Source organism: Prinia subflava, chromosome 3, assembly GCF_021018805.1.
Source record: "Prinia subflava isolate CZ2003 ecotype Zambia chromosome 3, Cam_Psub_1.2, whole genome shotgun sequence".
Classification (NCBI taxonomy): domain Eukaryota; kingdom Metazoa; phylum Chordata; class Aves; order Passeriformes; family Cisticolidae; genus Prinia; species Prinia subflava.
This window is the reverse complement of record NC_086249.1, coordinates 34,586,276-34,715,315: the sequence shown is the minus strand read 5'-3', so window position 1 is coordinate 34,715,315 and position 129,040 is coordinate 34,586,276. Positions and strand designations below refer to the sequence as shown.

The 129,040-nt window shown below is 39.1% G+C and overlaps 2 protein-coding genes across 2 annotated transcripts; one reads left to right on the top strand and one right to left on the bottom strand.

Moving 5' to 3' along the window:
* The first annotated feature begins 18,100 nt into the window (after positions 1-18,100).
* On the top strand, positions 18,101-35,505 carry CENPJ (centromere protein J). Its single transcript, XM_063394617.1, has 17 exons — positions 18,101-18,127; positions 19,521-20,031; positions 21,067-21,190; positions 22,012-22,245; positions 22,907-23,051; positions 24,188-24,293; positions 24,591-26,214; positions 28,673-28,805; positions 29,637-29,802; positions 30,881-31,120; positions 31,736-31,835; positions 33,024-33,124; positions 33,825-33,923; positions 34,033-34,173; positions 34,259-34,343; positions 34,437-34,557; positions 35,179-35,505. The coding sequence occupies exons 2-17, from the start codon at positions 19,654-19,656 to the stop codon at positions 35,369-35,371; spliced, it is 3,990 nt and encodes a 1,329-aa protein (XP_063250687.1). The 5' UTR covers positions 18,101-18,127; positions 19,521-19,653; the 3' UTR covers positions 35,372-35,505.
* A 1,227-nt stretch (positions 35,506-36,732) lies between these two features.
* RNF17 (ring finger protein 17) lies at positions 36,733-77,358 on the bottom strand. Its single transcript, XM_063394615.1, has 37 exons — positions 77,221-77,358; positions 76,729-76,810; positions 76,035-76,126; positions 75,358-75,413; positions 74,340-74,395; positions 73,015-73,114; positions 71,841-71,921; positions 70,363-70,460; positions 69,393-69,564; positions 67,977-68,053; positions 65,667-65,741; positions 64,378-64,469; positions 62,633-62,794; positions 61,871-62,063; positions 61,251-61,416; positions 59,733-59,923; positions 59,046-59,184; positions 58,423-58,576; positions 57,616-57,731; positions 56,528-56,648; positions 55,652-55,769; positions 53,730-53,951; positions 52,647-52,797; positions 51,475-51,593; positions 50,759-50,849; positions 49,799-49,914; positions 49,180-49,481; positions 47,875-48,038; positions 46,956-47,075; positions 44,531-44,611; positions 43,748-43,873; positions 41,356-41,460; positions 40,642-40,792; positions 39,599-39,734; positions 38,153-38,342; positions 37,739-37,840; positions 36,733-36,906 (listed from the first exon to the last, which is right to left on the bottom strand). Exons 2-36 carry the CDS (start codon positions 76,803-76,805, stop codon positions 37,742-37,744), a joined length of 4,509 nt encoding a protein of 1,502 aa, XP_063250685.1. The 5' UTR covers positions 76,806-76,810; positions 77,221-77,358; the 3' UTR covers positions 36,733-36,906; positions 37,739-37,741.
* Positions 77,359-129,040: the final 51,682 nt, after the last annotated feature.

The window sequence follows — 129,040 nt, the reverse complement described above, 5'->3', positions numbered from 1 at the left end:
CCATGGATGGGGACAGCTCCGCCCGTGGGTAGGGACAGCTCCGCCCGTGGGTGGGGACAGTCTCCCATGGGAGCGGCGTGCTCAGAGCCCCGTCCGACCTGGCTTTGTACACCTCAAGGGACGGCTTCTCTGTGGCCTTAGACATTTCCAGCCGTGGGGCATCCACGGCTTCTCTGGGCAACCTGTGCCAGTACCTCACCACCTTCAGAATTCCTTCCTAACCTCTAATCGAAATCTCTCCTATGTAGTTTAACAGTATCCCCCCTCGTCCTATCGCTATCTGCCTGTCACTCTTCCTCTTTTTTGTTGTACCCCTCTAGGAACTGGAAGGTGCTACAAGCTCTCCCTGGAGCCTTCTCCAGACTGAACAATCCCAGTTCTCTCAGCCTTTCTTCACAGGGGAGGCTCTCCATCCCTCGAATCATCCTGGTGTCTCTCCTCTGGACTCGCTCCAGCAGGTCCCTGTCCTCCCTGTGCTGGAGCCCAGAGCTGGATGCAGCCCTGCAGGTGGGGTCTCACAGGGCAGAGGGGCAGAATCCCCTCCCTGCCCTGCTGCCGACCACTGGATGCAGCCCAGGACACGTTTGGCTTTCTGTGCACACTGACAGCTCATGGCCAGCCTCTCACCCACAAGCATCACCGAGTTCTTGTCAGCAGGGCTGCTCTCAGTGCGTTCTTCTCCCAGGCAGTACTCACACTTGGTGTTGCCCCAATCCAAATGCAGCATCTTCCACTTGGACTTACTGGATCAAAGGAATTCTTTGCCCTCAGCTGGATGAGGTTTTGGAGAAATGCACAAGAAAGATGTACATGGACATCTCAGGACAAGGTCCTGCTGTGGCATTGATAGGGTTTCTTACTAAGGAAAAGAACTGCTTTTAATTTCATAGTATTTTGCACATTAAAGTACTTGGCAATTGTAGCTTTTTTTTCTGTAACATGTAGGCGGAAGAAAAAAGAAGTCTTGTAAGAAAAAGCAAATAATCCACACCCTAGTGGCTTATTCCACTACCTTTTGCTAGAGCCAGTGTTAGTATATTGGCTCCTTAGGGATCACACATCACTGAACCAAAACTCAGGTTTTAGCATGAATATGTACCTTTCACACACACACAGCCATGCGGGATTGCTGCAAGAATGACAGATGTATTGAAGAAAAAAAAATTCTTCCTATTTTTGCCAGCACTTGCTTTCTAAGGTAACACTAATAATGGAGCAATTGACCATGCAAAGACTGAACAGCAGATTTGGAAGCTAGTTTATCACTGTCTATATTAAGGACTCTTTCTAGTTCTTAAGAAACCCATATCCTAGCTCTTCTCATGGTGTAGTAGAAATATTTCCTTTGTATTTTTTGCTAAAAAGAGCCAGTCTCTTCCATCTTGAGAACAAGGATTCAGAGTAGCTTAGAAACAGAAGGACATTGGGATATCCCTCCTGGCAATGTCCTCTACACTATCAAATATATCTACTCCACCCTTAGCACTTTTGCTTAAATTATCAGGAAAACTTCTGTGAAAAAGGTTCTGCAATTTTCCTTAGTAACTCTGTTCTGTATAACTGCTAGGGAGCATTCTTCATTTGCAAGGGCAGTATAAGGCATTACCTATGGCACTGTTGAATCTCCTGCTTATGAATATTTTCAAAGGATGGACAAACAAGTGTGGAATATGTTCCATACCCACTTGACTCCTCAGTGCAAGCCATTGTGCTGTCTCCAACTACGTTTCATCAGAACACAAAGTACCAAAATGTTGTTCTGTGCAGCTCCTTAACTTAGGTGTGGTGTGTTCATTAAACACCTGTGAAAAGCCCATTAAATTAAAAAATATGTTAGTCTGGTTTTGTTATTAGGCTACAGTGTTTGGTCTGGTATAAAATAAAATTAATTAATTTGTTTTTCATCAGCAGCATAAAATCAGAATACAGAGTAACAACAACAACAACAACAACAACAACAAAAAAAAAAAAAAAAAAGAGAAAACTCTTTCCTCCTAGCAAAACTGACCTATGTATTCACAAATTACCTATGATCAGTAAGAAAAGCAGTGCAGTAGAAAAATACCTATTCTGCTGTTTGCATTTCAAGGCACACTGTAGGAATTACAAAACCACCCAATTAGGAATGCTCATATTTCAGCAGAAAGATATTATAAAAGTACTTCATAATGTGCAAAACCCCAGAAATTAGCATAAAAATTAAATATTAAGGTATTTTTGAAAGTTACAGGTAAGTAAAATATGACATATATGTAAAAACAACACTTACTAACTGTAAGACCTTTTATTGCCTTACCTTAAAGTGTGTGTGTGGCTGTGAAAGTTATTATTTAGTAACAATATAAGATCAAGTGTCCTCAAATATTGTATGTAAAACTTCAAGGAAAGCTAACTCTGCTATTATTTTAAAGAAAGATGTAATTAAATATTTTATGCAGAAAGATAATCCATGTTAGATAAACTTGATACCCAGTATCTTCTAGGTAGCAGAATCCCAATCTTTCCCAAGTTCAACTTGATAGCAAATAGATGGAAATTGCCTTCTTATCAACTCTGTTGCTTTCTTCATTAACACAAAAGCCCAATGAACACCACTGTGAGTAGAAATGAAGTTTCATTGTAATAAAATCTTTAAGTCCATCAAAGGAGCAGGAAAAAAAAATTCTTCTAATGATAATTGTTTTAATGATAAAATTTTCTATAGTATGATGATCCAGCATGTATAAAATATGACCTGATGGAGAATGAATAATATAATTCTTCAAAAGAGGAAGGAAGATTTCCAGGGTTCTCCTGACTGTTTCTATATCCTTTTCCTATATGCCCAGTAAAGTATGAAGTGTGTAAATCTTCCCCTTTTGGCACAAGGAATCTATTATATATTGGTTCTGATATTCTTTAATACAGCCATTGAATTTCCATAATGATATTAGTCTTTGTATGTTGAGAGGATTTATATATAAGATTTTTTTTAAGCATACCTTCAATTAGATGAATCTTGGAATTGCATTAGTGTTTTGAAAACTATCCCTTTCCATTCCTTTGTGCATTGTGTGAGCTGTAGCACACGAACAGTAGCAATCAATGGCAGTAGCTTTTCATTTCCATTTGGAACCAAGGAAGAAGAAAAGGGAAGCAACATTACTATTCAAATGGTTTCTTGACAACAAAACTGGTACCTTTAAACCAGCATTTGCCTAATGCCAATTAATTGTTTCACCATGCAGTCACTGCTAGGGAGAAGAATTCACATTAGTGGTTTGTCAAACGTGCTCCTGGGTTTCACACTTAAACTTGGTCACGGGTTGTTGGGAGTTTTGCAGTTTGTGTTTGTTTAGGTTCTAATCTACTTCTGGCAGTGATGAAATACAGAGCTAACCAAAACCTCCTGCCCTAAGTAGTCTGCATCTGATCCTTCGGTGGCAAAAGCATTTTCCTTTTCACGGAATGTTCTTTGGTCTAAGTGCAGCCTTCACTTACAAATTACAGATTTCCAGAAGGAAGGAATTTCTGCTATGAGCAAGCAATGACAGCAAGCAATGCTATGAGACTCCAAAAGATATATTTAGGGGAAAATAATATTAGATGTGACTGTGCTTGTTATTAGGGCAAATTTACTTCACATAGACTAAATTAAAGAAAAATCTTAAAAGTTGGCCTAAGGAAAAAAGAAAAGTTGCATGTTAGAGTTTTGCAATGATAAGCATTCCATACAAAAAGCATTCTTTAGAAGACAACCAGAGTGATTTACTTACTGCAGGAAACCCTTTCAGTGATGCCAAATTATGTATGATGTTCATTGAAAATGAAAAAAATTCTGTGAAATCTGTGAGTAAAGACTGCTTTTAAGACCATTAAAATATTAAGCATGGAGCAACAATATGAAAACACACGCTTAAGATTTACGACTGGAATGTCAGAACAGAAGTATCACAAACTGCCACACATTCCTGGTTGTGACCCAGTGTGTTTTGCTGGTTTGATAATAACAATGTGCATAAAATTAAGCCATCACAAGAAAGTAACAGCTGGCTCTTGGGTAAAAAGGAAATAGAGGAACTCATCTGTGCCAAATTTAACTGTATTCATTCTTTCTCTGAAAAAAAAAAACAACCAAAAACATGCAAAGCAATCGGCTTTGCTTGGTGTAGAGCTGAGCCTGGCATGGAATTTGAGCAATAAATTAAAATAATAATTTCATTGGTCAGCTGCTCTTCAAATGCTGTTTCAACCTCTGGTTGAAACAGTAGCATGCAAGCTTACAGAAGAAGAAGCAAAATCATCAGGGCAGTGGACAAATATTATTTCATTACAAGTCTATCCAAACATCTTCATTATTCTTATTTTGGAAAAAGAGCAGAATACAGCCATATTTTAGAGTTTTAACAAATATATGTATCATTTACTTCTAATGCCTGAAAAGTGAAAATTCCTTGTCCTCTACCTATATCCCAGGTATCACATGAAAATATGAAAAAGGAATTTTGTAGTTTCATATTCTTATCCAATTTACCCTAAATCTTAAAAAAACCCTGACAGATATAATCTTTTAGTCATCACTGCCACCATCAGTTTGTGAGAAGTACTGGAATTAAAAAGAAAGTGTAAACTAGAAGTGCATACTGTTCTTGCTAAGAAAAGAGATGCTACAAAAAAAAAAAAGGTTTTCAAAAATGGAACAATCAAATGTCTGAAGAAGTGAAAGTGTTTCCACTAGGGAAAGAAAGGTTTGCATAAATAGGAATCACTTTCTTTCTCCTTTCTTTGAGGGAGTTGCTGTATTATTGAAGTTATAAGAAAGAAATCCCAAAACGAATAGATTTAAACTAAGCAACACTGATGAAAAGGAAGAATAAGAAAAAATATCAATGCTGCAAAGAAAATATGTCATCTTACTTATTTTAATCAATTTCAGCAATGGGTGGACAGATCAGTCATGTGAAGACTTTGCATTTCACCTCACCAGCATTTTATCTTATGTAAGAAAAAAAAATACAAAAAGGAGCTGAAAATAACTAAAAGTTCCAGAGACTTTGTGGGAAATGTGAGGGAAAATAATAACCTGGGATCACATATTTTAAGATATTCTCTTGGGTTTTAAGTGTATTTCTAAGGCGAGTAGTTTCTGTTAGTGAAAGTAAGAGGGGTTGAATTGAACTTCCTTGCCTACCTAGCTTTCTATTAATGTTTTCCAGTGGTGATAATGAGTTTTTCTGTGACACAGCCATACCTGGATTCTGCTTGGGGGTGCTTCAGAGTGCTAGAAGTGCCAGCTATGTCTTTTTCACTTTTTAGTGAAAAAGACTCAAATACTTTTGAGAAAAATCACTGCAGGAGCAACAACTACAGCAGAACGCAAAATCTAGGAAGGCCAGATGCCTTAGAATAAAATACTGACAGATCTATAAATATTTGCACGTAAATTGTAAATATAGTCCTAAAAATGTAATGGTTTAATAATTTGTTTATATTTAATTTGTACAGCAATTACATGACTCACAGACGCCACTTAGTTCCAGCCTCAGCTGTGACTTGTTTGTTCACATCCACTGCTCCAAATGCAACATCTGTATCAAACACTGTAGTCCCCTTTCTAGGAAATACAAACAGCAGCACAACAGTTGGGAAAAAACTGTGATTTAACAGAAATTATTGGACACTGTGTTGAAACATTCTACTTGTACAGGCAAAGGATAAAAAAAACTCCAAAAGATTCTGTACAACTGAAAAGAAAATTTTTGTAGAATGCTCAGCTTAAGAAAATGGATCCAAATGCATTCCTTTCCATGGTGTGAAATACTTATCAAAACTAACAACTTAACAAAACTTTTCCTGTTTAGGATGTTTTAGCATATCATTATTACATCATGAACAGTACCAGTTATGCATTATGTCTCTCATTTTGTTGGGATGCTTCCCTACCCATTTTTGAGGTAAGTACACCTGAGAAATCTAGATATTTAGAACAAAGCTTCATTAACTAATTTAATTACAGCCTGGCAGTTTGTTTTCTAGCTGAGGAAAAAGAAAGCACTTAAATATTTATTTAATAACAATATAGTGAATATTAATTATTTTGTAAGCACAGAGAATAATAGCAGTAGATTTAATAGTCCCAAGGCCTATTCCCAAAGAGGTTACAGAAAGTCTACAAGGTACAGTTTCCATTTACTTTTTATATTCTTTAAAATATCATTCACTTTCCCCAATGCCTTTTTGGGGAAGATAAACCAGAAAGGCTTCAAGCACAACAGAAATTTTCAGCTGAGAAGAACCAAGCTGCTCACAGAATGAACAGTAAAGCCAAAGGGATAAGACACAAGTGTTTTCTAGGATAAAACTTCCTTTTTAAATGCACAACAGAACTGTCAAGGCAGAAGCATGGCTACAGTGAAATTACCTGTACAGCTATGTATGTGTAATATTAGATGGTATCTCAATACCCGTATCCATGGAAAATCCACTAAATAAAGAGAAAAGGGAAAAAACCATGAATGGCACTCCAGGGAAGTTGATGTTTAATCTGCATGCCATGACATATCCATGGGAAGGAGCTATGTTTTCTGTCCTTTTAAACTCTTTAGATGAAAGTGGAGAATACCAAACTTGTTAGACAAATTTTTGTACCTAGGCTACCCAAAGAATAACCACATTGATTCATTACAGGTATTTATAGCTTAAAAGGTTAGAAAGGATCAAGAGGTCACTTGGCATGATCTCCTCTGTAACACATACATTTATTTTCTAAAGCAAAGCTTCATAACAGCCAGCCAGACTGGAGTTCAGAGAAGGTGAGTTCACCATTTTCCCTGGCTAACTGTTCCAAACCTCACTGGTAAAACAGCATGTCTTTTTTTTTCTTTTTTTTTGCTTTAATTTGCAGACCTTGCTTTGTAGCATAGCATTATAAAAGCAATTTGATAGGTCTAATAATACAATCAAGATACAAGAAAGACTCAAGATACCACATGACGTTGTAGAATCAGCTCCCATTTTGAAGGCCAAAGGACAAACCGCAGCACAGACACAGCAAATAACTCAAAAAGGAGATGTGCCAACCTAAGTCAACTTTCCAAGTCCTACGGGAGCAAATACACCCTGAGAGATAGTTACAAGGCCTTCTACCAATCACAGCAAGCCTAAGTTTATGGGTTAGTTGCTTTATGACAAGAATGATTACAAACAATTATCCTCTAACAAAAGAGGAGAAATTAAAAGGAAGACAATCATAAGGTTATTGAAGTCCCTTGTCTAGCTACATTCCTCCAGGCATGGAACTTTTGCTTCTTAACAAGATGTTATTTTAAGACTGCGTTTTAACAAACCTGCATGTTTGCATTGAATGCTTTGTCCTGTTGCCATAGTGACACAGAAGCTGGCACATGAAAGGATCTACACCCATTCTGAAAACTCAGTGCAGTAACATAGATTAGATCACAACTGTAGAACATGCAGATTAATTTCTGTCACTTATTACAAAGATATCCTAAGAAAATCCCAAAACAAAAACCAGAAACAAGATTTAATGATCTTATAAACCATGTGTTTTCCAAAACAATAATTTGTGTTTAGGGGCACAGAAACTAAAAGCTAAAACAGAAACTACTATTTGTTTTTGATGTAGCGTTGAAATGCTAATGAATTGATAATAATGATATGAAATGTCGAACCTCTCATAATTCCTTCATTTCTGGCAAAACCTGATGAATGGTACCAAATGTATGGTCTAAATAAGTTCTAGTAAAAAGAAGTTTCCCAACAAAGACATGACTCAGCAAGGAGTCTGTAACTGGACAATTGTAAATTTTCTGGTAGGCACCAAACCATGATATTCAACATATTAGTGCATCTTGGTCCATTTGCTAAGCTCCATCACCCTGACTGATACCTTTTTGATATTACCTGCTCTTTTGATTCACCACTCTTTTCTTTAAGCTATGAAAGATTTTTCAAAAATAAGCCATTTAATCTCCATAGATTGAAAACTTAGCCAATATTCTCTTAAATGGCATGACTACATTGAAATACTGCTTAGTGGCAACAACAAAAGTCATGAGAGAAACTAAAATTAGCATTGTACATCTTCAGTACTAATTAAGTGATTTCAGATCTTGAGATTGAAGGAACTACATCAAAGGCAAAGTTCAATAACATTTTATCTCTCTAATGATGAGTTTTCCATTGATAAAAGCTTCAAATCCATCAACAGCAGCTTTATCATCCAAAGGAAATGGATCTTTAGCTTCAATTGATTTACTGTTTTAATTGGTGTAAGGCTGTAACATCACTACCCGAAATGAGTATTTTGTGTGCAATATTTAAATTGTGATTAAAACATCAATACTTCCAGTGTAATACTGCTTCTCACTACAGAATGTCAATCAGCATGCCACAATTAGAACATATACTTTAGAAATGAAGGTATAATATTTATCAGTGTGTGACAAATAGACATTTCCAGAAATACATAAGGAGCTGTAGAATTTTAATCTCTAAATCATTAATCAAATCTCTTCCAGAAAGAGAGGAAAACATGGCTTTTTAAAGGTTATTTATTACACTGGCAGAGCTGGAGGTGTCAAGCTATTGCCTACAAAAGAAGTCACCACTGCAGTATGTCTGAATAGTACAAAAGCCATGATGTGCTTTTATGAGGCTGCTTTGGCACTGAAAGCCCTCAAATACAGATTCTTGTGCAGAGACACATGTGACAGATTTGGTGAAGCCACAGCTCCAGAGTGATCAGGACTCCTTGGGGCAGGATGCAGTTGAAAGGGGAGGATGTGGAATTATATCGCAGGATTGGAAAAGACTTGTGATTTGACAAGAATATGTTCTTAGGGAATATATACTAAAAACCACATTAGCCTGCTTGGCTAACTTTTATTAGCTTATTTTCAGGTTAGAAGAGCAACTTCTCCAGGAGTGATTGGTATTTTACTTGCAACAGCTAACTTAGGTTTTCTAACCAAAGCCAAAACCAAAACACCAATACAATTCCAGAAACCTTTTATCATGCTAGGTATTCCTCATGGCTTACAGTTCAGCCAAGGAGGTCTTTTAAAGAGGACAGTATGCTACTGCAGAAAACTTCTGTTCAAGTAGTCACTTGATTACACATACGCAGAAACGAGACTTAAAAATAGAGCCAAACCTTTCACTGACCAAAGAGTTTTAGGTATTTGTTTGACTATATCTCTCTAAGAATAAAAACTATTTCTACTCAGTTTCAGGACTTGCCTTCATTTAGATTGAATTGCCCCCTTTTATTTTTAAATTTTTTTTACTAAATACTAAATAGCATTTTTATTAAAAAACAGCTTAACAAATAGATTATTTTTTCAGGGCTGAGTTATGGAAAAGGACAATAAATAGCATACTGTACCTGGGCTACAAAGCCTATTGTCTTTACCATAATATAAACACCTTCCAGAGGGAATGCATTTCCCAATGTGTCCTGAAGACCAGTTTTTGCAGGATTCGAAAGATTTGCATTTGGTAATGAATAGGCTGAATAAAGAGTTTCTGAAAGATTAAACAGCTATTTTTTGAAACACACACTTGGGAAGAATGATTGAAACTAATCCTATATGAATGGCCCACATTCATTTATGAGGTTCAGAACACAAAAGTAACACTAAGTTTCTGTAATGAAAAACTGTGTTGTGCACTGCTGAGCTGTCTGTCTAAGGGATCATGAGTTGAGGATAGTTCTTTAAGCTTTACAAGGTCTTTATTTAGAACCTCCCATTTGAATTATTTAAAGACCATCTGATTTGTGTAGAAGTACTTCCTTTGCTTCTCTTGAAACACATTGTGACGGGAGTTGCAACTGCTGTTGGTAATTATGCCTGTAGGAAATCTGTTAAACAGATGCTACACAGATGTCACATGGTAACCACTAACTTGATAACATCCACAAACAAATGACAAATTACTTTTTATTATGTTAGCTGCAAACAAGTCCTCAAAAAAGGGTTCTGATAAGCATTTATGAAACTCAAGGAACAAGTAAATATGCAAACAGAAAAAAATTTCTTACTTGCATAGTGTAAATGACATTGTAAATGTAAAATGACAATGACGCTGTGTCATTGCTCTCTTGCACCAGTTCCATTCCAATTACAGGCTGAAATGGTTCTATTTGATTGTCAGCAAAAAAAAAAAAAAAAATCCTGGCAGGATCTATGGAATTTATATTGTAATTGCATTAAAAGAGGGAAATTTGTGTTTGCTCTATACTTACAAGAATGATGTAGCTGTCAGAGTTCTGACTGTCACCTCTCCAGAGGGCCTGGCGGCTTGGGCTCAGTGCCAGCCTTGTCAGCACACTTGTGGAGCCCTTTAAGATTGCTGTGAGAAGACTGCAAATTCCTGCCTCTCACGGGCCTCTGAGCGTGGGCTCTTAGCCACGGTCTCCCAGCTGAACTGTGTTGCCAACACGTCTGCATCCAGCCTTGCACCTCCCCGGTTCTGTCCCAGATCCTCACGGATTCAGGTTCCTGGTTTGACCTGGACCTGTGGACGAGTCACCACGAGGAGGTCAAACAGACTGACCCTGGCTGTGATCGCCAGCAGCCACGGCCGCCTGCTCTGATCTCCCCGTTTGGGTACTGCACAGCCGGAGCCGCCGCCAGGCCTCCCCAGCAGGCTGAGCATTGTCCCGCTAGTTTCTGCGAAGACGAGGCGATGGACTGAGCTGCAGCACAGTAACTGATCTCCTCACTGACTGAACCCTACCCGGCTGGAAAAGGAAGGAACTGACACAGGAGCTGAGGGGGAGCTCCTTGGAGACGGCCCATGGCAGCCCAGCTGTGCCTAGGCCTAGTGCTTAGGAAGATGGTATCTGTCTAGGTATGCTGGCTAACTCCTTGCTCTGGCAATCCAGGCAGTCCAAGGAATTCCCCTGAGCAGTTTATCCTGTAGGCAAAGGAGGAGACCAAGCTGTACATAGATTGGTAATTTTAAATAATCTCTGGAAACTGTTCTGGCATATGCAGGAAAAGAAAGGGTACATGGAACAGTCTATGCATGTAGTTACAACAGCTCAGATATATCTTGCATATAGTTTAGGGTAATCGAGAGAAATTGATTGTGTATATGCTGGAGTATTTCTTAGGGTCAATGGATGATTATAACAGTTCCCTGATTCTCCTTTGATCCAGCTGAAGATGCCCTCCCAATGATTACAGTGGAAGCTCTTGTCCCCATTTAGAGAGCAACTGGCCTTCCTGATGAAAGCACTGAATTCCCCCATGAGTGTTACTCTAATAATAAGACTCCAATTTTTTTTAACTTACAGCCTGTGACTAGTGATGCAAAGTATCCTGTCAATTTATCTAGTGAGTATGTTCAAAACTGGTGTAGCATGGGGCTTGCAAGCAATATGGAAAAGTTATCTGCCACAGGTCCTATTTTCTTGATAACTTTTTGGAAGCTATGTATTCCATTTCAGTTTGATGATGCCTAACTTGATAGAATTCCATCAGCATCTTTTATAGTGCCTCATCACCAGTTCCCTCATCCAGGTGCATTTTTAACTTGGAGTAAAATACCTTCTGCTTTGCTCGCCTGTAAAAGAAGAGACTGTTAAAACTGAAAGCTATTGCAAAATGGCAGAAAGAGCACAAAGCAACAAATACTGAAAATGGATCATATAATTCCACACTGAAATAAAACTTTAACTCTTGTTAATGCAATATCCATGAAATAAATTATTGCAACTAGAATATGAAAACAGTATTTAACGGCTGGATATTATTCTGCCCTCATACTGGGCTACTTGCAAAGTACCTCAAGCAAAGCTAAGAGACAGTAAAATAACCTCCCTGAAATAAAGTGGAATGTAAATCAGATTGAAAGAGAACAACATTAACATTGTGTTGATTCATACTGCCAGCTGTAATGTATTGATGAAGTAACATAAAGAAGATAATAAATTTCTTACTAAATGTTTCAATGCACCACGTGATCCTAAAACACACAGTAGAAGTCTTGTTTATAAAGTGCAACCTGCAGATGAAATGATAGTAATGAATGTTCTATTATTTTGTCCTTTCAAGGCAAGAGGAAAAAGGCAAAATTCTCTTTAATTTACATGAACCACAGGCGACAGCTAGTAAAACGTTGACATAAGAGGCTGCATAGCAATGTCTTAATGCAGTTCAGTATTGATCCAACTAGTCTCTGTCTCTCAAATGCCTTTGGGACAACATGAAAGGTTAATCTTACTGAACAGCATCCCACTTCTTGATTATTGTGTGAATTTTTTTACTGAGGTTTCTTATTCGTTCAATACAAATGCTATTTCTCTTGTAAATTAATTATAATGGGAAGACTTAGTGAATATTTTTTATTGTATTCTTATGGATACAGGCATTGAGATTCAGAATCTTTTTTGTCTCTGTGGTTCAGTTCTGGTAAAAGCTACCAATGGCTGAACATTATTTACCAAATACTTATCAAATTTCACCTACCTGAAATATGTCAGGAATCTTAATATCCAAACAATTGCATGTTGAAAAAAAGCATTTACCACAAACAGCATTTCCTCATGTCTTTGCTGATTTGTGCAATGTAGTCATTATGGTTTCTTACTACATTTATACAATATTGCTAATGTACTCCTTACTCACCCCAACCCATACAAATATGTATTATTACCACATCCAAAAGTGAAAGGAATACCCTTATGCCATATAGAAATTGAAGAAGAGCATCAAAAGTGAGTTTCATGTACTAAGATTTAAGCAAAGTCATTCCAGAATTGGGGAACATTCTACTGGCAAAGCTCTTCCAACTTTTTTTGCCTTTCCAATAATTTTGCCTTTGCCAGTTATAACAGACATGAACAAAATTCTTGCTTTATACAGTGATTTTCTTCTTGTTGTTAAGTCATAATTGTTTGTTAGGTCATAGGAACTCGAATTACATGAATGGAGATTATCCTCTTCAATGTTTAGATAGCAAAGTTAAAGAATTGAGGTATGTGGGAAAGCAGGATTAAATGAGCCATAGTTTTTACAAAAGGGTGTTTAGGCAGCTGCTCTTAATAACAGCTGTAATATCCAAAGGCCTTCAGCAGTAGCTCTGCATTAATTACATGTCACCTGATAATGCAACAGGGATTATAATTAAAACTATTTTTCCATTACAAGAGAATGGCTGACTGAAGGAAGGTTGAAACCTGCTGTATGCACTGCCTTCTGTGACTATCTTCTTACATGATTTATCTCATGAAAGGGATCCTGAAAATTGTATAAACTGCTATGAAATAAAAAAGTCATCTGCCCTAGAGAAGTAAGGCATGGATTTAGTGTTATTTCTCTAAAGCAAATTTTGAGATAAAAGATTCTGAAGCAAGGACTGGAACAGACTGCATGGGAAGCAGTTGGGTCACCATCCCTGGAAGTATTTAGAAGATGTGCAGATGTGACACTCAGGGACATGGTTTAGTGGTAGACTTGGCAGAGTTAGGATGGTTGGACTTGATGAGCTCAAAGGTTTCCTCCAACCTAAACAATTCTATGATTCTATGGATTTGCTGAAGTATAGAAATATCAAAAGTGTAATTACCAATCCCAATCTGAAACACAACATACATGTTTGCTGGGAAAAAATTACTTCTAACAGCATTTACATACTCACCCTCACAGAGCAACAAGAATTAACTTACATCATTCAGGCTTATGTTATTTATTGATTCAATTAGTGAACTACCCAGGCCTTTCATAGAATTATCAGGTACATGGACGTAACAGTCTGCAGAGCCCAAATTCTTACATTGACAATAACATAACTAAAACCCAATTCAGTGATGTGTTTCTTTATTCAGAGTTGCCCCTCTCCAACAATGAGAGAAGAACAACAGCATGGCAATTTTAGCCATTGGAAAAAACCTGGTTCTTTTGTGGAAAGAGAATATTGTTCTTCATTTCTTCCTATGACATTTCAGTACTACAGTGTCACATACATTAAAAATGTAAATGGAATATTTTAATTTAAATATTGAATCAAGATATAAGCTCTACAGTTCTTGTTTCTCTACATGAAGGCAAAACTCTACAACACTTGCACCACTTGGTATTTTCCTTCTGAAATCTCAGAAATAAGTATGGCACTTTGTGATTCAGCACAAAATTAACTACTCTGCCATTTTTTAATGGATGCTTTCAACTTGCTCTTCTTCTGAATAAGCAAGAATTCCAGTTTAATAAAGAACACACAGTTTGCAAAGACTGCCATTGCTGTCCTGTTAAAAGAGAAAAGATGTATTTTTTTGGCTGAGAAAACTTTTGTTCCCACCATCCATTTAAGTAGTCTCTCATATTCTTGCAACTCCAGGGAATTCCAAAGCAAATCCCACTTTGTCAGTATGCTATTCAAACCCACTCATAATATATCTTAATCAGTTTTATTAATTTTGTTTAATTATGTGGAAAATTTAGTGTGACCTACATGTTCAGTAAAATCATGGCTTGAACTAAGTAAATACTCTTCTTAATCTCTTGCTGCTAATACGTGCTGTTAGTAATGTGGCATTACCATAATTTGGACTGGAACAACCTTGCCTTCAGTTCTCCAGAGCCATTATAAAATAACTCTTTTCCAAGAATGCAAATTGAATTTCATGTTTCCACTCATTGATTTATAATCTGAAGATGTTAAAAAAAACCCAAAACAAAAACCCCACCGCACAACATCTAAAAAGAACTTTGGAAAACTGATTCAGACTAAACCCGATGCAGAAAACACACAACACACCTCAACTACAACAAAACCCCCAGCTCCAAGAGGACAGTGTTAATCCAGATCTGTGTTCTGGCAGAATTCACCTCTGGCAGTGGAAGTGAGGGTGAGGCAGGGCAGAGGTGGAACTAAGAGTGTTGCTCTTCTCAGCACGGTCAATCTAAATCATCTGTAAAACAACTTGAATGAAAATCGACTGTATATCATTTGTGACAAACTATGCTAAGATATGAGACTGGGAAAGTTTCCCACTGTTTCATTTAAACAGGAATAGAATTTATTACAAAATGCCAGTATTTGGCTTAGTGATTAATATGTATCATCAGTGTGTATTTGTTTTCCTGGACACTTTTGAGCATAAAGTTATTTTAAAAGCTGATTTTAAGAGAATGATAAACGTTGTGTAAATGAGCACACTGCACAGAGCACTTTATATAGCATATGAGCTCCTCAGCATGTCATGGGGCTTTCTAGGGTTTCAGAGCCCATCAGTGGTAAATAGTCTTAAGTGCAAGCTAGCTGGTCTTATGACTAGGTGGGTTCAGACAGAAAAAAAGCCAAAAACAATGCCCCCATTAAGCTTATTTGAAGCACAGGGCACAGTTTAGTTTTCTCCGAGAGGCATTCAGAGAGTACACTTCAAACCAACTGAGAACTACTTAATCAACCTTAGGCAGCTCTTGATTTGGCTTAAAATGGCATTACTTCTTCAAGCCAACACCCTGCTAATGCCACAGTAACTACTATGAAGAGGACACCTGCTTATAAAAGAAAACATTCGAGTTATAAATTTTTTCACCAAGGAACATTTGGATCCCAGTGCACCGTGTCTGTATCTCATCCACAGGGCTCGTATCCATGTCACTAGTAATGACTTTCACTCTATTTATATTTCTGAAAAGGCTACTTGATGATGTGAATTTTCCACAGTGACCTAAGGCCAAGTTATTTTATTTGTGAGATAACTGGACAGAGCTGACACTCCAGAATACTTGGCCCCTCTAAATTCCTCCTGCACCTGCAGGATGAGGCAGAAATCAGAAACTGCTTGTTCAAAGGTAATGTGAAAAGAACGCAGTTTTGTGCTTTGCAAAAACATCTGATGTTAAACTTCCCTCTCTCTTAGAGAGGCCATTTGGAACAAAAAAGCCTTTTCTCTACCTTAATGAGAGCTCCGCACAGACTGTAAATTCTGATTAAGCTTCCATCCTTCTATTAATGAACAACGCCTACACTACAGACTGCTAAAAAAAAAAAAAGGAAAGAGATGCTGTTTGAAGTACTTGTGTTCATTCCCTAATTCACATTTTTCTGCCCTATGTATCTGCAAATGGGAAAACATTTATTAGAACATTTTCTTTAGACTAAACCCAAATAACTTATTTACCCAGTAGGTCCTTCTGGCTTTAAAATTATTAAATTTTGAAATGGTGAAATTGTGACAAAGCCTTTACAAGTCAATAAAACCTTTGCATCAACCCAGCAGAAAGATTCTTCCTTAGTGCAGAGAGAGAATAAATCAAGAGACAGTAACAATGCAGAGGAAATGTTTAAATGGCACTGACATCAGCACTTGACAATCTGATATAAGATTATGGCTTGATTAATTTATCAAGGGCCAAGTTGAGAGGAGATGATTAGGATAAGGTTTCAGATTAAAAAAAACTCCAACAAAACACATTACCCTGAAGTAATTTTAGGATGAGATTGAGACCATGTTACCTACACTACATTTAAGGAAAATGTTAATTTTCTTACTCTCTGACTTATTTGATTTTCAATATATGCATTGTTTCTTCAGCACAGTAAAAAGGAAATCAGATGGCCAGCTACTGTGGAATAAAATAAATTAGTCACTAAAAAAATAAGTAGTTAGTCAAGGAGAGAGAGCAGCATAATCCATTTGAATTTGTGGTTTTATTAAAACCTGGGAAATCAACACTATGAGGTGCAATTTTTCCCATGTCTGTATACACCATACACCTGAGGGAACTGGCAACTCTCTAATGGTAGCAGGTGCATTTAGGTCAGGTAGATAATAGATCAAAGGGCACATGAGGTAAATATATATCTATATATTGTGGTTCTTGGTTTTGGTGGGTTGTTTTTGCATTAGCAGTGGTTCTGGCATAAAAGTACTGTCTGCTCACACACACACACACAGAATGAGACAATGCAGTCACCAGTCACAGCCAGCACGGGCTCATGAGGATAAAGTCCTGCTTGACAAACTTCATTTCTTTTTATGACAACTTTCCCTGTTTTAATTCTTACAATTTTATACTGGTGGAGATCCTTAGGGTCCCAATAGCCTCAAAGGATTTCACACAAGCACTCAAGCTTGTACTTCATGATCAAACCACAAACTCAAATCCACTGTCAGTAACAATAGACCATCAATGATCTGTAGCACTGTAAGACCGTAAGTGGTGCAGGTAAACCGAAAATAAAACCAAACCCAAACCCTTCTACTAGTATTTTCCTGCTAAAGATGTTAAAGGGACTGAACGGGATGCTGTGGTTTAGAAAGACACAAGTACAAATCCTTCTTTATTCAAGCACATTAGCTTATCACTGTTAATGAAGATTCGAGTCTGAGGACTATCACGTAGACAGTGTATTTGTAACTTGCTAAACCAAAGTCCAGGAAAAACGGTGGCAGCATAGCAGAAAGAGCCCTATGGGACTGCGGAAAGAAACAGCAAAACCTGAAACTGATAGAAGGTACCCGAAAAGGCTTCCCCGGGCTTACACAGCCCAGAGCTCGGTGTGGGACCTGCCCGAGAGCTGCAGCACCGGGACACCGCCGCGACTCTCCCCGAGGCGGGAGTGTGAAGCTCCATCATTTCTGGAGCTGCGAGGAAAACACTAATTTCGCTCAGTAACGCAGAGCATGCCTAAAGCACAAAATGTCAGAAAGCCTGGGAATGCCTTTTGCCTATTTAACTTCGCGTTCCTCCCGTCCCGCTGCTGTTTAAAAGGCTACGTGTAGCCGCCGCTAAAGCACACAGTCCGCAGCTTCGCCCCAGCAGCAGAGCGGCGCTGCCCCAAAAGACCTCCGGAAAGGGGCACCAGCGGGAGCACCCAGGAGCCAGCCCGAGCTGCGGGGCGCCCTCGGGGCCCAGCCCCGGCTCCGGAGCGGATCCCGCCGCCGCTTCCCGCCCGCACAGCCCCGGCACGAACCAAGCCACGGCCGCCGCTGTGGATGCCCATCAACGGCCTTCCCGCCGCGGAGGCTCTTGGGAGTTGTAGTCCCAGTCCGCCGCGTTCTCCGGTCAGCTGCGAGGTGGACCTGCGGCGCTCGAACTACAGCTCCCAGCATGCAGTGCGCCGGGGCGATGCCCGCCTGTGGCGCCGGGAGGCTGTGCGATGGCGGCAGGTTTGTAATAGAAGGAGAAGGCTGTGGCAGTCAGAGCTGGGCGCGGTTGTGGTGGCGGCCTGAGGAGCGGGGCCGGGGCAGCTGCCTCGCTATGTGCGAGGGGCTGCGGGTCGGAGCCGTCGTGGTGCGGGTGCTTCGGGGCCGGGGGCGCGCTTGGGGCGTGCTCTGTGAGGGCGCTGTCGGTGGGGCAAGGAGGGCGCTGGGCCCGACGCCTGGTTGCGACTGAGGAGCGGGGCTGTGCTCATCTCCCCACTGTCGACCTATGTGGGGATCCCTTTGTCCCTCCTCCCCTTCCCGGGACGAACCAGCCTGATCCCTGCCGGCTGCTCCGTTTGGCACGAAGGTGCTGCTGCTGTAAATTCCACGGGGAGGTTTAGACTGGCAGGCGGCGTCCGGAGGGTCTCCGAAAGGGGCCGGGTGAAACAGACCGTGAGCCTTGCAGAGTTCAGTTCGCCACCGCGGGAATCTGCAGCTCAATGGGAAACTTCCCCTAGCGTGTCAAAACAGAAGGCTGCCGTTTCTATGTGAAACATTTCTATAAAGTTTCTCCCTGTCGCGGTTCAAACTCTGGCTGGAAGCATAAGTATTTTTACTGCGGGAAAATTAAGTGAGAGTTGGCATGAACTGATCTCTTGGGAATGAGGAAGCTTTAAGAATTTATTTCCTGATTAACAGGACTCCTGAACCTGGGCTGCCGTGGTTTTCTGTCCTTGATGCCCTGGCCCCTTCTCTCCTCTGTATTCCCCCTGACACACCACATGCACAGGCAGAGAATTGTTTGCCCTGGGATTAGTTTGGGGAAGCACGGCTCAGTGGCGCGGCTCCTGCTGCCACTGGCACCGGCAGCGGTTTTGTCTTTTTCTTCCTAAGAGAGGATATCACTTTGGGTCTCCTTCCTATGTGAATTCATTCGTATTTTATGCCGCTTGTAGGATTTGTTGCTGTATTTAAACTTTCCTTTGGATGCATTTTAAAAAAGCATTTTGTGAAAAGGAAGATAACAGGCAGCAGAGTTGTAGCGTTTCCCTGAGAAACTAAGGAAGATGTGAAAATGATAAGTGTTGCATTGAAATATGTGCAATAAAGTGTTTGTATTTAGATGGACGTATCCGAACTTTGCATTAATATGAAGATCATGAGGCAGAGATCTCTCAGTTCATCAAATAATTTCTTTTGTTGCAAATGTTTAAAAAAATTCTGAATCCCTCTCAGTAGTACTGAAGAAAATACTATGTACAGCTTTATAGTATTTGAGATTATATTAGCTGCACTGTTTCTATTGATTATGACTTATTTTTATAAATACACTAGGTTGGTTATAAGAGAGTAACTTTTTTTTACTGGGAATCTGTTACTGTAGATTTCTGATTTTGTTTATCTGCTTAATTTCTAGGTGCTAGAAGTAGATAGATAACTGGCCATACCAGCTACCTGGAACTTTGAAAGCTATATTGTCTTAACCCTACAGAACGTAATATTATTGTGTTAATGCTGATCAGCAAAGAAACTGGAATACAATTTGCAAGATGCCAACTGTTGAAAATCTGAGTGGTGAGCAAGACTTCAGTGCCCATTGGATGTTCAATACTTCCCGTGCTGGAGTCTTATTAGGTCCTAGTTTTACTGGCTTGAACTTCAAGAAAGAAAATCTGTTACCTGGACCTGAAAACATCACAGCTTCACCTGAAGAAGTGCTGCATCTTTCAGACAGCTGTTCTGTGAGTGATGACTCGCTGTGTGAAGAGTCTGGCAGCTCTCAGACACTTCAGCAGTGTTCCACTGGAACACCTTTTCCAGCAGCAGCTGGACACCCAGAAAGCTCTAAACCAGACTTGGTCCGTGGTGAAGTGGATGGTCAGAAGAAGCTCAGTCACAGTGATCCACTCTTACAAAAGCTTGAACAGGTAATAATTACACCCAGAATTCCTTGACATACTTGGAGTAAGATTTATTTTGTTCCTGCATATGGTTTGTCATGCCTGCAAGTAAGCAAACCCCTTGCAATGTGTAGGCCACAGCAAGCCTTGAGGGCAAATCCTATGCTCCAGTTATGCTCACATGAAAGTTGATGTCCTTCTCATGATGTGCATTTCCTGAGAGTGCAACTACTGTTGTCTCCAGGTGGCACAAGTTCCAGTTTAAAATGAAATCATTCTCAAAATCATTTTACCTGGAAAGGTGCACACAGTTTTACAGTGTTTCTTCACTTGAGGCTGTGGAAATGGGGTGCTGGTTATTACAGTGATAGTGCTTGACCACAGATATTCACACCACAGTGGAGTTGAATGTTCTTGTATCTATGGCAACATCTTTTGTTCTCAAAGTAGGTGTGACACCTTGTCCTGTTTAGATGAGAAGATATGTTGGTGTTGAATGTGATAAAGTATCCAAGACATCAGGATAAAAAAAGGTGTGGCATTACAATGCTGTTGTGTTATTGGTTTTTTTTTTTCCTAATGCAAGTGTGTCAATCAATCCACTGTAAGTGGCTGTGTGTTCACTCCAAGCTCTTCCAAAATACTGGATACAGACTGTGTTAGCTGGAAGTCTGTGGCAGCACTTTAGCAGATCCTGCTGTTAAGGACTACGAAGCCCTTGTCCACTCTGCCAGCAGCTACATCAGCATAAATCTCTATATCTGTTCACTGGAGTGGACAGAGAGAGAGAGAGTGTGTGTGTGTCTTCAGACCAGAATTCCATGGATTACCAGGTGCTATAAAAGTTTTCTCCTGTATTTTACATGATAGGAGAGTACTTACCCACTTTTTAAATATTGTCAGTAGTATCAATCAGTGCTAAATAAATATTAGCTGATTTATTATCTTAGAAGAAATTATTAAGTGTCCTTAGAAAGTTATTGACATTCTATAACAAAACAGTTCTCTGGTACATTCTGAATAAACCTAGCCTCTAATACATTTATTTATTTGTTTGAAAAGCTGAAGGAATTGCAACAGCAGAAACAGGAACAGTTAAAGAAACAACAGATGGAACAACTTCAAAGGTTAATGGAAGAGCAGCAGAAGCTGCTTAGCATGGTATCTGGCCAGCCAGCAGCTCTTGGTAAGCTGAGAAAGAAAGCACATAATGTACTTTGTATAAATTGAATATGTACAATCTGTACTTTGTGTAAATTGAAAAAAAATTAATCTCATTTTCCAGTTAAAATCTGAAAGTGTCTTTTGTGTTCTTCATTTTAAGATTATTTGATTAGTCAAAGGCTGCGTTGCTTCAGTGCTTGAAAGCTGAGTGCTACCGAAGAAAGAATACTGTCCTATTTTTATAAAATGCCAGTTGTAATTGTGACTTGATCGATACGTGCTATGGTGGGAGCCCTTGCCTCTAAGTATTGAAGTGTAAAACAGTTACTTTCCTTTCTGATAAGCTGCTTCTCACTGTGCTTTTGATTGCTTTAAGCTTTCAGTGTAACCAAATGAAGGGGTCCCTCCTTGTTTGTGCTCACACATAGCACATTCAGGTGATGAACTGAGCTAGAATAGAGAGCTGATCTGCATTTACAAACAAAGACTTGTAACCTGTATCAGTTTTCCAGTCTTGTTTGCTGGGTGCAAGGAGAGGGGACAGCTCTTGGCTGGGAAAAGATTCAGAGCTAAGGAGGGGTACTTTCTGCTCTTGGCAGTGTCATCCAACCTGACTTAAATGGTTGTCTTTCTTTTACTCTGCCTACCTGAGAAGATTAAATTAGGGCTTCTTTTAGGAGAAGAAAATCAAGATTGCCTAATCACTTATTCTTGGTCAGTGACTTAATGATAGAGGCTGGGTGATCAATCCTGCCCTTCAGTGCCATTTCTTTTCTCCTGTGGCGCAGTAGTTTTGTGATACAAATAGAATGACACAGCCATTTTGTTCCTTCTCATTTCCAGGTTATATTGGAATGGCTGAAAGTCAAAAGCTGAGACCTGGGCATTCCACAGGCTTAGCACCTTCACCGAAATTGCCATCGTCGGGATATCAGAATGTCTTTGAAGACAAAGCTCGTGCTCTGGTTGTTTCTTCCCATACACAAGGCAACGATTCTTCACAAAAGCTGAACAATAGAGAATGCTCCTCATCTTTGAAGAGCAATCTTTCAGAAGTGTCTGCCTGTGAAAAGCAAGGTCTGTGTGTGCCTCTGAAAAGGCCAAATTGTTAAAAAAAAGGAAGACAAATACATTACTGCTTAGCCATTTACAGAAAGATAATTTGATGTGTGGTGCTTTTTTTCCCCTTGTCACTGAGAGCAATTTTCTGCTACCTATTTTGAAGGTTTCATGATTTTTGTTGGTTTACGTGGTATGTTGGTTTGTTTAGTGACAGCATACAGATCTCAGAATGTTCCTGTTGTTGTCCATTTGAATTTGGTTAAAAGCAGCACGAGCCAAAAATAAAATTCTTCACAATTTATGCATATATATGTGGGAAACAAAAGCTTGGTAAGAGAGCTCATCAGTACAGCAGATATCAAAATTCATTCAGCTATGTGTTTAAGCCATGCATTAACAATAGTGAAGCAGATGAACGATCAGAATGGATTATTTAAGGTCTGTGGAAAATTTTTAATGCATAATTGCTTGTTCCTTTAAAAAGAAAGTGGAAATTCAAATAAGAATTAATGTGGGAAAATCTTAGGACTGTTTTATGTAGGAATTCAGGTCACATGTCCATGAAGCTCCCTTCTGGTTTTCACCTGACCTGAATGCTGTGTATGTGCTGAAAGTATGTGCTGAAAACTGATTTTCTCTTGGGATGAAAAAAAGACCAACTCCCTTGCTTTCACAGAAAAAAACATGTGGTGTCCAGAAAAAAAGATGGAATTAATAATGGAGAGTGAAGATAATCACATCAGTCCTTTAGGTGTGGGAAGCACAGATGTCTCTGAAAATTCCAGTGGAGGTGAACAGTTGTTGACTAATACAGAGGAAAGGTAATTCAGACTATGATTATGCAATTTTTATCAAATTACACAAGTTTGGTTGAATTATGAATCCTGATTGAAATAGTTTGATACTCTAAATTTGTGCAATTTCTTAACAAAGGATTTGATTCTTCTATGTGGAGACCTGTGGTAAGAGAGGCTCTTGCTTGGAATTGCTTGTGCTGTACAAGATGAAACGTTGTGTGTTGGATGAAGAGGTGTGTGTGCAGCCTGGGGTAATGACAGCTCAGCAGCACCTTTCAGTATAGCTGGGTGTATAAGCAGTTATGATTGCTGTTCCCAGTTTGATTTATTACAACCTCCTGTCCACTGTTAAGTGCTGAAAGTAGTAATGGGAGGGAGGAGGGCAAGGCTTTTTAGTTTATTATGGGGAGTTATGATTGTTTGAAATGAGCAAGGCCAGGTTGGACAGGGCTCTGAGCAACCTGGTCTAGTGGAAGGTGTCCCTGCTCACTGTGGGGGAGTGGAGAGGTTGGCACAAGACGATCTTTAAGTCCTTTCCAACCCAAACCATTCTGTGATTATGTGATTCTATGAAATGTGCCTGTGTCTCCCCTCCAGCCTGCTCCTGGGGTGCAGCAGCATGAAAAAGCAAGGAAAGCCTTGATGCTGTGCCTTGAAGCAGGGTTCAGTAATAGCTAAAATATTATTACATTGTCAGTGCTGTTGTAGTCACAAAGCCAAAACAGCAATGAAAACAGCTCACTCCATGGCAGCCAGACCCAGCACTCCTGGGAGGGAGCAGGAGTATCAAAGAGGGAGACAGGGAGCATAATCTCAGTAGCATTCCTGATGGAAAGGTGATACCGTGCGAACTGGCAGTGTGACTAAACTATGAGTGGAAGTTTGGTGATTTGTCTGAAAGAAAGGGTCATTAAGAAAAGCAGTGAAAGAAAAAGCAACAAAACTTGCATACAGTGTCTTTTTAGATATGTTTATTAACTATTGCAAGGATTGGATAAATGTGTAGTGTTAAAATGCATTTCTCAGATTAACTTAATGCCTAAAGCACCTCAGAATTTGTCATCTTTTATCCAACTACACCTTAGGTCTTTGAATAACAGCGATGTTAAACACAATTATTTTATACAGAATTGTGAGAGCTGTTCTTGTAATTATTCTAGACCTATTAAAGCTGCAATACATGAGAAGAAACAAACTTTTGAAGAATTCCTGGAAGAACAGATACAACTAGAAGAACAGCGTCTGGAGCAAACCCAGAAGTTACAGGTTATTTATTATTACTTTAAAAACCTTTCTTCTTCTTCATATATGGTGCTGAGATGTGGTAGGTGCTTTAAAAGTGTCCAAGGAAGATGCTAGCAGGGGAAGCAAGCACTGAATGCAACATTCATATTCTCAAAAATAATAAACTCCAAATACTCCACTTGCTTAAGTCTTCAGAAATCCAGTAGAAATGTACCATGTAAATTTCTGCTGATATGTAGGATTTATTTGAAGAAATCTTCAAACAGTGTCCGGAGCTTTTTAACATTTTATTGTTTACTTTTCTTTACTCATTTTCAGGAGATGAATGGATCAGCTGTCCAAAAACCAGTGATCAAGAGACCCTTCCTGAAAAGAGGAGAAGGTTTAACAAGATTCACTAATGCCAAGTCTAAGATGACAAAACTCAGAGAAAACACCTCAAAACTTCAACAAAGGGCTTCAGATGATAGAAATGTTATTAAAGTGGACAGATCACAAATACAGAAGAAAACTGGCAAAGAACTGGTTTCAGAAAGTCCTTTTGCACCGTGTAAAAAATACAACGACCTCAATAAAGTAAAACATTGTCCTATTCAGAAGACTGTGGTACTCAGGAGTCACAATGGAGAAAATATCTTGCCATTAGAAACAAGAATGCAATCAGGAAAACATCATTATGGACAGATGAGAGATTCTTATCCATCAGAAATTAACAACAAAATAGAAAATAAAGAGAACAGAGTAGAATTTGCTAAGTCTAACACTGGCAAAATCAAAACCAAATTACCTGGTGCAGAAAAGTCTCAGTTGTCTCAAGAACTGACCAGTGCCTTTTCTAATTCTAAGTGTCCCATAGGTCACCCTGTAAAGGATTCAGAGCTGTCTTTTGAACTTTCATTTCAGAATAAACTGGAGAACTGGGAAAAAGAAAAAGAAAAAGAGAACCTAGAATTAGATGAATTTTTATTTCTAGAACAAGCTGCAGATGAAATATCTTTCTCAAGTAATTCCTCATTTGTGCAAAGGATCTTGGAACGAGACCAGCAAACTTTAAAAGGCCGTAGGATGTCTTCTACTCCTATCAAGGCAAAGCAGCAGGAAGTCAAGGTGCTGGCTGTTGAACTCAGAAATGAGAGGAATAAAAGGACAGACTGCACGGCATGGGAAAATATAAATGATAGCCCAGTTATGCATATAGCCTCAAATTCAGGAACTGATTTTAGAATGAAGGATCTGCTGAGTAAAACAGATGGTGTAATATTCTCAACTTCTTCCATGAAAGCAGCTTCTGCTTTAAAAAGTAATCACTGGATTGTAAATGAAGAAAAGAGTGAGGGCAATGGTGATACTACTACAGATTCTGAGAGTGAATTTGAGGCCACATTGAAGTGTGACAACAAAGATGCTCAAACAGCCCTTGTGAACCACAGAGAAAGTGATCCAGAATTTTTTGATTGTGGAAGTTCTGTTACAGACAGCAAAGAGAGCAAAAATGGAGATGCTGACCTTGGCTTGTCAGACAAAGATTGTGGTGCACTGTCGAAGGTTAGAAAAGCTACAGACGATCACAGAAGCATGTCATGTATAAGTAGGAATAAGTTTGAGTTTGATGATGAAAGAACATGGAGTGATCTTGATGAAAATTATGTTAGCATTGATTTACCTGAAAAATATACTAAAACACCTTTGCAGATGGACTTTTCTTTTAAGAATGATACAACTGTCCCAGATAAAGCAATAAAGAGAAAAGTTGCCTCAAAGAAAGGAGATGAAATAGCCAAAGAGTCTGCAGTGGACAGTGATTCAAGTGGACCTCCTGTGTCAAACCTGATGTTGAAACTGTTTCCTTCACTGAAGCCAAAGCAAAAGGCAGGCTGCCATCCAGAGCGTGAAACCAAATCAAACGTGCAACCAGAGCTGGGAGGTGAGAGAACAGCAACAGGTAGGAAGTGGTGAGGAAGGCATCGTGCAAATCTTCCCTACTAGTGCTTAAGCTCCAAACTGAAATTACACCAAAGGATTTAAGTACAGACTTCTGCTGCAAGAAATGGCCTCAATCTCCCCCTACATCTCTGGTTGCATGTCTGATGCCAGATCTAACAATTATACAGCTTGCAGAATGACTCTGGCTGGTGAAAACTTCTTTTTAAAAATCTATTTAATTGGTGGTTTGTTTTTTTTAACCCTTCCCTCTGGGGGCTTCAGCTCATTGAAGTAACTCGATCTGAAGCTGCTTGATCTCTGTTTCTGAATGAAGGAAAATAACAAGGGCAAGCTGAAAATGAGGTGGTACCTTCCTTTCTACCACAGTGGACTTATACCACAGTAGGGTAATGCTGTTCACTGCTAGGTTAACTTTTTCCACTTATGAAAAGACAGCCTGGGGAATGAGATGCAGGAGAGCAGTGCCACAGAAAAGGACCTGGGGCTCCTGGTCTGTGGCAGGTTGAACACGACCCAGCAGTGCCCTGGCAGCCAGGAAGGCCAACCCTGTCCTGGGGGCATCAGGCCCAGCATGGCCAGCCGGGCAAGGGAGGGGATTGTCCCCTCTGCTCTGAGCTGGGGCAGCCTCACCTCCAGTGCTGGGGGCAGCTCTGGGTGCCACAGTATATGAAAGACATTAAGTTGCTAGAGAGCATCCAAAGGAGGGCAACAAGGATGGTGAAGGGCCTGGAGGGGAAACTGTGTGAGGAGTGGCTGAGGTCACTTGGTGTGTTCAGCCTGGAGGAGACTGAGGGGAGACCTCATTGCAGTCTGCAGCTTCCTTGTGAGGGGAAGAGGAGGGGCAGGTCCTGATCTCTGTGGTGACCACCGACGACCTGAGGATGAAACACAGGCCTCACTTGACATCAGCACCTTAGCATAAATATGAATTAAGGAAAACTTAAGTGTGACTGCTGTATCTGACTGTAACCACTTTTGCAAACAGGGAACTACCCTTAGTGGACTGAAGTGGTAAGAAGGAAGGGACCTTGGCTGTCACAAAAGGCTAGAAAAATGCAGAGTCATAGGGATTATTTTCATAGATAGAAAATAGAAGAATAGAATCAATAAAGCACAGTTATAGAAAAGTGGTTAGGTGAATGTGATGAATATGTTAGATAGGAACCATGTACCATGTTTTTAGCCCTAGACTAAAGAAAGCACAAGTTATATAAGACCCCAACCCTTAAAACTGCTTTTAGATAAGCAAACAAATAAGGGTGGATGCCAGAACTTTAAAGTGTAAAAGCCTATGTAACTGTGTAAAATCAACCCCAGTCAGAGATGCATTGGAGATGCTACCCCTGCAGATTCTCTGGGCACCAGTAAAGGTGTGCTTTGCTTTACAGAACCTGCTCTGGAGTAGATGCCTTTGAATCAAGGGAATGGCCTGAAGTTGTATTAGGGGAAGTTCAGGTTGGATATTAGGAAAAGGTTCTTCACCCAGAGGGTGTTTGGGCACTGGAACAGGCTCCCCAGGGAAGTGGTCACAGCACCAGCCTGGCAGAGTTCAAGAAGCGTTTGAACAATGCACTCATGCACGTGGTGTGACTCGTGGGATTGGGCTTGATGATCCTTTTGGATCCCTTCCAAATCAAGATATTCTGTGATTCATATGAAAGCTGCTACTTCTGCTTATTGTCTTCTGGAGAATTGATTGTGTAGGGTTGTCCAAAGATGGCTGCTGGAAGGGTACGGTTGGGTTTTTTTACAGCATTTCAGAGTATTTAAGGGTGAGCAAGGAAATCACCTACACAGCAACATCAGTATTTCATCTATTCTGTTGCATACTCACACTCTGAAGCCCTGGGGATTCTTAAGTAGGGACTTAACAGCAAATTGGGATGGAAAAAAAGCCCACAAAACCCCCTCCCTATTATCTGCAGTAGATTTCCCATCAGGGACAGGTGTGAACAGACTTTGTAGTGACTAAAACTTGAAAAAAATTACAACCATAAACTTTGCTGTTTGATATACCCTATACCATCATACTGCATACATGTACCTGGCACATATATATGGTATGTACCTACAGATGTGCCATATGCACTCATTACACCCTTATACCTCATTTTATTTCTCTGGTTTGATGTGAAACCCTTTACATTCTGCTTCCAAATATAGATTTCCTTCTACCAAGATGAAAGATAGATTCAGTACTTGAAAGTACTACAAAAGTAATGGATCTACTCCATATTTGAGGTACTTCAGTAAATAGTGCAGAGTGTTTTAAAACACAACTTCTGTGTTATTTGTATAGTAGAAGTTCTTTGCAAAATTACTGTTGTCTCTGAAATAGTATTTACTTGGTTTTCCTTTTTTTTTTGGTAACAATTTTTAAGCTGGTGTGTGACAATTGTTTACTTGAGTCTTATGAATGCCGTTTAGATAACGTGCATGTGGCTGTGCTTTGACAGGAAGCACTGTTCCGTCCCAGCTACTGAGAGAGAGACTCGCTGAGCTGGAAAATGAAATTGAGAGATTTCGAGCTGAAAACACAACTCTGACTAAACTTCGTGAAGAAAGAGAGCACGCCCTGGCAAGTGTCAGGTAATTTTTAAGTGAAACATTTTGGTGCATTCACTTTCATAGCTTGTTGCAGACTCTCCTAATGTCCAGTTAGCAACAGCACAGATGTACAGTTCATGTGCTTCAGTTGCAGTGGAGATAGGTCTAGACACCAGTTGTTGCTCTATGTGTATGTTAAACTGTAATTATTACACACAATTTATAGTATTCAGAACCCCTGCTTAGTTAATATGATGTCCCTAAAGCCTGTGTTTTGGAGAATGTATACTTTTGTACCAAAGGATAACACAATCCTAAATTGGCCATGCAGAACTGGTCTTAATGCTTTGGCTTTGGATTTGGTATTTGTGTGTGCACACTGAGAATCTTTTAATTTGAACTGGGGCATTTATAAGTGGCATATAAAACAGAATAATTACCTCAGATGACATAAATGGGGCACATCTGTTCCTAACACAGCCACTTTTGTTTTGTTTGGGAACAGCATTGTGTCTTTGGCTAATGTTTAATTTTTGACCTCCTATTTGCAGATTCTTTTCTCTGGTGTTTTTGGGGGATGTTGTTCCAATGCTTTGAAGAATGTAGCAAGATTTTAGCCAGAGCTTTCTAAACTCAGGGTGATATTTGTAACTAGAAGATACAAAAATACGTATTGTTGGACTCCAAACACCCACTGTGTGACAATTCTTACTCCTTAAATAAGTAATACCATTTATATGTAAGTCTTCCTGGGGGTAATAGGTGCTGACTTGTAATCTATGACCACAAAATACTGAATCTTCACTTTCTTTCTTAAAATCCAGATATGAAGGAGATTCGGGCTAAAATAACAACTTTGTTTTGTAATTATAGGAAAGAAATTGCAGACTTTGAACAGAAAAAAGCCCAAGAACTGGCTGAAATAGAAGAATATAAAAAAAAGGAAATTAAAAAACTGCAAAAGGAGCGTAAAGTTTTTGAAAAATACACCACAGAAGCTAGAGCAATTCCAGATAAAAAAGAACGGGATGAAATTCAGGTATAAGAATATAATATTACTCTAGTCCCCACAGGAACACGTAAGTTCACTTAAAGGCAGTCAAGAACTAAATCTTAACTTAGTTCAAAGATTACAAGTGATTTCAAGATGGGAACTGCTAGCAGATGTGGGTTAGTGGTGAATTTGGCGGTGCTGGATTAACAGTTGGACTCCATGATCTTCAACTTTTTTTCCAGTCTGAAGTATTCTAATTGAGGAAGGGAGCTACAGTCTTCACAATGCTGTTTGATGGTTTTAAGGCAAAAACTCCTCATGAACAAATATTTTTATCACATTTCCATCCTAAAAACTGCTGGTGACTGATAGAATGATCTTAAACTTTGAAACAAAATTACCCAAGTTAAAATAATAAGTTGTAAGTTTTATTCATGGTAGTGGATCAAAGTGCAGACTAGAACTCCACAAGGGTTTTAGTTTGTCTATAACTCTAGTACAGTCTATGTAGTAATTTTCTACAATTTTCAAAGTTACATTTTATTGTCACTTATAGGTCTTTAGGTATCAGGGATGTAAAGGAGCAAGATCTGTATGTCCCTTCACTGTCACGATGTATGGCATATGAGATGTATAAACAAGATACATTAAACACCACACAGGGATTTTCCTATTCCTTATCTACAGATTTCCCTTACTTCAAAAAACTGAATTGATATTTGCTAACCCAGGCAGATTTACATGTGTTTTGTGTGATTGTGTCCTCCCTGTTTTCCTGTGCCAAGATTTTGGAAGGGCCCTCCAAGGGTAGCATTAATGATTCTATGTTTCTGTCTCAAGTGTATTTTTACTGGCCAGTCTAGGAAGTGTAAAGGTTGCCAAGAAAGCAAGAAAAATAATTCCTGTGATTGGAGAAGAGCTTATAAAGTTGGTAGTCTAAAGTAAATAATCCCTCTTTCAGGAAAGAAAACTCTTCCTTACCTTTTACCCCTGCACTATTAAGCTGATTTGACATTTTTGCCACTTGTGCCTTTTTTGTTTGTGTTTGTATTCCTATTAGAAACTGAAATATATTTTATTATATTAAAAATGAAAACTGTTTGTAAACATGCATTTTCCTAAGGCTTTAAAACAGCAGATTGCAGAGTTACAGGAAGATCTAAAACGAAAAGAGGCAAAATGGTCAACCACCCATCGACGCCTGAAAGATCAAATAGAAGCTTTAGTAAATGAGAATTTTGAGCTAAAAGAGGAAATCAAAATTATGGAGAAATTTCGTCTAGAGGCCTGGAAGAAAGTAGAAGCTGCTGGAAGCAGGAAGAAAATAGAAAGTCCTGGGATGAGTCAAAATAGAGCAGAATCTGTAAGTTTTTAATCTTGGTGCTTTAAACACATTGTGTGAATACTGGTGAGTTTTCTGTTATATACTTGGACTGTAATAGCTACAACTTAGCTCTTTACTTTTAATTTACTGATGTGGGGACTACATCAGTGGTGACAGACACAATTTTGTTAATGTCATATTCTCTGCAAATGTCAATGCTCATAATGTGCAGTAACTCTTTTGCTGAGGAACTCATGTTGGAAATTAGGAATGATGCAAGTATGTCAGAAAAATCACTGATGTAGTCTAACCTGTGAACCTCTTCCCTTTTAGGATCAACCAGGCAGAGCAAGCAGTTGGTGATTGTCTAAAGCTGCTATATTAAGTTTTGAAACTATTAACTATTGTTTTGGATTGTTTGCATAAAATTAACATTGTGGAGTTGTTGATAGTGAGGGAGCTGATGGAGGAAGAGCTCCAAAGTGCAGCTTGGGCTACATCACACAAACCCTTCTGCTGATCAAGTCTCAAAACTGTATAGTTTGTGAAGAAAGATTCCAGTAAATTTCATGTATGGTCTATAAATTTTGTTAACTCTGCATGAACAGTTATGATTACATGTCACATAAACCACAAATACTTCCTTTCTTTTAGTGTCTACCAAACAGAGGCCCAAAAAGTAGAACTGCATCTCCACTTCTTGCAGTACAGAAGTGCAGCAAGATAAATGGCAAAAGTTATTCACAGGCAAAAGGTAAAAATATTTGTCTATGCAAAGAATTCTGTTAAGTCTTTAAAATAAAATGAATGTGAAGTTTTGCCATGTGGAGGGCATCGCCACCTCAAAAGGAGATAGAGTGGGAGCTGTTACAGGCTTGAGCATATGGATAAACATGGATCATAGTGTAGGATTCTGGAGAAAGCTGTGGTGAGGCCAGTTTTGGAGTGAAAAATGCTTCTGGTCATACTTGATGGTCTGGAGCACTGCAGAAGCTGCTTTCTGTAATCAAAAATGACATTCATCACTGGTGTTCTCCAAGCTGCAGATGTTGGTTAATCAGAGTCACAGAATTGTTTGGGATGGAAGGGACCCCAAAGATGATCCAGTTCCAACTCCCCTGCCATGGGCAGGGACACTGCCCACTAGAGCAGGCTGCTCAGAGCCCCATCCAACCTGGCCTTGGACTGTTCCAGGCATGGAGCATCCTCAGCTTCTCTGGGCAACCTGTTGAGTGCCTCACTGCCCTGAGAGTGAGGAATTTCTTCCTGATGTCCAGTTGAGTGTGTTGATAGCATTGGAACTGCTGTGTCTCTTCAGAGCCTTCTGTTACCAGGATCTGTAATCATAGGGGCAGTGCTGTGGCAGGTGTTCCTTGTGCACAGTTAGGAGCAAAGGCTGTCTGCCTTCTGAAGGGATAATCACGTATAGAAGGTAACTGCAGGGTACTTTTTGACACCTCTGACAGTTCATCCAACCATCATGTTACATGTTAGAGGAGTATGTTCCAGATTTGAACGTAGTTTTATTTTGATAACTTGATAGGAAAGACATGGAAAAAATATGCTGATGAGTTCCTGTTAAAAGCTGATATTCATCTTCCTCTGTTCATTATAAGGCGTAACTAATAATGTCTAAATTTCTAGGAGGAGCAAATCCTTTGTAAATCTACAGAGATGAAATAGGAGAGAAAGTGCATTAAATGTCCATTGTAATGATTCTTCAGTTCTAGCTTCTTGCAGACACACAAAGCAATGGCAGTGATTGATTCTTTTCTGAGCATGTGCCTATTCTTGTAATAAATACCCTGCTTTCAGTTTCTACTGCAGTTAAGAAATGGGGGCGTCCTGTACAGCTTGACCTCCTATATAATTGTAATTCTTAAACCATACTTTAATTTCTCTGTCCAATTTAACTATTTTATACTATTACTATGTATTTCAGTAGGAAAACTTTCTAGAACCCCTGCATCAGGACCTGCTAATGACAGAAACAACTCTGAGGCAATGACAGCACTGGAAGATTCTTCTCAGACTTTTATGGGGGTAAGTCCTAGGTCTTGATTTGATTTTCAAACTAGGGAAGAAAAAGCCTAAAACAGAAAAGTTAATGAGTAGCTGGAGGGTGACTGATGAAGCTGTTGACTTACCTTTTTATGTTCTTCAGCTTTTGTTGTCATAACAGAAAATGGCTATGTACCAGTCAATGAAGAGTGTTTTACCTTTGTCTAGCATTATTATTTGGCTCAGGAAAAAAACCCAAAGTAATAATCTCCTGCTCTTTTGAATTTTGCAAAATTTTCTACCTTTTGGGAGGGCTAAAGAAAGATGGCTGTTCATATGCTCCATGTAGAGCGTAGGATCTTTTAACTAAGGATCTTTTTAAAGATCCTTTAAGCAAGGATCTTTTAACTAATTCTCACATTAATTGTTGTAGGTTATACTAAGGCTTTAGAGAACTTGATTGTTTCATACCATGATGTGGATTTCTTAAGGAAATTAAGCACCATGCTACAGCACATCACTGAATTCCACTTTAGTCCAGACTATAACTGACCATAGATAACGAGCGATTGCTCTGTCTCCATCTCTTGTACCACTTGAATTATACTTGGAGTTGCTTAAACCCCAGATTGTATTTATGCCTCTTCCTTCTGTGATGCTCCTTGTTTCCTAAAATACTTGTCAGCCTAGGAAAAAAGTACATAAAGACAAAGCTTGATTTAGTTTTTGCTTGTCATCTCAGGACAACTCTCCTAATGAAGCTTATGTGTCACCACCATCTGCTCCTGCATTTACAGGCAGTGAAGAGATTCAGAGAGAAACTGCTTATCCTGATGGAAAGGTAAAATGAGAGCTTGGCACTTGGAAATTCTGGAAGACAGCTGCTGGGAAAGATGAGTGAGAATGTGAGTGTGAGGGCACAATACTGACCTTGCTCATGTTTTCATTAGGTTGAGAAGGTTCTGAAAAATGGCTGTCACCTTATATTTTTCCCAAATGGAACATGGAAAAAAGTGGGCTCTGATGGGAAGACCATAACTATCACCTTCTTCAATGGGGATGTGAAGCAGATTATGCCTGATCAAACAGTGGTAGGTATCCTGTATTTTTCAATAAATATGTACACTCGTTTAAAACTTCTCATCAGTTACACTAAGTCTCAATTGTTGTCTGCAGATTTATTACTATGCTGATGCTAAGACTACTCACACTACATACTTGGATGGCTTAGAGGTCTTGCAATTTTCAAATGGACAAATAGGTAAAGAAATCATCCAACCCAACTGTCACAGTTATTGCCCATGTATAGATATGGATTTATGTAATAAGCATATTGTCTCAAAATACATTTCAGAGAAGCATTATCCTGATGGCAAGAAGGAAATAACCTTCCCTGATCAAACAATTAAGAACTTATTTACAGATGGCCAAGAAGAAAGTATCTTTCCTGACGGCACCATTGTTCGTGTGCAGCGGTGAGCTTTTCCTTCTCGGGTCCCTGGCGGGGCAGGGGATGGCAGCACCTGGGGCTCAGTGACAGGGCACTCCATGGGGACAGGTGTGTTTCCACAGCTCCTGAAGGTCTGGGAGATGTTACTCTTCAATGGACTGTCATGTGAACATGAATTTGCTGCTCGAGTTTTGGGTTGTTTTTAGTTTGGGTTTGGTTTTTTTTTTGTAGCATGGAAGAGCTATAAAGACAGTATGTTGTCTCATACCCTAATGTAAGAGACTTCTCTATTTGTACATAATTCTAGAAAAAATATCTAGGAACCCGGCTGGTGTGGGAAGCAGCTGTGACTGACAGCAGATACCCGATAAGAGTCAAAATACCAATTTTTAAACTTCCCTGTGACTCCAGCAGTGATGGGTTTGATGCAGATAAAGTGCAGTGGAGGCTCTCAAATATAAAGAAGTTGTATGAGTTTTGCAGAAACAGGTCTTTGAGTATGAACCAGCTGAGATATTTTACAGATTTTTCAACAAATACTGTTTTTAAAAGTCTTCCTTCATTTAGGTTTACACTTCTGATGATTGTTCTGAGACTAATCTTACACCAATGCATAATCCTTGGGGGTTTTTTCCCTTTAATGCAGAGATGGAAGCAAAACTATCGAGTTCAATAATGGCCAGCGGGAACTCCACACAGCACAGTTCAAGAGACGGGAGTATCCAGATGGGACTGTCAAGACTGTGTACATGAATGGACAGCAGGAAACCAAGTATGTCTCTGGGAGAATCAGAATAAAGGACAAGGATGGGAATATTATCATGGACACTAAGGTGTAGACCATGTTGAAACTGCTGAAGTGTTAGCACATCAGCAAAAATAATGTACATTTCTGTAAACACATGAAAATGCTTAAAGCTTGTTGTGTATATATTATTTATAGTTTTCTCTAAATAAATTTATTTTTCAGTGGGTGCTACTACATTAGAGCTTTTGCTAATCTTTTTTCCCATTTCTACATTTAAGAAACAGTTTACTGATTCAGTATCCAGCCACGTGGTGTTAAAAGGGTGGTTTTTAAATCAGCTGTCAGTGAACACTCAAACAGCTGTACACCGCACCTTGTTTTAGACAGTTTACTGACTGACTTAAAAGACCAAGGGAATGGAAGTTTTGGGCTATTCTTTTTCCTTCATCATCTTCTTTTCTTCATCTTGGAGTTAGGAGGCAATGACATTGGCAGACTGCAATGTTTGTTTTATGAACTGCTTCTCTGTACTCACTGGGCTAACACAGGTAAGAGTGGGAGCAAAGTTTGTTCTCCAAGCTACTAAGAAACACCAGAAATTCAGCAAAAGTCATCTCATCCAGTTTTCCCACCTAACAGGTATTTTTAAGCTGACTTGTCTTTCAAAATTCAGCAGTACCTATATCAAAAGGTTGCTGCTGGGCTGGCTGCTCTAGGTCTCCATTCTTGTGCATGCTAAAAAATTTGTTTTCTTCTCTCACAAGGTAGAAGATAGTTTCTTCTCCTTGTCTCCTCACTTTTTTCTCCTCAGAGAAGGCAAGCTCTGTCCTTACTCTGTCTGTGCCCTTTATTACTCACAGGGTGGCAATGAGAACTCACTCACACCCAGAAGTTACCTGGCTGGGTGGAGACAGGTCCCGGCCTTTTGGGTCAAACTGCTCTAACAGCAGCTGTTACATCATCCAGGGCTAAGCTGCTTTCAAGGTGGGTGAGAAACTGGGGTTCTGGTCTTTTTTAAATGAAACGTTTTGAAAATGAGCATGAGCTGTCTGGTTAGTACCAGAATATGTACTGAAGTGTGGCAGGATCCCTCCACTGCTTGTCCCGTTGTGCCTGGGCACTGAGGTCAGCTCTGGACCCTTGCTTTCATGGGAGCTTGCAGGAAAAGATGTGTGCAAGGCTCTGTGTGTATGAGCACTGACTGAAGCACAGCAGGTTCTCTCTGAACAGCACGAGGCTGCTGTACCAAGGGTGACTGAGCCCTAGAACAGCTGCCTGGGGAGGCTGTGGAGTCTTCATCACACACAGACATCACAAAGTGTCTCCCTTGGTACTCTAGACAAAGGTCTCGCCAGAGAGACTGAGCTTTACAGGTAAAGGGTTTCGTACAATAAAGAGACACCCAAAGAAACCTCACATGCTATAGCAGTGAAGGAAAACAAGCTTTCAGGTGCATGCTGACTGAACTTTATTCCCAAACTCTGAAATGAGAGACATAACACCACCTGAAAGTGAAAACAGAAACCAGCAACAATGCAAACGTGTTTCAGAACAAAGACAGTAATGCAGCCTTCACTGTTTGCTTCCTATCTGGTGCTGAGTGGAGATGTCTGTCACCAAATAAACCTGAAACACAAACAAGAGATATGTCATGATAATAAAACGATCATCTTCCCTCCACGTCTTCTCATGAGATACTACAACAAGTGTCCCAGCACCAGCTTTTGATCTAATTCTTCACCACTATGCATTAGTTCCATCTGCTCCTATGAGAAGGGTATTGGAGAACAACACTTAATGCTCCAAGGCCAGAAAGGATTGAGATGTGGATATACAGTTTCACTACTTCAATATTAGAAAGTCTTATGAATATCTTCTGTTCAGATTTGCTAGAATAGTGCTTATTAAATGGGAAGGAAGAATATGGCATAACAGGGTTGGCCAAAAAATCTGAAGATCCAGGTCTCTGGTTTCCTCCATGGATAACACATAGTCTAAAGCTCTTCATTAAAAATATTCCATGTTTGTCTAGACATGTGGATGTCAGTGTGTTATCATGGATGTTTGCAACCACTGAGAACCACCAACACCTGACACAGACCAAAAGCAGAAAATAAAGAAGATTAGTTTTGATTGTCTGGGACAAGTGAGTACACTGCCACATCTGCAAGCTGCAGTCTGGCAGCACAAGCTCTTTATGTTGTACCACCCTAGGGTTGTTTCAGTGCCTGTAAGGTCTTAAAACTGTGAGTTTCAGGAGTGGCATGTAAAGAAGTTCATTTTTAACAGCTTTTTGGTTTATGTTAAATACTTTACTAATAGAATGGATGTGTGGAAGAAGGGATTTTTTTGAAATAAACTCTAGTCCACATTACTGGCAGTTTATACTTGGCTTAAAACTTCTGAACTCATCCCTCCCCAGTGGTTTGAATTTGTAGTTCATGGTCACCGTACTTACGTGTCACTCGTCCAACTCTGCAAGACCCATTTCTACCAGCTTCAGATGAACCAGACTTTTGTCATCTCCATACAAAGAAATGGTAACCTCTGGTGAAACAGTCTGAAAGTTTACAGTGTTGACAGTTACACATTTAAATCTCAGGCTGACACTGAAAGATTTTACTGGCTGCACTCACTGTCTAAATGGAACTGTAAATATAAAAAGAATACCACTGTTTTTAATAGGACTTTATGATGCAGAATTAACACCACCACACCATTTTCTCTTAGCGTTACATTATGGTAAATGGTTTTCAATTCTGAACTATGAGGGTTCACAGTAAAACAAAGACTTAAGAGTGCTAATTTTAGGCACTAAAAGAATTTTAGGCTCAGCAAGAACCAGGGAAAAAAAAAAAGCATTTCTTCTTACAAGTATGGAAGCAGAGAGATGCTTTCCTTCAACACAGTCCATCATGGTCCACAATGCTTTCAAGCTCCATTCTGGAGAATAAGGAATTCTTTCCACGTTTTTATCATCTGAAGCAGGTCTAAATCCCGCCAGCAGAACTCGTACTGCTTGAACTGGGTACTTCAGCAGGTGACAAGGTATGCGACGCAACCTGAAACCGAAATGAGAAGCGTTTGCCCGCAGCAGTCACCTGCCAGCAAGGACATCAGGATGGCTGAGGGGCTCACACAGCGCATTTACGGTGTGGGAACCAGGACTGGCTCCTGCTCTAGGGGAACACACCCATATCAGACCCACCATTCCTCAGACAGGAAGGACTCTGAAGGACTTAGCACAGGAACTATCAAAAAGCAGCCCAGCATCAGAGACCGCTGCCCGAGAGCCAAACACGGATCGGAGCACAGGAACCCAAGTGTGAATCATCACAATGCAGCTCCACAAACCTTTGGGTCCAAATGCTTCATGCCTTAATGTGCTCTAGACACATTACTGGAAATAGCTACCTGGGGTTTACCTATTTTCTTATCATTCCCTCTTTCTTTTTATCTCAGAAGCAAGGGAATGGGGAAGCAGAGCACGAAATGCAACTCTGAAACAGAAGACATTGTCTCCCGAGACCCTAACAGACTGTAAAGCACAAAATCTATTCAAATCCTCATTTTTGCATCATCTTCAGCAAGGAAGTGTACATTCCACAGTAAGCAATTATTAGTGATTAAGCACTACATATGTGTGTATATATATATGTACTATACATATAGGGTCTATATGTGCACTGTAGCACTATGTACTCTCCATATATATATAAATGTATATATATGAGAAATTCAGACAGGCTTAGGGAACCCTAGAAGCCTGGATGTTTGAGACACTCAGCTGCCATCTGTGTCAGCACAGGAGCAGTCTAGGACATCTCAGAACTGAACAGAACAGGGATTTGAATTTCCATTTTCCACACAGGCAGAGCAGGGTGTGTCCCACTCAGGTACTCCCTAATCCCTTAGTTTATTCCCCAGCTGTCTTCTGTGTAGACTACAGTCACACAGCACTGGGATTTGTTTGTACACCTGGAGGGCTCAGCCCTTCTTTTGAATAAGGTTCTCAGGTGCAGAAGCAGATTATTCTGAGTCCACTCACAGGTTAAGTAAATGGAGATAATGGAGAAAATTGATATTATAATAATGGGCTTCTCTGAACAACTGAAACAGAGAAGCAAATGCACAAACCCCACACCCTGCAGACAAATTATTTAACCAGTCAAACCACTTTCTATCTAAAATCCAATACTAAACGATGGTAAAAAATATGTATGTAGTGATATAAAAATTAATAATAAATGTAACATATATATATTTATTTATAAGTACATATTTTATGATCTAAGTGCATTTTTTCTTACTTATTTACCTGCTTGTTGGTGCAACTAAGTAAGTGCCATAGTCAACAAACTGAACCAGAATCTGAACAGGGACAAGCTGTGTAATAGAGAGGAGCTTTGCTCTATACCATAAACCATCCACGTACTCTGCAAGGCAAGGCAGTTCTGGAAGAGAAAGAAAAAAAACAAAACCATCACACAATACTGCAGAGTTCTCAGTGCAGTACAAACTGACCTTGAAAATCCACTTTAATTTGTGACCAAGATAAGGTCTCCTCTTCCTTATCAAAACTGTACTACGATTTTGTTCCATGCATCCTCCAATTCTCTCTGAACTCCAATCCAATCAGTACTAGGCAATTTAAGTCAAGTTTCTCTACCTCACATGGCAACAGTGAGGAATAACAGCAAATTGCTTGGTGAAAAGACAGTGTTCCAAACAATTTAATATTCCAGCTTTTCAACTTGTGCTCATCTGCACAATCCAGTTAGTAAACAGACTGATCTCCCAGTGAATAGACACAAGTCTGGAAGACAGGAGGCAGGTAACGCCTAAAACCTCACCCAGAGTTTTATGTGCTGACAGAATGAAGTACAAGTGAGAATGGCTCTCTTCACCAGGTTTTAGACAGCCACACTTGTCTTTAGACCCAACAGCTGTGGACATTAAAGTCATGCTCCTTAGGGCTCACACAACTTCTAAACCTTTATAACATGATTTTCTGTATGTCACTTTTGCCTTTTGGATATTTAATAAAGTTTTCACAGTTCAGTGACAGGAACCTTTAGGGAAAAGTTTTATTACTGCCAAATGTGATCTAAAGTCAGTTCATAACTCTAACAGGCAGCAGGAGTCTGAGTACTGTCCATCGTTTTTCAGTGGAGCAGAATGACACAAAAGCCTCAATTTAAAGAAGAGTAAAATCGTATTACAGTGTATCATGTAATTATAGTGTGATGTCACTCCTTATTCTCCAAAACTTTTATTTAAACATACACAGGAATAGAAAAGGAAACCCAGGATTTCTGAATATCCACACAAAATAACAGGGAAAGTAAACACACAACATACCTTTTTTGAAGTTTGTTAGATGAGGAAGGGTCTTCACAATTTTATTGCACCACTTCAGGGCTTTATTAAGGCTCTCTGAGTCATGGCTGGCATCTCTCTCTATGGCAGAGCACTTGGTAAGATTCCCAGAAGAATCAAGACAAATATAAAGCTGTTTAAAGAAAAGGCTCTGATGTTACTATTTTTGCAGGTAACTTAGAAACTAGGAATTCCAACCATTATTAAAAGATTACTTTTAATCCAGATCCCATCTTTGAAAAGTTCATCCCCTCCTTGCTCCCCTTTCTCCTCTATTTCATCATTCAACATTCACATAAAAATCTTTTATTTGATCAATGCACGTGACATTCAGCCTTTTGCCTGGGAGATTGGGCAGAACTCCACGAAGTTGTGTAGGCTTACACAGAATTCACCACTGTTCTGCCACATTAAAATCCAATGACCTATTTTCTTATTAACAGGCTAAGTACCAGACTGCAGTAGTTTAATTCTTTAAATTCATTTTTCTAGAGAAATGATCGGTGTTTCACTGCCCCCACCTATGAGGTTATTTCAACTACAAGTTCATTCAGAGAGCTGCCCCACACAAGCCCCCGCACCAACAGCTCAGGACCATTTTGCAGCCTCTAAATGCTCTAAGATTGCCAGCTGTGATTTCCTTTCCACCAGCTCTGTGGGACTGCAGCATGTGAGATGCTGACCAAACACACTGACCTCCTTGGGGGACACCAAGTGGGTAACGGTGACAGGAAAGGTTTCTCCTGGAACAGGCAGTGGCTGCAGCAGGTACGAAGGCGAAAGGTCTCCTTCAAATATCCCCTAGACCAAGACAGACTTCAGCTGAGCATCACAGTGAATAACAAACAGAAACTAACATAGGTATGACTTCTGGTTCAAAGCAGTTACCCAGGAAGGTGTGTAATAACAACAAGCAGTGTGTCTGTGATGAAACAAACCCACACTGCAATGTACAGATAGAGGCTTTTCTCAGCGGCAAAGCACTGCTCAGTATCTTCTTTTGGAACCAAGTATTTTACAGTTTGAAGTCTACATGTAATTACTGCATTCGGTTCCCCAAAAAAGAAACCCTGGTGCATTAAATTACACTTTCAGAAGGACATACGGCACAGAGCTCAGCTAGATCACAGGTCATGAAGAGAGCTCCTATAATCTCTTATGATGATAACAAAATGTACAACTTCTCCAAAATTACACATTTTTACACATTTACTTGATGAACACCTTTCATTATGCCCCCAGAACAGTAAAAGCTACATATATAACTGGGAAATGAAAACACTTTGACTCTTTCTTTAAAGCCCTGCAGGATCTGACAGAGGATGCAGTATACAAATAATTATGTTCCTCAAACTTAATTCGGAAAAAAGGATTTTTTCCATTCAAAGTATGTACTCCTACAAGTAAAGAAAGGATGTCTAACTAAACCATAGATACACATAAACTGAATGCCAGATTTCTGCAAAACTATCAGGAGCACTGTGAGTCGGGCACCATGACTACAGTTGGACACACACAGCTGGAATGAGAGTGACTGCTGTAAAGCTCAGCACACCTGGAGGTTCTGATGCACTCTCCTACATCCTACTGCCCTACCAGGAATCTTCCAGGCTAATAATGCCTAAACTAGGATTGTCATATGGTAACAAAGACCAGCTCCTAATATCTCTGCAGCTCAACACAAGCACATCTCACATCATGGGTGCAGTGAGCTCTGCATAAGTCAGTGTTTGCAGTTGCAAGGCTCACAAAATAGAATCAAGTCCTTATCAGCTTAACTTACCTCAAATCAGAGATTTGAAGCTGTGAAATAAAGTTACAAAACCAGGGAATAAAGTAATACATAATGGTTACACCTTATGTAAAAATAATGCACTTCAGCTGTCTTGTGAGCATGGCTGCTCAGTCTCTACAGCTAAAACCAGAGCTGATTACATCTGAATGTGTTCAGAGCTGCTTGCTTCCCACTTCTGCTATTCCTGAGGTTCAGCTTGAGTTCTGGATGCCTTGCTTCTTTTCTGGTCTACAACTGAACACTTCTGATGTCTGTTTTCTTACAAATTGTTTGGAGTAACTTATTCCTGGAATGGATCTGCTTAATGCTATTACTCCTCAAGGAAAGCACTTCAGGCTTTCTGAATGCTTCTTGCTCACAACCTTCTCACACAGCTTTATTTTTGTTATCCAAATTCAGCTTTTGTGTTAAAGGCACAAATCTCATTTCCAGATCCATATTTAGTTTGCAGAAAGCTGCGTGTCGTGCCAGCTTCATGAAAATGCAGCAGGAGACTGTTTTACAATTTGGTTTTCCACGGTTACTCAGTTCTAATTCACACTGAGGGATTTTTCTAACTGCATCATGAGCCCACTGGCAGACAATTTGAGCCTTGCACAAGCAGTGACAGCAGCAGACTCTGTACCAGAAAATTATTTTCTGAAGCAAAGATGTATGTTCGAAATAAAAGTACATTGGCAGACAAACAGAATTAAGAGAAAAATGCAATAACGAAGTCTTAGAAATTTAAATAACCCGATCCTCTGATTTCAAGGAACAAAAAAATTAAAACAGAGCAATTACTTATGTATGGGGTTTTTTTTAAGACAATGAAGATAGGTGGCAACTTCAATCCTCCCCTAAAGAATATCAGGTAAGTGTCCCAGACTCTTGGAATAAAGAACCTAGGTAACTCCCCTATAAATCACTGGGTTTATGATGAAATACTTCATTTCGTTTACTCCATCCTTGGATTTATTTCTATGAATAACTAATCCCTTCAAATGATAAAAGTATTACCTTATTCCTAGTGTTTCAGAGGAACACAAAAGCTAGCTGGACTTTAAATGGAAGTGCAAAAATCTCTTTTCATTACAGAGTCCATGAACCACCTCTTGGCAATTTACTGTTCCCCAGAGTCCCAGCAGCACTTCGTAGCTCCCGTGCTGTGCTGCCGACCTGTGCTCAGTCCCTGCTGCTTACAGCACAAAACCACACAAATATTTCAACAGTAACAAATCCCCCGAGGTCACAAGCAACTGAATAACCTTTCCAATGTTAGAACAGCAACAGGGCCACACACACACGTCTCACCAGCTTTTGCATGTCCTGGCCATCTTCAGCAACGCAGTACTTCTGGTATGCCATGAAGGACGAAAGCGACATCCCCCCAAAATACAGGCTGATGGACAGCTTGTCCCAGGGGTTATCTGGTAACTCCTATTTACACAGGACAAAACAGGACTGTGATGGTAAAACTGGCACTGAAGTTTCACAAATAGTGACCAAGAAATTCAAATCTCTCATGCTGATATGCGTAACACTCAAAGATACAAGACCAGGATGCCTGTTAACATCAGTTATAACACAGATGGGAATATCTCTCTTTCTGATATGGCAGCACCAACTGCTCATTCTAACACTGAAATACTGTCCCACGTTTGCTCCCTCAAACCCTGCCCCTTCTCCGTGTATCATTAAACTGTCTGAAATGGCTTGTTTTCTGACAATACAGATGATGTGTTCCTCTGTAATTTTAATAAATAAATTTAAGTGCATCCATACTTAATCATGTCAGAATTTTATCACTTAAAATAGAATTTATAACTATTTATGCTGCTGATAGGTAAGTTACCTGTCAGAATAACAACTCAATATGAACAGGGTGTAAAAACCAGCACTAACTCTAATATTTAAGGTCTGAAAACCGTAACACAAGTAAAGTCACAGAAGAAATAAATTCACTTGTTGTTTCTGTTTTGTCTAAGAAATACATTTACTGCTATACTCCTTCATGTACCATTCTTAATGCCAGTTAAAAGGAAAAACACAACAAAAAGTTCGCTTCATTCCACATCTATGAATAAATTAGGTTACCTCAACATGAATTTCAACCTCTTCATTTTTCAGAAGTTCTTGAAGGTAATCTACTGCATCCTGCTGCCAAAAATTTCCAATCTATTTGGAGAAAAGCAAGAAACCCACATATTAAGATGCTAACAAGTAATATTCTTCCTATTCTTAGGGTAGACGGAAATACAGGACAACCATTAAAAAAGAAATCTGACTTGAAAACACACACCATTAGTTTGGTTTATTTACAATGGCTTAAATACTATCTGCTGTTTGGTGCATTAAAATTTATGCAACCCACACTTTTCAGATCCTGAAATGGCTTAGAAAGATGCTGCTTGTCAAATCTAATCAATACTATGTGCACAATAAAGTATGTGTACAAAATTATCTGAAGCTTAATCCAAAGAATTACAGAATCTAAGACAACACACAACAAAACACAGAATACTTTAAATACTTCATTTTATTCTCTGCTGTATCTGTTTGCTTTCCAACCTGTATGCTTACAAAGCCTGTCTTTCATAGAATCATAGACGGGTTTGGGTTGAAAAGGACCTTAAAGATCAAGTTTCAACTCTCCTGTGTGTGGCAGGGGCACCTCCAAGTAGACCAAGTCGCTCCAAGTCCCCTCCAATGTGGCCTTGAACACTTTAGGGAGGGGGCATCAACATCCCTGGGTACCCTGCTCCCATGTCTCAGTACCCTTGTAGTGAAGATTTCCTTTCTAGTATCAAATCTAAACCTGCCTTCTGTCAGTTTGAAGATGCTCCCCCTTGTCCTATCCTACTCCATGAGCTTGTAAGCAGCCCCTCTTGTAACTCCCTTTAGGTACTGGAAGGTGCTGAAGGTCTCCTCAGAGCCTTCTCTTCTCCGGGATGAACAGCCCCAACTCTCTCAGCCCGTCTCCAGAGGAGAGGTGCTCTAGCCCTCTGATCTTCATCACCCTTCCCTGGACTTGCTCCCACAGGTGCTGCTCTTCAGGTGCTCTCCTGCTGACCTGAGATCTCTCTCTGGGCTTGTCATGCCTACAGACCCAAGATGCTCTTCCTCTTCCCTGAGAGAAGGGCCCCACAGGACCCCAGCAGAACAGACTCCTCAAGGGGAGTGCCATCATCCAAGCAGCCCAACCACTGCCTGTGGCAACAGTCCTGCAATGATTTCTTAACTCACTAGACTGGCCTGAAAATTTCAAACCCCTCCCCTCTGAGAGACAGGACTGATAAATAACCTACCAGCAGTCCACAGATCCTTACAAACGCTCCTGGGATCTGCAGCTCCTGCAGGTACAGCCGGGAGCAGTCTGAAGAGTATCACTGGTGTCAACAGCAGCAGGTAACTCGTGGCAGTGGGTAACAGTGAGGGGACTGCAGGGGGCCTGGCAGCCTCTCAGTGAAGCCCCCAACACAAACAGGCAGGAGCACCATCCCTCTCCACAGTGTCAGGTCAGCACATGGGCTCCTCTGACCCTCTCAGAAGGGAGCACCCACTGCCTTGTCAGCTGCACTGGGGCTTACACGGGTGCTGCCCTCAGCTCTGTCCTCATCAGCCTACAGAGTGACAAAGCAGTGCTGCAAGTGCACCTCACACTCCGGGGAAAATCTCTTCTTGCAGGTCCTTGCCATTGCAAGCTTCCACTCCTCTGCATTACTGTCCCTTCTCCCTTGTACACGTGCTGCTGGGAGGGTTCCTGGCTGTTTGGCTGCAGGTCCACTGCACTTGGAATCAGCCATGCCCCTCCTCCTCAGGCTCCCTGATACTACACAGCCCTCTCACCACCTGCTGCAGGAGGGTTCCTACCTGGGCACGCTACCTTTCTCTGGCAGGGCTGCCTCCTGTCCCTGCCCCACACATTGCAGACAACTCCCTGCCCCACCACCCCTGCTGGAGCTGCAGCCTTCCTTGCTCTATCAGTTTAACTGCTTCCAGCAATCAAAGCAAGCTGGTAATCCCAGTAACTCACTTTTACTAAGTGCACATTCAGAGTCAGCAAGGTTTGATGGTATGTGAAGATGTTATTTACAGACTGATTACTTACTGACAAAAACCCCTACAACAATCCACCCGTATTAGTTCAGATTGTTTCCTACACAGCGAAGTTCAGAATGCTGGAAACACAGTTTAGCAGGATTCGAAAATTTCAGATTGTCTGGCCATTGTGCATTAAGAAACCCAGGACTCAGTTTTTGTTGCTGCTATTGCAAAATGAATTCTCATTTCAGATAATGCCAACCCAGCAGTGTCCTGTCTCACAGAGGTTTAACTCTACTGACAGGGTGGTCCCCTCATAAAGCAAATCTGTGGGTCCTGATAAGGACCTGCTGAAACAATCCCCATCATCTCTTCTCTGAATCCTCGCAGGCAAGAGAAGATAGCAACACATCCTCCCAACCTTTCTGACTAAGCAGGCTCTGATTTGAGTAACCACACACAGATGTGCCCCACTCACCGGCACCGTCTTGTAGAGCTGACACGGGATGCAGAACGGAGGAACGGCTGTGTAAAATGTGGTTGGATACAGGTGACACTGAGGAATGCTCTCGATGTAACCACGATCTACGTACTGAACCTGAAGGAAATGCAAAGCTTTCCTGAAATAACTCCTGGTTTCTGCACTGAGTTTAGTAAAGGAATGTGGTCATTTACAGCATTACATTTATGGAGGAAAACAATCAATGGTTTGATGGTAAGTAGGTGATGTGACAAAGCAGAAAAGCAAGAAAGGATTAAAAAAGTGGTATGGCAGATTAGAAATTCAGTTTGTCAACTTCTCTTGGAAGAATTCCTACCTTTTGTGGAATAACCAACATCAGTTTAAAATTGAAAGGAAAAAACCTTGTGAACTAGGAGTGATTTTGCAGATCTGCATTCAAAAATCATGAGCAGACTCAAGAGCTTATATAAGATTAATGCTAATGAGAAGAAGTTCTATACCTATACAGCAGAAAGAATTTGCAGCAGACATTTGAAATACTTTGTGGGTGGGGATAGAGCAGATGTGGGATTCTAAACCTAATTGTTTTCAATGCATTCTACATATGGTAAGAACAGTAAAATAAAAAACCTAAAAGGGATTACTTACAGGAGATCAAGACAGCTTTTTACTTAAGAAAATTTATCATTACTAGGGAAACTACAGGAAAAATTTTGACAACCAAAATAAGTAGGCAGATTTGATCTTTAAAATAAATGTAAAAATGAGGATAATAATCAACACTTTTTAGCAGAATGAACATCCGCAAAGTCAGGTCAGCTGAATGAAAAAACATGAAGTCCATTATTTATTTTAGAGGATTGGATTACATGCCTTTTTTAAACACATAAATGCAGAAATACATACAGCCTTCCCCCCATACAATCCAACTTACCTGGAGAATACTACCGCTGACTTCCACAATTTTAGCTCGATACCACACAGTGTCTGGTCCTCTTACAACACAGGCTTCTCCTTTTTTCCAGCAGTAGGGTATCAGCAGACCAAGGCCTTTGAAGGTATTTTGTATTTCAGCCATCAATTTGTTTAGTGCAGTTTCTTGGGAGAGGGGGTGAAATAAAAAAAAAATTAAAAATAGTCCCTAACATTCATGCAAAATATTTCCATCACTAAACCCCATCAGATTCAGATGAAGACATGTATAAATATAAAACACATGTGCAGCTCCAAAATATATTTTCCAACACTGATACAATATGTATGTTCAGTATCTAGTATATGCAGAAGAGTTACTACTTAAACAGTAAACTGCATTTCCAGTTCTGAAGCCATCAGTAATTCTGAATTCTAATCTCAGAAGAACTTATAGAAGAGTCTATAAATTTTGTAACTGACACTTAGGCAGCACTAATATCAGAGCTAAACAAAGCATGAACAAAACAACTCCCAGACCACTGTTTCAGTGATAGGACACCATGAAGAGGACAACACAGAAGAGGTGTCCAGAAGAACCTCTTCTGCTATGGGTTCAGCCTACAGAACTGCAGGAGAATACACACTTGTGCAAGTGGGGTTACTGTATTTTGAATTTCAAAGTTTTATGATTAAAAATAGTTACATAACCTAGTAGCTGAATGTACTTGTGGAGCAAAAAAAGATAGAATTGGTGTTCTCATATGTGAATGTTTCCTTAAAGCACAATATCCTAACATGGAACTGAGGAGTGACACTCCATCTGTCAGAAGAAAATGAACCTCTTTCAAAGAGGTTCAATCAGAGAACAGACATAGGATGTACCATAATGCAAATAAAGAGCTTGAAGAAACTGATCACTGAGCTTAAACTGAAGGAAAAAAACCACAGCAGTATCTGAGAACCAAGCTAACAAGAATCTTGATGACTGTATCTTTATTACTTTGAAGTAAATTACTACATTTACTTTATCAGTCAACAATACAAAATAAAGCAGTTGCTGCTTCACCCATTACAGCCTAGAAAAGAAAGGCAAGTAACCTGCTCATCCAAGTGCTTTGGGTTTCTGGATTTCTTGGGAGGGTGTAAGGACAGGAAAGCTGACTCAAGGACAGAGAGAATCTCTGCCCCTCACACCAAGGGACATCACCTCCCCAAGAGGAATCTTTCAGAACAGTGCACATGTACCAGACAGGTGTTCCAGTACACATTCTGATACCCAAGAGCACTCAGATTCATAAATGTATTTTCTTCTACGTAAACTCACCAAATGATTTTGGTATTATATAAATAGTTCCATCATTTCCAACATAACTCACTACAGCCTGGAAAATTTTTGCTTCAGGAACAATGGGAGATTTATATACTTCATTCTTTTCTGAATGAGGCTTGTATGTTTTGAGTGATTTTTGTTCACTCTCTGAAATAGTCCTGTTTTCCTCTGGAACAGTCCCGTTTCTTGCACGTGCAATTTTGGAATTACAACCATCCAGTTGTGTGTTCTCCTGCTCGAAACGTACTTCAAGATGTTCCTTGGAGATTAAACAAGCCCCATCAGCTTTACGAGTTCTAGAAGATCCAATCAAATAGCAACATATTAACCTGCAAAGAACTTGGAAAGTGCTAAATACAAAATAATACAAGTAAGAAAACCAAACACACAGAAGTGGCAAAGGTATCTCAAAATACTGCCAAGCTCATCTACAAACTTAGAGAACTGAAATGTGCCGTGAATACAATAAATATTACACTCAAGTATGTCCACTGAAGATGGGAGTTCTGTTGCTGGAATTGTAGAACACAATCCAAATTTTTTGATTTACTTTTTAGTTTGGTCAAACATGAACATCAGAGTCTTAGAGAATATAAAAGAAAAGTATCCAAACCTTCTGTTTCTAAGAGCCAAACCCTGTTCAATAAGGTATTCAGAAGTATCAGTCACTTTTCCTGTTTCATCTTTGCAAAGAATTTTCACAGGCAATGCACAACCCACATTATTTTCCTGGAAAAAATGGGAGAGCTGGACAACATATTACAAATATGCATTTCCTCTAAACTACAGGCACATTTGTCATTTTACTGGTACTGACTGTCAATCAGACATCCTTGAACAACTGAGGCCCACAAGTGAAGACACAAATTTATTGAATCTATGTGACAGTTCCAATCATTTTACCAACTGTTCTACAGATGACATTAAAAAGAGTTGTAGAACAAAATATTGCTTTTTCCCCTCAGCTTTTTTAATAGAATCACATGCCAAACACTTGCTTTCCTGCAGGAGATTTAAACCCATATATAAATAACTTCACTCATCACTGCTTTTATTTCCATACACACCGTAAAATACAACTGGCAGCTGCCAACAAACACTGAACAAATCAAACCCTTCTAATAATCCTGGTGGGGTTTTTTTCCTAAGTCATGGAAGAGATCAATTACTAATCATATTCCTACAGCACTGGATTAGTTCTTTCAGTCTCTGAGGCTTGAAAACCAATATAGTAGCTGCTAAAATCATTCTCATCAAGAACCTGAGCAGCTTGCTTATCTGTCCATAAAGGCTGTCAGCATCCGATGATCCCAAAGAGACACCCACTATTCTTCAGTAACCAAATATATCAAAGATGAAATTCTCTCCACATGGGTAGCCAACTGCTCTAATGCTCCAGTGAATAATAAAAGTAAAGCAGAAAGAACAAAAAGCACCTTTTTTCTAGAGCAAACAGCTATACAATCAAGCTCTACTGACAACTTTTTGAAAGGCACAATATTCAGAAAAAAATCCCAAATTAGCAGACAGCCTGACAGAAGTTTTATAGATACCACTGGTTTTGATCACAAACCTGTATAATTATTTTGACTTGTGCTCCAGTAAGGTAATAGGATAAGCATTCACACACTGTTGCTGTCCACTGTGTGCTTCCACCTGTGGGTCTAACAGAAGAAATGATAATCTCTAGGTACAAAAGAATTTGCCATCTCCTGAGCATAACCACCAACTCTTCCCCCCTACTAAAAACTTGGCTTTTTTTTTTTAAACTGCCTAAACTGTTACAGAAAAAAAAGAATCTCTACTACAGTCATGAGTAACATGAGGTCACTATTCATTTCTGGATTTCTACAACCAGAAAAATTAAAAAATACAAGCCCAGAACTTCAAAATAAGGAGGATCATGAGTTCTAGAAGTTATGACACCTGTCATAACAGTCTAGAAAAGAGACTTTCTGTAAAGTTTCACAAGATCCAATTCATCTCAAATTCTAAGCTAAGTAAAAGGAGTAATCAATGAAATCTCTTCACTCTTTTGTAGCTCAACTTATAAATATTATTTATTTCTACAGCACAGTTTCTGCTTCACTATTCTACAATAGGTTTTTTTTTTAGGAAAAAATCCAAACCTTTATTAAATAAATCATGCCCTCCCCCCATTTCTTTATTCAAAAAGCAAACCACATCCAAATCTTAGATAATCAGTGCTAACAAAGGTACTTCATTGTTAGTTAAAGGTACATCATTCCTAGTTTCTAATGTTGCCACTCAGTATGAGGGAAAGGCTACCTTATTTCTGTCAGTGAACATTCTAGTGCTAATGTCCTAATGGTCTTCATGTTTTCTTCAAGTTTTCTTAGACAGCTGACCTCCACTGTTTTTTCAGCTCCAGAATCATAAAGTAGTACCTGTTACAGGCAAGAAACAACAGAACAAGAAAAAAAAATCCTCTCTTACTGTTATCTGTAAGAAATTGTAATTCAAAGCATCCCTGAGGTTAAAAATTTTCAAATGTTACTGGGATTTAACAAATGCCTTTTGCACTGAAATACTTCATCACAACTCAAGCAACTACTCATAGCAAAGGGACAAACCATACAAATGTGTCCAAAGGGGGTCAAACAACTTTACTGACTTTTTGGTAAACCAAGAAACACTGAAATAGCTTTCCTCCACCCCTTGCTTTTTATTCTGATGGGGTTAAATAGCTGTTTGAAGGCTCTTAGCCTCAGAAAACAGATGATGCAAACCTGAAGTACACAGAGTCCCACTTCTGCTTCCTACTGAAAAGACCCCTGGGCACAACCTGATGATGGTGGAAAAAAATCAACAGCCATCCAGTCCTGGATTATCTGTATGATCAAAAAGCCATTCTTACTTGGTAGACACATCAGTATCTAGGCACAAAATGCTTTTTCTGGTGCTCATTATTTTCAAATTGGTACAACATAACGCTGTTTCAAGCGGTGCTGTGTGAGCTTACTGTGGGGAATGTTACAGCAACACAGCACAGTGCATCTCCGTCAGCGCAGGCTTCGTCCAACTGTGTGACCACATGAGCTCCTGTGGTGTTGCACTTGCTTCAACTGGCTCCATCTTTTATCAAGGATCATCAAGTTTGAGTTACTGTGACCCTGAGTTTCACACACCTACTGGAATCTAAAAGGAACTTATAGGTTGGGAATCTCCGCCGTGTTCCGAAGGGCAGTGTAAACAAAGAGAGCCAACCTCATGAGCCTTCCTCAACTACCACATCCCCTGCTAAAGGCACCTGAGCTTTGACAAGACAGTCAACTGTTTTGCAGCAATGTACAGCATGACTTAAACCCTCAACAAAAGCAAAACACTGTGAGAAAATATTAACACAGAAGAAAGAAACAAAGACTTGACCTTATTTTATTCAGTGAATGCTTTCAAGTTGAGAAATAAAAGTATGACTCCTGTTATGGTAAGAGCTTTACCTCTGCACTTGTTTCAGAGACAATCCTGCTGATCTGACCTCTTTGCCACTGTCCCACATCGTGCACGTAAACAGCACAGTGCATTTCACTCTCCCACTTCACAGGCTGTGGCTGGGAGTCCTTGTAGATGGAAGCCATCTCCTCCTGTAAACTAACATTGAAAAAACAGCTTCCTAGTGATAAATTTAATGCAGTAAACAAAGAGCTTATTCAGTCATTGTTTAACTAGCATACAATGAAGTTTTACCAGTTTACACATGCACAATATTGCAGTTATTCTTCATGACATGTTAGAAATACATGAAATGGGAGTTACAAAACACATGAATCCTGATTAAAAGTCTGTAAACCTACCATGTTAACTTAGACACTGGAATTAATGTGAGCAATCCTCAGTGCTTTATATGACACTGTTTGAAAACTACACTGTTTTCTCTCAACAGCTTGAGAGTGTGGTACTCAATGTCATGACTACGTAAATGGAACTCCAGGTACAGCCAAGAAGATGAAAAGATAAATAAATAAGCAACTTGCACTAAACTATGGCACAATCTTCTAACCATCTTCAAAGAGCAGACATGACCACCTGAACATTACCTAAACATCAACCAAAGGCAGGCTGATAGACTCTAGAAATTGTCTTCAAACTTCCTAACAGGGTACTGGAAACGTTTGGAAAAAAACCCCTACTACTACTACTAACAGTAAGTTCTAAGACTTGGGATACAGGTTTTTTAACCAGATTTCTGATGAGGGAACAGGAAGGAGAGAAGAAAGAGCAGGAAGATTTAATCTTTTTGGACAGTGTTGCATTCACCAGGCCCTAATATTTACTACGATAAATATGATTTGAAATATGAGTGAGATCATATACTTAACTTGGAATCAGCACTATTTAGTAAGCCACAATATAGTGTCAACATCTCTTCTGCTCCTACACTTTCCTCAACACTGCCAAGTAAGTCAGCAGCCTCCAAGAAGTACAGTGTCAAATGTAACTCTCACCAGAGTTTGTTCTAACTTACTTCACCACTTTGTAATAAGAACACTTTAGTTGAAGGAAAGTTTTTTAAATTTTAGTACCTTTTCAGTATGCTTTCTGATGACAGCAATTGTACAAAAATTTTACTAGGAGACACAACGTGACTAATTCTCCCATGTAACTCCTTGTTATGAAGTGATCTGAAATCTCCGTCATCCACAGGTTCCATGTCTACAGGAATGAAAGCTTCTGAGGTTTTAGAAATTTCTTCTAGAGGATCATCCCATATTTCATTGGGCCTTACTTCAGTTCTTTCAGGGTACCTGTAAAGAGCACATAATAATTAGAACGGAAAGTTTAAACAGATTTTAACCAAAGTGAAAAAGGCTCAATAACAAAATGACAGAAATTATTCAACACGAAAGAAAGTGACTTGTAGCTTAGACAGAACCATTTTTAAGTACTACTCCTGAAACACTAATGATAGTAACATTTTTATTCTCCTTCACATTCAGGGAACAGAAGAGATAGAGAGAACATCAAGATGGTAAGAACAGAAGATCTGGAGTGGGTCTCTTGCCCCACAAAATAGTGGAGGGTCCATTCTAAAGCAGAAGAAGAAAAGAAGGACGGAGCAGCATGGATAAGCTGCTGTGTCCTGACCCCAGCTCCCTGCACCACTCTCTGCCTCTCTGAATGGACTAAGTGTAACTCAGCTGCAGGAGAGGAAAGAGAAGTGCTTGGAATAAACTTGACCCTGGCAAAGGGGAGGGTAGGTGCTATAAATGTTTGTCTTCCGTGTAACAATGCCTGAATTATTAATTGTTTATGCTAAGTGTAATAACTGAGTAAAATCAAGTCTGTTCTTCCTGCAACAGTTCTTGGCAAGTGATTTCTGTGCCTTTATTTTAATCCATGAGTTTTCTTGCTCAAGTTTCTTTTATTTTCTCTCCAGTCCAGCAGTGAACAAGGGATCATAAAATCCACCTTATTCAAGGGATCAAGTGTTACAGAACCACTTATGCTAAAAGAATATACCCCCTTGACTGAAGGCTTGAAGCAGGCATCTAAGTAAGGATGGGACACAACAAAATACCTTTGTGACAGGGAAAAAACAACTCAGCTGTTCAGGTTGCATAACTTACAAAAATCTTATTAAAAATTGTGACTATGACAGTATTAAGAGCGTCACTAAGGTTTAGTTACATTTCTGAGCTAAGAGAGAAAATCCACGTACTTGCTTCCTCCTGAAAAAAGCAAATTCAGAAGTTTCCTTTTGGAATGAGAACTTCCCATTTAATGATATATTTCCATCAGTATTCAAAACTGATTAATGAAAGAGTAACTACAGATTTTCATGAATACAGCCCATGGATTATCTAGGTAAAAACCCAGCACATTAAATGCAGCAGTGTTCTACCCTCAACAGCCTCATCTCTCCAACTACACTTCCCCACTCTGCTGTTGCTGTCATAGCTGGTTACTCAAGTATTTTCCAGCAAGAGACCTCTCAAAGAGAGGACTCACCTTAGGTGCAGGTTTAAGACATAAATTCTTTGTCTTACTACATGGGAATGGGAACTTAACAGCAAACACTTTGGGAAGATTTGGCACTTAGGGACACTACACGTACGATGCAAACATCTGATCTCCAATTTTTTCACAGGTACAACTTCAATACATTTGTCAAGATGTAGCTAAAGCCACAGGAGGGGCCCTAATTTTTGTCTAGCTTTGGGAAGATTTGGCACTTAGGGACAACTACACGTACGATGCAAACATCTGATCTCCAATTTTTTCACAGGTACAACTTCAATACATTTGTCAAGATGTAGCTTGAGAATTCAACCATCAAGCTGCAGTTACACTCTAAATTACACCAGCTGATGAATGTGATTTGAAAATCAATTTATCATAGATGCAGTAAATTCCAGCCACTGGAGGTGACACACCAACACAGGCAGTTTCAATACACATATTCTGTATTTCCAAATATTTTAAAAGTTATGCACAGTGTATTTACCCAGGTATGTAGGATGCTAAGTCTTCCTCAACTAGCTGGCAGTTAATACTAAATTTTCTCCCATTATCAGCACAGGCATTGAAGAGTTCAATAGATAAGATGTTATTATCTAGAATTTCTGTGAATGAATAATATCAACACAATTAGTGCCAATCAATGACAGTATGAAGACTATGATTTTAGAGGAATGACAAATAGTACTAAAAGACAGAATTCTCCAAAATTACATTTGATGTACAAAATAATTGATTCTCAACATCAACAATATGCAGATGCCTACGCTTCGCACGTATCTATAAAATTAAGTTAAAACACACCAATAATCACAAAATGCTTTTGTACAAAAACTCCAACTGCCACATATAATTCCATTTAATAAATGGGTTCCCAATCATCATTCCCCAAGGGCTGAGAAGTAAGTAGTTACATACAAACAATATATGAGTATTGAGAAAAATCCTACTAAGGTATATATGTGTTATGTGAAATTATTTTTCTTTTTTGGCAATGTTTTAGAGCAGCAGCAATCACACTCTCAGCTACCAATGAAGTCAGGAAACATCAAGGACAGCTAGTACTTTTGGAAACAATCCCATGTGAATAACCAGAATACTTATATCACGTAACACTGGTGTGCTCTGTAAGACAAGACATGAACAAGACACTCTTCAGTTGCAAGTTTTATCTGTTATGACTCCTCCAATCACAGGACAGAATTTAGATATTCTCACTCCAGCCTATCTCCACCAGCTATGAACACAAGCATTTCAAAAAAATACTGTTTTAATATTATTTTAAATATCAAAGTCATTGTTTCTACATTTGAGTCAACTTAATAATATGTAAATAGAAATTAATACACGCCTGGTAACTTACCAATAACTGAACATAACATAAGCTTATCTTCAGTCATTTCTTCAAATCTTTCCTTGGCTTTTCTGTTCCACTCATTTGCCCCTTTGAATGGCTCAATGCAAGCCAGCCTACACCTGATTGCCTGAAAAACAACTCAGGATTATGCAACTAACATCACATACATATCAAGATCATCTCATTACAACCAAATTACAAGCTTTGCTTTGCACTCATGCATGACAGCACCACCTTGGCTTCTGTTTCCACACTGCCACAATCTGATTTAGTTCAAAATGATCCCTCCCTTCCCTGTAGCTGAGCATGAACCTCACATTCAGAGACCTTCTTGTTGAAATACAAAGAGTTTAAATCTCCTTGCCTCCCTTTATGGTAAGGCATAGAACTGCTGCAGAGATCACTAAGGATTGTTCCACAGAAGATTAATCAAGATTATTGCACTTTTACAAAACAAGCCTACTGGTGCCTTCAACTAGTTAAAAGACACCATTATCAACACATTAAGTTTCAAAGTTCAGCATAATTGTGATTGGTAACCAAAACTATCAATAAATAGCAAAGAAAAAACTGATTTCCATTTACATGCATTTTTTGACAGAAACACTTTGCCATTTTCCTTCCCAGTCAAGTTTTCCTCCTTGTCAAAAGGGGGACACTCCAACCATTCCTCAAATTAGAAAAAATACCAAATTTTAAATGCTAGAAATTGAACAAAAATATATCAAACCCCCCCCTTATTATGAGATTATAATTTAAAAGGGAAAGAATGCAAAAAATAGTTTGGCTTATTATGGAAATAAATTTAATTAAGGTGAATTAAGTACACATGTATGTACACATTGTATATATACCTCTTTTGCAGCATGTATACTGCAGAGCAATGCTAGATTTAATTTACATCTGAAAGATATAAAAAAATTAAGAGTTTTCAGTATGCACCCAAAACATTAAGTGAGACACTTCATAATGCTGGGCAAAAAGGAAGTTCCTTAACATTTTATTTATTTTATGTATTTCAGAAGGTGAACATCTCTTTCCCCTCTCATTCACTGAGATGCTGCTAGTTTTGAGTGTTTAATCCAGGCATTTACCTTTTCTGGAAAGCTCAGAAACTCCTGTTTCACTCTGCGTATGTCTTTGTTAGTTAAGTTAGCAATGTTGCCATAGTCAACGTATTTTACCAGAACTTCCTGACAACTTGGCAGCCCTTCAAGAAAAACAAACCAAGGTATTTTAACAAAAACTTAGTATCTGATACAGGTTAAAGCACCAGAATTTCAGAGCAGATCCACATTTGTGCCATATGATTACCCAGTATAAATTTTTAAAAAAATTTTATAACCCTATCAAAATGAGTATTTTTTAGGAGCCAGCTCTTTCAGGTTGCTGAAATGACAGCCCTGCTTTTTGGCCCTCTTTGTAAGACACTGGCACACTGAACACATGCCAAGTACACATGGAAGCACAAACATGCTACACTGCCCACACACAGGCAACACGGCACAAGCACAACCCCCACTCCCTTTGGAATTACTACAGAGAATTATTAACCAACACCAGATACACTCACAGGTTGGCTGGAATAGCCAAAGCTGCAGCTCGAACTGTAACAGTAAGAGAAATATATTTCAAATAATTACGTAATACAATTTCAATAATCTCTAGAAAACAGAAGATGTTGCATCTCTGTTGAAAAAAGAATAGTGTATAAACCAGTCAATTAATAGCAAAAGAATATGAATTAGTACTACTCACTTTATCAAACTACCTGGTAGTACCATAATTCCTAGTAAAAATACTGGTTGGGTGTTACTGCCCACAATTCAGCGTGTGACTCTGACCTACCAACTCAGCTGATTTTGCAACCTAGCATTAGAGCAAAAGAATCAATACTTCACCTATAATCTGGGCTCTGTACCAGTTCCCATCCTCCTGTCTTGCAATGCAGGCTTGGCCTTCAACTGGGCAGAAAATTTCCAAGTTTTTACCATTCTCTTGTTTATATATCTCCTGAATTTTCTCTGGAAGAGCTAAAGATTCCACACTCTCTTTCTGAAATAAAAACAACAAACCACACATACACAGCAGATGTTCTATTTTAATGGCATTTTCTTCTCTTTGAAGGGATATTTTTTTCCTAGTACTGTACTTCCAAGTCTTCCCTCCAAAATTAAAGTGGTCATGAGTACATAAAGTGAATTAAAGAGCCTAACGATTATTGAATAGTGCCCTGCTCCATCACCATTCTAACCAGTAAAATACTGCCCACTCACAAAGGAATTAATCATGTTACACAACTAACAAAAATTTCCCGGGATTTTAAGAATTCCTACAATTTAACTAGGCTGAATCAAGGACTGTTGGAACTAATCTCACCCATTAATTCTAGGAATCCCTACCACTGGTAACAAGTAACAGAACTTAACAGAAGTTGTAACTTATTTAGTGTGCACTACAAATAGCTCAACATTAAAATGTTTGTTCAGAGTTTCATCCAAACAGACTTTATTTCTAAACTTACCAAACGGAGATAGAAATCACTTGGACTATTAATGTGACAAACCACAACAAAGACCTCTTCTCCTTCCCGTGGAATATTTGGTGGACTGTAGTGAGAGATGGTGCAATTTTCCAGCTGACTGGGAAGCTGTAATTTAAACCTGAGGTAAACAAAGTGAAATTTTGAACAAAGTCAGCCAAAATTAACTGCAAAGTAACCCTTTTATATTCAAATGTCAAATTTGCGATTAAAAAAACCACAACATGATTGTATAAAAATTACTTGTTTAAACTTTCCTTCTGTTAGGAGGTGCAGCCAATTATCTGTAATGCTTTTCCCACTGTCTACCACCCAAACTAAAACAGATGCCAGGCTCATTTCTGTGTGGTTTTCTGTCTGTGACAGACACTAAGGGCTTCTCATTTAGCCTCCCTGTTATTTAAAATTTGTACAGAAATATTTATTTTCCCATTTTCTAAAATAAAGTTCCCTATCTAAACGAAGCCTGACTAGGGCAAATGGGTATAGCATGGTGCTTACTGGTGAAGGTGAAAAAAGGAAATCAACAGACACTGCTGAAGGTTAATGCATGCCACATTCACATACAGAACACTGCAAAAGCAACCAGCTTAGTAAACCTCCCTTGGTAAGCACCCTTCTGTCATCAGTTACAGCATGCAGGAGCATGAACCAAAGGGGGACACATACCTTGCCAAGTCTAAGAAAACCAATGCATCCTTGAGAGACAGTGGTATGTTACTGCTTATTTCATTAAATGGAGGTTTTCTCAAATCCACAATGAGAACACCATCCTCTTCTCGAAACACCATCATTGAAACAACTTTATTGTTTACCATTTCTAAAAATTTTGTCTTTGCTTCCTCTCCCCAACCTTCATCCTGTATTAAAAAGAAAAAGTTGCTGAAGATGTCAGAGAACATTAAAACAAAAAATACAAACCGTAATTAAAAATAAGATAAAATAAATGCAAGGAAGAAAGCACAGATGCATCTGAACAGATTAAATACTGAACATGGTCAGACTTGTCTAGTCCATAGCCAGGACAGCACTGAATAGAGTTCTTTTATGATGGATTAGTATGTGTATTAAACTGTATAAAAGTGAGTCAGATCAAAGGATTGCAGTTTCCACCATGTTCCCTCTGAAGATCCCCTCAGATTGTTTTGATACATAAAGCAGAATTGTCTTACCTGTTTCACTTCATGACTTTCCCATGAACTAAGAGAGCAGAAATGTGAGTTTGTCTTGTGTCTTTACACAAATCACATCTTTACACAAATGCACAATGTGATTTTACCAATTCACACACTGCTGCCCTCCACAGCATCCTGTGTAACATTTTATCTACCTTGAAAAGGCCTGTCTGAATTTCTTTCTCTGGGATCCAGTTAATGCATTTCTCATTTGATACTGCAAATCTGTGCATTTTAGGCACAGAAAAAAATGAAAGCACATAAGGAAAGTGTTTTATCTACGCTTGTGAAAATTGTTCCAGAACTTTCCTATTTAAAGTTATTTCAGTCAACATCAGACTGGTAAAAACCCCTCAAAACTGACCAATAGTTAATAATGTCAGAAATGCACAACTGTATTGAACTTAGTTCATTTCCATGTGAATGTGGCAAGAATAAAGCAAGCCTAATAAAAAGTTAATACTGAAGAAAATAATACTGCAATATATACTTTTTTTTGTAATGGAGTAAAGGTTGACAGTACTTTGATTGTGGTTATACTGAAAGAGAATAAATAATGCTTTAAAATAGTGGCAAAATTTTTTAAGTAACAAGTACAATCTCTGAAGAGATTGTCTTAAATTTTTTTAAGAAGTCATTTATTCTTTGTTTGGATGACTTTTGAAAGTTACTACTTCCATAGTTATCAGAAAGACACAAAACAAGAGGATGAATTTTGCAGTTAATTTTTAAACTTCACAAAAGAACATGTCTAAAGTATGAGCAGTGAGACTTAAGCCTGAAATATGCATTTGGAGTCTCACAGGCAGACTGCTATAAGCTCCTGTTTCTTTTCCAATGAAAGCAATGCAACACATCTTTTTACAAGAGAATTCTAAAAAAACCACACCCTGTACACTCAGTTTTCCTTCTGTTTATACTGGAATAAGAGAATTTAAAATTCCATAATTAAATTCTTTAAAAGAAATCTTATGAAGAAGTTCCTAAAACACTTCAAGCAGTTTGTACTTACTTCATTTTTGGGAACAACATCCTTCAGTGAACACCGTACTGCTAAAGGAGGAATGGCTGCAAGCTCTGCCTCAATGTGCTGGTCAGGCTTCCTCACAAACAGACAAATGTCATGGGTTTCAATAGTTTGCAGAGTAGCAGGATCAGGCTTTTCAGTGGGCTCAGATCTAATGTCAATGGGAATAAATGCAGCACTAGCTTAAAAGCAAAAAATCCCAAATCCAATGCCTAACCTCCTCCCAAAGTAAACCCCAGATTTTTACTGTAAGTTATTATTGCAGTGACTGGCATAATGTCAGAAATGTCAAGACAGAATTTTAAAGTCTCAGTGAAATGCATTTTTTTGAAAGTATTTAGTACTTACATGCTCTCTTTTACAACTCAAGTCTCAGTTAAATATTTAACTTATGCAGGCTTGTACACTTGTGCACTTAAATACAGTGCCACCTTTTCTGAGGGGAGTATGTCTGAAGAGAATTTATAATAATAAATACCAGAGCCATTTGGGTATCTTGTTATCCCCCTGTGTGAAGGTGAGGAAGGACTCATTTCTCAGAAGAGATCTTGAATAACAAAAAAGACAACAACTGCAGACAAAATCCCCTCTCTTCATAAACATACCCTGAGAAAATCAGAACCACAGAGCTTCCAAAATCAGTCAGGAATACTTTCAGCAATGCAACATCACACACTCTGTAACTTATTGGACCACAAGGCTTCTTCCTCTGATTTTTACTTTCTACAGGAATTAGTTCAGTGATAGTTCCACGGCACCACATTCCAGTTTCCTTACTCTTAATGAAAGTTCTAGCACCTATATAGAAGCAAATACGAAAGGACTAAATTCAGTATTTTCAAGTATTTCACACTGAAACTATTATTACAGTTCTGCATAATGCTCCCTGTTCCCATTCTCCATAGAGGTTGTAAAAGTGCTACTGCTACAATAAAGACACAAGGACAGTAAAAACCTTGTCTCCACAGCCACCATAAGTTCCCCTCACATTCACTTACAGTGTCTTTAGGGCTGGCAGGTGTTGGCTTGTGTCAAGAAGTAATTTCTGGCAAACCTTCTATAGCTCTGAGTAAAGTGGCAAAAACCCCACTGACATATTAAGTTATTACATACTTATTGTCAGTTTTTAAAACACATTATGTGGCAGTGGGTAAGCTTATCAATATGTGGGTTAGGAAATAATTTTAAAGATTTAAGTATTATTGTCTTTAATTTTGATTTCTAGAATGGTTTCTGTTCAATCAGTGAACTTCATAAGGACTCCTTTACTACATAAAGGAAGAGGGGAGGGGAGAAAAAAGAAAGTATATGACACTAAGGAAGGTACTATTTTAAGCTCTGTAGACCTTTAGAAATTAAACATTTACCTAGTTCCAGAATGTCTGAAGGCAAGAGATAGGAACTCTTACTACAGCAGAAGTTTTCCAATTTCTTCTGCAAAGCAAATGCTTCTTTCTTCTGGGAATATCTCCGGATATAGAAATGACATGGATTTATAACATGGCTTACAAACACCAATTCTGTCAAACCTGAGTAAGACATAACACAAATTATCAAACAAGTGACTCCAACAGATGTTATCAGGCATATGACTGCATTTATGTTGCATTCATCATGGTAATATTACCTCAAACAGATTTTTAATCTGACAAGTCTGTTCATACTGTTTCAAACTATGACCATGTTTGCCTCCTGATGAAATTGTTCTTTTGTACTACTTCCCTTATGCCACCCTCCAAAACAAAAGGCTGTCTCACAAACTGGTAGCCTAAATTTAAGTGGGTAATTCAGAGCTTTTATTCCCTCTAATAAAGACACAGAAAGCTTCTAGAAAGCAAATTAGAGATTAAGACTCCTACCTTTAAGAACAGGTATGCTAAGCACTTCCCTGTAGTTATTCAGTCTTAGTGCATGAAGACCAAGGAACTAGCCAAGAGATGACCCCATGTGAGGCAGGACTCGTGACTAAGCATCCAAATGGTTTGTACTGCAGGTACCTCCTTCCATTAGGGGTACAAAAGACAAGTTTCCCTTCTGAAGCTAGTCAACAAAGGGCCAGAGGATTTTAGAAGCCCTACAACCCAATTCTTACTCTTAAAAAGAGTATTTTATACCACAAGCCTCCTGCAAAGAGTGGACATCATCTAGATGGAATGTCACCTGCATGACTGATCAGGGCACACCAACCAGAGAGATTTGCAACATCACGGAGCACTGCAACCTCAGCACTGCCATCTCCGAACTGTAACACACCGTGGGTGAGAGACTATGCAGAATCTGGCAAATGAAACATTCTGAGCAAGTACCCAGGACTGTGCTTCCAAGTTCAGGAATTGCTGTATCCAGAACAGACGTGAGATGTCTCTTGGCCATTTCCAGTGTTTAAGATGGCTTCTGAACAAAAAGTGTGAATGACTTGAAAGACTTCCTTTACAGGGATGCAGCCTCTTTTGGATCACCCCTGGTCACTATTTCCAAAGAGTGATGGTCAGTCAGCCATCTTTGTCTTACATACAGAATCATGGAATTATTAAGGCTGGAAGACACCTCTAAGACCTTGAGCACCTCCTGCACACCAGCCTGGTAGGCTTTGCTGGACTCCCTCCTGTGTGACAGTGACTTTCAGTACTGCAGGCTCCAATACTGGACACAGCACTCCAGATTCAGTCTTCTAACAGAGGGGAAAGATCCCTTCATGGACCTGGCAGCTAAATTCTTTCTAGTGCAATCCAGGGAAAACCTGACCAGCTGTAGAATCTAACTGCTCCTGCAAAATATCATAGGACAATGGCCTGAGAGAAGATTCAAGAAGCTGAGGGAACTGACTAAAGTATTCTCCAGGAGCCAACAACAGAAACTGTGAGGTGACTGCAATAACCACAGGTCAAAGTAAATCATCATAACCAATAGCGCTTTCGACCCTCTTTGAGAGAGCTTGTGATAAAGTTTGCAGTAAGTGAAACTGGAGAATAAAAAAACCCACAAACCTGAAAGAACTGAAACAGACACCATTAAAGAACTTGCAGGAGCCAAATACACATAATACAAGACCCAAAACCAAGATCACACTCAAGAATGAAACACTGAAAGCATAAGGTACTAAGATACTTACCTTCTAAGTCATCTTCAAGTATTTCTTCTATGATGACATCAGGCATTTCTTCCTGGTCATCAAGGATAAGAGTGTCTTGCCCATTATCTTCACTGTATTTGGGAAAAAATTTATTTGGAAACAAATTAACATAATTCAGCCTGTTTCCAGAAAAGCACGAGTCAAAGCAAAGGTTTTATTAAGAATGCACCACTACGTTTAAAAAAGGCATCATAAGAGCTGCTAGAAATAAAATGAATTGAATTTTTTAATATCAAGACAACAAAAAACCAGTAATATAACTCCTGAATCCTAGAAAGAATTGTCACAGACACAGTATGTATGCTTAGGCACAGCTTTCTGCAAGAGCCATCCCCCACCTAGATGATCAGAGACCACGAGTACAAATGCAAACTACTTGAAAAAAAAATTCATAATGTTGTGAGATAGCTCATGTTGAAAACAAAAGGCATATCAGATGCTTTTGTACTAACAGACACTAATCACTCTCATATGTAGGATTTCCAAATACTAGAGTATGCAGTAAGCCTTTTTCAGCATATTCAGGGTTAACTACAACAGCCCTAACAGCAACTCCATTCCATTTTTTCAAGCATTAGTCAAAGAGCACAGAAAAAAACAAACAACAAAAAAGCAAATAAAAAAACCCTAATAAAATAAAAGCAATTGTAATTTTAAAAACAAAAAGGGGATTTTTTGTCAATCTTAAGAAATTTCTTTTGGCATTTGACACAATCAGTATTAGACTGTGAACTGGAAATACTACCAATGCTACAAAAAAAAAAAGTTTCATTACTCCTGTTCATTTTAGAGATTAATTTATACTTACATACATTTTCCTGTGCTGAAATGATTAACATCTCTATTACATGTACTACAACCATAGTAGACACAGCATTCAAGGACATGATTTAGTGATTGCCTTGGCAGTGTTAAGTTTACAGTTGGACTCAATGATCTTTTCCAGCCTAACTAGTTCCATGATCAAATCATTAAATGCCAACTGAAGTTGAAAAGTACACAGTATAAATAAAACCTGGATAACTTAAGTCATTCAGCAAAATATACTAGGGCAGAACACAAATAAAACCGAAATGTTAAAACTGAAACACAAACTGAACCTACTGGAATGCTGACAGAAATACCAGCATATAAAGATCTGCTTTGATTCAATATACTCTTAGAATTCCATAAGCACCTCCAGTTTTTTACATTTGATCTCCAATAAATACTTAACCACTAGAACAGGTAAATCACTGTACTTATTCTCTTCATTAAAAAATACTTACTTCCCTCTCATTCCCCATTTAATCTCACCCATATTTTCTAATGAAGATGTAATCTCAAAAGTGTTCAGGAACAATCTCAAGAGCAGAGAACAACTATTACAGAAGGTGACAAGAATACCTAAATCACTTTGGCAATTGGGGAACTACACTGTTTTTCAGCACAGTATTCATGGAGGGGGAAAGTAAGTGATTAATTACCTACTCCAGTTTATTTCTTCCTACAAAAACCAGATTTGGCTGCTCATTTATCTTCATGTCCATACTTTAAAATTCTTGTCTTATGCTTTCTCCCTCATGCAGAGTACTGCAACATTCACTCAGTTTTCACATCTATACTCAGTTTAGTTCAATATATTATTCTGCACAGAGATAAAGAATTTAATTTTCTTTGTAAAGAACAAAACCATAACTCAAGTCGAAAATATCTGCTTCTGTTTATTGTTACACTATTAACTATTTTTTCAATGAAAATCAGCAAAATCTTGTAAGCACTTTTACATTTAGGCTAATGGAACCGTGAATATAACTTAAATAAATGCCATAGCTTTTCCATCCAGTTTTAATTGATGAAAACTGGAATGTAAATAGGATTGAACAGCTGTCTGTCCTTCTCTCTTACTGCCCCTTCAGGAACGTGTCCACTCCTTCTTCTACAATGTTTTGTCTACAGCATGTGCCTCAACTTCCATGCAACTCCTACCTGTGTATTTTTTACCTTTCGTCTCATTTTGGAGTAGCGCAAGGTATATAACACCTTTATATTTATCCTTCATCAGGTCTCCTTTGTCCCCTGCTCAGCTGAAGTTCTTTAGAAGTTTTCCAATGCAAAAATACTTGGACTTTGTTTCAGCTTGCTTCTAGGTTGGGAGAGCTTACCATTGTGTATCTAAAAAGGCTTCTCTAAAATTGCCATTCATCTTCAAAACAGTGACTTGGTAGGTAGGGCCTAAGTTTTCCAAAAGAGGATTTTTTAGTTTGCTTTATCCATATCCTAACTCAAGAACTCAACTAAAGCCACAGGGGGGGCCCTAATTTTTGTCTAGCATTGGCACAACCCACCCAAGGATTGGCTGAGTCACCATCCCTGGAGGCATATGGCTAAAAGAGATTTGGGGCTGTTCTGCCTGGAGAAGACAAGGCACCAGGGAAACCTTACAGCACCTTCCAGAAAGACAGGCACAAATTTTCTGGTACAGCCCCCTGAGAGTTTAAAACCATTACCCTTGACCTAAGGGAATGTTGATTCAGACTAGATAAAAGGAATTCTTTACAGTAAGAGTGGTGAAACAGCAGAACAAGTGGCCTGGAGAGGTGGTAAATACCCCATCCCTGGAAAGGTTTAAGGTCAGATTGGATGGGGCTCTCAGCAACCTGATCTAGCTGAGGATGCCTTTGCTCACTGGAGGACACTTGGATTAGACAACCTTTGAAGGTCTCTCTCAAACCAAACCATTCCACAATTTTGTGATTTAAAAGACATGCAGACATTACACTTTAACACATGGTAAAGGTGGAGTTGGTAGAGTAGGGTTAATGGACTCAGTGACCCTAATGGTCTTTTCCAACCTGAATGATTCTGTGATCCTACAGAAATTGTTAGCAAATAACCAACTTGCTAAGCTTCATTTTTCTGTGCCAGACTCATACCCTATCCCACTCTATTCCCAGTGTGGTTCCACATCCTGAAATACAGCGGGATGCCCACAATGTTCCAGAGTAGCACCATCTTTGCTCTGTCCCTCTATCATTTTTGAGCGTGGCTGTTACACACCAGGAACTGCAGCACCCTTGAGCAGCCTTATGGACCCTGCACAGAGTCAGGTGCACCTCAGCTGTGACCTACTGTCTTACCCATCTCTGCTGCAGCAATCATCAGTCACTTCCCGTGAGGACAGCATGGCAACTGGGATTTTCCGTAACTTTCTTTAGACATCAGTACAGCAAAAAGCATTTGAGTGTTTCCTGAAGGTCAGAAACTGATTCACTAAAGAAACAATTAAGCCATTATTCTCCCAATTTATTTCTACTTGTAAGGAAAGAAGTCCAGAAGTGGCAGAAGTCTGTCAAGGATTTTTAAAAGGCAGATGTATTTGTCTACACTTCAACAACTTGCATGTGCTTTCTCCCCCACGCCTCACATGAAGGCTACTGCCTATTTCTAGTGAAGAGTTTATACTTATGCCTTGAAGTCGTAGTTTTTCAGTCAACTGCAAGTGAAGAAGCTCAATTTCTGCTGCTCAACTGTTCCATGAACAGTTTTTGTAATTAAGATAACATGTGCCTCCTTTTACCTCCACTCCAGTTACTTACTTTGAAAGTATTTTCTCCTTTAAATCCTTCACTCTTGAGAGCTCAGCCTCCACTGGCAACTTCAAGTCATAAATAATCTGAAATTAAGAAGTACAATCTTAGCTTCCATTAAACAGAAAGTAGATTATAGAGACACCTATTATCTATAGCATGACACCTTTAATTTTATGGTAAAACCCCCAAGAGTTCAGCCAACAGCTAATTCCCAAATGTCTTCTTGCCTCACCAAGCCTTAATGGTTGAGATTCTGTAATCTAACCATATCAACAGAAGCAAAAGTCATATATTCCTTTTGTTTCAACATCTAATGAGAAAGTGATCTCTAAGTGTAAAGGCAGACCTGTAAGAGGAGAGTGGTGGGTGCCAGTTGCCAAAAAGAAAAAAAAAATCACACGGGTAAGATGGAAGTAAATGACAGAAAAAAGGGAGGACTAGACTTATTTTCTGGGTCAGAAGAGGCAGTTTCTTCACGTTGAAAGTGACAAATGGATGCAGGGAGGAAGATTCTGAAAAGCACATTTCTTCAAAGAATGACAAGGCCACTTATTCATTCTTCTTCTCAACACAAGGACTACAAAGACTCCAAATGAAATAATTGTGTGGCACATTTTGAAAGAACAGAGGAAGCTATTTTGCATAAACCTCATTTTAAACAGTAAAAGGTGGAGTTCACTGACACTACCTATGCCTATGTACATATAATGCACATACGTACACACCCGTGCACAATGCCACAGGCTTTACAATGACATTAAAGATGTTCCACAAGCTTATGACAGAATAAGGTAATGTTTATTCAGTGTAATGAGCCTGATGTCTCCTACTGATACTAAAATCCTTAACCTTCAACTTCCCCAGTTTCTTGAATGCTTCCTCCAAGCATCTTTCCTCTCTGTTGCTACAGACAGGAGACCTCACAGGACAGACCTTTGCTGTGATACAGCATGGCAGGGAGCATGGGTTTCTATGAACAGCAGATATGATGGGGAGAAAAAATGGGAGTAAAGGCCTGGGACCAAGCAGATCAAGTGACTGTGGCTATGAATTCTGGACTAGTTCAGTGAAAAGACTGAAGAGCTCTGAAACAGAAAAAGTTTGAGAAACTGAACCGAGCCAAACACCACTTTTTCACTGATCAGAACTGTGTCAGTTTTCCTATCCTCTCCCTCCATTTCCTGTTTCAGATGCCAAACTCTTCAAGGCAAGAATCACCTTTTTTTGCTTCACATCAGTCACCAGACTGTAACTCGTGACCAAGACCAAATATAAATTCTGTGTTGTGAAGAGGCAGGGTAAGAATATAATACCCCAAAAATGTCAGCACTGAAGTCAGTAAACTGGGACCACAAACCCTCAATCCAAATTTGAATATATTCCTTAAAAATAAATTATTTCACAGTGCAAGAATGTTACTACCTGAGCGAGATCATAACAGTTTCTTGGAGAATGTGAAAATTTTAATTCCTCTGCCATCCTAATGACACCAATCAAGCGCTGCTTCTTCTCCTCGATGGCCTCCTTAGCTTTTGCAATACTAGAACTGTAGTTGGTGATGTTCTCCTTCAATTCCGTGAAAAATTTCTTCCTCCTGTGTTAGAAACATTACTTTTCAGAATTCATTATGCACTCAGCTGCACAGACTCAAATCTGAACTGTGACACAGCTGCCAGCCACACAAAGGGGATGCATCTCACACACAAGGATCATCTTCCCCGGGCAGCGCCAAGGAGAGCTGTGGGAAATGCACTCTGTAACTGGAGGAACCACAGAAGTTGAAAAGTTCACATTGAAAAAATACGTATTAATTAAGTATTAGGAGCACTTTCCCATTTCATTCTCCTGGTATTTCCAAACACATCCAATTGAAGCTGGATCTTACAATTCATTCTACTAAAATAAGATTGAAGACCTTGCCCCCTCAGAGGCTCTTCTGCAAACCTGAGCTTTAACACCTCTCTCCCCTCCATCTGAAGATATAAGTATTTGTTAAAATCCAGAAATGAAGTGTCCTTGGGCTTCTATCAGCTTGAAAACATGCAGAAAGTCAATTTAAAAACACTTCCTATTCCTGCTGTTAAAATTTATCATCCACAGCAATAATAACATCATTACTGAGTATTAAAAAAACTCAAAATTGAGCTTTTCCAGAAATTAACATTATGACGAGCTTTTATCTTTTAAGAGCAAATACAGCATAAGCTGCTGTTTAAAAACCATGCAAACCAGCTCCAAGCTGCCCCAATGAAAGGGTAAAAGTGAAAGACAAATACTATGAAATACAGCTATAAGAAAATTCCAAACAAAATTTTAGTCTTTCACCTGAATTAGCAAGAGGTTTGTGATAAAAGTAACTCACCCTTGCCATACTACAAAACTAGATTACTACCTTGACAGAAGAGTAATAAGTTCATCAAGTGTTCTATCCGCAGCTTCTGTAACTTCTTCTTTCTTATGCTTTACTTTCAACTCCAAGTATTCCAGCACCTATTTTGTTCAGTATGAATAAACATGCATTATTTCATTATTATTTTATTATTCTCAGAATACTGTTTCTTTTAAAATTCAGAACAGAAGCAATGAGCAGTAAGACAGTGATGGATGCCCCAGCAGATACAGTGACATTAAACACTTATAGCTCATTACAACTCTCTGTTTTCTCTACCTTGGAGTCAGCTGGCATTGTTTGAATCCTCCTCAACTGAAGCTTTTAGGTCTATGAGGCAAGAACCAGACAGATCTTGGGCCCACTGGCTCACTTTCCTTACCTGGCATTCAAACACAGCACCATACACAGATAACAGTTTGCTGAGATTTCCACTGTTTTTTAAAACTCATTGTGAGCATAAAGGGAAAAATTAAAAAAAAAAATCTTCCTCTGGCTAAACATCAGTTTTGTCACTACAGTTACATTTAACGAAGACACTATGAGAAAAGAATCTCAGTAGTGCAATACTGCTTTGGCAATTCTCATTTTTTGTTGAAAAGCTGTTTAAGACCACAGTCATACCCATAGGTTACTCTATTATACCTGCTGAAATGGGAAGTTTTTACAAGATGCTATTAGTGTATGAGTTAGGAATTCAACACAGCTTTGCTTAACAGAAAGACTGGCCATTAGAAAGGGAATGGAGAACAGGTCTCACCGACACTTCACACCACACTTAACAGAATTAAGCTTTTGAAACATTAAATACTTCTGTAATGTGTATCTTACAAGTAAAATGCAAACAGATGGCAAACAGAACTGAAAACTTTTCTATAGCACATTTAAGAAAAGTTTAAATTAGTTACCATGGATAAATGTCAAAAGTTACTCAATAAAACCTATTAACAGCATTACGAGGTATATTAGGATTCTTTCTATGTTTTATACTGTGCATACAAATGTATTACTTGATTTACATTTGTGTGCACATTCTGTTGCATTCTTTACTTCTGTTGCCCTTGTAACATCTTTTCCACCTTTAGATGCTGAAAGAGGCACACTAGAATTAAAAAGTTAAGAGTATTTGCTAGAGCAAAAACAAAAGCTGAATTTTACCCTGATCCAAGGAAACAGAAACTTAGTACTTAAAGACTGGCTTGCATATGGTTCTGGCTAGATGTATGAACTGACCTATTAACTTTAAGTTATGCACAGGCTCATGTACTCCCTTGCAGACTACTTCTCAGGCTGTAGCCTGGATTTTAAGGCTGTGTATACACAGAAATAATATGAACAGTTGAAAGACAAAACAGGTATCAAAACAAAGGTAGGAGAAGCACATTTAAATAGTGTGTTAATGTGTGACTACTCACAACAAAAACCTTCAGTCTAGGAGAGGTCTTATTATTTCATGATTTATTTAACTGATTTTCACCCACCTTGCTTGCATCATGGAAGTGGTCAAGATTACTAACAGCTATGCCCAGAGCTTCATCAATATCTTGCCCAGTGTTGTTCTCCTGAGGAAAGGATTGCCAATGAACATAAAAGTTGCTTGCACAACTAAAAGACAAGATGGCCCATAACCATTTGCAATTTTGACAGAGGTATTTGATGAGGGTGACTGATGAGCTATGTGAAAACCCTGAGTAGCTCCATAATGGCCATCAGGCACAAAATACTTGGCTCACCTGAATTTCACTGAGAACATTTACACTGTAGAATTTCTGAAGCAGATTCTATTTTTTTTTTTAAACAATTTAATTGCATTCTCACATACAAAAACCAAATAAAGCAGTACATGGAAAAGAAGCAAAATAAAGTTACTAATACAGAGAAAAGCAAACATGGAAGATTGAAGAACAAAATATTGCAACCTAGAACAAAAGTAAAATATTTAGGAGTATCACTTGGGGAAACGCCCCCCCAAATGTAGCTAGTTCCAAGTATTTTGCTGATACAAGAAAACCATTTTCAAAGTTTAACAGGCATTGTAACAAAACTACCTAAGAAATCACATCAGACATCTGCTAGTTATGATTTTTTCAAGGTCAGTATACAGGACAATCTCCACAGAAGAAAACACAACTGGCACTGGATATATAGTTCCTTTCCAGTCACTTTAAAATATCCACATCTTAAGTTCTCCTGGTCTAAAACTTCACAAACCTCATTTAGAAAGATGAGGTTGGAAAACTTAATATAATGTTTAAAATGAGATCCATTTGCCCAACAACCTTGTTGCTGAATTACTCTTTTAAGGAGGTGTGCATGAGCCTTGCAGTTGCCCCAAATTAAAAACAAATAAAGAAGTCCCCAACTCAAATGTTGTGAAGCCTAGGGTATCTTTTAAGAAAAGCTAAATTCAAAATACAGCGTTTCACAGCAGCTGGATAGAACTAATGGTCTTCAGATATGATATTGGGGGTATGAGCTGCACTCATTTTGTCAAGTTATTTCATGAATACTGCAGCTGCACATCCATTCTATGGTAAGACAGAGCAATAGCACATAACTGTTAAGGCTGCAGGGTTTTTTGTTTAACAAAATGCCCCATTAACTACGTGTATACAAAACCAAGTGAGAATATAAGGAAGTGCCATGTTACCACACCATGCCAGACGATGGAGCTAGAGCTGATCCATCACTCAGCCCGCCATAGGAAGAAAACGGGTGCTGAACATTTTTCTCTTTGGTATTGTGACTGAAGGGCCTGCAAACAAAAATTTTTTAAAAAAAGACCTATGCATTTTAAATAAAGTATCAAACTTCCTACAGACACTTTACAGGGATATTTCAAAATCTATCATTAAATACCTATATACACACCTACTTGTGTAATAGATGAATAAATATACATAGAAGATACCCTACTTTCTAAAAAAAAAAAAAAATCATCTTTTTACTATAATCCCCTTAAAAGTAGCGACTTCTCATTTGACAACTTTGGCAAGGCTAAACAAAACCTTAGTAGTGATTCTTATCCTCAGTGAGAGTACATGCATGACTATGAACATTCCAGGATTCATTTTTCATTTGTTACTGTTATTTGTCACTACCAATGACATCAAAACCATTTATTGGCAACCTGTTAGGAGGGTTTTTAAATTCTATTGTGTGATGATCCACAGCTGCTCTTCTGCCACAGCTGACAAGTCTCCCACAGAAGCAGTCTGCATGAAGCAGCCTTATTCCAGGAAGGAAGCCTTGTGTTGTTCTTCCAGGGCTGTTTGCTGTGTGTGACCAACAGTGAGAGCATCTGGAGAACACTGCTGCAGAGACTGACAGCCACACATGAAATCTGTCACTTGGGGCAAGGTTAGCAGTGCGTGCACCAAACTCATTAGATGAATTTCCCACATCTTCCTTTCAGAAACGCTCCTTATGCAACACACCTGAAAGAGTATCTGGGGCTATCCTGACTGGCATGAACATTAATCTCCACAGCAGTAAAACTCCAGGGGAAGATATCCACTTTAAGACTTCCTTCAGCTCACACTGACTGGGCAAATAAACAGTGTAATTTAGACTTGACAACACCACAAAATATTGCTGGCACCTAATCTTTATATAGTTGTGACTGCTTAGCAAAACAGAATGAGCAATGGGATCAGCAGGTGGTGGGGGAAAGGAGGCAGAGTCCTTCCCACCACAGCCTGGCATTTCAGCAGATCTCTCTCCCTCTGAACCCCTATCAGCCATCTACCACAGTGCTTAAAATTTTCATACGTTTTCAAGCCAAACCAATCTGTTTTTTGATGCCTCTCAATGAAACAGTACTTGCCCTCAGTACCAGACATTCATACCAACAACACATTAGTGAAGTTTAAAGAACACATTAAAAAAAATCAGCCCAAGGAAAATGTATTGAATCACTTACTCCAAGTCTTCCCCCAGGATGGCATTTAAAGACATGAAAAGTCTTAACAAAGGTTTACCTTGCTTGTCTTTCTGAGCTGCTGCCACACAGCCCAAGTTTAAAGTCCGTTCTGATCTAAATTCAGAGGGGGAAAGGAAAACAAGTTCAACCAAGGATTACAGCCAAATCCCAGGAACAGGTATTCTATAAGCCTGTTCTCACCTTCAGTATCCACCCCTGCCCACCAATTCAACTAGACCAAGCTTCAAAGTGCTGTTGAATTGTACAGGGGAGGTCTAAGGAAAGAGCTCTCAAGAAGAACATCTGCAGCCATCAGTACACCTTTGTTATAAGTAAAAGGTGTTCCTAGTAAAAGGAATCCTGACTTCCTGTTTGCACTTAGTATTTTCCTCATTACTATGCAAAACTGGTAACGTACTGGATTCCTGAACCAGATTCTACAATGTACCTTTTCAACAAGGCTTCATGGCAGGGCTTAAAGGCCAAAGATCTGACTCATTTGTATTTTGCAATAAATGCTAAACCTGAATTTCATAAGAGAACAAAAAAGGCATTTCACGTTTGTCCAAAATGTACATTTCTATGAAACAATGGCATTAACATGTCATAAGACACAAGAGTCACATGCAAGGCATTTTGTTTAGATGCAGAAACACAAAACCTCAGACCTTACGCACTACTGAGCAAAGTGAAGATGTTTTGTTTAGTATCTTCTAAGTCTTTACGTGGGAGCTGACAGAAGATGTACGTATTTGTGAGTGGCTTTCTCGCACACTGGTTGCACACAAGAGGGTGGAACAGATCTGGCAACACAGGGCACTAATGAGAATTGTAAAAATGCACCTTCCTAAACCCAGGCTCTGCACATCCAACATGCACTACACAGCAACACTGTGCAATGAGAAATGCTAGCAAGCACCTGCTGGGGATGAGGTGGACATAAAGCACAGACCCTGAGCTCAGAGGGGAGCTGAGCCTGCTTTAATCACTCCCAATGAAAACTCACAAGATCCTATAATATTGCTACTTCACAGCACCACGGTGACTACTGAACTGAAAACTTTAGATCAACTTACTTGTGGAGAAGAGAAACAAAACAAACCATTGTCTTCATCCTTCCCACCATGCAACACTGTAAAAGCAAGCACAGAAAAACCCACTCCTGTAGGGCATCCTATTCCATGAGACAATAGGAATACACCACCACCAGAGCAGTCTCCTGAATAGAATTCAGCAAGTCAACAAGAATTAGAACCCTGACTTTTTTAATTAGAGAACTTAAGAGCTAAGAATGGAAATCCAGATGGATAGATATAAAACCTAGTTGAGAATTACGAAGACTGACTTGTGTGTACTGATTAGGGTATTAGCTGTTATCACTAGCTATATATATTGTTACTACAGTCAGTACAACACAACTACATGGAAGGAAAAAAGGCAAAAAAACCCCCATAAATTCAAAAGGCATAGTTGAGTACAGGAAAAAAATTGCTTCATCAACAATCGTAACTACTACGCATCACATACAGTTTTTCAACTCTTGGAAAAAGGTTATTCGTGCAGAAAAACCAAGAAAAATAAGGCTTCTTTTAGGACAAACTTGTCAATCATTTTGTCAAGAAAAGGAGCAGGAGCAGAAGCAAAAGGAATTGATTTTTCTTGCCAACTACTAGGTAAGTAGTAAATAAACAATGTGTTAACCAAACCTAGCAGCCCATCTACTGCTAGAAATAAAAAGATCCCAAAGCCTTACCTTCTGCACTGAGAGCTTTTGACACATGACACAAATCACCATTTCTCTGATGTGCTTCTGTAAAATGCTCTTCTAGCATCTTAGAAGATTGTCTTCAGAGGTAAAAGTAAAGATTTACGATCATCAGTAAGAAACTAATTCTGACTTCCAGCTCTTTCAGAGCTAAGTTCATCCATTTTTACCAAATGACATTACGAAGAAACTGCAGTTAACCAAACATACCACAAAAAATTTGTTACCTTCCCTTAACTGGGGAAGTACTTTAGCTCTGAGACACTGAGTTCATCATACAAAAATGTGATACTACAGCTGTTAGGCATGCAGTATTTCAGGTAATTAGAGCCAGCATGAATAAATTGTGACACAATCAGTTCTAATCACATATATTCTAGTTATTTAAAATGTACTGAATAAATCAACAGGGCTAATTTGTAAAAAAACCATACAAACCAATATGATATAGTATCTGAAAACATACCAAGTTGCATTTAAAACGTCTGTTTCCATGAGCCTACTCCAAACACTGAAACTTTTGACAAACTGAGTATTTCACTCACATACATAACACGGAAAAATGGACTCACAACGCTACAGAACACAAACATTACTTTCTATATTTTCTCAATTCTATTTGCTGGTAGTTGCACCGTCAGAGCTTAAAAATATTGAAGCCACTATCTCAAAATTCACATACCTCACATCTTTCATTCTACTTCTGGGAATCTCTTTATTACGATAATCCAAAAAGGAGAACTCTTCCCTTCCACTCATGGTGTCTAATAGGAAAAAAAAAAAAAAAAAAAAAGTGACAAATTATTTACAACGCAGTCCAGGTCATCACTTCAGCCAACACTACAGGTTCACATCATTTAGCAAAGAGCAAAATGGAAGTGACAGACACAGAAATCGTATCAAGCATACACCTATTAGCTCCCTGAAAAGCAAATATAAACGCAACAGAGCAGCAGCCTGCTCTGCACTGCTCAGCTGCTCCACCCCGACCCACCTGCCACTACCGGGCACAGCAGGAACCACCACAGCTCTTCCCACTTCCCTCCTGATGGCGCATCCTCACTAGGATGACTTCTCCTTAGTGCAATTATCTCCATTATCACTCCCTGTATGCAATCCACCCCATCTACAGACCCCGACTCCCTTCCTTAAGGCCTGCTACGGCCACCCGCACCTTCCGTGGTTTCTGTGGTTGGTTTTTTCTGGTTGCTGCCGGAGAGCAGCCCTCTCCCCGCGCTGCGGGCGGCGCACGGACGCTCACGGACGCTCACGGACGCTCACGGACGCTCACGGACGCTCACGGACGCTCACGGACGCTCGACTCCGGGGCGCGGCTCCCGCTCGCGCACCGCGCCCGCTCCTCGCGCCTCCTCACCGAGCCCCTCGCGCGCCAAGATGGCGCCGGCCCGGCGCGCCTCTCGAGGCGGCCGCAGCCAATGGCGGGCAGGCGCGAGGGGCGGGGCGGCCGCGCCCGGCCGGGCCCGTCCGCCGCGCGCCGGCGCCGCCCGCGCCCTCAGCTCAGGGATGGCGTTCCGTGCGTGTGGCGCTGCGACACCGGGCAGCGGCCCGGCCCCGCGGAGCTGCTCATTCGCTGCTCCACCAGCGGGGTCGGGGGCAAAATCGGGAGAGTAAAAGGTGGAAAACCCGCAAGTTGAGTTTAAGGCGGTTAAATAGAGAAAACAAAAGCCACGCGCATAAGCAAAGCACAACGAGGGATTAAATTCACTGCTTCCTTTGGGCAGGCGGGTGTTCAGCCGTCCTGAGGAGTGCATCCCTCACATACAATGGTAGCTTGGGAAGATAGAAGCCATCACTCCAAACATCCTGTCTTCCTCTTTCTTCCCCGTCATTGTACACAGAGCATGATGTCAGATGGTCTGGAATATCCCTTTGGTCAGCTGGGGTCACCTGTCCTGGCTGTGTCCCTTCCCAGTCTCTGATGCACCTACAGCTCCCTCACCAGCGCATCAGCACAAAGGCAGAAAAGGCCTTGGCTCTGTGTAAGCCCTGCTCAGCAATAGCAAAAACATCTCTACATTATCAGCACTCTGCTCAGCATAAATCTAAAACACAACCCTGTACCAGCCACTGTCAAGGAAATTAACACTACTCCAGCCAAAAGCAGAACACTGCATTAGAAGCCATTAAGTCCATGCTTTAGGGTTGCTTTATTCTACCTGCATTCTCATTACTTGCAGAAGAAGTAAGAGATGTTTTTGCAGTGTTTTGGCTGTCACAAATGCAGTGTGATACTCTCCAGTTATCTGTTTAACCACCTCTAGTGAAATACAGTTAAGTTTTGAACATAAAAATACATTTATTTTCCTCTGCTGATGTTCAGGTGTTAAAAAGATAAGTTCCTTGTTGGTAGAATTGCCCTCTTAAGGTTTTGGGCTTGACATGCTCAGAGGAAGGTTACCAAAAGCTTATCAAGGTTACCAAAACCTATCAGGAAGGACATACCACTGTTAGTGGGCACAGGGAATGCTGAAACATAAACCCTATTCTAGGTTTTCATAATGACAGGGTGTACTGCAGTTGGTGTGGCCAAGGCAAACAGTATTTGTGTGGAAAGGAGCCAAAAGAGGCTACAGTCCTGTCTGCTGAAAGGGCAGGAGAAGAATTTCAGGAGTAATGAGGAAGAAAGCATGAAGAAAGGAGCAGTGAAGTTCAAAAATTATGCAGTTCTATGGAGTAGGATCTCACCCACTTTTTGGTAAAACACCCAAATCAAACAAGTTTGCATGTGGGTTTTTTTTATCTACACTTGAGTCAGCCTGATCTGTCTGTGAGGGGTGGAACTTTCCAGAAGTTACCCTCAAACTGATTTTATTTGTAATTGATTTCTTCCAGATGGGACGAAATTAATAATCTCTCTCTATGGGACCCTTAAGAGCTAAACTCCCTTCTCCTGCTCTGTGAATACCAGTAGTCTTTCCGATTCTCCCATCACTTTTTGCAATGAAGCTAAAACCTCGGGTGTTTTCTCAACGTGTATTTAGATTTGGAAATTACCTCCTCTACTTCCAACATGAGGGCAGGCTTGCACACCCCAAATTTTGTCTTCATCTTCCTTATTACATGTTAATTCCCATTTAAAATTTAACTCATAAACAGTTTCTTAAGATCGTCATGAGTAACAGGTGAGGAGTAGAACATAGGATCGGTGATGGCAGACCTGCTGTGGGTGTAGCAGTGAACGGGAATTGATAGGAAGGTTTACCTTGATTAGAGGTCTGAATGCAATTTTAAACCAGCAGAACATGATTGTCTAAAAAGCAGTGTAACTAGCTATGAGAAACGTAATTAGGCCTAATTAGCTTTTTGGTGGGCAGGCAGCTCATTCTTGCTTATGTTTTAGTTAAGTGAACAATAACAACACATTCCCAAGTCGTCGTTTTCTTATTATTAGTTATGTCAAAATTTAAGAAAATAGAGCTTCACATTCTGCTCTCCATGCCTTTACAGAGAATTGTAAAGATGTGCATACAGGTTACGTTAGTATCTTGTATATATTATGGGTTTTTATAGCTCTGTCAGCCTGTATCTGAAAGAATAAACGAACATACACATCATCCCTTCAGTTTTGCGCTCACACCACTCCGGAAATCTGAAGACAAACCCGGCAGTTCGGTTAAGCATTCCTGAAAAAGCGGTAGTTTTCCTGGAAGGAAGGCAGGAGCCCCTTGGTGCCCGTGTTCAGAGGGCACTCCCGATGTTCCCCAGCTTTACGCGGCGCTGTTGAAGCAGGAGGGTCCCCACGAGGTGGCAGCATGGGCTAACGCTGGCCGCGCCCGCCCGCCCGCCGGCGAGGAGCGCGCTGGCGTTGAGGGATGCTGCTGACAGACCGACGGCTTGGGCGTGAACTCTGCAGTTCTAGTCTAAAGTCAGAGTCAAACGCCGTTTGAAAACATATGTTAGGTCACGACGACCCCATGTAGCGCTACAGGCTTGGGAAAGACTATCTGGAAAACTGCCTGGCAGAAAAGGCCCTGGGGGTGCTGGTCAGCACAGCTGAACATGAGCCAGGCTGTGCCCAGGGGGCCAAGAAGGCCGATGGCATCCTGGCCTGGCTCAGCCATGGTGTAGGCAGCAGGAGCAGGGCAGTGACCGTCCCCCTGTGCTGGGCACTGCTGAGGCCACTCCTCCAATGCTGTGCTCAGTTCTGGCCCTCACTGCAAGAAAGACCTTGAGGGGCTGGAGCGTGTCCAGAGAAGGGCAGCGGAGCTGGGGAAGGGTCTGGAGCACAAGTGCTGTGAGGAGCAGCTGAGGGACCTGGGGGTGTTTATCCTGGAGAAAAGGAGGCTCAGGGGGGCCTCATCACTCTCTAAGTGCCTGAAAGGAGGGGGCAGCCAGGTGGGGGTCGGCCTCTTCTGCCAGGTAAATAAGCAACAGAACAAGAGAACACAGCCTCAAGTTGCACTGGGGAGTTTGAGGTTTGACATCAGGAAGCATTTCTGCATTGCAAGTGTGGTCAAACATTAGAACAAACTGGCCAGGGAGGTGGTGGAGTCCCCATTCCTAGATGTGGAGACTGGATGTGGCACATAGTGCTGTGCTCTAGTTGACAGGGTGGTGATTTAGTCTAAGGTTGAAGTTGATGATGGAAGTCTTTTCCAGCCTAAATGATTCTATGATTCTATTCTGTGATTTTATGTTTTCGTGATAATCTTTCCAGCCATCTGTTATTTCTTCAAATGCATAATTGCATCTTCTTTTCTCATTGTCTGTATCTTACCTTTTCTCAGCAAGAATTTCTGCTTTCAAAATTTAATTACAAAATGCATTGAAACTGCTTAGTTTCTAATTTTTTAAATTGTGATTCAGATGATAGATTCTGCAGATATTTATCTTGGTTATTTGGTATGTAATCGCTATTAGATTTATTTTCTTGCACTATGGCTGTGTGATTAAGTGCTAAGCAGAAACAGAGTCTTCCCCTAGATGCTAAGTGACGGGTTCTATGTGTGTTTGCAAAAGGAAGAACATCTGTTGCATCACTGCAGGCAGGGCCAAATGACACAATTGAGTAAAGATTGTAGGTAGGGGTTCTGCAGGTGGTTTGGAAGTATGATTTCTTTGATTTTGTAGCATTAACAATTGAAGGTTTATACATTAGACAAGTAACTTTAAAACGTTGTGGTGGCTTAACGCAGAGACACTGATACCTGAGAAAATGTACTTAATGTTAACTCCTGGCTCATAATACCTATAATTACTTTTTTGAAGTGTCACAGATTTAAGTAATTTATCCTGTGGAAGAGATTCGGGTTTTTATGATCATCAGATTTTTTGTTAGCCAGTATGTACATTTGTGATTTCTAGATCTACTCAATGAACAAAATTTCTGCTCTAACAGTACAGTAGGTATTTTCTTCTGTGATGTTTATATGATGATAAATAGTTAATTTTTACAGCTCTAGTATCTGGCAGCAGTCACTCAAATAAGATTTAAGAGTTATTGCTTACTTGTGTTCATTTACTACATTGCTTTTATCACTGTGCCTAAAATTACTTTTTATGACCAGTTAGTGTTGGTCTAAACCTGTGCTGTTGCTGAAGGGTTGGTCTTGCATTTTTCTCATCTCAGGTATGTATTCACCCGTTCCTAGTGTTACCACTAGTGTTTCTGGCACCATACTAGGTGGATTACTGAGCTGGTTGTACAGGTTGCTATTGAGTAACCATTTAGTTCCATCATAATTCATACCAAGAGCTTTGGAAACTTGCACTTAACCATGCAGTAAGTGGCTGTTCTTACTTGGGCTTAGTAGTACCACTACACAATCAATAACCACTTAGTAGTGGTGCTTACATTCATTAGCTATTATTTAGCTAATTTTCTGTGAATGAGATTAATTGCACGGTATGCCAGATACATTTTTCTCATCCATCCTATTGGGTAAAACTAACAAACTATCTGTAAGTGTAATAGTGGACAGTTTGGTCCAAGGTACTTCTGTGGCATTGGTGCTGAAATAACACTGCTTTTCTCTAGAGAATCTTTCTTTCTGCCTGAAACACACTGTAGAAAATCTGCTGAGTCTTTCTTCATATATATTAATAGTAAAAATATGACAAAAATCAGAGGGATAAGAGTGTTTAATTTAAAATGTTACTGTGATTTTTACTACACTGTTAGTGCTTGAATCAAGCAGCCAGACAGGGAATGGTGAGTGAGCCTGGTCCATTGTACTCAGCTACTGGGTCTCATAGCCTGACAGAACTGAGACAGTTGAAGCTCGATCTCTCTAGGTCCAGGCAGTAGTGAGGTTTGAGTGTGTATTCCCAATTTTGATTTACTATTGAAAGGGCCACAATGCCCCTTGACCACACAGTATAAGTAGGGATGTTTGGAAGTAAAAACTTGTTAAACAAGGAAAAGGTCTTTTTCTGACCTCACCTTTCCATCTTTGAAACTCAGTATCTCTGTAGCAAGACACAGATTTGGGTCCCATTACATAAGTGAATATCAAATAGAGAGATTGCTGTATCCTGGGATCTGACTGAAGCCTCTGTGTGGGCACTGAAGTTGGTTTGGGGGTCTTTCAATTGCACTTGTTTGTATGGAGAGGTCTAAAAGAAGTTGAAATCTTTCTGCAGATTAGCCATTGTTTGGCTCATTGAAGATGAAATTCTGTCTCTAGGCAAACTAAGCTTTCACTTTTGTTCATAAAATCTTTAAGAAACTTGGTTTCACACAAAAATTCTGTCTGGTCCTATGATAAAGACTTCTAACAAATTACGTTCTCTTGTTAAGAAGCAAATTTATTAGAAGATCTTTTGGAATCACCTGTGCAAAATGAAAGTGAAGGGATTGGCAGTATTTTTTCAGTGCCTGTACACAAGGTTTCAGCAGTTCAACGTGTAAATATGCAATGTTCCCTTCACAGCAGATTGTTGCAAATATTTTCGACCTGTATAAATTTCTCAGCATCCCCCTGAGCTGCTCATGTGTGGTGTCCCTTATTGGGCCTCCCCATAAGACAAAACCATTAGTTCTTTTGTCTTTTATAAGCAACACATAGAAAATTGTTGATTTCTTAAGGAAGCATTTAGAGGATTTACTAGTTAGAATTCTTCATAATGCACTGAAAATGGGTAGTGATGAGAGAAGAGTATGGATTATTTCTATGCTTAAAAAGGCTTTATCTGATAGTTAAGAGTTTGACTACTGAAAGCACTGAATTGACAGTTTAGTAACATTTTCCCCCACTAACTCCTTGCTGGACCTTGAGCTAGTTAGCTAGTTGATCATCATTTCCCCTTGTTGATTTTGGTTTCTTTGTACTGTTCCTCCAAAAGTATAGACAAAGGAGCTGGATGGCTGTTAGGATGACAAATATCTCATACCATTGGTTCTGAATTCTGTTGCTTTACTGATGAAAGTGATGTTGTATAGAAAGAACAGGATTACCACCCTGTGGCACATCCATTCCAATCCCTGTCATTGTAATTACTATCAAATTAATTCTGGCTATTGTAGGAAAGAGAAAATATTTTACTAGAAGGTACTCTGTCTCTTAAGGTTTTTGTGTTATTCATGCATAAAAAAAAGGAATTAAATCAATCACAAATGGAGAATCTGAATTTAAAATGACTGCTAAGCAAGTGGAGCACATTCTGAGGACTGTGAGTGTTTTACTTTTCAATCTACACAAGGCATAATATTAAAAATTCAAAAGATGATATGTTTGTGGACCCAGAGAAACATGATTGTATGCCTCTTGTACCTAGTGTTCCTAGGTAGAAATTATCTTTGTATTGTTCATTTTTGGGGGTGCACATCTGCTGTTTGAAGGAGTGTAAAGCATTGCTGTTATGTGTCGAGCATGTGAGAATTAATATGCCCGGAGCTTTTGTGTAATAAAAAAAAAAAAAAAAGAAGAAGAGCTGTATTTTAAATATCACTTCCTTTAAAAATACAAGACGATATCAGGAACAGAAAGGTGGTTTTTTGCTTGTTTGTTTATTTTGGCTGGTATAACAGTCTGCTTCATCTTCCTTTCTTTTCTTTTTTTTTTTTCTGGAATAATAATTGAAATGTGTGGTTAATAACTTCTGTTGGTGTAAAAGCTATCTTTTAGCACATTCATATGATGCTGAGCATAAGATTGAAGTTTATCATTCTACATGAGGAAAAATTACTCCAAATGACAGGAGTATTTACTTTTATCTTTTGTATTTGAAAGTAAAAATTACTGTGAATGATTAGAAATACGCAGAGATTCCTGTAGAAAAAAGCTTCCATGGGCTATAACTCTTAGGATGGCTGTTGCTGAAGAATGGAATATAGGATAGAGTATTCTGTAAGAACTTGGGCAGGCATGGTTGTTCATTCCTTCTAAGTAATTTAAGAACTATAGGGCACTTGATGAAATGATAAAATGACAGACCTTAAGCAAAAAGCACTTTTGAAAACAATCTGTAATTAAACATTAAAGACTACTTCCTACAGAATTATAAATGTATTAAGATATGATCAGCCAATTTTATGGTCCATGAATTAGAACTGTTAGAAAGGATGGTGCACACATGATTGATTGTAATTCTGTTAGTCTCTCAGTGCTCACAGCAAAAGAGTTTACTAAGGGAAGCAGCATTCCATAATGGTCTAGTTTTATATGTTTGCTGTAAAACCCACTTATGGCCAGAGTAAGAGATAAGGCCACTTTTCTCTAATTGTCTCTTTGTATGCACCAGTTTGCTTGTGTTTCCATGCTAATAAATTCTGATCCCAAGAATCTAATAAAGGTCTAGTACAAAAAGTTAATATTACAGAGCGATACTGTGATTTAGGAGAACTAAATTCAGCCATGGCACAAAATTATTAAGTATAGATACAATAAAATTTAACACATACTTATTTCAGGTGTGTGATTAGTTTTTTATACATGGTCTAAATGCACTTTTAGCAAGTGCATTTGTGCATTTGTATTAGCAGTAATAAAGTAGTGACATCATCTCTTTGTTATCATCACTGAAATACATTTTGAGCTTTAGTGTATTCCATGGTTGGGTGAACATTCCAATTAGCATATTAGCTAATACATTGACTTTAGCAAAAATGACACTTTGAGTTGAGAATGGGAGAAAGGTTTCTTCACATGAAGATATAATCCTTTCAATATAGACTGACCACTTGCTGTTGGAATGCAGTGGGGAATCATTAAGAGCAGTTAAAGCCCAGGATTACATTTCTTATGGTAGTTGTTCTAGCACCTTATTTCATTTAGACGAGAGCTTTTTTGTGAATACTTATAACGTGCATCAGGTTTGTAGTATTTTAGAGACTGTACAGAGAAAATTTATGACATACTCTTAATCAAGGGCTAAAAAACTTGAGCATTTTCCAGTGTCTATTTTCTGTGAAGGAAAAGTTTTGCTGGGTTTTCTTTCTATGTTATTTTCTCCATTTTTTCAGCCACACTTGTCAGGCTGAAACAATGCATGGAAGCTCTTCGCTGTAACTCGCCTATGTTCCAGGAATCACTGGAGTTCTAAATGGAAAATGTGAAACCTGTTCTTCTAAACTGAACAACATACACAGCCAGATTGGAGTGGTAGAGCAGTGGCTGGAATGAGGAGAAAAATACATCCAAAGTTTTCAAGCAGATGTCAGTTAAAATAATGGAAAATACTAGAATATAAGCAGAAATGCTAGAGATTCTTCAGAGTATATTTCCATGTATTTGCAAAACAGTGCTCAGTTACATTCTAGGCAGAGTTGATCAGTTCATCCCTGGTCAGTTATTTTCAGTCCTTCCAAGCAGATCATAGGTCTAAGAATCCTGGACACATATTTAGAAATTCAAATCAAGTTGTTTTCTTAGAGTTGCTAAGGAGTCTAGGAAAGGGCCTACACATTGATTTGAAAGTGTAGTTTTGTGTGTGGGTTTGTTGGTTTTTTTTTCCCAGGTGCTTTTAAAAAACATCCATCTGAGACGTGGTTCTGAATGGAGTTAGCAGTTGAGGAATGCCATTAGGTAAGACAGGTTGTTTCAGCAGGATGTGGGCTCGAGGGAGATTACTTGAGAATGTAGAAAAGAGATATGGTGTTTGTGAAAGTGTAAGTGGGAAGAAGAGACTTAAAGAGAGAAAGCTTGACAAAAAGTATATTCATCCCTGCCCAAAATAGGCTTCAAAAAATTTGGTTTTACTTACCTTGTTATTCTGTGTTTTGCTGATGTACCCACAGAAGCTCTTCCTAGGACTGATAAGATCCCCTACATTGTAAGAGTTTATGACGCTAATATCAGCATGGTGTTTTTCAGGCTGCCTGTGGTATTATTTAAAGGTAAAGCTTCAAAAGGAGCTCCAAAGCATTTACAGAATACTGTTAAGCTAAGGTTGCTCTCCATACAATAGTTATTTTAATAAGGCTGGGGAGAAATGAAGTTGGCAAAATGTCAGTATGACTTCACAGAGGTAACTTAGAGAGACCAGCTGAGATTGGGAGATCTGTCTTACAACCTTTCACGGACAGGAATTCTGCCCAGATGATTTGGCTAATTAATAATATGTCTGGAAGAGTTTTCTCTTCTCTCCAGCCTGTACAAGTTCTTTTGTATCCTGTCTGTGCACATTAGCCATGTCCTGGGTTTGGGATTTATCAATGCTTTCAAGCATGACTGAGAAAAGACCAAAGTGCAATTGGTTACTACAAATGAAATTTTGAAAGACTATGCAGAAAGTGCTGAACATACCTGAAATTTCAGGGAAAAAAGCAAAGGTTTCATTTTTTGCCGATTCACAACTGACTTTTCAAAGTCAAATTAATTCAACCCAAATGGTAAAATAATCTGACAACAGGGAGCACACTTATAGGGTGTCTTTCTATTTGCAGAGTAGATAAAAGAGCATTTTTCATGCTGCGGTAATAAAGAGTCCATCTTTATGCTCCACAAGTCATGTTTTTTTATCCACTCCAATGGCAGATTTCAGAATTATCCTTCTGGTATGAAACTTTACAGAACATGATTTTTCATATATTCACATTATAGCTTTATAAAAAAAGAGATGGGATTGTGATGCTATTACTGATTTCTATCCTTTGAGTCTAAAATCCTATACTGTAAATTTATTTGCAATTTGCTGTAAATTGGATTAATATAATTGCTATTCTAGAATAATTCAATTAAATTAATAACATTATCTGAAATTACATGTTAACTTTTTGCCAGGTTTTTCAAAGATAGTAAAAATTAATTCAGTCAGCTTGGCTTTTCCTTATTTTCTGTGTTGCTTTGTGTAATTGTGTTTTCTGTTTGTAATTATTATTCTAATTAGCTGATAAAGATTTATGGCAAAGAATTAATTAAAAGCCATGCACAAGCTTGTTTGTTTTTTACTAATAAGATACAGTATTTGCTTTCTCATGATTCAAGTGGCAGGTTATGTAAACATTTCTATTTCTGATCCTTCTAAGGCTTTTGTCTCTTGTCTGTTAAGTATTTTGTGGGGGGGAAAACATGATCATCGAGTCGGCAATCTGCCTAGGACTGCAGAATGGCATGAAAATAAATAATTACACACGATAAAAACATTTAGGATATTACATTGTGATCATTTCATGTCACTGGTAGACCCATTTCAGGAAGAAAAACAGCATTACATAAAGTCTAGTGGTACAATAAACAAGGGGATTTAAAGACTGATGGATATCACTGTCTAGTCTCTCCCTAGGGTAAAGTATCAACTGTAATACTTTAAATTCCCTCTCCCTCTCCCTCTCCCTCTCCCTCTCCCTCTCCCTCTCCCTCTCCCTCTCCCTCTCCCTCTCCCTCTCCCTCTCCCTCTCCCTCTCCCTCTCCCTCTCCCTCTCCCTCTCCCTCTCCCTCTCCCTCTCCCTCTCCCTCTCCCTCTCCCTCTCCCTCTCCCTCTCCCTCTCCCTCTCCCTCTCCCTCTCCCTCTCCCTCTCCCTCTCCCTCTCCCTCTCCCTCTCCCTCTCCCTCTCCCTCTCCCTCTCCCTCTCCCTCTCCCTCTCCTCTTTCCTCATGACAGAGAAATCTGCAGGTGTCTGATAAATACCTGGGTTTTGGCAATCTGCAATAGCTGTTGTTGGAACAGAGGACCTAATTATATAGAAGGATTTCCCTTCAAGATAACCTGAATTTGTAAACATCTTACCTTGCCCACCTACCTAATCATCAGGAGGAACAGAGCTGCTCAGTTCCAGACTTGAGGCCTGAATAGTAGAATGTCTTTGTAATAGTCATACTCCTCTTCAGAATCCAAATATGTCTGTTATTCCCCTTTATTTATGTCTTTTATCTGTGCTCTGACTATAATTCTAATACTCATCTGAGCTTCTGCTGAGAAGAAAAGTTTTACTTATATACCCATCAAAGGAGAAAGTGAAAATGATCATTAAAAGATAAAGTGACCTAATTTAATGTAATTAATCTACTGAGTTTAAAATAGCTTAGAAATGACTGGTTTTCAGACGTATTACACTTCCAGAAGACTAGTAGAAGACAGTGGCATTAGCATGCTCATGAAACAATTCCTGTGCCCGTATGCATATGGAAACAGAAAATTTTAGCAACTCCTATGGAGCTATGTATTTATCTATACTTTTAAATATTTGTCTTGACCTCTGACCTTATAAACTGCATCTACTTAATAAAAATGCAACTTGAGATCCTTTTAAAACAATGTTCGAGAAACATAGTTACATCCTTGCTTTTTATCAGCCTTTGTTCTTGGAAACTCTTGGAGTCAGGAGAGCAACTTCCATCCATCTTCTAGTGTGAACCTGCTTTAATATAACCGGAGTCACCTTGGCTTTTCCCATTTGGGAACTGCCTACTGCTGAATGAGTAATACAGGATCTCTGCTTCACATGGCCCTTACCCTGAATTAGTGGGAGTTGAGGCAAGTGAAAGTAGACTGACTGAACACATTTTCTCTTTGAAGGAAACAGAGGAACTAAGTTATGTCAGTAAGGAATCATGGAAAAAACACAGGTTATTCATAATGACAGATTGCTTGCTCTGATTTGTGACATACAGATTTTATTTACGGGGTGGATCTTGTGGGCTTTATCTTCAACAATAGCATAGAAGATACCAGGTATTGTACACTGTGTTCGTGCAATATGATACAGTTAGATTCACTTCAGAGAAAGGCAGGAATTCTTTGGGGCTGAGTGCTTCATAGTTCAATAAGTTTTTGGGAAAGAGAAATATTTTGCTGTGTAGAAGGAACATGTTCTCTCCTGCCTGTGCTGTATCTCTTCTTATGACCCACCTGTTTTCTGAGTGACAGCCTTTTCTGTCCCAAGATCATTAGTACCACTTTCTTCCATCAGACATTGCATTGTGGATGTCCTCAAGTAAGATGTAAACTGGACCTGTAGATATTCTGTGAAAGGTTTTACAATCATGCAGTTTAGAAGTCACAGAGTAAATGTGAGTACATAATTGTATGTTATGTACAATAACATACACGTGAACAAGGCAAGTGACATCTGAAAGATCCTTAATGTACTTTTTTGTTTGGCAGATTTCGCTGCTCTATTATGTCAGTTTTTGGGGAAGCACATGAAGAAAAAGATGGTCTGGTTGGATGGAGTCCCAGGGAAAGCAGCCAGACTTGTCAGGGGACAGGAAAGCAGAGCCAATGAAAAGAAAATTAAAGGAATGAGGACGACAGTGAGATTTTGTACTTTAGCTGAAGCAAAGACTAGTTATGTTAAATACTATGAAGAAGTTCAAATGTTAGGGAGAAATAAACACTTAGTGTGATAATTGATATTTGAAACTACTGCACACCTTAAGAATATATTAAAAAACATCTCTCTGGAGCAATATTTTGCTCTAGTTTAGAGCAAGGTATTGGACTATGACCTTATAATCTACCTATTGGCAACGATTTTTTGGTGACTACCTGCAACATTACCTGGAAAAGGCAAAAACTCAGAGTGCCAGTTTTTAAGAGTAGCTGTGCTGATCTTGGCTGGGATAGAGTTAAATTTCTTCACAGTATCTGGTATGGGTCTGTGTTTTGGATTTATGCTGGACACAGTGTCAGGGATGTTTTTGTTATTGATGAGCAGGGCTTACACAAAGCCAAGGCCTTTTCTGCTCTTCACCCCACCCTACCAGCGAGTGGGCTGGGGGTGTGCAAGGAGCTGAGACAGGGCACAGCCAGGACAATTGACTCCAGCTGACCAAAAGGATCTCCCAGACCATGTGGTGTCATGCTCAGCAATAAAGTTAGGGGGCAAGGTTGGCCAGGAGGCAGCTGCTTCTCAAGGACTGGCAGGGCATTGGTCAGTTGGTGGTGAGCATCTCTTTTCATTTGCATCAATCTTCTTTCTTGGGATTCACTTTTTTCTTTGTTATATTTTCCTCACAATTAGGATTACTATTATTATTAAATCTTAACTAGTAAACTGTCTTTATCTCAACTCACACATTTTCTCACTTTTACCATTCTGATTCCTCTATTCCACCTTCAGGGCAGAATAAGAGAGCATCTGGGTTAATCCACAACAGTATCCTTACAGGATCAGACCAAAGATTGAACTAAGCCACTAAATCAGCATGAGCAAATACCTCTCTGGAGTGCCTTGATGCTGCTGCATGCTCCATGGGAAGCAAAAAGGACAAGTTACAGCACTGCATCTAACTGCAGGGTTAAATCCCATGGTGATCACAGCAACACAGTGGAGTAGCTGCACTGGAAGAGCAAACTAGGAAGACAAGAAGGAGGAGTGTGAGAATATGATGCACAAACCAGAACAAGTCTACAAAGGGCCATGTAGATCACTGAGCACTTGAAGCATCTTCCTTATGAGGAGAGGCATAGAGAGTGGAAACTCTTTATCCTGAAGAAGACTCAGGTGTCCTGATCAGTGTTTAGACCTCATGGGAGGGAATAAAGAAGATGAAACCAGAGTCTTCTCAGTGGTAGCCAGTGAGAGGACAAGAAGCAGTGGCACAAGTGGAAAAGCAAGGAATTCTGTTTAAACATAAGAAAAAGCTTTCTAGCTATAAAAGTGGTCAAACATTGGAAAAGATGGCCCAGAGACTGTAGAGTTACCTTTCTTGAGGATATTCAAAACCCTCATGAGAACAGCCTGTTCACCCACATACGTTGGAGTAGATGATCTCCACAGGTCCCTTCCAACCCTACTGAATCTGGGACTCTATCAATTAGTGGTAAATAGTGGGTGCATGGAGAAGCATTAGAGGTACACATTGCACCTTTTCTTAGTTTGCCCTTTTTGCTTCTGAAATCAGTAGATCAAGTATTAGTCATGTTTAATAGATATTGATAGATCTTCTCTGCATAGATTTGTTTAATTATTTTAAATCTATTTATGTATATGATGTCTCTGGCATGTTGTGATAATGAATGCCACAATTTGATTATGCAAAACATAACTGATGCAGCCAGAGCTATAAAATCAGGCCAGTGAATTCCCCAAAGCACAAAGTTCTTATCCATTGATATCAGTACAAAGGTTGCATGGGAGTCAGAGGGAGAGGGTAACTCTCTGTACTAACTAAACACATCCCTATAATATGCAGTGCCTTTTGTTTACAGTTGCAGATCATGGAGAAAATCTGGTCTTCTGCTGTGTTTGCTTTGCTTTGATCTCTCTGCTCCTTCTTTTCATTCACTGTCTTTGAAAGGCTTCTCTCTCATTTCTGTAACTCGCAGCTGCTAATGGAGCCATTTTCACTCGGTGCCCACCCTGTCTGAACCACGGACATGACTGCCTCTTGATGAGAGAATTTTGACTCCAGGTGACTTTCATGTGCTTCAAAGAAGATAGTCCAGCAAAAGAGGAGTTGCAGTTGTGGGAAAATCATGTTGGATGAACATGCCTCTCTGCAACCATGATAAAGGCTAAAATCTAAAATAAGTTAATAGGTGGATTTCTAGAGCTCTTTATATACATTTATCTATGGCTACCTAAATGTACTGTGCCATCTCACATGTTTGAAAGCCTTTCTGTAAAGCCATGTAAATTTAAAAGAATACAGTGCAAAGTCTAGTATTAGAATATGTTTATACTTGGACAATGCCATCAAATTCAATATATTGATTTACAGTCTTAGAAGACTACTCTTAGACCTTTCCTCAAGCAATACAAAATGAATAACTAATGAATTTTCAATAACGTAAAAAATAAACTCTTCCTTTAAAAATGCTTGAAATGCCATTTAAATTAATACAGCTGTTTTTTTACTGCTGCAGTTACTACAAGCACTACCAAAAATAACAAAGCTTTGTGACTGGTCCAGTTGAAGTAAAGATTGTTTTTGTGTGAAAGAACCTGGTTAAGGATTAACTGGAGTTATATTGGAAGAAATCCATATTGTTTTTTAAAACTAGCTATCAGTATGGACTTTAATTTCTTGGATTTCTCTTTGCTAGTTTGGAACATTATTGTTTTGTTTTAACTTAATGTGCTAGGAAGTACTCCAGCTCCTTTTGTGCAATTTTTAAAATTATTTGAATTTTAGGAAAAAAATAGAAAAATAAGAAACAAAAGTGTGAAATAGAACAGGACAGAGAAATCATGTTAGAGAAGCTGGATTATTAGTAGGTTCCATGCATTATGTAGGAGAAGCATGGCTATGTGTGGAAAGTAAATTTACTCATTTGGCCTTTGACTTGGCTTCATAGCCACAGCTCTCATGGGCCTGTGTAGTTCAAGCAAGTTTGCTCGTATCAAATTTTAGGTTTCCCTGCCTGTCCCCACATGATTGTCATAGCTGGCTGGCTATGGTGCCACAAGCTGGGGTGCAGGTGTGCTGCCCAATCTGATTCACTCCCAGGTCAGCTGGTTCTTCTCACATGGGGGCCAATGGAGAGAAAGGCAGAAGGGCTCATGTGTGAGAATTCATGTGCAAGGGCCTGTGATGGAGCGTGTGTTTCAAAGTCTGCTCTTCAACATTAATATAGTCCATTCAGTGAAACCAAAATGTCCATAGTTAAACTTCTTTCTCCAAAACTTTGGAGAAAGAAGTTTAACTATAATAAATTACAAAATAAGAGAAAATGAGATTAGGAATATTTCTTGTGAAAATCTTCCCCCGCGTTGCACTGACAAGGGTGTGAGGTACATGCACAGCAGCCAAAACCAGACACAGAGGTGGTATGGTGCATCCTGCAGAGCCACAGAGCAATAATAGTGTTACCTTCACATGCCTTTCTGCTTCCCCTGGCTCCCTGTGAGTCTGCTGATCACTAAATTGCAAGATGACAAGAGTGCAGGGAGCACAGCTTTCCCATGTGTGACAGAGTCCAAGCAGATGGATATTTTCAGCCTAAAAGATATGGGAGGGCTGGAGTCTGCTGTGTTACCTATATGGAGAAGGTCAAAAAGCCACCCTCAGCATCTCCACTGTGACAGCCTTCCCAACTGAGCATGAAGGCTGGCCTGCTGTGCTGGAGGGGTGAGGGAGAATGCACAGGTCTAGCAACACTCTGGCACTGGCTGTCAGAGCTGCTGGGGCATGCACAGTGTGCATATTCCCTTGCATAGTGGGAATGCTCTTGGAGTTCAGACCAGTGCCCTGCATACTCCAAGAATATTACTGAGCACAAGACCCTGAAGAAGACCTTTGTGAAGAAACAGGGAGGTGGAATAGGTTAGTAAGGACAAGCATTGAAAATTAACCCACTTTTTTTCTTTATTAGCTGTATTTTAAAAAACTGTGAAAAAGGCATTTCACTGCATCTCTGTGGAGAAACAAAAGTCAGAATCTTTTGAAATGATTGCCCCTTTAACAGCCTTTCCTCTCACTTTAACCTCTGTTGTGTTGCTGTACACTGTGGCAGAGGGCTTCCAGCATTCACCTCATTGCAGGAGAGGGAACCAGTACAGAAGGGGGTGGATTTTCATGAAGGCATTCTCCCACTTACAAATATGAATAAAAAATTCAGCAGCTAGCAAAATCAAATAACATCTAATATAATGTTTAGCATGGATTTTTCATTAAAAAAGAATAGTAAGAAGAAAATTACCTTTATTTTGACAATATCAAGCATGCAAATTTGAACTGGATAAGGAGAATATCACCATTATTGCCAAAAGTTTTGGATTACTTTATCTTGTTCTACTGAGAGACTTCCAATATTTTTATCTCTCCGATATCTTTTTTCGTCTTACATAACTCTTGTGAAACTGTTTTGTTCATGGTGAAAAATGAATACAAGGATGAGAAATAAGATTCTGGAAGAAAAGTAAATAAATAAAAGATTCAGTATAAATCCTTGTAATATGAGGCAGGCCACATTAAGTAGTAACTATAGAAGCATAAAGAAATTTATTCCAAGTGGAGTAGCATACTTCTTGCTGCATGAAGGTGAAAAAGTTCTTGAAATATTGAATCTGCCAGAGGCTACCAGCCAGTCAGGACCTAGCAACTGCCATTTGGAAATGTGAGCAATGCAGAAAGATACACAATGCAGAAGTCAGATCAAGCTCCTAGCACAGACCATTGGTTGGAAGCAGATTCTTGTCCTATTCATGTAGAACTGCCAGTCTGTAAGCCAGCAGGGGATCTGCCTCCAGCAGTTTAGCTGTAGCTGTCCCCAGCAGACTTGTGAAGAGCACTGGATTTGTGTGCATGGTTGGGTGTCTTTCAGCAGCCAGCTCAGTGAGGTACCGTCTGTGGTCTCACTACTCCTGCTGTCTTAATATGTACCATCTTGATAGTATTCCCCATAGACTTGAGAATTTAAAACAAAACCTTTGATCAAAGTGATAAATTTGGTAATCAGCAGGTTGAGTGTCAGCATCAACAATGAAGACAGCCTAACAAGTGAGTTTCACTGAATACATACACAATTATACATAGTCAAGAGTTTATTGTTAGCTGTGTGATGGTCAGGCACTAAACTGGATCTGCAGTTTTGCCAGTCAGGCTGCTAGAACAGGTACCTTTAAAAATTGTGACAGAAATGAAGTGTGGGAAATAGAAAGTGCATGGGAAAAAGAAAATATTCATGCAGAGCTGTTCTCTTTATAATTTAAAATGTTTTAAAAGCTGTGCTTGGAAGGCATTTTATGTTACTGTCTTCTTTTTAACTAACAAGAGAGAAAGATGGGGTTTCTGAAGAGAATGCTAGAACTATATTAGGACACTTACTTGCAGTGATCCAAATACTTCAAAATAATGCCATTAAGATGTAATGGCTATGTTAGAAATATATATTCAAACATTTTAATAAATATTGTACTTATCAGGTCTTTATATTTTTGTTCCTATGTCCATCACTGTTGAATTGCAGATATGAGTAACTTAATATTTGTAAACAAAATAACTTGAAGGTCAAAGTTGATGATATTTTACAAGATAAAGAATAGGTAATGCTTCTATTTTGATACCTTGTTAATATAAGGCATCATCTATCAGAAATACAATTTGTTCCAAGCAGAACTAAATTGAGCAAGTAAAACCCGTTGTACAAGAAAAATGCACATTATTCAAAGAAGCAAGGAGATGTTACTGCTCATACATTTTGCTTTTCTGCTAGTGAGATCTCAGTGTGCCTGAACCCTGTTATCCTGCTGAGCTGTGTCCAGCTGTTGGATAGGTGAAGTTTTGTACTGAACCAGGATTAACTTGCTTAGAGTTTCTTCCCCTTCTACTTTGCTCCATTTGTCTCATCAGAAAATGGACATTTTCTCATTACTTGTTCTCTGTACATAATGTGACGACTTATATTCTACTGCTAGTGATTAACATCAACAGAAAAAAACACGTTTGAGCAATTGCATGTGGGAAATACACTTGCAATGTGTGATTTTCTTTAAGTGGTGAGAAGCCACGGCCTTTGGAAGAGTAGTCAGCTGGAAGTCAAACTGTCCCAAATATGTTCTAGGTCAAAACATTTAGTGCTAATGCTATAGTTTTGAAAGCCCTTGAAATAATTTTTACTTCTTGTAACTTTTGTTATCAGTAATGGAAGGCGTGATTTAAGCATGCTGAATGAAATAAATGTTATTTTTTTTAAAATAACTCTTACTAGTCCTCACTGTCTTGAATGTTAATAACCTTTAGAGCTGCATCTAGGTTTGCTTTTAATACTGTAAATTTAAAAGAAAATAAATTACATTTATAAGGAAGGTTTTTAATTCCTTGTTAACAGTCTTCACCTATTTTTAGGCCGAAGTCTCCAGTTTCTGTATCTAGATATTGAATCTCATCATGTCTTTGCTAGCTTAAAGATAAATCTGTTTTCAGAAATATCTCTTGCTGTTTAGATAACTGGAGACTGATCAGGCTCTATTTGCCTTCCACTAGGGAAACTGCTTTTAATTCTTTGATTGCAAAGCTGTATCTGGATGTGCCACTGTCAATTGAACAGCTTTCTGAATGTTTGTCTGACATGAGTACCAGAAAAAACGCTATGTACTGAATTATTACCACTTCACCACTTCAGCTGTGTAGTGTCTGCTAATGCACTGTGAGGTTGCCTTTTTGCTCTCAGCTAAAATAAAATTGCTCTCAACTAAAATGGAATCACTCTCAGCTCATACTTGGTTGCTCTGTCACATCCATGCCATTTTCTCTGCTTTCTGAAGCTTTCATCTGCTAAATTAAACAAATTTGTTTTTCCACTCAAATTTGCAGACATAAGTTTGTCCAAGTTATGTATTTATTCAGTTATACTTTTTAAAGGTACTTAAAAATATCATTATAAGTGTATGATTTTTATGACAGTATGTGGGGGAACAAGAAGAGATCTAAAATTCAAGTGCTCCCTTCTTATTCCTTGTTCTTGTACTGCAGGTTCTGAATCTAAATGTGTGATATGCCAAAGATAAATAGAGATAAGGAGCCAGAGGCTGTGTTAGCTTCACTAAGAGGTTTTGCATGTGTACCAAAGAGTGTAATGACACATGGTCTTAGCAATATAGTTCCTCTAACTTTCCATGTACCCACAGCTGCCTGATATTTTCAACCAAGTATCTGAGCAAAAAGCTAAAATTTCTGAATTGATTGTGCTGAAGGGAGCTGAATCAATATTTAGAGGGTTGATTCCTTTTTTTTTGGTTTGCTCTTTTTATTTTCTGCTTACCAGTTTGTAACTGTTCTTTTGCAAGTCTAGTTCAGATTTTTAGGGTCACTTATGGAGGCAGCAGACACCAGGCAAAGTATCAGTTTTGGTTTACATCTGAGAACAGCTCCAGATATTGTACTGTCTGAAATACTAGAGAACAACTGAGTTGATTTCTTTCTCAAATATAATCGACCTTACAACTGTACAACGTCTAAAATACCTTATTTGGGGAAATGTTCCCCGCAGAATTTCAGAAATCATTATTGGCTCCATACTTACGCTGTATTCCTCGTTTAAACATTTTTAAAAATTTGCAGTTCTGTGAATGTAAATGAAGTCAAACTGGTACAAAACTGATGTGAAGGAATAGTAGACCAGATCCTCTCTCAATGCACTGATGTATTGTGACTGGAGTACTGTGTTCTGACATTTAGAGAAGATAATGTAACTGTGAAAATGTCATGTTCATTATCAAGATCTGAATGTCATCATCCTTTGACCTCAGAGTTCTGTGAAGTTTGTTAACGATAAAAAAGAGCTGTTGTGTTTTCCTTCCCCATTTGTCTTCTGAGTAGAGTTTCTGCTGCTTTGGGAACAGCACTGACATTTGCTTGAGAACTTGGTGGCAGGCAAAAATTCACATCCTGAAAACAAACAGAAATTTGTTGAAACATGCTGACAGCTAGATACTTTCAGCTGTGCTACTTCTGAGATCTCTGTAGACAGATGTTTTGTAGAAAATGGATGTTACAGAAGAGATGTGAACAATATGGGTAATACTGACTTCTTGATGCTCATGAATTTCTTGACTTCTCATAGGTTCTGCTCAGAGTCTGGGCAGGAGTGAATGTGAAAAAGATGAGGGGTTCTGTACATGGTAGCTTGTCTGGCAAGTGACTGACTTGCACAGCCTCTAGAAAAAAACTGGTGTATTGCAAATGCTAATGCAGTCTGTGACCTTTGCATAATAAGAACATTGATAACGGAATTTCCAATGGTGCACTCATTAATAAAGTGTAGGAAATGGGACTGGTGTGATGGATGTGGGGCAGATAGAATTAGTCAGGATCTTTAATCATCTCTTCTTGATGACTGAACTGTTTTACTCATGTTAATCTTGGAGGCATGGGCTGGAATTTTATACCAGATCTCAACAACATCACTAATATCCCAGAAGGCTAATGTGCTTTTCAGGATGATGCCAAGAACCTTTCCACCTGGCCTGATGTCTGAGAGGCCAAAGGTAGTGAATTCTAACACACATGAAGATTAACATAGATAGGATATTAAGAGATCCCATTTCTGGTGAGGATGAAGGATTATCATTGCAGAGTATTTTCTAGAGTTGTCCAGTTTTAGAAGTCACTGCAACAATGTTCACTTGGAGCAGGACATGAATTAATTAATTTTCATTGAACTGGTCTGCCAGTGATCTCTAATGATCTGCTAACTTGTATTGAATCTTCCTAACAAGAAGCAGAATGTTGACTCTGTGTTTATCTGGCAAGGAAGTCACTGCTGCTGGGAGCAGTGCTTTCCATGAAAAAGGCAAAACATGAGTGTGGTATGTGGCATGTGTTTAGGCAGTACTTAGAGGCATTAGGGGTGTATTAGCACTGTACGTACTGTGCACAACAAAATCCTTCTGTGGCTGAGTTAACCTGGAGGAGAGCATTAGGCCACATAGGGATTCAGCAGAATCCAAAAAATGGACAGTAATGAAGGACACAATGATCAGCATATGGAATTTATCCTTCATTTAGATGAGAATGAGGCCATTACTAGAGGCGTTGCAAAATCCAGCCGGTATGGAAATAGCCCAAGAAGGTGAATATTTATCTGTAAAGCACTGAAGAGGACTTTATTGCAACTGTATAAATGTGTGAGAAGGCTGAACGCAGGCCCACTGCTTTTGTTAAAAGTAATTTGATGTTCTTTTTGAAATGTGGATCTAATGTCCTTGGTAGAGTTCTCTGGTCTCAGTCACTTCATTTTTACCTCACTACAGACTTATTTTGGTGCTTCTTTAGTGGTGCAAGACTTTACATTCACTCAAATGTTTCCTGGAAGAGGTTAGTTTTAGACTAAAATTAAGTTCAAGAGTGGCCTGTGTAATTAGCTGAGACTGGGGATATTGATAGTGATCTCTTTTTTGACAATGTTGAAAGGTATAATTATTTTTTCTGGAATTAGTTTAGACACTGTCAATTTGTTGCCAAATGTGTGGCATATACAGTATTTTAACAAAATAAATGTTGCCACAGACACATATTAAAAATATGTATTACCTGTCAACCCTCTAAAGACTGAAATGCAGTCTGTAATGAAGAAAAAGGTCCAAAGTAAAGAACAAAGAACTGCACAAGAGATTTCAGATAGTGTGGAGTCTGCTCAGAATTTCTCCAAGCAACATCTATTGCTTCAGTTTTGTGTTTCAATTACGTATAAGAGTGAGAGAGAATTAAGATTACTGTAAATGTGTATTTTTTGGAAATAAAGCTGTAAAAAAGTAAGAAGAGCAAAGTGATGAACAAGAGGCCTGTTTCAACAAGCCATGTTACTTGTGGACTCTCATGGTCCAATTCCTTGAGTGTCCATAGTGCTTGCCCGTCTGAGTGTACTTGACAACACTCTTGTCAAGTGTGGGTGACAAAGCTCGGGAACAGATTGTCCCGAGAGGTTGTGGAGAAATTCAAGAACTGTCTGGCCACAATCCTATGCTATGTGCTCCAGAGGGGTCTAGAAAAAGACCTCTCTTGAGAGGGGATGTTGGAGCAGATGACCCTACGAGTGGCCCCTTCCAACCCGGTTCATTTAGTGATTCTGTGACCACGAGCTGTTGACTTTAAATAACAGATTCAAAACGCCCAGACTTGCCCTTCAGCCTGTGTACACAACCTTCATCCAGTGTGTGTGTGTGTATGTATGTAGCATGCTTACAACCAAATGGACAGAGATGAAATGAGGGGCAGTGAAAAGGAACAAAAGTTGCTCAAATTACACTAATTCAAATCCTGAAATCAGGGAAGAAATGTAAATAGAGAGGAGAAAGAACTACAGAAATTAAATCTTACAGAAAAAAAAAGGAAAAATTCCAAAACCAAGTGAAAACAATAAAAGTGAACGGGATGACCAGAAGTGCAGGGAAAGGGAGTGAAGCTTGCCCAATTAATCCTCATTGAAATGGCAAGAGTTCATTCCCTTTCCTGAAAGGAAATTCTTCCTTTAGGGTTAGGGTTGGGCTTAGGAAATTCTTCCTTTCAGGAAGGGGAAAGACATCTGAATTAAGGGCTAGAAAGGAAGAATATCTTGCGATTTCAATGAGGATTAATTGGACAAGCTTCACTCCCTTTCCCTGCACTTCTGGTCATCTCGTTCACTTTTATTATTTTCATTTGGAATTTTTCCTTTTTTTTTTTCTGTAAGATTTAATTTCTGTAGTTTCTTGTCCTCTCTCTTTATTTACATTTCTTCCCCGATTTCAGGATTTGAATTGGAGTCATTTGGGCAAGTTCTTTCTGTGCTCTAGTGGTTCTTTCTCTATGGTGTGAGGAAGACCTTCTCTAGTCAGGGTTCTGGCAGCCTGTAAAATAGATCTTTATAGAGTCAGATTTTTGTGTGCATATTTCTAGCAAAGGGAAAATGCATTTAGTTTCCATTAGGGAGACACAAGAGAAAATCATCCAGTTCAATATGAAACATTCTAAGTGTATTTACTAGAAATCACATGGTTAGGAATGACATCACCTGATTATTTGTGAAATCATAGAATATCCTGTGTTCCTGGGGACTGAGTGGATATAATGATCAGATTGCAGCTGTGGTACATAGTATGCTGGAAAACACTTGCTCTTACTTCATTATTTTCCAAAGCAATTCAAGTTCTTCCTCTATTTGCATCTACAGGCCTCTGGCTCATTTTCAAGGAGTGTCATTCCCATTTATCCAAAAGGTAATTTTGCTTGACTTCAGATTGCCGTTTCAGGGTTGGTGTTTATAATTCCAACAGATGTTTTCACCACACACAAGGGTTGGAAATTACAGTGACACAACCTCTGGGAAATGACATGAGCTACATTAAGCACAGAAAAATATTTCTTAGGAATAAGATAGTTATGATTTCCCTCCTTTCTGTGATTTAAAGTTTACCTGTACTGAACTTGATCTTAGATTTTCTCCCTTGATCACTTAGCGATAAGACTCTTCTGCATTTCTGCAGTTAGCCGGCATCTGTATTACCATGCACACCTTGGTAATCTTAACCAACACTGACAACCCTTATGCATGTTATCTATCTCTTTAAAGATATAGTGAACAGTGGGGCCCCAGGCACGGCTTCATGGCAACTTCCCAGTCATGAAAACCAGGTAAATATTCTTACCCTTTGTTTTCTAGTTGTGTAGTCATGTGAAGACCTTTTCTCTTGTCCATTTTAGCTTGTTTCTATAAAAGTGTCTCATAGTAAGGCCTGCCAAATGTGTTTTGGAAATGAAAGTAGAATATATATCTTCTTTGTCCACATGTTTATTATAGTATAATCAGAGAATTCTGGCAGATTTCATCTGGCAGATGTGTTGATCTTCCCCATTTTGTACCTGCTAATTCTATTCCTGGGAAGAGTTGCTACCAATTTCCTCAGTGAAATGTTGAGGTTACTTGCTTAGAGTTCCTCAGATCTCATTTGAAAACCTCTGTAAAAAACATTGCTACTTTTCTGCACATGAAGTGGCTTTAAAAGATTTAGTGGTTTGGCTTTTTTATCCTCCAGAGTACCTTTAGCAATTGCAAGTTCCTGTTGTCCCATCCAGTCATTACCATTCTTTCTTCCCTTTGTAACTACTGCTACTGACACCTTGGGTTGAGACAGATCTTCCCCATGCTTACCATAAAAAAGTTTTCTGATGGGTGCCAGCATATCCTCTGCCCACCCCCACCTTTTCCCCAACATGTGCAGTTACAAAATACACTTAGTTTTTTGGCTATAGTTTCATTTTGTTTCTGAGTCTTTCTGGTGTAGTGTCATCATCTATTGTCTTTGCAGAGTCTCTGCTATATTTTTTGCTCTTATTGTTGTGCTTGAAAATTTATGATGTTTTTGTTTCTTGCCATATTTCAGTTCCAGTTATTTATCTTCTCTCTATGTACCTGAACTCTGACAAAATCTTGTAGCTATCATCACAAGAATTGTTGCTTGTGTTAAATGTCTGCTTTTCATTCTTTTCTTGTTTATAACAGGGCAAGGTAAGAACAACACTAAAATCACTTGTTCAGTGATGTCTTCGAAGGAAAAGACGATCTACAAACCTTGAATTTGGCAAAGCATGTCTGTGACCTCTAGATACAAGGATCTCACATCTGTTGGTCTAGCAACCCCCGGATGTGGTCGTACTTCAATCTCTCATAAAGAAAGAAAGACACATAACATTTCACCCTCATGCCCTTTTTTATCCGCTTTTTGATTCAGAACATAACAAATGTCTGACACATGTTCAAAGGCACAATACAAGGCTTAGCATCTCTAAGACTTGGTTTACTACTTACATCTCTAAGACTAAATGTTTACTTGCCCATCCCCACCTCCCCTGAAGCCGAGTGGAGGGACCATGCACCCTTTGGCAGAGAAACTATGATCCAAGTCGTTACTTGTACCAACTCAAGTCCAATCTGTTCTGTTGTTCTAGATCTGCAATTTTATGAAAAAAATTGCTTTTCAGTTTTTGAGTGTGTTTTTATACGCTAAGGTCATCCAGACGACTTCCAAAATATGGGGTCCAAAATCAACAGGAGCATTTGAAATTTTAGGCTTGTCACTCTTGCTTTCAGCTAGAGGAATACTGTAAAGAATAATATTACTGCAAACAACACAAACATATCACAATACATCACGTGATGTACATAGTGAAATGTCTTCAGGCAAAACTGGCATTTCAGGCTTTCCCTTTCTAAGGCTCATTCATGAACATGATATTGAGCTGCCTAATCCAGTTTGAAAGACTGAGGCACCCATTCTTTGCTTATGAGCTTTTGCTGGAAGCCCAGCAGTTGAACAGATTATGTTAAAGTTAAAATATCAAAATGGAAAGATTTGGGAGTCTTTTTCTTACCTGCCTCACCTTTCAGACCTCTGGCACTATTCCATCTATTCTGGATAAAATCAATTAATGAGGAAAATGTGAAAATATAAGATGTGTGGATAAACAGTTCAGAAATTAAGTTTATGAAACTTTTCAGGCTCTATCACTGGCAATATTTACAATTAGTGAGGCAAAGCAAGCAAAATTTTACCTCTTTTGCAAAGAGTAAAAGCAGGTCAGTTTTGAGCAGACTGGTTTCACAGATTGTCTCAGATGAGTGACAGTGAGTTCTGATGTCTGAACTAAAGTGAAAATAAATAGAAATAAAAAAGTTATTCCTCTCTCTCCTACAGTTTTTAAAATTAATTTGTGAAAATTTACTGCCTTTGCACCATAGAAAGTCACTTGAGTAAGGGGTGAGAAGAGGATACTTGACATATGGCTTTATTAAAATGTAATATGATAATATCCATTTGTAAGAATAGTAATTGCCATACATTGTAGTAATGCAGCATCTACTTATAGGACATATTGCCTTTGATTAAGTTCTTCAGAATTACATGCCTATAAAAGATGTAGAAGGTGATGTATTTAATCTTGGCCCTAAGGAGAGGCATCTTTGCTGCTTTGCATGGGTGTTTTGGAGACACATTATCTCATCTGTATGTCCCAGAGTCTGGCTTTGTTCCCACTTTCTCTTCTGACTCTTCTTCAACAAAACACAATGGAGACCTTTCCTATTTCCTTTATTTAGCTGAGGAATACCTCCTTCCCTGAAGGAAACTCATTGTGGCCTTGGGATGTGCGGCTTGCTGGCATCATCTTTATGCAGCAGAAGTCCCATGGCTTTTCCTCACTAAGCAGAAGAACCGTTCAATCAACAGTATTCAGAACAGCTGGGATGCTGTTCATGATGGGTGAGATGTTCTCACTATGAGAAAGAAAGGTCCCCATTGTCAGTGTAGCTCCACACTGGAACCTTGTTTAGAAATGCTGCAGAGGCAACTGCAGAGCCCAGCATCTTAATAACTTTGGCAACAAGGGAAGGGCTGCAGCTTTCCTGCCTCTGAGAGTCAGCTATGTAATACAGAATAGTCAAAACTTCCCTGAAGTAAGCAACGACTGAGACCTTCATGTCAAGGGTCATCCTCAATGCTCACATGACATGAAGGAATGCTTTGTGGGAATAGGAATTGTTAAGTTACAGAATCACTTCTGATCTGAAGCAGGAGGAACACTGAGACTTGCAACACTGACAACTGGCAGGCTATAAAATGTCCTTTAGGTAAGAAAATGTATATGCAACCATGTAGTTATAAGAAGGCAGATTTTGTTGTCCACTTGGTGTTCTTCCTCTCTGACTTCATAGGATCATTTAGTCCAACCATTTATCTAGCTTTGCCCAATACAAATATTCTTGCCTGATATTCATGACCTCAGGATTTGTTCAGAAACTGAAAACAGGTCGCATCAAGAGAGAGGATGAGGATAAATTGGTAGCAATATGATGACAAGATTTTTTTAAAGGAGCGGGTCTCTTTCGACTGTTAGCAGATGGCAATGCACTCCGCTTCTCAGCAAATTCTTTTAGCAGGCTCACTGAGCAAATGCATGTGGGGGTGGAAGTTATGATGCATTTCTAAAATAGAAAAATAACTTATAACTCAAGCTTTATATATTTTAAACTATTATGAGCAGCTGTGAAGACACTTGTTTATTTTGACTATTTGCCTTAGCTTCAAAATTTGTAATTGGAATGCGAAATCACAGGGTGTTCCCTTTCTATTTCCTTTTTAAAGGATTTGTGTTCAAGGCTTCTTTACCCCTGTAGATTCCAGAGCTATAAGTAATGCAATAAAAACTTGATCTAAATCTCACTGAAATTGGCAAGTGGCTATCCATGGGCTTTATGGGGCTTTCTCATGGACTTTCTCTAGCTTTGGAACTGGATGCTGGATGCTTTCCTGTTTTCACATCCACATGGAAGGCTTTGCCTATTTTGGTGGTCTTGTTAGGAAGCTGGGGCAAATCTTGCCTCAGTTTCAGGCTCTGACGTGCCTGCTAAAGTTGCACATCTGAGATCTTCCAGTTACAACTCTGTCTACCAAGGTTTAAACTGAAGTAGAAATGACAGCATGGGGGGCCTAATGTCTGATCTGAAATAGGTTTTAGGAAGATACTGAACTCTTGCACTGTGCTACTCTCTGAATGCACCAAGGCACAGGGTAAAGCAAAGAGGACTTGTGGTTCCACCCATCCAACTGGGAAGTTTGGCAGCGATAGAGCCTTCTGCATTGGTTGTTGGATTTGGAGACAGAAGTTTCCTCCACAATCCCAGTGTGAACACTTCTGCATCCTGCTATTTTAGTATTTTCCTCATATAGTCTGCCATCTGCTTCACCCACTTCATTTAGCAATGGAATGAAAAAGTTGGTTTAAAAACAACTTTTTGTTTTAAAAACCAAATTGGGACTGTAGAGTGATTCATGACCAGGTATTACAGGAATAATTCAAACAAAACTCATTTGAGAGTTTGTTTACATTTTGGGAGTATCTTTCCAGAAGGTACAGGAACCTGTAAATTCAGATCACTAGAAGAAATCCATTCTATAAATATGAAGGAACCATAGATTGAAATGTAGTGATGAGCAGTTCCATGTAAATTACTTCATTATCTACAAAGAAAAAGGAAATATGTTCTTCCCCTGTGGACCTACATAATCCTGTACCTGAGTGGGGCTGCTTTGGGTGTTACAGGTGTCACACTATTACTGTGTAAGATACTTACTTGTATTAAATGAGAGCAGCTCCTCAGAGAAATACGTTGATTCAAAAAATGTCGTGTTGCCAGTGGTAAAAACTTATAAGAATTTCTAGGCTCTTAGGATTGAATTTTTGATGTTATCACTTGGTGTTTCACACCAAAGAGTTTTTCACTGTTCTCCCATATCAATCCTGTAAAATTGTTACAGAATGAACTCAGCTAATAATTTATCTCTTCTACATGTACATTTTTATAGACAAATGGACAAAATTCTGTGTTTGAAATATTTTAAATTTCACTTTTTTGGGGTTTATGAACTGGATCATTCTAATATTTTTCTCATTTTGTGTTTATTTGGTTTGGGATTTTGTCCAAATAAAAATACCGTTAAACTTCTCATTAAATAATTGAATTGAAAAAAATTGCTTAGTACCTATATGTTCCAGAATTACTGTCAGCACTATTGAGAAAATTTTCTCTTCTTATCAAAGCATCTTCAGCAGCAAGAAACATTTTTACTTTTCAAATGTAGTCCTTGAAAATAGTTTCTCTTGAAGCATGAGCATATATTGCACATTTTTTTTCATGATCTTGAAATAGTTTAATATTTTGAGATCAAGGTTAAAAATAGCAGAACACATGAAGCCTATGGGTTACTGTTGATCACACAGTTATGGATAATTCTGGCCAATGAAGGCTTGCAATCTTGTTACCTTTTCCCAAATCTGAATAAACACATGCATATGACTAAGTTGTCTCATACTTTCATTTGCCAACACTGAACACTATGAACTCCCTTTTCCAGAAACATATTAAACTACTGATTTTCAGTGCTTGTAAAACAGTTCCCCTTTACATTTTCTCTACAATTTTCATTCATTTGTTATTTTTTATAGTTTTGGTTTTAAGTGTTTTGTTTACTCTTAACTGTTTCATGTGTGGCCGTGAAATGCCATTTGAATGCCCAGTTGCTTTTCCACAGGCATAAGAATCCACAAGTATCTTGGACTTGGTTCACAATTTTTAAGGAAATAAATGGGGTTTAATATAACAAAATTTTCAGGCATTGAGTTGACAAACATACTTGATTTTGTTGTTTGTGGAGCTTAGGTACTCTTTTTGTGCAGTGTGATAGGCATATTATTTGTAATGGTCAATAATGTCTCAGAACTCTGTCATCTATAAACAAAGTAAGAAGTATTTTTTTCTTTGCCCAAATTATCTTTCAGTGGATTTTAATATCATATCAAAATGGGCTTATTCATCTTTAACTGCATCCTGCACCGTATTTTAATGCATTAATACTCTTACACCTATATTTTCAAGAATGACATGGCAGAAAGTAATATAATTTCTATTATGCAGTCCTTGTCAGATAGGACCTTTCCATATTGAACAATGGAACATGGGATCTGGTAAGTTATTAAATAATAAAGTCAGTCTAGTTGTTGTTGTGCATCACATTAAAGTGAATTAGAAGCTTTGAAAAGAATTGTGAGTTCACTACAAAAATGAACTTGTTCTTCTCAAAATACTGTAATATCACATTATTGCAGTCAAACATAATTTCCTAAGCATGCTGCTCAAGTAATAAAAAATCTTCTTTCTTCCACTTTGAAAAAAATTTTTTTTGTGACACCTTTCAAAATGGCATTTAACAATAAGCACTCAATTTTTAAAAAATAATGGTTTGTTCTTTCACTCAATCACTATTTGCTTGAGTATTTATCATCTTTGAAAACTTCTACCAGCATGTGGTTTTCCTTTGTTACCTCTAGGCTTCACCCTTATGAAGCCATACAGCTCAAGGATCATGGTGCATGTACTTGTTATGCCGTTCTAGCAGACTCTCCATTCCTTCTCTTCAAAAGTTTGAAAGCTTTCTATGGATGTGTCATGAAATAAATCTTTTTACAATCAGATGTGCTGTAAGCATTATTACTGGTGCTCACCCAAATCTCTCTCAGGGCCAGTGGTGCTTGTGTTTAATTACTTCTGGCTTCGATGGTATCTGTAGGGGAGACACTCCTTGGGCTTTTGTAGCTTTGGAGTGAGACGTTTGAAGGAGATGGACAGAAACTCCCCTGTTCTCTCCAGTTTATTTCAGTTCCATCTGCCTCATTTTCTTTATAGCTTTTTTGGTTCTTGTTTTCCATTTCATTTCTGGTGACGTTCATTCCATCTTTTGAACATTTCTCACCTCTGTGCCACCTTAGACGTCATCCTAGGTCTACAGTCCTCTTGCCCAACCATCTGCACATCTCTCAAAATAAACTCCTCAGGTCATTTGAGTAAAACATTGATAACAACCATTTTCTTTTTATTTGTTCGTCTTTATAAAACTGAAGTCTTTAGTTAAGTATGAAGAGGTAAATCAGAATGCAAATAAATACAAATTGAGCAAAATTCCTGGAATTAAACATATAGTACTGAGCATGCAAGTAATTACCCTATAAGTTTTTGGGTTGTTATACTGGTGTAATGCTAGCTAAATTGTCCAGCTTTAAATAGTGAATGATGTAAATCTAGCTAACAAGCATGAAAAATTCCTCAGAGCTGATGTCAGCAAGAGACTTTCTGTAATTTCAGAGGGGAAATATTTGTAAGCTGAAAAACACTTTTATTATGTTTATTATTGGGATTGAGATAAATAGACCTATTCTTCCAAAGCCTTTCTAAAAATGTAGCTGCACACTATTGAGACAAAATTGAAGGGAACTTCTGTGAGGTAACAGAAACTCCAAAATTATTCTTATCCAAAGACATATTTTACTGTAATACCTAAAGCACAACTCCCTTGGACTGTTTTCTGCAGTGGCAGCAGAACATTTTTCATTTTTACACCTTCCAGTATACAGATGGCCTGTGTCAATGCAATCACCTTTCTTGCTCAGCAGAGGAGAGAACAGATGATAGAATTTAAATTAGAAATGTGAAAGTGCCAAGTAAGAAAATGTGTGAGAGAGAGAGATCTGCTCATTTCTCTCACCTCCAAGTGTACAGCAGCCTCCGTGTACAAAACCTGGGGGTCTGTGGTCTGTAGGACCATGAGGGGTGGCTGTCGGAGTGGCTGTAAGCCACAAAAAAGCAAGCTGGTAGGCACTGCCTTCAAACAGACCTTGATATGTCACACAGGACAAAAGAGGACAGTCCACAAAAGTGCAGTAATAGAAAAGAGGAAAAAACCCAAAGGGAAACAATACAAAGCGGAAGTAATAGAGAAGTATCTTGTGCAGTAATGTAGGAATTCAACACTAAGAAAGACCTAACTAGAGAAAAAGAGATGTGTTCTTAAGAGCTGGATGCAATTAGTAGCCACCATGGGACCACTGTGAGGAGCAACTCTATTGCAGCTGTGAAACAGACAATTTTATTCAAACAATGAACAAGGCAACATATTTCCATTGGATAGAATCTCACCAATAAGTGCGCCCATGGAGTGTAGCTCTCTGCTTTAGCTGGGAATGCTCAAGGAGGAGTTAATTGTAGAGGAGTAAGTGTTGTTTGAAAAGGGCCGTTTGCATGATGGAGGAAATAGAGGGGATCTTCTTTGAGAGAAATAAAAAAGATCTTAGTTTCCTCTACTGAACTGAATTTAGAAAGTGGACTTTATTGCTTTCCATAATTTAACTGGAGGTGGAAGAAGGGAGAGGAGGACATGAAAGAGAAACATAATACTGGAGAAGAAATAGGATTATTTAAACAGTATAGAAAATTTTGGCACAGAACCTAGTCTTGACTTGAAAATTCCCAGTCACACAGATGAAATTATTTTGCTGGGAATAGGGCCCTTCAGGCAGTAATTCAGTTTTGCAGTAAGGGCAGAGTGGATGCCATAAAAGAGCAGGAAAGGACAGGCACCAGGAGTCTTCCTAGGTGGCTCTGGGGTTCTGTGGGTGCATCAGGGAGAGGCTGGGAAGGGCTGGCCAGTTCTCGTGTGGCTGTGGGAGATAGCGCTAAAAAAAGTTTTAGGGAAAGCTTTCAGTCAGACAATAGGCCAGTAGCTTTCTAGGAATTTAGGCTGGTCAGCTGGTAGTGTTGGTCATAGCTTGGTGGAAAACTTTGGATGTGGGTAAGGTGATGGGAGACACCAATTTCTGTGTGCTGGGGAAGGCTCTCTTTGTAGGTGGGGAGTTTTTAATTGTTTTCCTCCTGTGCTCTCCAGGAGAGTGGAAAGCGTTAGCCCGCCTCTTTACCAAGGTTTAACAGACCCTCCCCTACCTCTTCAGCTGCCAGCCTATACCTTATCCTGCTGAAAGAATACATTTACTGGGAAATGAGAATTTTTTTTGTCATCATGGAAAGGAGGCTCTGAAACAAGAACAGTGGAACCAAAATAAATAGCAAATTTTGAGCTGAAACTAATTCACTTCATAAAGGTCTTTATGGAACTTCACTACTGCAGATCAAGGCGAGACCCAGTGACCCTGGGCATCCTTTTCAGGGATGTACTTCTATGGAAAAAATACTCTTAAGTTTTGTCTTCTGTTGCCTTAAAGAAATGTTTTATGCTCAAGGAAACAAGACAATGAAAGCACTACTAATGTCCATACACATCAGTGGTTTCTACAGAAAAGTCACAAGGCTTAGACAGCCAAAGGGGTGCCCTAGAAATTAAAGCATTTGTATGAGAATATCTGACCCACTCAGTGACCCTCTCTTCTGTCTTGCTTTGCTACAGATCGGACTTATGTCATACTGGGCCCTCTCTCTCTAAGTTTAAGCAGGGATAGAGGGGCAAAACTGAATGAAATGATGCTTCCTCGATCTAGGTTTTCTGTTCACACTGTAGCCTTCACCAAATCCCTTCAAAATATCACTAGATTTTATTCCCTTTAAGATGAGGAGATATTGGGGAAGAAAGTCTTTAAATTCAAATGTCTGTAATTTTCCAAAACTATGAAGTGCTGCAAATGCAGGGCTATTTTGTAAAATGCAGGTAAATATTAACAGCATGAAACTGAACAATGATCAGTCAAACCTGTCATCTTTATCTGCATCAATAAAGAAAATCTTTTTTGTCAGAAAGAAGGCTTTGGCTGAGTGGTCATGCCCAAAGCTTTTGACATCTATTCTGATGAATAGCTACCCTGAATTTTCAAGAGACAGCTCCTCTGTCAGACACAATTTTTCGAGAAACAACAAATCTGCTTTGAGTATGTATTCTGTAGAGAGGTCAGCTGTGATGTGAACTAGAAAAGTCTGCTAATGCTGGACTTGACTTCCCTCTGTCATGTCAAAATTAGTAGTTTATCTTCTGCAGCTTTCAGGAAAGGCTGTTAGAGGCTTTAAGGTTATTTTCACAAGGAGATCTTTTCCCGTTTCCCAGCAAGACTTCCCACTCCATTTAAAGTACCCGCCCAAATGTAGATTAAAAATCTTTTAAGAAAGAAGAGGAAAAGCTGTGATAGATGTTGAAGCATGCAGTACTTTCTAAGACAGAAAGCTTTTCACAAGGCAATTTGTATTGGCAAGGAGTGCAGCCTCCACCCCAAAGATATTCCTTGGACAGTTAAATAAGATGTTGGACTGTTTTTGAGGCAAAATATAAGGTTTTTGGAAAGAGAAAATCAAGATCAATCCATCAATACCATTAGCAATCAATAGTAGATTTTGCAGAAGGAAGGTGGGCTGGATGGTTACAGCCATTACCCCAAACCACAAATGTTACAATGCTGAGATCAAAAGAATTGTTTAATTTTTAATTTTTTTAGTATGAAGAGGGAGGACAAAGATTATGCGGAAATCCCTGTTCTTTTTCTTCTTTATGAATGCAATAGAGCTGCTTTAAATTAAGGAACCTGTCCTTCCTTTCTGCTGTCAAGGATTAATGTTAGTGTTAATGAGACCAGCTTCTCTTTAGAAGAGAAAGTTTCTCCCAAATCAAAAACTGAGATGTTAATCAAATCAGTGATACTTTGAACTCCAGTGACATTCTTTACCTTTCTTTTTTTGAACACTGGAAAAAACAATTTTATTACTTGCTACACATCGAGGCACAAATATTCAGATGCAAATAGAAATGGTTTATGGCCGGTATGGGACTGGTTTTCAGAAAAGAGAAGCATCCACAGCAGACACTTGGGCCAATGTGAAACAGTAATCTCAGCACCTCTAAAGAAATCAAGGCCAAGTTATTTCAAACTGAGTGTCTCTTTGCATAAATGAAGTTCATGCAAAGTAGTGTTTAGTCTGAAAATGTGCATGCCAGTGATTTCCCCATATACACATTGAACCTCATAAAGTATTTGAAATGGCAGTAGCAATTTAGTTCATCTAGCATTGTAGTGGTTCTTTCTCCCTGTCTTCTTTGTTTTCTCTCTGTTTCTCATGGGCACGATATTTAATCGTTACTCATGAGAAAAATTCAAACACAAAGGCAGTGCCAGGAAGGTATTTTTGCTTTCAAGGCATCTTTGTACATATTAGCAGGGGACATACTGAGTAGCTGTTTCAGCATGCAGGACAGGATAGCATATCTATACACTCACATGACCATTGCCAGCCGTGCACAGGATTTTTCTGCTAAACAGTCTAGATTAAATTTATTGTTAAGGGGAAAATTATGGTGTGCAGCACAAAGGGCATCAAGGAATGACGCATCGAGATAAGACTTTAAAAGAAAGAGCCAACCACCTTCTTACATTGGAAGGAGCACAGCAAGAGAATGGAAGTAGGTGCTCTCCTGTCTAACAAAAAGTGTTCAGGTTAAGTGGGAAAAAGTAAGTAAAACTGGGAGAACAGCTTGTGCTGCTATGTGACAAGGCCCATTGTTGTCTGCGGGTAGAACAAAAAGATAACTTTGTTTGCATAGCTGCTGGAGTGCTGAAATGAGGCCATGAAAAAATCCTTTCCTTTCTGAACAGGAAAAACGATTACAAAGATCTTCCTATTATGTGGCACCAGATCTTCTCGTAAACCTTGCTCTCGATCTGCTCTTCACTGTGGTCTGTACTAGAGCAGTCACAGCAGCAGGTCAGAAATGTGTACTCATTTTTCATACTCTGGCAGCTGAACTGCACCTGTGGTTCAGCCTTTCCTGGTGCAAAGTCTTGGTGCAGACCCAGGTTGCTGTAGTGCTGTGCGAATCACCCAGTGCTGCCTTGAACCACACTCACCTGACAGAACTGCAGCAGCACAGCTGCACCAGTGGCAAATGTGCCTCCAGACAAGAGGCGGGTTACAGACATGAATGACCTCAATCTGAGGAGTTGCCAGCTTTCAAAACATGGTTTTTGTGCTGGCTGCGACATCTGCAGCATGTGCTTCCTGCATGATATTGAACATTAATACCCCATCAGACAGCATCAGCTTCTTTCATCCTAACAAATGTAGTTATCTGTGGTTATGATCAAGCAATCACTTGGCAGAGCCTGTGTTGTGTTCTCTCCTTCTCCCTGCTGATTCTTCAACCTCCACTGAACCATGCCCCCATCTCCTCTGCCAGCCTTCCAGGATGCTCTCATGTAATCCTGTGTAGGCATCCTTATCTGGCACAGTGAGCTGTGAAGCTCATTTTGCATTAACTTGCACCACACTCCCTCAGTCAGCAGCGTGTGAGACAAAGAAACATATGGGCCTTTATTGTTGTCATTACTGCAATGATGATTACCCAGGGAAAAAGGGGAGATAGTTAAGTGCAAAATCTAAACAGCAAGATTCTTATATTAACATGCCATTCCAATCAAGTAATTGCATTCTGAATACTCAGAAGGTATTAATTTTAAGATCCAGAAATCTAAATGTATGTAAGGCCAGAGCCCTGCAGCATCTGTGTTATTGCAGCAATGCATAGTCGTTGTATGGACTAGATGTGGGAAGAGTTTTTTCTAGAACATTTTTTTTGCAGTGGAAGCAGGTATCTTTACCATGTATAAATAACTTAAATTAATCCCTTTTCTAAAATAAGGGATTTTCTAAAATTTTCCTTTCTTCTTTTGAGATTTTAAACACAGATACATTTAAACATCTATGGTAAATTTCAGTATGGTAAATTTCTTTAATTTCTTCTGTGTTAAAAGGAAGATAAGAAAAACTTCCATATAAATGTGCAGCAGTTAATGGTAACCAATATTTTGCCTAAGATACCAATATCTATGTAAATCATAAAGATTAGCTAAAGAATTTTCCTTTTATGCTTAAAATATACATAACACTGCACAATAGCTGAATATAGCTATTTAGTGTTCTCTGCTGGTTTTTTTTAAAATACCTGTTACCTGTAGTTTGTCAGGCATTTCTAATGGCAGTCATAGTAAATTTAAACTGTTTTTTTCTGTTACTGTCTCATCTCCTTAGTTTAAGCATATGGCAGAGGACAGAACCCGCAGTTAGTACTAGACTCAAAATGCAGTTCTGGGTTCACAGCTGGTAATTAATTTCTTCCATTACTGAAAATTTGGTGCATGGTTCATCTGCCTCTACTAGTTCATGTTAGATTGATTACTTGAAAAGTTATTTCCTTTTAATTTTGCTCTGCTTCATGTGAAACCTTGTCCTCAAAGATGTCTTGCTGGTTTGATCTGCTGAGAGCTTCAGAGCAGCCTTCATTCCCAGTGAAATACCTTCAAGAAGTGACTGGTATGATATAAGGTCAGATTTAGGGTTCCTGCTAAACTTCCATGAATCTTTTCCTCCTCTTCTATGCAGAGGCTCTTCCCTAGCCTTGTCTTTCTGACTGTCATCCTCTGCAGTGACTGCCTCCAAGAATATCTGTATCTGTTTGCCTCTTCAGTGTCCAGTTCTATGCTCTTCTCTTTCACGTCTTTCAGATGCTGCTGTTTTCCCCATGGCTGTGTTTTTATTTCTGTAAAGCCTTTTGGACACAATTTACATATAAAATGTTAGACAAAAGAGACCACATTGCATGAAGTTTGGGCTTGCTCTGCACCCACAGCTGTTAGGAATAGAAAAACTGAAACATCATCAAGTTGATTGTGATACTGCTTGAATAATGAGCTGTGATTTCATCTAAAGTCTCTTTTAATTTTTTTTTTTTATTAGAAAGCTCTAACATGTCTTTCTATGCAATTTCATTAAAAAGGCACATACTTCACGTTTGTTTGGCAGGGAACAATGGGCACTAACAGCCCAGTGACCAGCATTTGGCAAGTACACTGTCCAGAACACATATTTGCTGGGTCAACAAGTTATATGGAGTTAGGAAACTGCTGATTTGATGGTGCAAAGACTGTGAATATCTTCTCATGTAGAAAGCATGCAGTCCCTTTCTCATAAACCCTACAGGTAGAGTATGTGTCATTCTTTAATGCTGCTGTGGGGAAAATTGCAAAATGGAAAAAATACTAATAAGCTTTTCCAGATGGCAGTATAAAAACATTATTGCTTCTGCTACCATGCCTGTTATTTATTATATCTCCTGTTACCCAAGCATGGCTTAACTCTATCATAAGTTCTCCTGAGTTCAGTTCTGTTAGAAATGTCTAGGATAGAAATATGGAGACTGCTTTCTGCTGAAGGTAGCTTAATTTTATGTTTTTTTAAATTTTGAGATGATTTATTTGGTTCTGAAATTTGCAACCTTTTTTTTTCTTAGTTTGATTCTAATTTCTCTATTAGGTATTCCATCAGTTTTGACATCAGCTAGGGAAGGACACAAAATATTAGTACATGGAGATCCTTTTAATGTTATGGTTTAGCTAAACTGTTAGGTTCAATTTTTCTTGTTGGTGTGACAAGAGGTGATGCTGTGAGCCAGCAGTGCATAAATGCTCTGCAGGACATGTTCTCAATGCTCAGGGTTAAGTCAGGGACTGTAAGAGGAAAAAGCACTTTCCCTGGGAAGCCACACTGAAAACCACTGCAGGAGAAGGGCTGATGGCCAGGAGGTGCCCAGTGAGGGGTTGGAGAGGAAGCAGAGGCCCCCAGGCAGTTGTAGGCTGGATCCAGCCTGCAGGAGGCATCATCCCTCTCTCCAAAGCCTGCAACCTCCTGCCAGCTTTCACAGTAGTCAAGGTTAAAGTCAGAGCTGCCATTTTGGCCAAGCAAAAGATTTATAAGGTGAGCAAGACTAGATAGACTCGATGGAATTTTTCTTTCTTCCTCCAGAAGAGGGGAAGGTTCTGAGGAGTCAAAGACCAGTGCCATGTAGCTCCCCAGGATGGGTAATGTTGCTACTCATATGGTAAAGAATAAACCCAAGCATGCCATCTGAAATTTAATAGGATCAGTAAGGATGGATTTCTGGACATTGAAAAGACATTTTCCTGTAGGTGTTTAAGTCCTGTAATCTGTGAGATCAATGCTTGAGCCACTTATTTTAGAAGACCTCTGTTACACGCTAGTAGAAACAGTATCTTGAGCAAGGTTTGTAAATTTTTTTCCTCTCTGGTATTAGCGAACTTATGTCATTAAAAAAACAAACCAACTGCTTGGAATCCTTTTCCCAGATTTATGGGGATTTGATTTTCCTGAGGATGTGCTGATGTTATTTGTATTTGGCATAAATAATCTTGAACTGAGTCATTACTGAGAGATGGCTCAGCTGCATGTTGCTGGCTTGCTTGCTCTTTAAGTTAATGGATGGCTGGGTCAGATTCTGAGAGTTTTTCTGGGAGAACAGCTTCTAGGAAACCTAGTCCTTGATTTGTCCCAGGCCAGATGAATGTCTGTAATTTCTAACAACCCTTTTCTCTTAGTGGCTTGAAGTATGTATGCTCCTAGACCAGTCAATGGCCTTCCTTTGTCTCCTGCTTGCAGCAGTGCCTTAATCCCCTGAGACAGCAATCAGCTGGTGTAGTAATGGCATGCCTAGTACAGACAAGTTAGATACTGATATCAATTAATTTAATTTTTTTAGAAATCTATTAATGAAAGAGTTAAGAGTGAAAAGAAAGATAGCTTTCATTTGATGAGGAAGATGGAAATTATCCTGTGAATGGTGTGTGGCATTTGTGTCCATATGCATAAAGGAAGCTGGAAGAAACTGAAGACCCACCACTGAGCTGTCTCAATTAGTCTTACTTTAGTTGAAATGGTAAAAAGCTTTAAAGAGACATTTTTAAAATTGAAGATGAAGATGACCCCCTTCATCCTACTTCCCAGCAGAAATATGTGGATTAGAGGAGCTAAGTGAGGCTGGCTGTGTCTGTGAAGTCCAGACACTTTTCTTACACACCCCTTAAAGATGCCAGTTACAAACTGCTTTGGATTAGGACCTTACAATGTTGGATCTGCCATTTTCTTGGTTTCTCTGCACAGAAAAGCAAGCTGATTTAAATAGCTTTTCTTTCCTATGTTAGGCAGCCTGTCTGAGTAAAATGCTGCAGGACTTTCTCTTAATGTGGATGATGATTGTCATAAAAACAAAGCATTTGGGGAAACCAAAAGGAAAACAAACCTGGAGAGTCTGTTTAGCTTGTCTTTCCTTACTCAGCCATGATTAATTTATGTCTATATAATTAATGATTCTTAATTATACAACATTTTCTTAAAAGCTCTGATTGTAGACTCCGCAGTCTTCTCAGCTGTCCTCTTCCAGTGAGTGCCTCACTGTGGCCGTAAGTATGGAGTTGATTGCAGGCTGCTCTTTTCCAGATTCCCAGTGATGACTATTTCTTCATGTACAGTGCCCAAACCTGGACCTGGTGCTCCAGTCAAAGTCTCACAAAATCTTTTCGTATACCACAAGTTGCATTTCACAGAAGTACAGAATCATTTAGGTTGGAAAAGACCTCCAAGACCATCAAGTTTAACCTTTGACTCATCACCTCCTTGACAACTTGAACACCTCCAGGGATAGTGAGTTCTCCACCTCCCTGGGCAATGTCCACTGTTTCACAAAACTACATGTTTATGTGTTTTCTTGGCATTTCAGATTGAAAAGAACATTTCATCCTTCTGTAGGTTAGTGACTTTCTAATACTCAGTCAAACCCTGAAGTTATATTTAGCAGATTCTGAGAAATGTTCAGCACGGTGCCTCCAACTGGCTAACCCCAAGGGATATTTTCAAAGCTGGAAAGTTTTGATAGTGGCATTGTGGCAAGCAGGTTGAAAAATCTTTCCTGAGTTGAAGATTAAGAAATCCTTGTGAGGGGAAGGATTTGAATCCAAATATCTCTCTTAGTTTGGCCTGTGTTCTTCCTCTGTGGAACCAGTCTAAGAATGTAATGGAAATAAGATCTCCATTCGATTACAAAGGCTATGAAAAACATAAAGAGAATATGAAAGAAACACATAGAGCTGTCTGTCAAAACATCTCTGTGTGTATTTTCATGTTATGCTTCTGTAAATGTGATGATCCTAAATTTCTCCTGTTACAGAACTTCCTTCCTTCTCTGTGAGAATCAGAACTCAGGTGGTCCCTAAGCAGATTAATGACTTTGCAATAATGTATATACCACGAGTCTCATTTGTTTTCCTGATGGTGTTGCAGAGCAGTGGGAGCTGGGACAGGATTTGCAAAGAAGACATGAAGGATGTGTTCTTTCTTACTTTCTCTGAGTTGCATTATATGGGATTTTATGGGAAATTTCCTGATTTTTACTCTTCAAAAATGTTATAGATGGGGAGAAATTTTTATATATTTTATATGGGGACTAGAGACAAATGATCAGTTTGTGCATCATTTTGCCATGTATAACTTCATTTAATGTCAAAGAAGCTGCATTCCCTGCAAAACAGGATTTGTTTTGGCCCAATACTTGCAGTGTTAAGAAAGTATTAAGAGAAGGTACAAGAATGACAGACTAAAGGGCAGCAAAGGTTGGACACCTTTGCACTACCAAACTTCAGGATAATGGAAGAGATTTGCACACACCCTGCCATGTGATGTACAGATGTACAAGGCTGTCCTACACACTTCCCCTAGCACTGAGGTAGGAGGCTAAAATGTCCTGTTATCCCTTTCCCCACACTGAGAATGTGGGGTGGATTTAATCCATGGAGGATTTAACGTTCTTTGGCCTTGCCAGCAGTGTTTCACCACCTTGGCAGGCAGAGGCTGGAGATGGTCTTCAGGTGGATTGGGCTATTCTAACTTCTGCATTTCTAAAACTGGAGACCAGTCTTGCCCAGCAGGTTCATTTTCTGACTGATGTGCTTGAGTATTGTCATTCCTCATCACACAGCAGTGTAGTATGAATAGCAGGAAAAGCTAGGTGAGTTCAAAGATGAGAAAGAAATACAAGGGTCCTCTTCTGTAACAGTCTGTCTGGTCCCTTGCAATGGGTCTAAATGAACACAACTGCTCTGAACCTGACTGGGTTTGCCCTTTGTGCCTTCAAAAATTATTGGGAGGTGGCTTAGGCTGCTTCTGCCAGTGAGCTGATGTGTTTGTTCTGGTAAAAGCTTTCATTAAAAACCTATAATTGGAATACATAAAACACAGATATGTGTTGTTCCCAAAGGATTGAATTTAAAAGCTGTTACTGTGTTAGAGCCAAATGCTTTGGTTGAAGCTGTATAATCAGTTCTTCAAAGAGATTCACTCTAAGTACAGCTTTGTTTCCAGGAAGGTTGGTGTTCTGCCGTGGTCTTGGGTACAGGGAGGCTCAGTCATGAGCATAAAAAGATTTACCTTTTCCTATAATCCTTCTTGTTGAGGTTGTTGCAGATGCATAAGCCTGGTCTGTCTCTCCATTGAAAGAAATACTTCTGAGACAGGGTATCAAAAATAGACAAAAAGTGAAAATAATAGGAAATAAAGGTATTTATAGGGAATAATATGATATGACTTTTTATCCAGGCTTAATTTTCCACCAACATTAAATCAGCTATTTCTTTTGCTTTCTACCATATTTATGTCTTGAAGCAGGCAAAATGTTAGAATAATCAAAATAAAGAATGTTGGAAAGCTCAAAACTGGAAAACAAGCTGCTTTTGACTTGCTTTCCCCCATGGACTTCAGAGTCGCAAATACCAAGCATGTTTGTTTCTCTTTTGATGTGATTAATGACCCATTCTTTCAATGTGCTCCAGTGTGAACTGGTCAAGAATTGGCAAGTGATAAAGTGTTATTCTGTGACTTATCAGAGCCACTGCCAAAACATATGACTGGCAGCCCTTGAGGTAAATAACTAAGTGGCTGTCCCTGCAGCTTGGGGAGGACTGGGGCATCCCTTCCTCATCAGCTTTGGCTTTTCAGAATAAGCTGTCGGCTTGGTTTTTACTGGGTCCTCACTCAGACTAGGACTCTGCAGGATGATCTCTGCCTCTTTCCAGACACTTTATGGGAATTATCTGAGACAAGAAAACTGCCTGAGCACTGGCTGTCACTGCTACTGCCCTGCTGGCTTTGCTAGATGCTGATCTGTACCATGGCAACAGCAATGTTGTCTCTATTACTTTTAACCTTTTCATATTCTTGCAGTGCTTTCTTTTGATTTTCTGACACATACTGTCACTTGGTAATAATAAAGCTGTCAATGGTATCAAGAGCTGATCTTTTAAGACGAAATCAAGAAGACTGACAAGAGCAAAGGAAATGCCAGATTTCTTGTGGCAGATTGATTTATTCAAAGTACTTTGAAAATTATTTCTGTCCCTGTTATACACAGGTGATGTCCAGCAAGACCAAGGCCTGCAAGGTGGGATGTAGGCTGCAGAAGGATTCAGTGTGTAGGAATTCTGTCCAGTAAATGATTTAGTTACAAGCCAAGCTAATAACTAAAAGCTGATTGCTAAATATCTGGAGGCAGAGCCTGTAGGAATAAGTTGGAATTGCTATTTATTTGAATAGGCTATGAATCAAATTTTCAATTCCCCATCCGTATTCCTAGGTGGTCTCAGCAAATAGATAAGCTGTTTCAGAAGAGCCCAGCATGGCAGCAGGCTTTCCTGGGAAGAATAATTTCCAGAGGATGCTGGGTGCTGCTTTGTGCTGAAGCAAGTGACACTGCTTATTTTAAGGAGTATTTTTCAGATCTCCTACAAGCAGATTTGTTAGTAAGTGACACCCAGGAAACACTGGAGAAAAGTAATTTGCTTCAATACATTAGAATTATAGTGGTAATTTTTAAAAAATTTTTATTTTAAAGTCCTCCATAATTTTAAGTCTGTCTTTTGTGTTCAGATAGCACCTAGTTTGTAGAGGGGAGATGTCATTGCTTTCTGAAAAGGAGGCAACTTCAGATATCTCCAAAATGAGGCACTAATTGAGTCCATTTAAACCAACTCTTAAAATATCTGGAGAAACATGCTTATGGGATGCCACACAGTTTAGAAAAAAATTATATATAATTTGAAGATTAACAGGGGATTTTTTTTCTGATACTGGATTGCAGTCATCAGAAAGATAAAGTAGTTATCTGTAATTTGCAGAGAAAGACTTGAGTAGCCCTCACTGATATTGTATCATCCCTTTGCCAAGCTTTCTTTGTCACCAAGGAGGGCAAACATGATAGACAGCAACAGTTTTGAACTGAAGTGAAAGGCGTAAGATGGATTACATTTGAAATAGAGTGAATTGTGTGTATTTCTTCAAATTTTTTAGAGCCAAGAGGGAACAAGAGATCAAGAATAATATGGAAAATTATGCCATCCACAAGCAAACTGAATGAGTAAAAGGAAAAGCTAGCAATCTTTATGCTTCGATGCATAGGCCAGTGGCAGGGCATAACAAGACTATTTCATCATTCTGTTTTCTATGAAGCATCAAGTAATTAATTAAATTGTACTGATTTGTTCCACTGTGGCAATCTCCATGTTCAGGTGACAGGTAAAGACTATGCACAGCAAATAATGCATTTCAGGATCAACTTCACAATCTAAAATAAATTATTTTCACCTTTTAGTCTCTTCTACCCTCTCATGATTCTCTTAATACAGGCCTTCCTAACAATGTCAAGCCCTGCCCAGGATTTCCCCCACGACCTAGTCCCTCCAAGATGTGTTTCAGTGTTTTGGCTCAGGGATGTGCCGTGCCTCAGGAGCACAGCTGGGGATCAGGTGCTGTGTGGAATTGCATTTTATTGAAATGGCATACAGCTTCAGCTCCACTCATCCTGATCTTTCTTTGTGCTGCCTTGCCAGGCAGAATGAGTGCTTCTCTCTGCTCCCTCCTGGTGCCCTGTGGCATTCAGAGGGCACGGGCAGGGTGTGCAGCAGCAGAGCTCTGGCTGTGCTGTCTGACCCTGTACATTTCTCAGTTTGCTTTTCCCATCTCCCCACCAGACTGTTCCACATGTCCCAGCTCTTATCCTACCAAATCCTAGCTGACATTGGTTTGCATGCCTGCTGGCATGGACGTGGTTATTTTTGTTCTGTTTACAACAGTGAACAATTCTTCCTTTGATACATTCTTTTTTGAGGATATTCACAGTTAACTTCTCTCTTCACTTTGGGCTGAAAGCTGAGTTAAAACATCAGTAATAGGAGAGGATGCAGATCCATGCTCTTGTCTCCTTTTCTGCCAGAGGAAATACTCCAGCTGGTAACCCACCTTCTCCCAGCAACCCGCTCTCAGTTTACTTCTCTGCATTTACTTATTAGATCAGCATTCCTCCTGGTGTGATAAAACTTCTTTTTCCTAAATCCTGTAACTTCTGGCTGGTCACAACAGGATATTGCCAGTGTCTTCTCTGCACCCTTTCTGCTTTCATTGTCAAAAACTCACTGTGTGCAATCCACAGGTCTATATGTTACAGAGGAATTAAAAACACTCCAAACCCTACCCACAAAAGCTCACGTTTTCCAAGGTGATCAAGGGTATGTGTTACATTTGACTGATACTTTTGAAAATTATGTTCATCATAACTATAAGCGAACATGACCCAATGAGTGTTTTGCTATGAGCAATATTTTTTTGGTTTGTGCTTAGCTTTTTTTTTGTTGTTTAGGAACTGACAGATGGCAGTACCTCAGGAAGAGTTAGTCCTCTGAACAAACATGAAGATCACAGAAGTCCTATAGTCAAAAAATCATAAAAGGCAATAATATTGGTCAGGTAAATAAGGTGTTAAATGGTTTTAACTGGTAGAAATTTCAAGCTTTACACCAGTACTTGTGTTGTTCAAATCACACATATTAAAATCTACCAAATTCAGTAATAGTTACCAAGGCTATAATATGGCAGGCAGGAATTTTTCAGGAATTTTTGTGACCTGTATGGTTTCTCCTGATAATATGCAGAGACTATGATGGGAAAAGTCTTCCAGAAGAGTAGCATGCAGAGGTGAGGCTTCTGGGAACTGGTATTTAATCTGTTTCTTCAAGATCAGACTTTTATGCTGTATATGAGCAAAGCACTATTAAAATAGAGTAATCTGCAATTACAGTAACTCATAAAAATTTAGTGAAAAGTTATGCCTTATTTACTGCTCCTATGAAATTTATACTGCATTCATTTAAGGTACTTTTCCTGTCATCTCTGTGATCCACTAAAAGATCTCTCCAAAACAGGAGGATAGTTAGTCTGAAAGAGAATTTGATCAAAGCATTCCTATTATTGCTTGAAATGGATATGAGAAAACATTGGTATCCATTGCTCCTCTACCTTAATTCTTTTCATCTGTCATTTTAAGAGCTTTTGCACACTGTTTTCCAGCTGATATGAGCCGGAAAATCCAGTTCAGAATTACATTAATAGCTGGCAATCATGAGGAGAATAGACCTCTGTGTTTGATAGACCCTGTTGGGCTCATCTCTGCTATCATCTAGCCACCTAAAAGGTGTGATATGGTTTAAGAATGTCATCAAGGCTTCCTTGTTCCCTGTTTTGGAGAGAGGTAGGGTCCTCCAAGGCATAAATCATCCCATTTTAAGGCAGGTCTGTGATTTCACCTGGTCTCATTTTTCCTTTAGTTTTCCACAGCAGGTAATGGCACCTCAGCAGATGTATCAGGTCAGTTGTCTCAGAAGAGCTCCCGCCTCAAAATGCAGGGGGCTGTGTTTTGTGGGATACTAAATCAGAGTCTGCCTTTGGAACAAGACAGATGAATTGTGGCAAATTTAAACAGGAACAGCTTGGAACAGAACTGAAACCAGCCACCCTTGGGATAGTTTTTAGTTCAACACACTGAAAAAATCTGAAGGAAATTTTTCCACCAAGTTTTTTTTAATGCCTAGCTTCAAGGACATGAATAGATTGGAATTTGGAGGATTTGGATTGAGCTTCCAGTTTTGTGGCTGTGTGACTGGATGAGTAACATTGCCTCTGTGTTTTGTTGATCCTTCAGTTCTTTATCTGTTGTCCTTCTCTTTGGTGACCTCCTTCACTGTTCTTGCATGAGGTACCATCACAGTAAAACCAGTTATAATATGCATTCAATAAGCCAGTCTGCTTCTACATAGTATCGTTTGTTATGCAGCTGATAAATAAGCCTCCATTTCACACTTAATGAAGAATTCATTTAAAATAAACTTCAGTGTAATTCAACACATTATTTCTCCATTAAAGAAAATCTGACCTTTTTGTCTGATCAGCCTTGATGATGTCTGAATACTTAATCCAGTCTTGCTTTTCCTGCAGTAGATGTGCATTTGCATGAGCAACATTTACAACACCTAGAGGTGATTATGCATCCTCTCTAAATTAAAAATATAGCTAAACTCTAAAGTGCTGTAGGTGCCAGTCGGGGGAGTGGGACTGTGTTTATCTATTAATAACAGAGAATTAACTCAGTGGCCAGCTGGCTGGAAAGCAGCTTGGCAGGGAACTGGGACTGGCCATGGACCTGAGCAACCTGCTGTAGGTGACCCTGCTCTGAGCAGGGACTTGACCTAGGTGACCCACAGGTGTCCCTTCCATCCTCAGCTATTCTGTGATTCTTAGCCTCTCATCCACTATAAATACAGCACAAAAATGATGTGCAAGCATTATTCTATGGTTATTATATTCACTTCAGGATATTTTACCTAAACCTAGGCATGAGAATCCTAAAGTATCTGCCCACACTGTTTTTAGTTTAGTAACTGAACATTTTCAGAAGAAAATTTTATTTTGAGATTTTTCTCCAGGCTAAGGCTCAATAACAACCTAAAATGGACAGGCAGAAGAAATGAAATCTAATTATTTATTTGCAGTTAATATTGCCTGCTCCCATTAAGTCTGTGAAGCAAGTAAAAACCCAATTAGTGATGGAATTCCCCTACTACAGGAGAAGCCATGAAACATAACCTCCAGCTGTAAGAACAAATGTCAGCGTTAGCACAGTGCCTTGGAGGTAATAATTGTTATTAATCCTTTTTCTCATCTTTGACTAGTCTTGTACATGATTACTTCACTAAAACAGTCTAATTCTGTCTTCTCACACATGGGTCTCACTGCTTTCCCTCGCTACTTCACTAAAATAATTCCACTGCTAATATAGATTCATAAAGACAAAAGAAAGGATAGGCCCCCCTTCTGAACATCAGGCAGTTCTCACGAAACTGTTCTTCCCTTCAGCTTTAAGCGATATTTAATTTCTCTTCAGGAGTCAAAAACCTGTGCTTTATTTCACTGCAGCTCTCACTGTAATGATGGGGTTTTCAGTCACATATAATTCAGTTCAAGGTGTGTTCTGCCACCAGGAGATTACATGTCTTTTCTTTTTCACAGTAACATGCCACCTGCTGCAAGATGAAATACTTCTGAGAATTTTTTTGGATGAAGCAAAAATATATTTTGAATTAATTTCAGCACTGGTCTTAGCATTTTTTATATCCCATTTGGAGTTCAAAGAAACTTAAAGAATGAATAGATTTTGCATAACTTTGGACACAAGGGTAAATTTATTGTGGTCTGTCTTTCAAATTAGCTTTGTTCCTGTATGATTCCTTTATTCAAGCAGAAGTCATTTCTCCTCACACCTTTTTGAGAATCCTCTCAGTTAGTATCACTACCTGCTTCATAAGTGAGGATGAGCCCTTTTGTCACTGACTTTGTTCATGCTCCCTTAATGCTCTATTTGTGAAAAAATGCATGTATTTGTCTGCATGTACATTTTGTAACTTCAAAATTGCAAGCTAGTTTCATAGTACTATTGCAAATGAAAGAAAGATAAAACTAAGGTTCATAGAATCACAGGATGGTTTGGGTTGGAAGGGACCTTAAAGATCATCAAGTTCCAACCCCCCTGCTATGGGCAGAGCTGCTCTCACTAGATCAGTTTGCTCAGAGCCCCATCCAACCTGGCCTTGAACACTTCCAGGGATGGGGCATCCACAGCTTGCCTGGGCAACCTGTTCTAGTAATTGCCAATAATTTCTGCTGTCTGACCCAACCTATTTGTCTGTGAAAGGGTCTCTGCCTTCTCAGAGAGCCCAGTGAACAGCAGGGACCCTGTGCCAGGGCATGAGGCTGCCTGATGAGTCCACCACACCCTTTGCTTGCTGGGACTAACAGCAATACTCTGTGGCTTAAGCTTGCCTCTAAAGCCAGAACCAAAATTCATATAGCTACAAATGATTTTTCCCTTGTCTTTCTTTCTGCCTGGCAATCTACACAGGCTGTTCAGTTAAGGCCAGATGGGGCCATCCTTTAGTCCAACCTTTTCACACCACAAGTCATAGGGTTTTGCTGACTCCACGTATGTCTGATCTAGAGTAACATTTCTGAATTTTCAAATATACATAGAGGACTCCACTGTGACCCCCAGAAAGCCTTTCCTATTGGTGATTGCTGACTCATTTAATTTCAACTTCCACCTAGTAGATCCATATTACTTGTGGTTTCTCAGAATAACGAAAAAAAAATAGAAGTACCTGTCAAAAGAACCCCATTATGACATTATCTGAGATATTAAAAAGTGATGATCAAATCTCTCTAAAACCGCCTTCTTGGAAAATTGAGAGATTTTATCAGTTTGGCAGCTTTTAGTCCACATAATATATCCATGTTGATATTGTGTTTAAAATGTCATTTTGTTTAAAATGTCATGCAGTCTTCAGCCAACTTGCTTACTTAAGTCTGCTGTTATTATGTCAACACTAGTCATTTTATCATCCAAATATATAAAGCCATGAAAAAAACTTCCTTCAGCTGCTTCACCAAACCTGTTTTCTATAAATCCACATTGATATTTAAAGATTGCAATAACTTCTGTCCTTCTGTGTTAACTGAGTGTATGTCTCATGCATTCTTACTTTTCCTAGGGATCTATGCCAAGCTCACAAGCTTGTAAGGGCACAGGTCACAGTAGCCAAACACTATTCCTCTTAATGCCAAGACATTTTAAAAGGCCCTAGGTGTTTTAACATCCACATTCCTTAAGGACTAAACAAATAAACTCAGCACGAATAAGTCAGAAATGTCCTGGGCTGGCTCCTTCAAACTCTCATGTGCTGTTTAGACAGACATGCTTAAATAAATGTTTAACTTTATTTACTTATTACATAATTAATTAACTAATTAAAATTAATAAAAAAGAGCTAATTAAAATAAATTAATAATTATTTTAGTCACTTGTTAAATAAATAAACAACCTATTATTTAGTTATAAACTTTATTTATTTATTATAACTACTGATTGACATTTTCACTTGTTGCGCTGTTGATCTAAAAGTATTTTGACATCAATTTCACAGCTTTATTTTTTTAACCAAAGAAGAATAATAACGTTTCTTGAACATTTCTGCCTACTCTTCATCATTGCCTAAGACTAAAATTTATATACAGCACAAAAATTTAATTGTTGTTAAAGTTGGTATGATACTTGAGATGTTTTAAACCCAGCGTGTTATTAGTACATTTGAAGGTCATGGGAGTGTATTTTTGGCTTTGTTTTCCTTTCATTCTTCTTAGATGTCTTGTGTTAATGTGAGCGTGCTTATTCGTATAACCATTATCCCTGTGTTACTTTCTCTTTTCTTTCTTTTTCTCTTTCTCCAGCTGGTTTGTTAATTAGCTCTATTTTTTGTTAGGACTTTGGCCATTTGGGCACCTTGGGAAGTGTTCTAAACTTCTCTCAATGATCATTTGTGTCTTTTTACTTCATTGTCATAACTGATTTAGTGAATAACCGTCTTTGGCTTTGTGCCACATTTAGTGGTCGAGACATTTGCTACATGACCTGTAATAAATGCACAAGCACTTCTTCTGGAGCAGCCACTACACTTGAAGCAACTCCTTCTATAATCAGCTATATTTTCTGTGAAGGTGAAGCTTTAAATAGGTTTTTTTCCACGAGTTAGGAAAGTGAGAGATATACTTTAAAAATTTTGACATCTCTTAGTACTGACAGCATAAAAAAATTGACTGCATGTCACTTAAATCAAAGGGTCTATCAGAACACTTTTCTTCCTGCTATGTGAATGATAATATTTTTAAGGAACTGCTATGTAGCCAGATATCAGTTATTGTTCTTGACAGTCATAGTTGAATCCTCAGCCCCTACCCTAATTTCTGGGAGATGGACTGTTTCTAACTAGAATTAATTGACTAGCTCTATCTGAAATTTCTGTGCAGAGAAGTCAATTTGCAGTTTCCTTTGCTAACCAAGTTGAGAGAATTTCCCTCTTCTAATTGTGGTCCATGGTAAAGGTAATTACTTCATTAGGCAGGGTCCCTGTGTGCAGCTAGCTGGTTTGCAGAGCAGAGAGCTGGGTGGGATGCATCTGCTTTCTCAACTAAATAGTGACAAGGAGATGTCACTATTATCAAGAAAAAAAAGCCCTGCTGTAGGTGTAAGGTGTCAGTATGATGCCTTGGAGTGGCTGCCTAGAACAGAGGTTAGACAACATTAAGAGAATAAAAGTGAGTATTTGTTGAAGGCCTTCAATAGGTACACCTTGGGCAGTCAAAAACTTCTGAGGGGCTACACTCAAGATGGAAAACAGTCACAAGTTTTTCATACAGTTAAAAGTTTGGTCCATTTACATATCAAGGGTTAATCCTCCAATTACAGTTTCAGGTAATGAAGTCATTTACTCCAAGTTTGGCCCCTCCCAATTCACTGTTGTTTACATCTCTCGGGAGAGAGTGAGGTGTCCTTGAGTTTCAGGCCTAGAGAGGAATTGTTTAGTCTGAATAAAATGGGAGAACAGTAGCTAACGCTCTATATGGAGTTTATATATTAAAGAATTGCAGGATTACAAATATATATGAAAAATATAATGGCTAAAATCCTAAGGCAGCATGTAAAACTGACAGAGGACTCTTCCATTTAATGAGCATTGTAGGCTTTGAGAGGCCCCAAAATCTGTATCTTGATTTCCTGTTATCGAGAGGTTTTGAGTGATTTT

Excerpts from the sequence above, each read along its gene's own strand:
- CENPJ (XM_063394617.1), top strand. The coding sequence starts at position 19,654 with ATGCCAACTGTTGAAAATCTGAGTGGTGAGCAAGACTTCAGTGCCCAT. Across the intron at positions 20,032-21,066 it reads TCTTACAAAAGCTTGAACAG|CTGAAGGAATTGCAACAGCA; the intron begins GTAATAATTACA and ends TTGTTTGAAAAG. Across the intron at positions 28,806-29,636 it reads CACGCCCTGGCAAGTGTCAG|GAAAGAAATTGCAGACTTTG; the intron begins GTAATTTTTAAG and ends TTGTAATTATAG.
- RNF17 (XM_063394615.1), bottom strand. The coding sequence starts at position 76,805 with ATGAGTGGAAGGGAAGAGTTCTCCTTTTTGGATTATCGTAATAAAGAG. Across the intron at positions 64,470-65,666 it reads AAATGGGGAATGAGAGGGAA|TGAAGATAATGGGCAAGACA; the intron begins GTAAGTATTTTT and ends TCCCAAATACAG. Across the intron at positions 59,924-61,250 it reads ATGTTGTTCCCAAAAATGAA|GATGAAGGTTGGGGAGAGGA; the intron begins GTAAGTACAAAC and ends TTTTTAATACAG.